This window comes from Dreissena polymorpha, chromosome 2 (genome assembly GCF_020536995.1).
Source record: "Dreissena polymorpha isolate Duluth1 chromosome 2, UMN_Dpol_1.0, whole genome shotgun sequence".
Lineage (NCBI taxonomy): Eukaryota > Metazoa > Mollusca > Bivalvia > Myida > Dreissenidae > Dreissena > Dreissena polymorpha.
Window position 1 is genome coordinate 61,751,299 of NC_068356.1, and position 144,179 is coordinate 61,895,477.

General features: G+C 33.2%; 3 protein-coding genes and 1 pseudogene across 8 annotated transcripts; 2 read left to right on the plus strand and 2 right to left on the minus strand.

Moving 5' to 3' along the window:
* Nucleotides 1-2,788: 2,788 nt before the first annotated feature.
* LOC127867261 (hemicentin-1-like) lies at nt 2,789-9,077 on the minus strand. The gene is made up of 10 exons (XM_052408288.1): nt 8,893-9,077; nt 7,925-8,275; nt 7,410-7,712; nt 6,913-7,182; nt 6,399-6,698; nt 5,754-6,080; nt 5,366-5,503; nt 4,929-5,142; nt 4,421-4,448; nt 2,789-3,178 (listed from the first exon to the last, which is right to left on the minus strand). The coding sequence occupies exons 1-8, from the start codon at nt 8,942-8,944 to the stop codon at nt 5,003-5,005; spliced, it is 1,881 nt and encodes a 626-aa protein (XP_052264248.1). The 5' UTR covers nt 8,945-9,077; the 3' UTR covers nt 2,789-3,178; nt 4,421-4,448; nt 4,929-5,002.
* An 11,479-nt stretch (nt 9,078-20,556) lies between these two features.
* On the plus strand, nt 20,557-28,107 carry LOC127867274 (dnaJ homolog subfamily A member 1-like; annotated as a pseudogene).
* Nucleotides 28,108-47,180: 19,073 nt separating this feature from the next.
* On the minus strand, nt 47,181-96,983 carry LOC127867271 (cell death abnormality protein 1-like). Of its 6 annotated transcripts, XM_052408322.1 has the most exons (12): nt 96,815-96,947; nt 90,498-90,791; nt 85,469-85,529; nt 84,629-84,820; nt 80,395-80,547; nt 72,565-72,702; nt 72,286-72,423; nt 69,546-69,671; nt 63,766-63,822; nt 63,126-63,215; nt 55,543-55,626; nt 47,181-48,342 (listed from the first exon to the last, which is right to left on the minus strand). In XM_052408322.1, the coding sequence occupies exons 3-12, from the start codon at nt 85,524-85,526 to the stop codon at nt 47,918-47,920; spliced, it is 1,461 nt and encodes a 486-aa protein (XP_052264282.1). In that variant the 5' UTR covers nt 85,527-85,529; nt 90,498-90,791; nt 96,815-96,947; the 3' UTR covers nt 47,181-47,917. The 6 variants fall into 6 exon arrangements, with proteins under 6 accessions (XP_052264282.1, XP_052264281.1, XP_052264280.1 ...); XM_052408321.1 differs by lacking the exon at nt 90,498-90,791 and having other exon boundaries at nt 96,853-96,983; XM_052408320.1 differs by lacking the exon at nt 90,498-90,791 and having other exon boundaries at nt 96,815-96,954.
* A 3,592-nt stretch (nt 96,984-100,575) lies between these two features.
* Nucleotides 100,576-109,690, plus strand: LOC127867264 (roundabout homolog 1-like). Its single transcript, XM_052408290.1, has 9 exons — nt 100,576-100,698; nt 102,085-102,441; nt 102,646-102,945; nt 103,169-103,438; nt 104,006-104,329; nt 104,664-104,801; nt 105,034-105,222; nt 105,684-105,711; nt 108,368-109,690. The coding sequence occupies exons 1-9, from the start codon at nt 100,647-100,649 to the stop codon at nt 108,450-108,452; spliced, it is 1,743 nt and encodes a 580-aa protein (XP_052264250.1). The 5' UTR covers nt 100,576-100,646; the 3' UTR covers nt 108,453-109,690.
* The last annotated feature ends 34,489 nt before the right edge of the window (nt 109,691-144,179 follow it).

A 144,179-nucleotide genomic window follows, 5' to 3' on the forward strand; every position in this document is an offset into this window, starting at 1 on the left:
AAAATATGTTAGTAAATAAAAAAACAACGTGTTATTTCTTCAATTTTAACCCAGCATTTGTAAAAATATTACAATATATGTACATTTCCAGAAAGGAAATTTATTTCTGCGTTTAATAAGACACAATTGATGAAGTTATTGCTGTTTAAAGCGATGAACTGTGTGTTTGGGTCATTTTGAGTTGAATTCCTTGTTACATATATATTTGATAGTGCTTTTTACAGAGAAGTTGATTGTTCGTTATTTATTGTTCATTCGAGATGTTGTTTTTACTAATTAAAGGGGCCTTTTCACAGATTTTGGCATTTTTTTTACTTATTCATTAAATGCTTTATATTGATAAATGTAAACATTGGATCGTAAAAGCTGCAGTAAAAAATCAAGAATAAAATTTAAAAAAGGAAAAGAACATTGCCCGGAGCAGGTTTCGAACCAGTGACCCCTGGAGTCCTGCCAGAGTCCTGAAGTAAAAACGCTTTAGCCTACTGAGCTATTCCGCCGAGTACACATATTTGATGTATTTTATACCTTATATAAGCAATCTTCGTAGTTTCACAAAATTTAACGACAAAAACAGAACTCTCCAAATTATTCAATCGTTTCGCGTTGCAACGCTTTATAATTTTTAGGTTTTAAAATCGTCAAAAGATGCATATAATGTCTATATTAGACCATGGTAAATGTTCAGTATTACTGTTTCCTCACAAATATCATAACTAAAACGAAAATTTGCGAATCTGAAACAACTTTTTTCAATTTTGTCAATTTACCAAAGCGTGAAAAGATCCCTTTAATATCATAGCCACACGATAACTTCCTGTGATCTCAGGCCGATGTAATCGAATATGCTAGATGTGTTTATAATATATGTTGCATATTTCTATTTGTATGTCGTAGAATATTGACCCTTCCTTATATACATCTTCGTTGACACTAAATGGTAGATATGAAGTTCACAAAGCTAAGAAAAAAATCGAAGAATAATCAAGACATTAACACAACAGGTTATCTAAGCATGCTTTACTTTTTGCACTGTTGAAAAATAAACGTACACGATTTACGATTAAAAATATGTTTCAGTAACTACATTACAGTATATTTATGGTTGTAATGTATATGTTGATAATCTGAAGACATGTTTTGAGAGTAGAACAACAAGCTCAATCCGACCACAAACAAAAAAGCAACATCTAATATGTATTCGAGATTAAACACTTATTATAAACCTTGTACAAATAATTAAAACAATAATTTAACAAATCAGCATTTCTTCAGTATATACATCTAAAACGATAGTGAATGTTGAACGTTATTTTATCTGTTAACACCCGCTTTTTAACACACTGTTTTGAATGTATCTTTGCAAAACGATTATTTAGTACAGAGTTATAAAAAGTAAACATACCACGTGGACGTGTTATCACGGAGTGTTAGATGTCAGACGGTTAAGGTTTACCCCTTTCGCACATGACTCATGCATTCCAAAGAAATATGTTCCTTGTTTGTTTACGATTGCAAAAGGGGTTATAAAGCGTATATTGTTTTACCTTAATTCGTTTTCATTATGTCTACTTCAATACTCTTGTAAGATCTATCTTGTGAATGAATAGTATTGTTTAATGTTGAGTCGTGATCGTGGTGACATGAATATTAACAACACGACTAACAGTTAACGATTACATGTGTAACTTTGCTGTTGTCACTTTGAGCTGCCCACAAGTGTACAATACTATAAATCAAAGTACTGACAATACTGCTGTGACGATGCTTTTGAAGTTTATCTACATCACCACAATTGTGTATGTGGGTACGAAAAAAATTGGGTACGAAAATGTCGTGTACGAAAAAAATAGCCAAACAAATTGGGGTACGGAAAAAAATGTGGGTATAAAAAAAATGTGGGTACGAAAAAAAATTGGCTAAGGAAAAAAATTTGGGTACGAAACAATTTGGGTACGGCAAAAAATTCGGGTATGACAAAAAATTTTGGTACGAAAAAAATGTGGGTACAATAACAAATTGGGAACGAAAAAAAATTGGGTAAGAACAAATTTTGGTCCGAAACAAAATTTGGATACGAAAAAAATATGAGTATGCAAAAAAAAATTGTACGAAAAAAAAATGGGTACTCAAAAGTTTGGGTACGAACAACATATTAGGGTACGGGGAAGTTGTACCCGTGGGGAAATTGACCCATTCAGCAAAACTGGAAGGCGGGTAACATTCTCAATCAAATCTAAAAATAACTACATTAGGAGTTTTCCCAGCGTCACATCGTCTGAAGTGCCAGCTGACAGTTTCGTGTCTGGTTCCTGTCCCGAACCTCTCGATAAATTTGAAAGAGGTCGGGAACCAAGTTAACCTTAATCAATGATAATCAGCGAGGTATGCTGGTTGAGAAAATTTAGCAAACTCAATCGGACTGGCTCGGTCTTTTACATAGGTCGCCATTGAGAAGAATTTGTTCATGGTATGATAACTTAGGCGAGCTGCTTCGTTGAAGCAGCATCGTCAAAAATATATAACTTATTGGATTTTTTAAAGGTTTTTGTAAAATAGTTTACGATTGTTTTAATGTCCACGCACTATATACACTCACATGTCCCTATTAAACCCATCATAGAAAGAGCAATCCGAAGCAAAAATACATGTAATTATTTAAATATATTACGTGCATCATAATGCTAACAATGCATAAGATACTTTGATCAAAACCAATATACAGTTGACAATCTGAACTAGAAAGCAAAAACAAATTTCAATTCATGAGTTCTTTAAATGCTAGATTACCATGTATCATTACGGTTGTTAATTATAAATGTCGATCTCTGATGAATATATCTTACCACAATGTATGTCGTGATGCAAAGGACTATTAAGGAATGCAATATCTGGTCCGTATTTGGCTTTTTCTTCCTTGTCTTCCTCTGTATTGTTTCTATGTTTCAATTGCTGCGTTTTATAAATGTTGTATTGTGATACGCTGTGTTTAACGCCGCATGCGATGGCACTGTCATTAGTTCAATATTATGTATATTGAAATGCATCTTGTGAACATTCACAGTCTTTCAAAATGTATTATTGAAATATCAGTCAGCGGCCACAACGACCATAAATGTACTGCGGCTCATCACCCTGTTCCGGAGGACCCAAACCCTCATATCGAATTTGTTCTGCCCTACAGTTCAAATGTATAGTTAAGCTTATATTGTGGAATAAATTCATCACTAGCATCATTAGCATTAGCATCATCATCATCTCTAGAAGTAACAGAAGCATACTAATCATAAGCAACAGACGCCAAATCATTATAATCATCATCATCATCATCATCATCATCATCATCATCATCATCATCATCATCATCACCATCTTCTTCTTCATCACCATCATCATCATCATCATAATCATCATCATCATCATCATCATCATCATCATCATCATCATCATCATCATCATCATCATCATCATCATCATCATCATCATCATCATCATCATCATCATCATCATCATCATCATCATCATCATCATCAATATCATCATCATCATCATCATCATCATCATCATCATCATCATCATCATCATCATCATCATCATCATCATCATCATCATCATCATCATCATCATCATCATCATCATCATCATCATCATCATCATCATCATCATCATCACCATCATCATCATCATCATCATCATTATCATCATCATCATCATCATCATCATCATCATCATCATCATCACCATCATCATCATCATCATCATCATCATCATCATCATCATCATAATCATCATCATCATCATCATCATCATCATAATCATCAAAAGAAGATGAAGCGCAGAGTTGGCAACAGACCAATCAAGATAAGCAATCACTTTATAATTAGCAATACAAATAAAATTATGTTTGAGCTTCAATAACGTACCCATGAACCAAATTACATGACTATATTATTTACGAGATACTATCAACTTAATGAATGATTTCAAATTATCTGAAAGAATTACATGAATGCAGGACACTATACGTTTAACAAGATTATTAATTGCATGATATAGGTGATTTGTTTAAACGAGTTTGTGCCAATTAAATAAGCACTCTTGGATGTGACGTGTTCACTTTTTTTAAACCGTCACACAAAGAAAAAAGGAATATCGAACCTTAAGATGCATACTCGGGGGAAGCATTCCTGTTATCATCCACTAGTGTTGTACTTACGAAACTGACACATTGCTTATACAGTTAAGCACAATACATACGACACAATATTAAAACAAAATAATTACAGCAGGCACTGGCGATAGATGTTCAATGCAAGATATGAAGAATGTACATTGATCAAGACCTATGCTGAATCACAAAATGAGCCAATATTTTATAAATGTCACATACTACCCGTAAGAAAGTCGCAAGTCCACTTACATTAGCTGCGCCTCGTTTGTAGCTCTGTCTGAAAGCAATAATCATTATTTCCAGTTAACACTTGATCACATAGACACAAAGATAAATTTCAACAGCTCGTGCAGGAGATACAATTATTATAGCATGTGTATTTTTTAAGCAAAACAGAAGGCTTGATTGGTTTACATATGCAAATAAGAAAAATACTGGGTTATTTTGCAGCAAAGTATGGACGAAGACTAGTTGTTTTAAAATAATCCACTGAATGTCCACACATTTTCCACACATTTTCCCGCGTATAATACACGTGCTTTAACACTTGATCTAACAATAAATAAACCTTTTAATAGTTATGCTGATTGCGTAGATGTCACGAAAACGAACGTGAAGACGTAGTTTGTGGAAAATGGCGGACATTCGATAAATATAGTTCGTATTTAGCTTGTTTCAGTATATGACAATATCGTGCAAACATAACCGCTTTGGTTCACGCAAGACAATAAATTGAACCGATGAGTTGTGATCGTACCATCTCCAGATATAATATCTTCGACTAGCTGTGGATCAATTTCACTGTAAATCTCGCTATGAACATCCACATTTTCAGCAGGCAATGAAGAAGACAGAGCAATAGCCTCGCCTTGAACATCCAACCGATCCAAGGGCACTAAAGGAGGTTGCGCGGTAGTGTCGTTGTAGTAAGGGGTTGATGGAACAACAAACAGATATCCGACGTTTTTTTCCTAAGAATGTTAATATGTAAGGTGATTATATACAAGTGGAAATATATTTAATGTTAATATATAAAATAAAAAGGTCAGGCTATTTCTATTATCTAATAATACAGAGCGATAAAATGTATATATGCATCTTTTTATTTGAATCCTTTACGAATGGTTCACATTTTGATATATGTTATACATTCAAGTGCTATCCTAATAGATGATCATATAAGTAATTATATACCTATTGTTTTCTGTCGTCTTAAATGTAGGCACACACAGGCAACAACGAATATAACTACTAAAATAAAGACTACACTTAATCCTGCTGATATAAGTCCAATATGTGACACGCTGGTGATTGGCTTTGTGGGAAAAGACGCTTGAAAGAAAACAAATATAGAACGCTTAAATGCATATGACGTATCGATCTGTGTTCTTTTACTTTCGTTAATGTGTTTTATTAAATGGATTATAAGCATATGTTTTTACGTCATACATAAACTAATTTTTGATTGAGATAAAAAAGAACTCAACCTCCAAACACAATACAATTATCAATTATGTTTATTTTTTATCGCATCTTGATATTGAACACATTTGTATATTGAACTACGAACATTATCACTTACATAGACGCTTCAAAAAGTAAACTTCCATATGAGGCTTTCCTATTCCATTCCCCACTTGCAAAATGTACATCCCATAATCTGACTCCGTTATATTGACTACCGTTAGGTTGCTAAAATCTCTATACGTCTCTATATAAGAACGGGAACTGTTGGCGATTTCAGTACATATATTGGTGTCACTGCATTTATGCCAAACATATTCAGCACTTGTCGGAAGTGGATTTGCCAATGCTGAAAACGAAAATGTCACTTCTCCACCGAGATAAATATTTGCTTCATTTCTATTGTTTGAAACGTTTTGAATAGGTATTTTTCTGCTTGCTGGAACTGAAAAAGTAAAACCGTTTTAATAATCTGTAACACGAACTAAATATTAATATTGATTGTTTATAATTCGATTTCATCCAAGCCTCATATTAATTTTTAAAGGTATAATTATAATGTACAACATAACTATATTTGATATTGGAATGACTGAAGTATTTAAATACGTTGTTTCAAACTTTATTTTTACGAACGGTAAGTGCATTGTATGGAAGTACTATGGCAACCACATTATTTAATATGTGTTTATATACAAATAATATTCTTAAACTGATAATGCACATTAGCGTTATCGCTGACACACGTTAACGATATACATACACAATACATTCAAAAACATCTTCTTTCCGCCTAATCCAATCGTATTTGATGCCTCACATGTATATTGTCCCATATCATGCCTACCCACGGAAGGCATTTCATGCCAAAGTCGAGTTGTAGTGTTTCCTTGACTTTTACCGTTGAATTCGGCAAGTTTTACGCTATCTTTCAATAACCGCATGTCTGGCGAAGGAAATCCTTCAGCGACACAGTTAAATACGACATTGTCGTTTTCTGATACTGTTACGTTTAAATTATCGTCAAATTGTTCTAAACTGAATCTCTGAACTATTGGTTGATCTGAAAACACACGTTATAAATACACGTACGTAGGCACAGAATATGATCAAATACAAGAGGATAGGTATTTGATTAGTATTTTATATGAAAATCACAGAATAAACATGAATAATAATAAATATATATTCCAACTTAAGATTACCGATCATACTTTTTTGAAAATGTTTAAACTTGGGGACAACACATAACAAAAGTAAGTCAACACAAATATTACATAAAACGTGCAGGATAAACCGCTGAGAATCGACTCCCGTGAAGTTGGTATGTCCATTGTCGTATGTGTTTGTCGCAATGCAAGTGTAGATACCAGCATCAGTTCTGGCTACTCTCTGATACAGTAATGTTTTGTTTGAATATATAACGTCTGCTTTTATCCACTGCACTGCCGTCTCGGGTGGATTACCAGGTTCATATTTGCATGTTATGTTGATACTTTCTCCTTCCGTAATGTACACATTTTCAGTGCGAATAACAGATGGAGGGTCTGGGCATGTAAGTACATATAGTTTTATACATTTTTGCAACCTTTAAATAGCTATTCACATCGGGATGTTTAGTCATTTTGTTGGTTCTTTAGATAACGTCAAATAATTCTTTAGAAAAACATCTCAATTAACAGTTATGTGTGCGTTTCTTTTATTTGTTTGTTTTGTATCAATTCTTTCGATGCATGCACAGTTTCTTGATTCAAAACATTTAGGCGATACTTACATAATATATTCAAATAAAGGCTTTGTTCACTTTGCCCGTGTATGTTGGAAGCAACACAGGTATATTTGCCGGTCATTTGGCGGTTAACGTTGATAAACGTTTTGTTAAGTTGACCTTTTATGCTTATCTCTGACTGAACAATAGATACTCCTATCGCTAATGTTTCGCCCTTAATAAGACCTATTTCCGGTATAGGAAAACCTTCAGAAATACAGGTCAGCATTGCAGTGCTGTTTTCTTTTAATGTCACATTGGACACTCCTTGAAATGCATTTACTTGAAATGTTGTTATTTTTGCAGGTTCTGAAATAAATTTAGTTATTAATGTGCATAGTGTGTCTTTACTTTTTGTTCAACTAGTATTGTGAAATGATATGGAGCAAAATATATCATAAACGTATTGGTATTCAATATCATATTTCAGTCAGAGTGCAAGTATCTGTATGAACAGAATACCATATAAAACAAATATGACGACATACTGTATATATGTCATGTATTAAACATCAACTTACTGTATTTTGTTAGAGTTGTTATGTTGCTTTCCGTCAATGTCTCGTTTAAGACTATTGCACACTTCCATTGTACAATAATATGCTCTTCCAGCGAATTATTTATAATACAACTAGCCGCAGAAGATTTGATACAGACGCACGCTACAGGTAAGGATGTCTGGACGTGACATTCACTTGCAGGATTTTTTACTTGTAAAACATTGTAAAATCGACTATGCTCGCCACTGGCAGAAGGATATATTTGTGTTTGACGAAGAAAGATTACGTTTGTCGTAAAATCAGTCCATTGACAAGTTATGTTGAATTTGTTTGGGGACACAATAAAACTTGATATCCGTATGGTCCCGTTTGCTAAAAAATACCATTTACAATATCATATACCATAAAAATATTAAAAGACCTCATAAAACGCATACATATTAGTACGTCAAAATAAATTGTTACTATAAAATAATAAACAAAAATTTAAATAAATTTAAAAGAAAAGTTATTTACGTACATTATTGGGTGTTCTAAAAGGCTAAATTACGGAGATCAAAATGTGTACATGTCAGTTCGTAAACGTTCCAATATCACAGATAACTGTTTGTGCACGCCGCCATTCGAAATACGATTCTTAATTGGCTGAAGTAAATGTGGTAATAAATTTCGAAAACCGAAATCGATTTATTGGGGCCTCAATATATTATTAAATATAATTGCGTAGGCAATATTCCACGTTTGTCGTGTTTTACTAAGTAACACTCTAGCTAAAGGATTGGTAGGAAGGTTAGTATTGCGACAGGAGGAACATGTCTTTTCGGCTGTATGCAAAGGTTTTCATCACCAAAAATGTGTATTATCCTTATGTATTTAATTGTTGTTTTATTTATTAAGTATTGTTTTGAAGAAACTCATTGAATGAATATGCCTGCGATCGCTCAGATTGTTTATATATGTAACGTACAATATACACAGTTAAATCTTACTTGATAAAAACAAAGAAAGAATAATCCAAGAATATGTTAGACGATTATCCATGTTGTATCTCAAATTTTTCTGGTGGATCTTATTTCACACACACTGTGAATACCAATTGTTGAAGATGCCTATTACGTCGTTGTTAAGGACGTAAAAACAGATACAACAATATAGTCATAATTTCGAAATACTTACGCACTTTACAATTTCCGTAAATTGTTCGCACGCAAGCTTAGAATTCATATTCGTCATTTTCATTTTTACGAGCATTATTGCATACTCCGGCTATCTCTAAACAATCCGTTATCTAAAGACTTTCATTTAAACAATAATGTGTAAAGTCGTACATTCATAATATTTTGGATTATGATTTATTACATCACTGGAGATACACAGTTGTGTACTGGTTTTGTCCTTTACGGATGTATGGCAGTTGTGTGCTTGGTATCACTGGGGCATTCAGGACAGGCAGAAACCGACAAAAACAAAGGTCGCTTAATGACGAAAAATATTGATTAAACGCGTCAAATATAAAATAATTTATTTACACAGTCGGTACATGTACAATACTGTAATTTCTTTCCGGGACGTGTGTACATCAGGCACGTATAAAAACAAGCTCAATCGCTTATAAATGCTATGACTTATGCTTTCACAACGTTAAGGAAGTCGTAAAACTCACATTTCCTTTCTTTGTTCCTCTTCGTTCCACTATCACGTACATAAAAGTTGATCATCCGATCAGCGCCATCATTGAGTCAGCAATGCTTACGCTCCAAATGTAAATGTGTGCCTTTACATTTCAATTCAAAACCGAGAACAAATCATTTATAAGAGATAGCGATTGTAAGTCCGTCGATGATACCATTAATAGGTGCAGATTAAAATAAAAATGATGATATCGTTGACTCGGTGTCAGACCATGTGTGAAAAGGATAATAATTTTTTTTTACCAAAACTTGTGAAACACGTATACTTTATTTTATTTGTAAACATAATCAATCAATGTACGGCTTAATACACAGAATATTTATCAATTTACTTTTAGATCGGTATTGTTCAAATAAATATCTTATTGTTCAAAAATAAATATAGATTCACTTGAAAAAGTAGTATATAATAATTATACAACTCAGTTAGGGTATATTAAATTAAGATACAAAAATCATGATGTAATGAAAACCAACATTCGAATTGGTTTTGAACATTCTTGAACATGTTTATCGAATACAATTATTGTTTTTGTTATTGTACAACACAATATGCTACACGGACATACTATTTAAAGTGTAAAACCGATTCAAACAATAGACTTTTGTGTAATCCATAACACTTCGATTCAATCCCGCAAAAGCAAATCGATATAATTGTTTTGAATCTTAAGTAACGTCTTGTGTACGTTAATTGCTTTTTTTTAGCTCAGTCATGCCCGCAATGTAGGTTGTTCTTTTCTTTTAGAACATTCATCCGTGCAAATGTGATATAAACGAACGTACCAAAATACTTTTGTCTAGAAAGTTATATCGCACACACACATATATATGTAGCTGCCGCTTTACAAAGTGAAACTTTATGAGAGAATCCCTAATTATGCAAAGCGATCCATACGGTAGGTTAAGGAACCAATGAACAAACGTTGGGCCACAAAACAAAAGCAATAGATAAAAAAAACATGTACAGAAGTACAAACATGGACAAAACTGATGCCAACGCCTTGGAACAGTCCCGGCGAAGGCAATTGTTTAAACCGGTTTTAAGTAACTCCAAACTTCTCACTTGGTCCAGAATTAATCATTAAACATTCAATATTGCATAACAAGTAACATCTTAGCATCACAATTCAAATTAAATAGCAACACCAGACCATATTTTAATTTCATTCGTATTTAACCACTCAATGGTTATATAAGTTATTGTTAGGAACGATGAAATTAATCCAAAACGAGAATTAACTTCACCTTGTCTGTATTAAAAAGCTGAAGAGACATAGCATTTTAAAGTCAGATCACCGTCGTACAGTGCAGGATTCCTCAAGAAGGCTGGAAAAAGCCTTATTACAAAGCATGATTGTGTATGTTCATCTTTAGCTAAGCACAATCGTACAGCGCGAATTTATTCTGTCAGCAATGAATATTAATGTACACATTTGTGTTTACGTGCATTGAACAGGTTTGGTGTCGTTGCTACTGCGGTTATAAATCAACAATCTTATTAATAGTCTGTTATTTACTGTTCTAAGTTCTTGTGTATTTCTTCATGTCCTCAATGCCCAAGTGTTACCATAAAAACACCGTTCGTCCAACAAAGACAGCACCAGTACACTACTATAGTCCCCTTGGTATGTTCTTCATCACCATACATGTAATGCGTGTCTTGAACAATTGGTACTAACAAAGTGTCTGAAATAAGATCCAACAGATACATTGATGTTTTGCATTTTGTGATATACACAATGGATAATCACCTAACCTTTTATTGGATTATTCTTTCTTTATTATTATCAATTAAGATTCTACTTGTAATCAAAATAGATCAACAGTACTAAAAGAGAAGGGAAACTCTAAGAAATTGCAGCCATATTTAATCAAAGACTTCCAATGTATACACATCGATAATTTACGTACGGAAAATACACGTGTTGTGAGTTGTAAAACATAAAATAGCCTTTACACCTGGGTTCGTGGTATCGATCATGTAACGCATTTTACGGAATATGCTTGCATTATCAAAGCAGTTTATATGTTTTAGATGTGTCGCGTGTATTTGACGCAATAAGTACTTTTCTATCAATTCTTAATCTCGAATGTTACTATTTAAAAAAGACACAATGTTTATTTGCTACAAAATTTATTAATATACTGAAACGAAAATATATCGCATGTGGTTTTCAATACCTTTTACACCATCAATATCAGCCAACATAGAAACGTACAGGGAATGACCTTTTAAACAAAAAGATCAATATTATATGCTATTGCAACGTTAAATAACTGACATTTACATTTTTAAATCTCCTTATTTTAGCTTATTAGCCATGGTGCGATGGACAAAGGAATGCATTATATATTCAAACTAAACATTACTGTTTCAGAACGAAAATAGGGCAGATGCTGGTATTTACACCTGCATTGAGGAAAACTCGGAAAGACCAACTTCTCGGGAGTCGATTTACAGCAGTTTATACTGCACGTTTTATGCAAAAAGACACACATTTGTAATTCATTCGTTGTTATAAAATTAAAACGTTTTAAAGGGGCCTTTTCACAGATTTTGGCATTTTTTTAACTTATTCATTAAATGCTTTATATTGATAAATGTAAACATTGGATCGTAAAAGCTCCAGTAAAAAATCAAGAAAAAAAATAAAAAAAGGAAAAGAACATTGCCCGGAGCAGGTTTCGAACCAGTGACCCCTGGAGTCCTGCCAGAGTCCTGAAGTAAAAACGCTTTAGCCTACTGAGCTATTCCGCCGAGTACACATTCGTGACGTATTTTATACCTTATATAAGCAATCTTCGTAGTTTCACAAAATTTAACGACAAAAACAGAACTCTCCAAATTATTCAATCGTTTCGCGTTGCAACGCTTTATAATTTTTAGGTTTTAAAATCGTCAAAAGATGCATATAATGGCTATATTATAGCATGGTTAATGTTCAGTATTACTGTTTCCTCACAAATATCATAACTAAAACGAAAACTTACGAATCTGAAACAACTTTTTTCAATTTTGTCAATTTACCAAAGCGTGAAAAGATCCCTTTAAAGTGTTGCCGGTTAACCTTGAGTATGTATTCAATTGAATTTAACTTTAGTTATTCCAATTTCAAAATCAATAAACGTCGTACAATGCACTTGCTCATTTAAAAAATAGTATGAGGAATGCATGAACTCGACTCATCAACATATCAATATTGATATTCAGTTTGTCTAACAAGTTATTGACACTGCTTTATTTTTTCTGTTTCAGTAAGCAGAAAACTTACTATTTACGATATTTCAAGCCATTGAAACGAAACACATAATTATTTTGGTTGAGAAGTGGCATTTTCGTTTTCAGCATTGGCAAATCCGCTTCCATCAAGTTCAGATTTTAATTGGAGAAAATGCAGTGACAATAACTGTACGTATAAAGAAATTTCGCAGCGAGTAAAGTTGAGATCACCTTTGCCGATATGGCTGGAGTGTGGGCGTCATTTTAACAATAAATACACGTAATATAGGGTATACAACGGCGAAAAATACATGCCTCGGCATTGCAGATGCCATCTTGTTTGTCACGGGATTACCACCTCTGTCTAAAGCAAAAACATACATTAAAAACTACGAGTAGACACTCAAGCCATTCGATACTACTACACATACGCGAATTAAAACCAAACGGGATTAAAAAGAATGTAATGTGTTTATTCTTTTCTAGTCAATATTTATACAAATTGGTAAGTTGGGATTCCAGCTTATCCTCGGCCGTTAATCACGGGCGCCACCTCTGTTTGCGATGCATTAATAATGAGCCCATGCTACTTTCGAGGTGGCGATAATGACTGGATGTTTTGAAAATTAACGGATAGTTCTACAGGTGAGTATGCTTTATGCTTTTTGTTAAAAATATTTTGCATTATTTAAAAAATAGGCAATGTAGTGCAATTCAGCGAAGATTTATTCACCGACAAATGTACAGCAACATCTAATTCAAAGCCATTTGGAACCGTGATAACTTTTATAAGTTGTGGCATGGTGAAGTTTCAAAACTTCATATGAATGAGATATAAACAAATAATAAATGTATGCAAATTATGGTAAACATCAATGCCATGTTATGAAAGGGAAGTAATTCAAATTGTAAATGCATCGCAAAAAGAGGTGGCGCCCGTGATTAACGGTCGTGTTATCATTGTATCTATTTTTAACCTTTTTATTGCTCGTAAACCTTTACAAGGTAAAACTGTTGGAGAGGAAGTAATGATTCATTTTGGTTCAGTTAACGCACCTCAACACAGGTAGAACGTCTATTGTGGAGGATAAGACATTGTATTAGTATTTTAAAACATAGTTTGGATTGTATTGTTGGTGAGTTAGGAGTATACTTTAAGTTTGATCGTCTTGATTATTCTTTATCTTGCCAATTTGGTCATTTTCTGCGTGCTGTCAACGAACAAACAATTGTTAATCAATCGAGTTTGACTAAGCAATTCTTCATATCTCAGCGTTCAGACTAAACATCCATAGGATCGGACATTTTCGTAACATGCAATCACCCATCTATTTACATGATTGTTTTGATATGTTTGACACACGATTCTTATCCTATTGTGAGTTTTGCTTGCAGGTATAATCAATTTAGTAAATATTGCACCTAAAAAGTGGGTTAATATTTACAATTGATCAAAACGTGCCTATGATATCGTGTTTAAAGACTATTACACAAAATAATGCAATTTAAATAAACAAAACTTACAAAAACAATTAAATGGCTTAAAGATTTAATTGGATAATCAAGCGCTCACTTACGGGCTTTTATACATTTAAATGAACCTCTACCGTGTTTTATCGTTAACGGAATTTTCGTATCACCTTAATAACTATTGTGATCCCTCGCGTGTTATAGGTTGCACAACTTTTACAGAGGAGTCATTGAATACAATATGATGCGTAAAAGAAGCATATAATTTAGATCGAGGCATTATGTATAGCATGATAATACCCTGAAATGATTAAAAACACAATTGGTAACACTTAAAATGGTTAAATCAAGGACACTGTTACTTTTATAATTAGAAAACTGATTTAAACTCAAAAATTCTAAAATGATGCGTCTATGGTTATGAGACGTTACATAAGGCACCAGTCATAGCTTATCAATGTCTGACACCAACATTTTTGCATGAATATTAGCATATGTCTTTACGAGAAGTATATTGGTTTTCTTATTGAAATATAGGAAGAAAAGATAATATCTCCCTGTTTAACGGTTATCATGCCACTTTTCCTAAAACATGGTTTGCTTTCTGTCAGAAAATAATGCCACAGAATGTGCTTCTTGTCTGTATTGTCACGCTTTCAATAGGTAAGATTATTTAGAATAATAATAATAACAATAATAATAATGATATTACTACTACTACTACTACTACTACTACTACTACTACTACTACTACTACTACTACTGCTACTACTACTACTACTACTACTACTACTACTACTACTACGACTACTACTACTACTACTACTACTACTACTACTACTACTACTACTACTACTACTACTACTATTACTACTACTACTACTTCTACTACTACTACTACTACTACTACTACTACTACTACTACTACTACTACTACTACTACTACTACTACTACTACTACTACTACTACTACTACTACTACTACTACTACTTATAATAATAATAATAGTAACAATAATAATAATAATAATAATAATAATATAATAATAATAATAATAATAATAATAATAATAATAATAATAATAATAATAATAATAATAATAATTATAATAATAATAATAAAAGTAATAATAATAATAACAATATTACGTAGTAGTAGAAGAAGAAGTAGGAGATGTAGAAGTAGTAGTATTAGTAGAAGCAGCAGCGGTGGCAGTAGCGGTAGCGGCGGCAGCAGCAGAAGCAGTAGCAGTAGTAGTAGTAGTAGGTTGTGTTTTTTAGTGATGTAAGTATTTATAAAAGATAATGTGTTGAAAAATTGATTTGTGTACGTTTTGTATGTAAGCTCGTAAATAATTATGGAGGAAGCAAGTTTAATATGGTTTATATATATATATGGAACGTTGTACCGTTCCTTCCACGCGGATAGCAGATAGCCGCGAAAAATGTATGTAAGATCGCTAAACTTAAGCGGGAATGCAACATATATGTTCGACTAATGCCTTAAATCCCATTTAACTGTGTCACATCATTGCATGTTTTATTTCATGACATGTGTTATAACAACGAAAAAAAGCTTTTCCGATAACAAACATATTTTTGTTAGAGTCGATTTATCGTAATTGTGATATATCGTAGCTCCGAAATACAGCTTGTAGTAAGCGACTGCACTATATTCTTATCAAAGTCTTATTAGGCTGATTTGCCAGACCAACGCGATCTCGTTGATGGGTTAACTGCCCAGTAGCCAAAGCATAAATTAGGGTCGTTTATCTCTTTATCAATGGTGATTTGTCAAAGCTTTTCATATGGAAACCCCAAATAGAGTTGTTGTTCACTACCCGAAGTCTTGTAAGTTTAGTACAAACTTGATTTGCTCGTTTCTGATAGAAAATTATAACAAGTTGTCGGAAAAACTAAGCGAATCAACTCGAGAATCGATTTCACACGCCGACGATGCGAAAATAAAAACACCAATGAATAAGGGACAAATGTATGCTCTACTCGTAGAACAATCTAGATTTCGGCAATTTTAGGTTTATTGAACATTGTATGCACTTCAAAATTGAAACACGCGTTGGTTAAAAAATGCTGCATGTTTGTATGAAAACAGTTGTGACAAAGCATCAGTATTATTTAAAAAAAATCAAAGATAGTCCAAGCGCGCATGTTAGGAATTAAAATGTCTAATGTACGATTATTATGTTTAGCAAAGTATATCCTGACTTGAACAGGGATATTGCTCCCTTCTTAAATTACCATAAACAAATTTAGCAGGTAGCGTTAGTCTCATATTGATTGCGAAGCTCATTATATGTGGAAGACATTATATAAACGAAATTATCGAAATAACATACAATGATCTTAAAATCTAAAACGCTCAATATATATTTTTGAGTGTGTTTTAACACTTTATATTTTTACTGTCACCTCGAAGAAGAGATGCCATTCGTAAACGTTATTAATCATAGTTTACTTTAAAATTAATAATTAAATATAAGGGTTTGTATATAAATATTTGAAAGAGTATCTGAATTATCTGCGAATGGTAGGTACATTGTATACTCATATATTTATAAAACTAGTTTTGTGTCGCACGGACCGCAAGTTTGTATGCAGAACCATACAAGCGTTGGTGTCTGGACACTTGTTCAACTCTGTGTCGTATGTAACATGGACACATATAAGCTTGTTAATGCTTAAATGATTTATCTCGAAGACAAAATGTCGCTGATTGAAATATGAGGAAGACTCACACGAGCGTCGTGAACACAAAGTTAAATTTTCAAGAAAATTATATACCATACATTTGTTTATTGAAGTGATATGTTGACATGGGCGCCTTAGATAAACAGAAACGTATTATCTTTATTATTTTATTTACTCCAAAGTAAATCAAATCTAACACAGAACACACTGGGAAAAGCACACTTATGAAGCAATCTTGATTATAAGCATGCTAAACTGTCATACAGCTCAGAGCACACATCAACTATTGGAGACCAGTTTTTATATTTGCACTCGGTAAAGTTGTTACTGGTTTTGTTTTGTTTCATTGTTTGTAAGTTTCTTCCAATATAGTCATAAACATGATTAAAAGCATTATACAGGCATCTATAAACTTTGAACTTGGTAAAACCTTTACTTGTGTATGTTATTTGAAATGTTCATAAAACATTTATCTAAACAAATCGAATTTTAAATCGTTTGGACAATGATTTTGAGTTCTCATTGGCGACAATTAAAAATCAATGCATGTATGCTAACGTGAATAAAGTAAGTTGTGTTTTATGAATCGCATTATCATTTTTGATAAATGTTTGTTATACGTTCGCAATTTAATTTTATATTAACCGATTAATAATCCGGGTAATATATCCAGATATTTCAAATCTGTAAATCAGCAATGCTTTTGTATCATTGCAAACTTGTTTTCATGTTGTTTATTTTCTTTTTCGAATCTGCCATTCTTGGGCTGCTTACGCATAATACTGGAAAGATTGGATTTACTTGTATAGCTGGCATAACGCTGCCTCAAACGTCAATCCTTTGTATTGACCGTTCTATTTTAAAGACTATGTTTTGTTATACATTCAAATACTGTATTTACACGCGAATTTAAATTACATAGCTTAGCTTAAATTGCTCCTCTTTATAACTTACTGAATTAGTTTGGCTAAAATTGCACGATATTAAATGACAGCCTTCTGTTCATACCATTCAAACAGCGGCAAGTGCGCATACATATAGATATAGTAACTGAAATAAATAAATGTTAACACGAAATGATTTACCTTTAAACGTCTGTTTAAGAGGTCTGGAAACTAAGTTAAAAAGGACATTGCGAAATCGAAAGCAGAGTTTCTAGCATCGTTGCGTTTGAAGTAGTCTTACACCGTCGAAATATTCTGGTCAATTTATGAGATGTCCATAATGTTAACCGATATTCATAGTTCCAAACCTGATTAGAAAAGTCGTAGCCTAAGAAAATAGTATTCCGAGTGAGTAAAGACCTCGCTCCAACTTAGGGAAGGAAGAAAAACGGTCGCCACACATTGCATAAACTGCAGGAACTGCGTAGCGAAGAATCTTCCCGCATCGTATAAAGATGAACTGTATGTTCAATGTTATTTTTCCAACCAATATAAGACCAATATATTTCTTCGTGAATTAAAATCTATTTGTGTTAACATTACATAATTAAATAACAAGATATAAGTAACGTGTGTTATGTCTACATGAAATGGCTTCACTCTTGTTATAATAAATTGCCAAGGTAAAGCTAAGGGTTAAAGCAATATTTACATCAGAAATAGGTCTGAAAATATGTTATGCGTTTTGATACAATAGTGCAACGGAAAAATATAGATAGCAAAGTAGCTCAGTCCATTTAATATTGAATAGCTGTTACTTTACGTAACATTCAACACAGTGAGATGTAGATACAGGTAGTAAATCTAAAGAGCTTTGCAAGGAGACACTTGCGGGACCAGCACCGTTAGCGATTAACAGCCTGTTCTAAAAATGAACTTACAACTAACATTTCAACGTGTGATTATCTCAAATAAAAGACAGCACATGCTTAATATCGTTGAATTTGTTTGGAATCATTGAATGATCCGTATATAATAGGGGAGAGCAGTAGTTGAAAGCTTATTTGCTGGGAATCGGACATATTGCAAAACCTGTATGTTCAATATTAATTTGGCAAGTGATTAAAACGTGATATGCATCTTCGATCTCACCTCAGTGACAATACGGATTTTTCTATTGGATTTCCGCAGTTATAACGGATAGGGGAAGTAGCCGATGCCCATATCTATCCAGAATACGTATTAGTATTACTTCCCTTGTTCTACAATCTTAAGGATCAGTTTCCGTAAAGTGCGACATTGGAGTAAACGTTTAGTGTGCTCATTCTTTAGTGCATCCATCATATTTTACCACATTACGGAATGCAATTATATTTCCAAACAACGTTTGATAACAACAGCATTAGCAAAAAAATGTTATGATAAAGTCATGGCGAAAATGGTAATTATTTGCACAAGGTAATGTAAAGGTCATCTACTGTCTTGTCATTGACACTTATGGCTCGTAATTTATTATTTGTAAATGATACATAGACTAATATTAATTCATTTATTTAGTTAGATTTACATATTCTAAATCTTGGAAAAAGTGGAATAAATCTGTTATGTACTTTCGGCCATATTGATAAATCGCATTGTATGACGCATTGGATTTAATATATAACGTCTATTTGTGAATACGAGTTACAAGAGAGAACTCGTAACTTAACACGCTGAACCTTTCCTCACCATTATCCCACAGTATATATTTTACCTTCTATGTAAGAACAAGACATTGTTGTGTACTATTAAAGGGACCTTTTTTCAGATTTTGGCTTGTATTTAAGTTTGTCATTAAATGCTTTATATTGATAAATGTAAACATTGGATCTAAAAAGCTCCGGTAAAAACAAAATAAAATTAAAGAAAAAAGTAACCCTCAACTGGGCTCGAACCACTGACACCTGTAGTAAAAGTCTAACGCTTAGACCACTTGGCCATCCGTGCTCATTCAATTAGTGATGTATTTTATTATTTATATAAGCAATCCTCGTATTATCACAAAATATAACGACAACAACAGAACTCTCCAAATTATTCAATCGTTTCGCGTTGCAACGCTTTATAATTTTCAGGATTTTAAATCGTCAAAAGATGCATACTAATGGATATTTTAGAGCATGGTAAAGGTTGTGTATTAATTTTTCATCACAAATATAATAAAACACGAAAATTTGCAAATCTGAAACAATTTTTTTAATTTTGTCAATTTACCAAAACGTGAAAAGGTTCCTTAAGTACATGTTTTTATGTTGCACATGCGCATATTCACATTCAATGGCTAGTATTTTTAGCATTGTTTAACTTTTTTATCATCAATAAAATGCTATTTCAATATGAAACATAATTTATATTGTCTATGTTGATTCATTACTATATTTTTGTTTGAAATACTGCTAATTCCTTCAATCCTTGAAAAAAAGGTGGATACTGCAACAATGAGTTCATTTTGGACTACACATGTAACAGGGCCAAATATTTAACTTTTGTTTTATGTATTTAAACAGGAGTGACATTAGTTGTAGTTAACTGTCATTGTGAACCAATGTGCTTTTGGGGGTTATCTTAAACATTTTTGATTTCAGTAGAGCAGCAACACCTGATCTAGTTCCAACTCATTGAATATTCTTATCACCAATGGTCAAGGAAACGGCTTATTATGATGAGCTGGCAGTGAAGCCCAATTTAACTCCAGAAGAGATTAAAAACGCCTACAGAACACTGGCGCTGAAATACCATCCGGACAAAAACCCTGATGAGCCAGAAAAGTTTTTTAAATTCTGAAATTTATCTGAAGTTAAACTTTAGAAAACACTAATGTAATCCCAGATGCTTTGAAAATAAATTCATCAACAAACGGTATTGGCGCAACTGATTTTTAACTCATTTCTGAGTTTAGTTATTTTTGCCAACCATTAGTTTGATAATATTGGTAGTTTAATTTTAACATATTTATTTCCTTTCTCTTTGTTTCGCCCCGCCAACGTTATGCCGTTATGGGTCTGGCATTCAGCACAGGCTTATCTGGGACGACACAATGTCCTCCTTCACTGTATTTTCAATGTGAAGAGACTTCCTTTGAATAAAAAATACCATAACAAATGGAAAGTGTTCTCCCTGATTAGCCTGTGTGGACTGCACATTTTCCCAAAGTCACAATCGTCTCTTTTCCATTCATCAGTTCAAGTACATAAGCCAGGCGTATGAGGTGTTGTCAGACTCCAATAAGAGGGAGACGTACGACCGCGGGGGAGAGGAAGCCATCAAGGGGGGTGACTCGGGAGGTGGGGAATTGGACTTCCACTCTCCCATGGATATCTTCGACATGTTCTTTTTGGGGGGGGGGTCGAAGACAGAGGTAATTTCAAGATTCTGTAACTTGGTAAACTGCTTATTTTTTACTCAAGAAGAAAAGCAGGTGTGAGATTGTTTAATTTTCATACAGCCATTCATATATTGGACATACATGTATTTGTTATCTGATGTGAGAGTTGTATGTGTAAGGGTTTGTTCAATTTGAGTTAAGTTACAAGTAAGTTATATAAACTATGAACAGCATATTTTTGACTTGGAAAGCAATAAGTAACGTGTTTTATGTTGGTTGCTGAAGAAAAAGTTTCAGTCTAAGCAAAACCAATTGCTAGCATTCGAAGCTAAGTAAATGGTTAGTGGAGCAAGAATTTCCCATGAACTTTATAACGACTTATCTGCAGCTTAATGTTCTGTTACGATTAATTTATTATAAGTATCAATTCTCTTGAGGCTTTTTAAGCATCCATATGTTTATATTCCAATTCAAAATGCCCTATATTTTCTTCGTTATCTCCATATTGTTAAGTTTTCTGGACCTTTCTTTTGGCTGTTTATATTTCTTCACTGTCTTCTGTCAATGTCAGTTGCATTTTGAAATTTTGAAAAAGAAACAACAACAATAATACTAAATAAAATACTTAAATTTGACAGAAATTGAATGAGAGCTTTTTGTGTAAAGCATCCCAGCAATTGTCTGCAAAGGTAGCATATAAACATGTATCATGCTTGCAGTGAAATTGAATTTCCCCATCTGAAGTGTCCTGCCTATTTCCCCCAAAGGAAAAAAAACTTCAATAAACCTTTTGCTATCAATTCAGTCCAGCTAAAACTAATTGTTCAAAATAACTACCATATTTTTTCTTGCCACAATGTTTTCTGTTTAATTCCTCCATTAAACAATTCATTCATGCAGGGTTATTCCAAACGAAAGCGCACGATTCTTTATAATGCTCTATGTTTTCTCTTGTCCGTACAGGGGTCCAGAGAAGGGTAAGGATGTGGTCCATCCACTAAAAGTGGCTCTGGAAGACCTGTACAATGGAGCCACCAGGAAACTGTCTCTGAAGAAAAAAGTTATCTGCGCCAAATGTGAAGGTTTGTATACTACATTACATTGATACGATTTAAATGCACAAACTTGTAAAATTAAAGTGAAACCAGGCTTAGAAATTGTCACATAAGTTACTTTTCTTACTATCGTATCTTGATGTTGAGGTGTCTTATTATATTGATGCTCTTCTCATATTGTTTAAGTATTTTGCCACAATAAACGTATTTTAATAAAGTCTTATTTTCTACTCTGAATGACCGTTGACATTTATTTGATGAAAGCAAGTATATATATTTATTGAGTTGGTGTTAAAAGTACTGACACACATATTACATATGTCTGTAACCGGATCCAAACATTGGGACTGAACCATATCTGTGTGGAGCTCAGGACTGGGTGGAATTTGGCATAAAACATAAACACTGCTAGGAATTGACTGCTTTGATTTGACAGAAATGCTGTTGAATCTGGCGAAAAAAGTCAAAAAAAGAAACACATTTTTATTCAGGTCGTGGAGGCAAGGAAGCGGCTGTAGAGAAATGTCCAACATGTAAAGGTCAAGGTATACAGGTAAGCTTTGAGTTTATTAATGAGGTTGATGATTATTATGGTAGCATTGTTCACAACTTACTCAGTGTTATTATGTTAAATGTTATCCAAATTAGAATAAGTCCAAAAGCCCTCCTTTTTTTAGTAATGCTTGCTTATATTATCTGTTTCTTATATTACACTTTATTGGGCTTGCTTGGCCGAACTGCTTTAATTTTAATGACTAATATTTTTTTATAATTGGCATTGTACGTCTATCTTTCACAAAACATTTTTATACTAAAAAATGAGTTCATATAAGTTGTGCAATATGGCTTACGAATTTGCTATCTTTGTTGCTGTCATGGACAATTTTGTTTGTAAGTTGAATCCCAGTCTTGCCACATTACTTCTATGGGGATTTGTCATGGAATTATACAGATATTTTCCCCAACCACCGATTTTTCTAGAGAAGTTGTCCGTTTTTAACATATTCAAAATATTAACTAAGCATGGGTTTACAGTGTACACTAGCTTATATACTCCTTAATTTCAAACAAACAAACTAATGTAGGGTTTGGTGGAAAATAGCTGCTTTGACAACTGAGCATGCAAAAATTGCTACAAGGTAGGTAAGCCTTGTTACGAAGGGTTGTCTATCCTGGTTAGTCTTGTACAATTGCTTGTATGCATAGTATTTTTGCTGCAAAGTTGTGTTCCAACAGAAACATTTGACGGTGAGTAGTTTAGGACAAAGGTAAAGAATGATGTTTACATTGGTGCATTGTTAAGTCAGGGTTTCAATAAGAAGGCAAAATCGAACAAGATGGAGCCCACTTAGGGTGTACAGTGTCATGCATCACTGAGAAATTTAAAAAAAGGACGCTAATTCCTGCCATCAAAGGGTTTTTAAGACTGCTTTAGGCACTCTATTCAGTCAATCCATGGAAATACAAGAACAAGCATTGTTTGGTATGAATCATACAGGTCAGTTTAACAATGTCGCATTTGTTGACTTTTATTTGAATGTGTCATCATTTTTTTACCTTTAAACAATGGGCATAAAGTGCAAAAGCTGTCAATAAAATGATCTGACTGAATCTTAAATTTTAATTTGCCAAACTTTTGGATTGTTAAACTTTCAGCACAAAATAAATGGTAACACTCTTCCTTTAACGCTTTCCTATTTTTCTAACAGGTGCATCTTTGACAGCTGGGTCCAGGAATGGTTCAACAGCTTCAGACCATGTGCTCGGAATGCCACGGGAAGGGGGAGAGAATTAACCCAAAGTTACGCTGTAAAACTTGCATGGGCAAGAAAACGGTCGAGGATCACAAAATTCGTGAGGTCCATGTTGATAAAGGTATCCTGTTTTGCATGTAGCCCATTGAATGATTAATTAAGGTTAGGAAATGTAGTCCAGACCTTTCAATCAGAACTGCATGGTGAGGTCATTTCCTTGTTGTTTTAATTAAAGTAACTCTTTTTGCTTGCATCTAAAATTCCCCTCACACTTTAAGATATGATTGTCCTCCTTTGAAAATTGAGGAATCGCCTGCATGGTCATGATAAAAGAATTTTGTTTAATTTAAGAAAATTGTAATGCTTTGTGAGTATCTAGTTTCTCATTTTCTCAAAACTTTCTGCAATTTTTTTTAAAGTAACACCCAATTGAGCACCTTTGTACAGTTTTCACCCCTTTAACCAATAGACGCTGGAATAATTTTTTTTATGCCCCCACCACTATAGTGGGGGACATATTGTTTTTGCCCTGTCTGTTGGTTGGTTGGTTGGTTGGTTGGTTTGTTTGTTTCTTCCAACTTTAACAATTGGCCATAACTTTTGCAATATTGAAGATAGCAACTTGATATTTGGCATGCATATGTATCTCATGGAGCTGTTCATTTTGAGAGGTGAAAGGTCAAGGTCATTCTTCAAGGTCAAAGGTCAATTATATAGCTTCAAAGCGGCGCAGAAGGGGACATATTGTTTCTGACAAACACATATCTTGTTTTAAAGGGGTGCTGTGTTGGAAAAAGCAGTAGAAGAGCAGTTGTTTGAGAAATTTTATTTGTGTTGTTTATGTATGTGTGACGCTTAAAAACCATTTCTGTCTAAGAAATCCTTAATAAATACTAAACAAAGCGCACACAATTTTTAAATGCTTTCTCTATACTTAATCAAATTAGCTAATCGCTACTCATAAACCAATTTTGTTAAGGAAAACATTTTTTTTTGCTTCAAATTTTGCTCATAAACACTTGTGAAATAGCACGTGTGAAACGATATTTTTCAAATTGAATGAAATTTTGGCTTGAGAAAATGTTGACCCAGGTGAGGCCATTAATGTTTACAGGTATCTCAATCCATTTTCCGCAGGTATGAAGGACGGTGAGAGTATCCGGTTCGCAGGTAAAGGGGACCAGGAGCCAGGCCTGGAGCCAGGTGACATATATATAGTCCTGGATGAGAAGGAGCATGCCGTATTCAGGCGGCGGGAGACGGACCTCATCATGGACATGGATCTGCAGCTAGTGGAGGCGCTGTGTGGCTTTCAGAAGAACATTGAGACCCTAGATGGGCGTACCCTGGTGATCAATTACCTGCAAGGTATGTGTGTGGTTGAGATGAGACTCCAATAAGTGTTTACTTTGGTATGGTTTGTAAAAATGAATCCCCATGGTATAAATTTTACCATCCCAGCAATATTGATGGTTGATACCTCATCCCAGCAATATTGATGGTTGATAAATATATAATTCTGTAGTAAGTGTGACCTTGTATCCCATACCAGGTGTGTTAAATAGAAATAAAGTAGGATGGTGGTCTAGTGGTAGGATGCTGGTCTAGGAATCTGAAGGTCCTTGGTTCGAATCCTGCTTAGACCATTGAATTTCCTGAGCAAAAAATTAATCTAATTCTTGCTCCTCTCCTGTTCACGCCAACTTGTATCCCAATAATCAGGGGGAGGGGGGTAAATATGAAGGTCAATTAAAGATGAGTCGAATGTCATAATCAGACTTGCTGTTAGTGTCATTTACTTCTCTTGATTTAAGCATATGCATGGTACAGGACTTTTTCCTTGTTTGCCTTAGAAAAAAGTTCAAAGGCATTTTTGTAATATGATATTACCCAAGGATTCCATTCTCCAGCAAAGAAGTTAGTACTCTTAAATGGCATCAAATGAGGATAATAATAATGTCTTAAATCTAAAAACATTAACCATTATTAAAAAGGTATTTTATACAACAAATAGTGCCAAATTTTTATTGAAAAAAACGATGATGTTAAGTGGCCAATGGTCTGTTTCAGGGGAGGTAATAAATAATGATGCCATTAAGTGCATAGTGGTCTGTTACAGGGGAGGTAATAAAGAATTACGAAATTAAGTGCACAATGGTCTGTTTTAGGGGAGGTAATAATAAATTAATTTATAAAGTGCATAATGGTCTGTTTCAGGGGAAGTAATTAAAGATGATGACATTAATAGCATTATTGCCTGTTATAGGGGAAGTAATAAAGAATGATGACATTAAGTGCATAATGGTCTGTTTCAGGGGAGGTTATAAAGAATGATGACATAATGTGCATCATGGGGGAAGGCATGCCAATCTATAGGGACCCATTCACGAAAGGCCGTCTAATCATTCGCTTTAAAGTAGTGTTCCCAAAACCCGGCGACATTGCACCGACAAAAATAGCTGAACTGGAAAAATGTTTACCACCACGTGAGGAAGTAATAATACCCGACGGAGCGGAAGAGCACTCGCTGACAGACTATGATCAAGAGTACGAGAGACGTAGACAGCGAGCCGGGGAGGCATATCGTGAGGATGATGAAGAGGGGCATGGCGGAGGCCAAAGGGTGCAGTGTGCATCGCATAAATGATGATCTACTGTGTAGACTATTTTTATGTTTTTTCAGGCATGTTTATCTGTTGTGAAAGACGTCCTTATTAAAATCCAGAAATAGACATTTAAACTTAAATGATGACGATTTGTTTCTTAATCAATAAATCTTATCAATTGAATTGGGTATCTAATATAAAAAAAATGTTAGACATCTACGGTTTGTCATACGTGTTTAATAATCCAAGCTCTGTTGATGTTAAAATATTTATACCACATTTTAAAAATGTTGTTATTGATACCTTTAAACAAGAGTGGTTTAGATCTGTTGAATATAGCTCTGTCTTAGATATGTACCGTGTATTTAAGCCTATGTTTGTTTACGAAAATTATTTAGATTTACTACCTAAATAACTAAGACACTACGTCACAAAGCTTCGAACTTCGAGTCTGCCACTTAGAATTCAAACTGGAAGATATGCTGGTCAAAATATACCTCGAAACGAACGTTATTGCCTTAGTTGTAACCAATTAGATGTCGAAGATGAGTTTCATTTTGTATGTAAATGCCCTTTGTATATTGATATTAGAAGAAATTACCTTAAGAAATGTTACTATGTTAGGCCTTCTGTTTATAAATTCCACCAATTGTTGAATACAACGAATAAATTTAAACTAATTAAATTAGCAAAATTTGTAAAAGATGCTATGATTTTAAGTAATAATATTTCTAATGTTGTTACCTAACTTCAAAAGTTATCCCTCATATTTAAAAGAATGTTTTACCTTGAATTTTCGTAACCGTATACGATGCTGCTTATGTTTATATTTTTACTATGTTTATTTCTGTGACATATTTGATTGTGAAATTTATAGTGTTTAGACGATGTACACTGTGCAAGTATGCATAAATATGTCTTGTCTTGTCTTTCTTAATCAATAAACATATATTTGTTACTAAATCAATAAACGGTATGCTTAATATAAATAAAATCTAATATATGAAGGGTTTTGAATAGGGTTTATTTTTTCTGTGGATATCAACAAAGTATGTATAAAGAAATGAATGCTAGAGTTCTATTTAGGGCCCAAGAAATGCCAAAAAAGCTCACACTCATACAGTAAATTTTTACTAAACCCTGTAGCATTTACTCGGATATGTCAACCAGAATAGAAACCTGCAAAGCATGCTACATAAGATTTTTAGTAGTGGTCTTTATATGGTATGTTTGCCTGTGATTGTTATTACAACATTTTTAAACCTTTTAAAGCCCCAGTCCTAATACACTTAAGAAAGGAAAACACTTTACAGAAACTGATTTGGATGAACATCTCACCAACTAAAAATAAAAAAAACGCATTGCAATCGTGCCAATAATAATTTGGTGAGTTATAATTGCACAGTTACTTAACTCGCAAGAGCGTGTCATCGCCTTTGGAGTATACAATGTAAAAAAATATATATATTTTATAAGCACCAAGCAATTTCTAAATAACATATTTAAAAGTATGTTGTCTTAAACAAAAGTGATTTTAATATGGGGTGCATGTAATTATTTTCAATTAACAAGGGTGTTAATTTTAATAGAACTGTATATATGGCACGCCTGAACCACAAAAATGAGAAAAACTAAGTTTAAGTTACTTAAACTAGGTTTTTCTCTACTTAAATTCAATTTAAGTTACTTAATTCGAATTAACGCTGCTTAAAATGAATTTAAGTAGTTTTTGTGGTTCCCGCGGCGTTAACGCTAATTAAAACACCGAAAATGCATTAACGGTGCTTAATGGTAATTTTCTTACTTAAGTTGAATTAATTCAACTTAACAAGGATTTTCTCTATCAATTGTACTATTTTCAATTAAGTTGCGTTAAAATAGGTTTTTCTACTTAAAATATGTTTTTAGTTACACGAATTCAACTTTAGTAAGGAATTTTACTTTAGTTGTAAAGTCGAATTGTTTTGATTGGTCAGTTAATGATCCGGAAGACCTTAGCCAATCAGAAACGTCGTAACAAACGTAAACAGGAAAGGATTTTCTTCTACCGCCATTTACAATTTTGCAATGGATCGGTTACAACGCACGCATTTACCTACAGCTGACAGTGTTCTTGAAAGAGTTTCAATAACACTCAGAGATGTACAGAGAGGCAAACAGAACGGCAACCTTGACGTTTCTGCAGCTCGCACCCAGATCGCCAGTCTTCTTACAAACTTGCAGAGACTTGAGAATGACCACACCGTCCCAGACTAAAACAAATTTTAGCTGACTTAAGATTCTAATCCAAATTTATAATATCTGTATTTTTTGCTCGTACCACATGGCAATCTTTTTCTTCCGACCTCGGGCATGAATTTATTAACAAACCTGACAACCAATCAAAACGCTTGTTTCATATGCTTATTTTCGGACGCGAGTTTTAACTTAACGATAATTAATAATTCAACTTAAGTAAAAAATTTATTACTTAAGTAATAATTAAATACAATTAACGATGCGAAAGCACTTAAATTAATTTTAAGCAGCGTTAAATGCAATTTAAGTAACTTAACGGTAATAAAAATCAATTTTTGTTGTTCGGGCGCACTTAACGAGTTAAACTAAGTTTTTCTCTGCTTAATTCATTTTTCTCACATAAATAGAAAATAACTCTTCTTAACTACTTAATGCATTTAGTAGCGTTAATTCGAATTAAGTTACTTAAATTGAGTTTAAGTAGTGAAAAACTAAGTTTAAGTTACTTAAACTTAGTTTTTCTCTTTTTTGTGGTTCAGGCGTGCCATATGTATATATGTATATTTGTGTTTATACGTTTGTTGGCTTACTGGTTAAATGGAACAATGTTTCTGTGAATTGAAGACTCTTTGAATAGAAAAAAATGAACGTTAATATTTTTTTCTGAACTTATTTAGTACGTATGTCTGGAGTGAAATGTATATTAATATGTTATACCGGTATGATAAATGATCAAAGTACTTGCACTTGCATAAATTTTAACACTGAAATAAACATTTGTTTTTTTTTTGGATAAAACTGATTTTCACAAAAATGCTGAAAAAAAATGCTTAACAAAGGATAAATGCAAGTTGACTGGGAGGTCACTGTAAAGCGGGAAGGTCTTGACGTATATTTCATATATTACTACACATTTTCCAATCAGATCAAGTTTTATGAGATTCCCATTGTTGGTTTCAATCTTTAACATTTAATGTTAAAATAGGCATCCTTCTTAAGTTATATAACCATCATCCACATTTCTTTGTTTGAAATGATTATAAATTGAACTTTAGGAGTTTTCTTCACACACAACATTTTACGTACATCATTTGCCAATTTGAGGTCTTAAGTTTGGTAATACATTAGAACTGAGCCCATTTTTACCAAACAATTCTTACGACTTAAGTGTAAAAATAGAGGATATTCTTGAAATTGGAATTATGAACAATTGCTATAATTTTCAGCCAAACTTGGCATTGACTGCCTCTATCTACATGTTTCTGGTGTAGAACATTATTTAAAGTACATTTTCACTAGTGGTAACCTGTATATATTCAAATGCTTGATGTATTTTTCTTGGTTCCAAGTCTATTCTTTATTTTTAAGTCTAAGAATGGATGGGTGGATACAATCTCTGCACTTCCTTCCCAACATTCCTTAAACAAGTCTGCAACTTTAAACAAAATAAGGTGTTGGATAAGCAAAATAAAATATGTTCACTTCTGTAATTAGTTTTTCAGCTGTAAAAAGAGAATGGTCAAAACACGATTTTGTATATTTTTTTGCTTCAAATTGTGTGAAGCGTAAACTGCATGGCCTTTTGTTGAAGTGAAGTATTAGACATACGATCATGAATTTAATTTACATATGTTACCAATGGTCTGGATGAGGTAACATTTTACCCCTTTGACAAATATTAGTTGGGGCATGTTTGTCTGATAAGAACAATTTTAAACACTTGTCACCTAAATTTAAAGTTTAACTTCAGTTTGTCAACTTTTGGCATTTCTTGTGTGTATTTTTATGTGTTAACATGTCCTTGTTTTTTTTTTGGACAATTTTGCTTTGTTTCAATTAAAACTTGAGTTGGTTTTTTTAATTAAGTTGTTGTGGGCATGATGTTTTACATAAGCATTTTAAACACTTCATCGCACTTTTCTCTGTAAATGATGGAGAAATACATTGCTTTAATAAATGTGTCTGATATCGTATGCTGTATGTTTTGGTTTCTTTTTTTGCGTATATTTATTTTTGTTATTAACAGATATTTCAGGGAAACTGTATCTTAAGCAAAATTGGGATTAACTTTATAAGACTCGTTGACAAAATCTACTACTACAAGTCAATGTATTTTTTATCAAAGTAATAATGCTTTGACAACTTTTTATCAGTCATCAAGCAATGGCTTCTGTTCTGATGGAATGATTCCAAGCTCTCGTGGTTTGAACATCAGGATACATAAAAAGATGTCTTTTAACCTATTAAATTCAAACAATTATGCAAAACATGATATGAAACAAAAAAAATCAACTGAATTAATGTAACTATTATTGTAAATAGGCTTAAGTAAGAAATTGCATTTATCTATAAAAAAAGTTATAATTTTATGTTAGAATATTTATAAACGTTCATTGATGTATTCACAATGTTCTATATATTCCTGTTACAACATAACACAATATCTTCAAACAGAATTTATTATTCAATTATGAACAGCTACATATCATTACTCTTCATTCATATTTTGGCGAATAAGATGAATCCAGGATGATTTTATCATATGAAAAATCTGAATCTATTTGGACATCAGATTGTTGAGGAATGTGCAAAGACACTTAACAATATAAATGAATTGTAGGCAAATTATTTTGGGCCACAGATATCCATTTGACAAACAGTAATACCAATGTTCTAGGTCAACACAAAATAAGTAAGTTTCCATTTATTTAAACAATCCCTTTTGGAGCAAACTTTAGGGCTATTTTCCAAGAGTAAAAGTAGTACTGAACTCACTTCCTATAGTTGCTTTCTAAATGTGTACTTTATATTTATCCTTCAAACCATCTCTCCATTCATAGTGGTTATGTTACATTTGTAAACATATTGATTACAAAAACTTATGTAGTCTATGTTCTTAAAACGTTGTAATTTTGACAAGCAGACTTCAGGTCAAGGCTCAACCGCGCAATATTTATAGAACACTTAGGCATTATTTGTAAATGGTCAATATGAAGGTTTCACTTCAAAGTTCAAGATTTATTTGACCAATACTAGACGTTATCTGTATGAATTGAAATTACTTGTTATCATTGAAATTTGGTTGAAAGAGTGAAATTGTTTCCTAAATACTAGTTCTTTTATTATACTTGTGTATTATGCATTGCTAAATGGGATTGTTGGGTGTCTGTTTTCGTAATATTTGTTCGCTTTCATAATATTTAACATATTCATTTTTCGTTTATATGCTCTAAGGTAATTTTTAGCACGGCTGTTTTCGGAGAAAACCCGAGGTATTGTCATAACCAGCTCGGTGTCCGGCGTCCGCAGTGCTAAAACCTTAACATTGGCTCTAAAATCAAAGTGCTTCCACCTATAACTTGGAAACTTCATATGTAGATGCACCTTGATGAGTTCTACACGCCCCACCAAATTTTGGATCCCTAGGTCAAAGATGAAGGTCACTGTGACCTCTAAAAAAATACATTCTGACAAGCTTTCATTTATTCAAAACTGCACCCGCTGCTCAGCGTTGGCACCCGTTATGCGGTTCTCTTGTTTAAACTTAAAATTCTTTTCGGTATAATCTTAAAAAATTGAAAATAGTATTACAGGTGTCTGTATTCTGTAATAGAGAGTGTAAAGAGGTCTCGCATTTCACGTTTTAAATAATTCAACATTGCTTGTTACATTCTTTTAAATAATGCTTAAAGTTGTATTATTATATTTTTCTTTTATATTCTTTAAAATAGTGTTTTAAGCATGTGTCTAACATATATTTTTTATATACTCTTTAATAATTATCAAAATAGTCTAACACATTGGAAATTCTTTTTTATATGCTTTACAATAATGTTTGTGTCCTCCATGTTTAATCTAAATTTCTCTTCTATGAGCTCGATTTGTTTAATTTTTTTTTACATTTCTCTATTTTATATTAATTCTGTATGATTAACATCGGACGTACGATCTTGCATATCTTTATATGCACTGAATGACAGCGATCTTGGACCTACGAATGCCATTTAAACCCCATATACTTCAAATATTAAATGTTTCATAAACATATATTTCATGCGAAAGAATTTCGCCTGTTTTAAATAAATCTTGTACATCTATTTGTGATATAATTGTAATAGTCAGGTATTTTAAAATGTGGCTCAGAAGTGGTTACTCATCATAGCTATATTAGTCTCGTCCTGGGGAAAGTGGACTTAATGCATGTGCGTAAATCCAGCTTAGCCTTTGCACTCAACACAGGCTAATGAAGGACGACACTTTCCGCCTAAACTAGATTTTCGTCAAGTAGTGACTTACATTAAACGAACAAATACATAAAAGCGGAAGGTGTCGTGCCTGATGCTAAATAAACATCCGCATGGTCGTGCTGTTTATTATGCGACAGTCACAAATTTGTTCATATACATGTAGTAGATCACAATTGTGTCTTAATACGGCAACAGCTGTTCTGAAATCAAATAGAAATATTAAGTTTTGGATAAAGGAGAAAAAAAAGAAACTTTCGTAGGCGTTTAATTATGAACATATTACGTTTCGTTTCTACTGCCGTTGCTCAGAATGCATCTAGTGCATTTGTAATAACGTCCTAATATACCTGCTACACAAATAAGAACAGTGTTGTCACAAATTAACATCACCTTTATTTACTTCAAATGCAAATGTTTGACTTCAATTAATACGTGTGTACATTTATGCAAAATATATATCGAGCCGAATACACCAAACGAAACCTTCGACGTATTTGTTTTACTATTCACAGAGTCATCCGTCCTGTAACGTTACAAGTGTTGTTTTTTTACGTTTCGCAGATAGTTTTCACTTATCACACTGTTTACAATTAACAGTGTGCTTCAACCATTCCTTTTACCATTTGACTATGCTTGTTCTAGGTAAAGCCTTTTTACGGAAAACATTTAAACGTATTATAATAACGCTCGAATGGTCATTGTCAGTTCAGACTTGTTCACAGATTGACACAATGATAATATTATTATGTTTTGTCACATATTTAAGAAATAAAGTACGCAGTTGTATATAGGAGAGCAAGTTACCAATAATGACAAGGACACGTGTTGAACATGCACTATTAAACCAAAGATCTTGGTTCGAAAACCGTTTGTGCTAAGTGTTTGTCCTTGTTTTCTTTGTATGTTTGTGCCATTATTCTAAGGCTCTTTAGTTCCAATGTTTATCTAGCAGATTGGGCAATCAATGCCAAACATTCAAAATGCCAAAATCTATTAACAAGTCTGTGAAATTCATTGTGAATAAGAACTAAACTTACCAATATTTTCAAGATTAACACTTCAAACGTCCAACATTTATCCATTGTGTCGTTGAAAAGAAAAACACGTAAACACTCCCGTCTGATATAAAAATGTGTGTATCGGCGTCAATTTCACAGGCAGCTGCTATGGCTTTCGGTCTGTCGCTGAAGTTTTTACTTGTGTAAACATTCTTGTTGCCGTTATTATCCAGGCTTATTTCCTCGACGTCATACGACGGTTTTATGATATGAACCTTGTCGTCAACGAAAATGTACACGTTATTGTCCGATTTGTATATGACGTCATTAATGTCTGAAGGTGCCTCTCCGTTGAAGTGCTCGTTCAAAGATTTCTTTTCAATGAAGATGTATGTTCGACCATTTTCATATTTGTGGACTTGATCATCCCCTAAAATGACAAGAAATAGAGGATATCAGTCATGTCAGTGTAAGATCGTTTGTTATTTCACCAATGGTCATAGAAAATATATTTTCGCCACGAGTGAAAATATTATTTTTATATGATCACGAGTGAAAGAAATAACAAACTATCTTACACTGACATGAAGTGTTTCTTTTATGCCCCTTTTTCAAGAAAATAATTAACAGCTGTTTCCCTTTGGCTGAAAAGTTACCCTTTCTCCCGTGGCGTGCATCAATATATTTCAGTACAAAAAATGACGTCATTTTTTGACGAAATGACGTCACTATTTCAGCAAATTTCTCTTGTTAAACTCTGTTACAATGTAAATAAACGGTGAAAAAAAAATCATAAAATAAAAAGAAAATGTGTTTGATTCGGTGGAATACCGAATTTAATTCACTCGAGATCTTAAAAATCTTGATATGATAATCTAAAAATAGAAAAGTAATTCCGAAAATTTGTTATTTTTACCGGTGAAAATAACAATTTGTTTATTTTCACTGTTGTTATTTCACTGCAGAAATGTCATGTTTTATCATTAGGTATAAAAGAAATGTTAAACATCTCCACGATATTATGCCACACATTTGCATGAACAAGCAATAGTTTTTAGCTCACCTGAGCACAACGTGCTCATGGTGAGCTTTTGTGATCGCTTTTTGTCCGTTGTGCGGCGTCAACATTTGCCTTGTTAACTCTCTAGAGGCCACATTTATTGTCCAATCTTCATGAAATTTGGTCAGACGATTGGTTTCAATGATATCTTGGATGAGTTTAAAAATGGTTACGTTTGCTTGAAAAACAAGGCTGCCAAGGGGCGGGGCATTTTTCCTTATATGGCTTTATATAGCTATAGTAAAATCTTGTTAACACTCTAGAGGCCACATTTATTGTCTGATCTTCATAAAACTTGGTCAGAAGATTCATCCTAATAATATCTTGGGCGACTTCGAAAATGATGCCATTTGGTTGAAAAACATAGCCGCCAGGGGGCGGGGCATTTTTCCTTATATGGCTATAGTAAAACCTTGTTTAAACTCTAGAGGCCACATTTATCGTCCAATCTTGATAAAATATGGTCAGAAGATTTGTCTTAATGCTATCTTGGATGAGTTCGAAAATGGTTACGTTTGCATGAAAAACATGGCCGCCAAGGGGCGGGGCATTTTTCCTTATATGGCTTTATAAGGCTATAGTAAAATCTTGTTAACACTCTAGAGACCACATTTATTGTCCAATCTTAATGAAACTTGGTCAGAAGATTCATCCTAATAATATCTTGGACGAGTTTAAAAATGATGCCGGTTGGTTGAAAAACATGCCCACCACGGGTGCGGGGCTATTTTCCTTATATGGCTTTAGTAAAACCTTGTTAACACCCTAGGTCACATTTATTTTCCGATCATCATGAAACTTGGTCGGAAGATTTGTCCCAATGATATCTTGGATGAGTTCGAAAATGGTTTTGGTTGCTTTAAAAACATGGCCACAAGGGGCGGGGCATTTTTCATTATATGGCTATATATGGCTATAGTAAAACCTTGTTAATACTCTAGAGGCCACATTAATTGTCCAGTCTTCATGAAATTTGGTCAGAAGATTTGTCTCAATGATATCTTGAATGAGTTCGAAAAAAATTTTGTTTGCTTGAAAAAAATGGCTTCCAAGGGGCGGGACATTTTTCCTTATATGGCTATAGTAAAATCTTGTTAACCCTATAGAGGCCACATTTACGGTCCGATCTTTATGAAACTTGGTCAGAAGATTCATCCCGATAATATCTTGGACGAGTTCAAAAATGATGCCGGTTGGTTTTTAAACATGGCTGCCAGGGGGCGGGGTATTTTTCCTTATATGGCTATAGTAAAACTTTGTTAACACTCTAGAGGCCACATTTATTTTCCGATCTTCGTGAAACTTGGTCAGACGATTTGTCCCAATAATATCTTGTTATCTCAGGTGAGCGACTTTGGGCCTTTCAGGCCCTCTTGTTTACATATCAACGCCGCGCAATAATGTTAATAACTTAATAAATATCTTTACTTAAAAATAAATGTTATTACCAATTAATTATCACTGCAATTCAATAAAAAAATCACTATGTAAATATCATCACTGCGCATTAATGGTAATCACTTAAATAATAATATCATCACTGTAATAATAACGCTCACTTAAAACATATCGTCATTGTAAAATAATAACAATCACTTAATGATTATCGCCAATGGAAAAATTGGAAAATAATAGCAACCACTGAATAAATATCATCACCGCAGAACCATAATAATCAGTGAATATATATCATCACAGCGAAATATTGGTAATTACTAAATTAATATAATCACTGCGAAATAATGGTAATAACTTAATAAATGTATCACTGCGAAATAATGGTAGCTACGAAATACATATCATCACTGCGAAATAATGGTATTTACTTTATAAATATTATCACCGTAAACTATTAAATTGCGAATTACTTATGAACACTGGAAAAGAATATCAATCGTGAATAAATATTAATGCAGAGCAGTAATATTCAGTTAATACATATATATATTTCGCAGTGATGATATATATATATATATATATATATCATCACTGCGAAATAATGGTTATTACCAATAACTTAGCATCATTGCAAAAGAATAACAATCAACGAATAAAAGTCAACACTGCAAAATAATGGCAATCACTGAATATATATCATTAATGCAAAAAATAAATAAGAATAGAACCAACTGAAGAAACATCTTTCGTGTGAATTAATAGCAATTACTGAATGCAATATAATAACAATCCCCGAATAAATGTAATCACAATATAAAATAATTATAAATAAACAAATAACGTCACTTCAAAATAATAAAAATTGCATTGAATGGGTATCGTTATTGCAAAATAATAAAATTCACTGATTAAATATCGTCATAGCGAAGTTATGACAATTACCACATAAATAACATCACCGTACTTAAAGAATAACAATCACTGTATTATTGTCATTACTTCAAAATAATAACAATCAGTCAATAAAAATATATCATCATAGCGAAATAATGGTAATACTGAATTAATATCATTACTACAAATAATGCATGTATAAATGTTAAATTTGTGCAGATATCCAAATAAATATAAAAGATATTTGTATTCGTTCGATCTGCTACCTAGGAGAGCTTACGGTATACACTTTGACAGCGATTTTTGTGAACAGAACAGAACAAACAGGTCTCGTTACATACGTTCGACGTGAGGCATTAGACACAAATCCCTGACGTGCCATTAACAGGCAGATACGAGCAATATAGCCTTAAGGTAGCATTTAGATAAAGGGCCCAGTACCTTACCTGTTATCAAATACACAAAGGTGGTGTCCGCATAAGCTGCTATCACATTCTCCAATGTCATTGGAAATAATGACTTGACAGTTTCCGTTGAAAGTGAACCAGAAGTTAGGTGAGAATACGATGCATACGTGAACACATCAGATGACGAAAACAATCGCACGGATCCAGATTGGCAGAGGAATGCTTCCGGAACGCAAGCGCGGACGGAAGTGATCGTGGTTGGTTCTACGGGCATCGTATTCATTGTTGCAAAGAAGTTTGAAACGGCAGGTCCTAGTGAATTCGAAACTGTCATTAAATGTGTTGCTGTTGAAGTTTGTTGTGTTGTCGTAATTGTTGTTGACGTTTGCGGTTGTGTTGTAATTGTTGTTGAAGCGTGTAGTGTTGACATAGTTGTTGTTGAAGTTTGTGGTGTTGTCGTAGTTGTTGTTGAAGTTTGTGGTGTTGGCATAGTTGTTGTTGAAGTTTGTGGTGTTGACATAGTTGTTGTTGAAGTTTGTGGTGTTGACATAGTTGTTGTTGAAGTTTGTGGTGTTGACATAGTTGTTGTTGAAGTTTGTGGTGTTGTCGTAGTTGATGCTGCAGTGTGTGGTGTTGTCGTTCTTGGTGTAAATAATTGCGGGTTCGTCGTTGATGTTGTATAAGTTTCCAGTGAACTCATTGAGGCTTTCGAGGTTTGCAGTGTTGTTGTAGTTGTTGTTGAGAGCTGCATTGCAGTGGCAGCTGACAAGGGTGGAGATACCGTTATCTTTGATGTTGTTGTAATTGTTGTTGACATTGACATCGTTTTAGATGTAAAAGCTCGCAGTTGCTCCTAAAACCAACATCAATGTGTAAACACATAGGCCTTCTTGAATACATAAATAGACGCATAATCAATTTTAAAATACATGTTCGTAATTTCTATCTAAAGGCGAGAATGAAAATAAAAAAAAGTTATTTTTATTCTAAACGTAAATAAAAATTCTTACGCGTATTGTAATTATACTTGCTGTAAATCTTGTTTGTAAAAGTTAACATTCCAATAATTGAGTGTTTTAGTGAATCTTCTTGCCTGAAATTCTTGAGTACATTGGCCATGTATATAAACTGAAGCCCCTGGTTTCGTTTCCAAACTCATTCCTTGGAGGTCATCGGAAGTAACGCATGCGCACTGGCGATTATGTTTGACGAAGTTAAATCCGCAGTCATTCGCTCCTGTCAAACAAGCTTTTGAACATTCGATCACACTCCGTTTTTGTAGCAGAGCACCACCAGTTCTTATGACGTAATCAGTTTTAACTTGGACGAAATTGTCGCTAGTGATAATTGATCCCAACACCGTTTTCAATATCACAAAACAATAATACTGCAAGCACTTCATGGCTCGTGTTTTGGATTCAACATTGATCATAAATTGCACGAGACTCAAATTGCACTAAATTTTCAATTGATGTAAAGTATTGTTTAACAACATGTATCCTGCGTGGATGAGCTCTTTAATAAAATCCTTTTAAAATCACATATACCCATGTTATGGAAAACAAAACGTTTGAATGTAATATAGTTGTCACAGTTTTCTGATAGTGACTGCGAACTCTCATTTAAAGTGGTTCTTTAATTTAGAACAATAAATCGTCTGTTGACTTCTATTTATTAGTTGCAATGTGTTCAATATTAAAATAAACCACATACACACTTATATGTCTGAATTTGTTATTTGTAATAGTTATTAAACATTCTAAATGTGAACGAGTTACGGAAATGTTTTCCAGTGCTCAAATTCAAAATCTAAAACTCGTTTGTTTCATACCTTTGAAATCAATGACCCGATTAACCAAATAAAATGTATTTTATTATTAACTTGTAATTATACAATACACAACTTGCCAACCAAAGGCAACACACCGCAATTTAAACATGAACAATTTCAGGATGGGTAGGTAATCAGAGCCGTCAATTAAACATAAGTACTTGTTTCTTTTTTGTTTTCCGTCTTCATGCGCTTTGAGTTTGAATGTCATTTTTACTGAATATACCACTTTGAAACGATTTTTATTTGAATTTCAAATGAATTAATACCGTTATTAATTACCATGATGTAATTATAGAAAACACTTTCAATAAATATGTAAAGACACGAGTTTTTAGTGTTTCCAAATAAAAACAATATACGTGTTTGTTTTTGAGAAATACATGAAAATGATAATTATTTTCATTTATAAACAATAAAAAGGCATGCTGTCATAATATTTTGTTTTGTCAACACTGATATTGTAAAAATTCAGACATAAACCTTTCATGGGATTAAGGACATGCTTGAACACTGTTTTATTGCTAGTCCGCTATACCAGTGTTCATAAACGTTTGCTAAACATGTCATCCGCATTCCAATTATTTTATTTTAAATATTTCCATTATTTAATAATCGCCACCAATTATAATATTTTCAAAATTACTTCGAATCTTTCTGCACAGTCATCACCGCGTAAAATCTTTTTTTCAAGTCAATTTGAATTACAGTTGTGCATGTCATTTGCTCAACCCAGTATTGCGAGTCTATGCGCGGAAACAAACGCTGTTTTTTCCCCAGTAGCTATTCCAAACCTTCTTTTGTAGCCACTTTTGGCCGCACCAGATGGAAAATGCTAGTTACAGTTATATCCATGTCTGCATTTGCAGAATGTTGTAAAATAAATCCACCTGTTTTATTAATAAGTTTCGTTAAGAGCGAATATCAAAATAAATGCAATACTTCCATATACGTAAAACATACTAACATAATCTTGTTTTTTTGCTTAATAGTGACAAATCATCAACGCAAAGTATAAAACGTTCAATTTTTCATTTTCTTGCTTGAATGTTTCTATTCTTATTCACATGTGATGTTTGAACATCGCAAACAAAACCGTCATTTCACAATATGTCTGCCTCACTGAGTACTCACGATGCGTGCTATACCCTCCGTCGGTCTTTGCAACCAGGCCGCAGATATACAATGTCCTCTATACACAAATCAGGATTCTACAAACGACAATATTGGCGTTTTGCTTCTTTTCCTTTCGCGCCTCATTTAACACCACAGCACAGAACGCACATTAACATGGAATACAGCGTCATGGATTTATTGGCTTGTACGATGCAGAAGGTTAAACACGAGTAACTACTATAAGAGAGAAGCCCTAAGAATATTGACCTCATTTATTATTGCTTTTATCATTTCTAAATGAGCAAAAGCAAAACAAAAGAAGCATTATCACGTAGTTTGACTTTGCAGAATGGTGAAAGAAAACTGCATTTAATAATACATTAAGACATATCTTCAAATTGTATTATTCTGAAAAATATTTGGATATCCACAATAAAATTAACAGTTGATTTAAGTTTTTAAAATAATTAACACGATTTTGTTAAAGACAACGACAGGTCACCAATATATTCATATTTTTTTTTGTTAAAAACAGTGGTGGTAAATTTTTTCGAAAGGAAAGTCGACCCTTTTCACATATCTAGAAGTAAATTGTATGCAAGTTTCCAAGGACATACATGTATTTGTATTATTTGTATTAATATCGTTATGAAACACCCATAATTTTCATAGGTTGTAATTAATGATATAATCACCCTTAATCTACCATTTTCATTGATTTTAACCAGCCACTAAACAAACCGATTGTATTTAATAGGTTAAAATAACTTAATTAATTTCAAATGAATTTGTTGCTTGGGTTTATTATTTGCGCGTGCTACCGCCAAACAAAATATGATTTTTATATAAAAAAAACATACATCCTTACTAGAAAACAACGACCTGAATATCAGTGATTTGCCTTGTGCAAAAATTGCTACGAAAATGTTTAAAATATTTCAAAATACCAAACTATATGTTTTGCTATGGTTTAAAAAAAAGAGTAGTTTTTCAGCATTTGATATTCACGGCACTACATGATTGGCGAACAATGGTGCTTGCAGACAAATGTTAAATTTTACCACTTACATAGGCATCATTTCAAACCTAATTTTGAATTAGACTTAGTCATTATTTCACGACTATTTAATTGTTTAGATATAAAAACAATCATGTGCACAAGTATGCTTGTTAAATTGGAATTAAACCATTTATCCGCGTTTTTTCAGTTAACATATTTGGCCAACAATAGTGACCTCAGTACGTTCTTCTTTAAATATATATAATTGCATCCCCACAACATTCGTTTGTGTTATCATTATCTTTAACAAGATGAAACTTCAAACAAAACATTAAACACATTCGTTATTTAATACCACACCGGTAATTGTCAGTCATGATCGTAAACTGCCTTTACAATTATCCACCCTTAATCGCCATAAAATCTTTCTGTATTGTAATATAAAAGTCGTCTACAAGTTAATGAGTATTTGTGTACTTTTATACAGGTATGTCATAGCACTATTTGTTAGCATAGAAGTTCAGACCAGTGTATGCAAATGGGTCGTTTACTCTGGAATCACATTTTATACGTAATGAGTAAAGCATCTGCTATGATACGTGCTGTTGTGTGCGTTAAATGCCATATAACCGTTTTATTTGCACACTTTAAAAGGAGATTAAATATTATTTACACATATTACAAAGGCTGTATACAGGTAATTTTTCGTTCGATTTGACAATTATATCGAGTTTTTATCAACACATACTTATGAACAAACTCTTATTATATTATTCAATCAAATTGAAGAGTCTCCACCGTTTTTATATTTACCGTTTCGAGCCGGTTACCTCAGATTGTGCATGTGTACTAATGTATTGCAAGCATTGTCACGTATTGTACAAACTATTGATTACTCGCCTTGGAATTAATAAACGTGTATGATAACACGAATTTGTCCGCTGATAATGTTTTTGGAGTTTCATTTTTACTATATGGTGCTATAACTAATATAACGCTTATATTTGTATGTGTATTTGTAACTAACTTTTTAATTGCGAGTGGCATTTTGTACGTTATTAAACTTTTTTTTTTAAGAATGCCCCATCCGCTTCTGTATTAAGTGTTTTAACAGTTTCATCAGTAAATGTTTGATATTTGCGAATTTATCATTTTATTGAAATTTTCGTGCAATTCAATTCCATGCATGAATTATTAAAATATATCAGTCGAGGGCATAATAACCATTGACTGTTAAATACCGTTTTCCATATAACAGCAGTTTTCGTTTAAGATAGTTCAAATTACATTTTGGTTGTTTGATATTTGTTCTATCTTACTTAGTCAGTCATTGACATATAAACCATGATATGTCATTTTGGTCGAATGGAATCATATATTAAATTGTTAAATATCCGATTACTTCGTATTTGTTGAACCTCCAACAAACATGCGAACCTCATTTTGTTCCTCGGAACGTTCAATGAATTTAAAATACATTAATTACATATATTTTAGTGCGTGTATCTCGCGGCTTAACAATGCGGTTAAATCAATTAAACACGTATTTTCCATTAGTGGATGCGTCAATCTTTTCATTAATTGAAGTTTATTGTCGACCAACTCACAGACTACAATCTTGTGAACTTCAATTGCGTTAAATATGGATGTGACGTTTTGTCATGGACAGTAGCTGGTAAAAATCTAGATCGAAATCAAATCAAATTCAATTTAAAAAAAAGAAGTCCATACACTGGCTAGTGATACATTAATTGGGATTTAATTCTCCAATACATTTTCAATGGAATTTTAGTACATACAGGGATAGCTCGCTAGTATAAATGGCTCTGATCATCTAATTACCCCTTTAACGACTCATGCACTCCGCATCTGAAGCATCCCCGGTGTTGTTACACCGGATAACACGACGATTACACGAGGATTAAATTGTTAACTGATAAAATCCCCCAGTTAAAGCGGATGGGAAAGGTTGTGCTCATTCTCGTTAATTGTATTTTATGCTCTCTTTGGTTGTTACTGTTACAACATCACAGCCCTTATCAGAAACAACATTCCTGGGTACCGGTATGTATTCATTAACCCATTCTTAGATTTAAGAATAATAGACTTAGAACCAGGAAAAATATGTAAAGTCTTAAAATATATTCCAGCTAAAAATTGTGCATGCATCGTAAATACATTGTTTTCAATTAAGAAATAATTATTGAAAGGTATTTAATTTCGCATTGCATCAATCAATATTATATTATTAGAACAAAACAATATGTTTATTGTTAGACTTCCGTCAAAAAATTGGTTGGTGAATATCGGACCAGACAGCCTAGTGAAAAGTTTAACGATCTTATCTAGACAATTAAGTTCAATATGAATGAATAAAACGAAATGAATACTTTTAGAACAGATAAATGATTAAAATTGTTCTAGAATCTTCTATTCAAATTACATTTCATGTCGGGGTAATTAGGTACTAATATGAAATATAATCATGTGGATGACATTTTGCGCTATTAAATATATTCAAAGCTCAAAAGTATTTTGATAACAAAACAATACAATGTATTTATACTCCGACTAACCATGCATTTGTCTGTCGCGATTTCATTTAAATTAGGCAAGTCCTTATTTTTATGGAAACCACACGAATGGTATTTGATTTATCAGTTAAGCAGAAAATAAATCTACATATATTTACAAGATTCATTAGACAATTATTGTCGTTCAATTTGCAAAGATAAAACGATTTCAATCGATTTTGTGGAATGAAGCAGAACAATTTAAATCGGCTTGGATGATGTAAGTTTATTTAAACATATTTTGGCATTACAGTACGTTTTGTAAATAAACCACCATGTTGCTAGGAAGGGCTTGACTTCGAGTCGTCTTTTCCTGTTCGGTTATGGTATTGGTTTACAATAACGAATAACATGTGTCATTAACAAGATGTCGTTAAAATGTCACCGAATAATGTTTACTCCTTGTTAAGCTTTCAGCTGTAGATCGCATGGTTTGATTATTGCTGGAAATGTCAACAATCATATCCACACGACAGTAATGTACCAGTATATTGTAAATAGCATATCATATAAGTGATGAACTACACGTATAATTTACCTTATGTTATATATCTGTTTTTGTTTACAAAAACAAACAGGGATTTTAGTTACTTACAAGATATCAACTTTATGTGTTCACTGATATTTTAAAATTGCATGTTAATTCTAAATAATAGCAACGCATACGAATTTTTCGACACAGAACATGTTTCACTCTTTCCTGATATATTTCGCCTTATTATGCTTTTTTAAAGTTAGTTTTTACAAATTGGCTATATTTTCCTTATGTAACACAACAAAAAAGTATATTGACCTAAAAAGCAACAACAACGAATAAACATAAAATCAGTTGTTGGATAATAACTATTCTAATTTAAATGATATCACGAAAGAAAAAAACTTCGTGGTGTCGGAGTATAAATAAATTGCATTATTTTGGTATTAAAATACGTTTGAGCTTTGAATATATTTACAGTGAAACTTGTTCTGTGTCAATTTACTTTTATTCCTACTGGATACGCAACAGAATACAAGTTTTTTATTAAAGCATCTGACATAAATGGTTCGCAAATTCGCCTTTATACATTTTGCCGACATTTAAAGTCTGTTAAGTGTCAGTTAAGTGTTTAATTACTCCTTTATTGATGTTTTTGCACTTCCGTCACTTTTCATAAAACAGTGTCATTCAGTTTGAACAAAAATAACCCATTCAGTTAAGAGGATGGTTAATACGTGTTTAAAAGACAATTAGGATTAATGAATAGTTAAGTTGATTTTTCCGGGCAATGGGTTTCCTCAAAGTTACATACAATTTCAGGCCAAAATATTTATATATGTTTTATTTAATGAATCTAACAAGAATACAGTTTCGTCGATTTCTGGTTATTTATTATTACATGACAATTATGCGACTTTTTTATATTAATAGTAACGGGAAAACAATGGTCATGTTTGTAATGCTTGCTTCATTGAAAATACATAAGTGTCAACGGTAAAAATTCGATATATCATAAAACATGGTGATTTAACGGATCACAAAGGTTATCAACAAACAGTATAACCGCCATGACCTGTTAAATATGTTTTAAATGTAAGCGCGTTTATTGTGTTGATACATTTACATTGTCATGCTTGAAGTGATTATTGCTTTACACAAATGTGTTCTTAATATTTCTGTGCTGTGCCAAGTGGGCGTTTTCGAGCTCCTAAAAATCGGTTAAACGCCCCGCTATTGTTGACTGTGACAGTTAAACGGCGGTGATCGAACGATTATATTGTATGCTTTTTGATGCATGTTTATTTATTGTTTTGATGTTTGGTATTTTTGTATTGCCTCAGATTTATTGAACATTTTCCACTTACCCTAAATAAAAGACCTCATGATATATTAAGATTATTCTTTTTTCCTGATGCAGCAGTTTCAGGATTTACATAATAAGTATAATTGGATCAGCAACTGGAATGGCTGTGAAATGCAAGTTGCTAAATAATCGTCCGTATTTTTGAGGAGAATTTTATTTGTTTTCGATTGAAATTTACAATACTTTTTGCAACTGACTCAAAACATGGTAAACGTTTTAAGATAGTCTTTTTAAATAAAAAATGAATGTCTGTTCTGATACTAAAATATTATAATTAAGGATTGAGCCACAATTAATTCTTAAATGGTGCTTCTGGGGTAAGCTTATTTAGGTAGACTACTTTTCTTAAGGATATAATGTATCACCAGCGTTAATTGCTAACGTGTTGTATTTCACTCGTATTTCTTCCATAAAACTATTGCAACGAAAGCGGATATTGTACCATCGCATTTTTATAACAACACACCCACCCAATAATTGACTGCGCCCATCAGTGTCAAAACCTTTATTTTCCACTTAAAACGTGCCATACTTGTGCTGACATTTTATTTAAGATATTAAATCATGATCGAAATGTGCGAAATGCAAGACTAATTTTTTGCCGATTTGAAAAGTACATTTTCAGATACACAAACATATAGTATTATTTGAAAAACGAAACATATGTAAAGAAGTTATAAACTCAGTGATATATTTCAGCCGAACCTCAGACTCTAATCCAAACAATTCTAAACATTATGGTATTGTTGCTCATTTAAAACGTTACAAATCCATAATTCATTATAATATTTGAATAACCTGATTTATATTTTAAAAAATCGTTCTTTGCTTTCATGAACGTAGAATGATTTAATATTATTGATGTCCTTTAAACAAACTCTTACAAAATAATTTTTAACGGTATTCAAAATGATACATGCAGAGCCAATTCGATCCGTTTTCAAATGCATATATTACTTGAGGCATGGACTAACTTAGCTCTCATAAACATATGAGAGCGGTAAAACGACGACCTTAATGTTATTTTTGTAACTTTTACGGAAAGAACACATGAATGCATATGGAATTTTAATAGTCACATAGTCGATTCTTTATATATATTTATATACAAAGACGTTGGGTGTTCATATTTGTATTCAACTTGTTAATGGTATCGGTTACCTACAAATCATACAGATTGTAATTACATGTTTTACAAACTACGAAATATGTACACAAGTTTTCATACTATCCAAATAATATGCAATTGTTCTACAATACAATTGATACAGCTATACAAGCTTATACATAACACGACATTGTTTTACAATACAATTGATACAGCTATACAAGCCGATACATAACACGACATTGTTCTACAATACAATTGATACAGCTATACAAGCTTATACATAACACGACATTGTTCTACAATACAATTGATACAGCTATACAAGCTAATACATAACACGACATTGGTGTCCGTGATTCTGGTTTATGGGATATCCGTTTCCGCGCAAGTTAGATAAACACACTAAATCGCAGGAATACACAAACAATCATTCAGTTAAACCGTCAGGGAGAATCAATAAACAAAGTGAGTGGTGGTGATTTGTTAACACAAACGTGTGCTATTAATTTGCATCTCAATGTCTTTCTGGAATAATTAGTGCCGATTATTGAACACCGCGTATCGTTTTCACAAAATTCTTGATGTCGTGTTCTGAATCATGTAAAGGGATCAAAGCCTTCAACCAAGACCTTTTTAGTTCTCTCTGTTTAATATTGGATAACATTGGGATGAAGCGAGGTTTGTCGTCATTATTTTGTGCATACAAATTGTCAACTTTAACTGTTTCACCGTTTTGCAAGTGTATGCTGTCTGTTTGGGAATGAGGAGTTTCAAGAAATAATATCCATCTGTACGTAATCAAAACGTTCTCAATGTAACTTAATTTTCCCTCACCCAAACCAACATCCGCAGACACATCTACTAACTGCTTGTCATTTGATCCAAGCTCCCGTTCTATCTTCTCCTTGATTGTTCTGGCTATGTTTTCATCGTCCGTCGCATGTAAAATGAAAACTCCGTCGTTTACACCTTAGTAAAAAGAAAAAAGAAAAATCTTAAAAAATGGTTAAATAAAATATGGAGTGTAACATTAATATTTGGATTGTAAATCATTATTTCGTAAAACACTAAATATACAATATAAAGAAGTGAAACTCCAGCTGCTGGAGCAGTATTGAATTCTCATTAAAAACAATTTGTTGGTCCTTTATTTAAGGCAAGTGACCGATTGCCCAAACAGTACAAAACAGCACAATACAGCACAATACAAACCAACATAAACACAAAATATGAATAAAGCTGGAGTCACCGCCTTGGAACGGTCAATGCAAAGCATTGGGGGTTTAAACCGGTTATAGAGCGCTCAACCTCACACTTGGCGCAGCAATATTCATAATACATTTGAGTGTAAATAAAATTTAACGTCATAGCATTGTAACTCAAATTAAACAATAATAAAAGGGAATTAAAACGCATTCGATTTAATTACAATTTACTCAATGGTATTGAAGATACCAGAGCAACAGAGTTACAACTTTTTGACGAACGATAAAATGAAACTACAAACAAGTGTCAACTACATTCCTTCTTTATAGAAAAAGATTTAAGAATATAGCGTCATTAAGTTAATATTTCAGATAATCATCGCACAAATACAGGAAGAAGCAGCAATAATGGGTGCAAAAATTCCATATTACATTGCTTGGTTGTTTATGTGACTGCTAAAATTAAATTAATAATAATAAATAAAAAAAGAAACGCCTATCAGAGAGGAAATACAAATAAAATTGAACGTTATAAACCCAATGACCTATGCATGTAGCTAATAACTGGAAAGTTGATCGTATGACAGGCGTTTTCATCTTTGTATATTATATATATATATATATATATATATATCAATATTTCATCATTATAAAAATACGACGGTTTTATTATATGTTTATATGAGACACTGACAATTGTTGCTTCTTTGTCTCTGTAAACTACAGATGTTATAAATATTTAATTGTTGTTTTAATTAGGAAACTTAATCAGAGCGCGAGTTTTCATTTCGTGTATTTCATTTTATTTCATGTATCTAAAGTGCTGACGTGTTATGCGCAATAAAAACTGTGGTAAAGGTCTTGTTTTTCATTTCTATTTAACAATATCAGTGTGCTGAGTTGAAATCTAAATATAAAATCACCGTTCGCTGCAAAGTAGCTGTTCTCTACTTTGTATATAAATAATAATATAATATATAAAGAAGATTATTGATCTATTGACTCCAAGTTTTTGAATAAGTCGTTCATATTTTAAGCATATCCGTAATAAAAGTAAAACAAGAAGGCCATGGTGGCCCTGGGTCGCTCACCTGAGTAGTATTAACGTTCAGCAAGGGTTGTTAACGTGTGTGTGTTTATGTTTAAAAAACAAACAAACAATTGTTACCTGTTGCGACAAAGCTATAATTTGGATAAAACTAATATGAGGACAGTTATTTAATAATGAGCACCGGCAAAAAAATGGAAGTACATTTTCCACAAATTGTTGTCGAGCATTGAGTTTGAGATCATAAGCATCTCACCATCTGTGCATGTTATAGGGGATGACTAGTTACAATTTGTTTTTGCAAAAACAGCTTTAGATGCTCAAAACAACTGTATTTGTTCAATAGATTGAGTGCTTATGAACTAGTTTTTGCATAATTAAATATAATATGTTGAATTGTTATCATATATCAAAGTCGGTTGTAAAGAAGTAAATGATTATGAGAATATTGTACAAAAAATTATTTTAAGGTACACATATCACTTGATCTTTCTTATAGTTAAAATGTGTGCAAATATAGAAGTAAGCACACACAAGACATTGGAAAATTTATCATATTAAGACAAGTGTTCCAACTATTTGTAATTTGAATGCACAAACATATGAAACATAAAAACATTATTTTTGAAAAAAAAACAGCTGCTAAAACAATGTTCCTTTTTAACCAAACAGTTTTTTGTTCTTCTTAAAAGATAAATTCTTGTTTTCTTACTACCAAAGTGTTCACATTTTTCACATATTTTTTTAATAACTGAAATAATTTTCAAACTCACCTTGCAATGATATTTCCAATTGAAACAACAATAAAACCTGTAACAATCAGAAATCTTTCATTATAACACACACACTACTGACTGACTGCAAACTGTAGGCCTAAAAAGTTTCAAGTTGTAGTCTATCTATGAATGGTGTCCATCTGCCATCAAGACAAAGATCTTTGATGGGAGTGCCCAGTTAATTAGGGCCACATTCCAGAGAGTGTCACACAATCATCACATGGCTATTTAAGGAGGCATCAATCAACACTATTGTGCTGCAACAGTGCAAGCACAGGTATAAATGAGTTTTTTTTAGAAAGTAGGATAAGTGAATGAAAGGTCAAACAAGATTAATATTAAACAATTCTTGTTGTTTTATTGGTTTTACCACTATGATGAATTTCTGCAAAAATAATGATAACAATCTGAAGTAATGGCAATAATTAATTTGAGTAATGCAATCATTATAATTAGATATTTGGGTTGTTAAATTGTTAATGTTTCTGAATCCATTAACAGTATCATCATTACCATCATAATCATCATCGTCATCATTGTGCACCAACATCCTCACTACAATTAATGTTAACATGGTTTTAATATAGTTATATTAGGGCAACTGCTGCTCCCCTGGCGGCCATATTTTGCAACGAACTGTAACCATTTTCGAACTCAGCCTAGCTGTCATAAGAACAATGTTCTGACCAAGTTTCATATTAACTGGACTTTAAATGTGAATTCTAAAGTGTTAACAATGTTTTACTATAACCATTTTAGGAAAACTGCCCCGGCCCCTGGCGGCCAAATTTTGCAACGGACTGGAACCATTTTCAAAGTCAACTGAGCGACCATTGAGAAAAATGTTATGAGAAAGTTTCATGAAGTTTTGACTACAAATATGACTTAAAGAGTGTTAAAAAAGTGTTAGTAAAGCCACATACGGAAAACTGCCCCGCCCCCTGGCGGCAATGTTTTTCAACGGACCAAAACAATTTTCAAACTCAGCCTAGCTATCATACGAATAAATGTTAAGACTAAGTTTCATGAAGATTTGACAATAAATGTGACCTCTAGAGTATTAAAAAGGTTTTACTATTATCAGATATGCAAAACTTCCCCCTCTATGGCGGTATTATTTTTCAACGGACCAGAACCTTTTTTTAAACTCAGCCTAGCTATCGGAAGAACAAATGTTCTGACCAAGTTTCATGAAGATTGGACTATAAATGTGACTCCTAGAGTGTTAACAAGGTTTTATTAAGCCATATAACGAAAACTACCCCGACCCTGGCGGCCATATTTTTCAACCGACCGGAACCATTTTCAAACTCAACTGAGCTATTATTACAAAAAATGCTGTGACAAAGTCTCATGAAGATTGGACTATAAATGTGACTTCTAGAATCTTAACAAGGTTTTTGTGATAGCCAGGTAACCAAAACTGCCCCGCACCCCGGAGGCCACGTCTTTCAATGAACTAGAACCATTTCATAAGTCAGCAAAGATATCAGTAGAACAAATGTTCTGACTAAGTCTCGTGGACATTGGATTGAAAATAAGAATTCTAGATTGTTAACACGGTTTTACTATAGCAATATAAGGAAAACTGACCCGCCCCTGGCGGCCATGTTTTTCAACTGACCGGAACAATTTTCGAACTCAGCTGAGATATTATTGTGACAAATGTTCTGACAAAGTTTCATGGAGATTTGACAATAAATGTGACTTTTAGAGTGTTAACAAGCTTTTACTTTAATTTTACCTAGTGAGCTAGTTTTTTTCCTCAAGTGACCCAATTTGGATCTCGACCAAGATATCATTTGGACAAATGTTCTGACCAAGTTTCATGAAGATCAGACAATAAATGTGGCCTCTAGAGTGTTAAGGCAAAATGTTGACGACGGACGACGCACGACGGACAAAAGGAGATCCCAAAAGCTCACCATGAGCACGTTGTGATCTGGTGAGCTAAAAACTGAACGAGTAGTCAACAGTTGCGCCGTTGGTGTTGTTTGTTGACACTAAGTTGTTCATTCAGTTGTCAATAGTTTCACGTAATCAGTATTGAAAGTAGGGAAACTAAACGAGTTTCCACCAGTTGTTCCATTTGCGATGTCGTTGTGTTGAGGTTTGTTGTGCATCACGCTCTTAAGATAAAAACAATTATCAGAATACAAATGCCGTGTAAGTCGTCCACTTTACAGTTCATTAAAAACATAGTTAAGTTCGATATGCATCACACCCATTTATTAATGTACCTATTAACATGTCTTAATACTTGATAAAATGACAAAAGCCTAATGGTTTTATATATGACTTGAAGAGCTATGCAGTTTGCAATTTTAGATTTATGACTTATGTATTTTTCGAAATTAGTTTATAGTACGAATATTTTGATTTTGACAGCAGTTTTCAGTTTTAATCTCTGCAACAATGCTGAAATGATGTCCCCACAAGCACATTGGCGGATGGGCAGAACAAACTTCATTAAAAGTCAGAGAATTAAATTGATTTTATAAGTATTGCTTAAAAGGACGCCTTGTCGTTTTCAGTACCGGTAATTATATTTATAACAAACGCGCGGTTACACTTTACTGAAAAAATACTTATTTGTTTTTAAAGATCATGATACGTATAGAAAACTCTCACGAATGAGCGGGCTCTCCACTTAATCCCATTAAAATGGTGAAATATGTTAAAAGACATCATTAAAAATGTTAACTGGGTCGCACTTTATTCTCCTAACACAGATCTTAAAAAGTCACGTGGAATAGGCACCGTGAAAATAAGAGCAGCTCAGTTTGTGATTTGTAATGCTACAGTACAGTTATTTATTATGTGCATGCGCACATGTTTATTTATACCGAATTCACGACTACCACATTTTTTTCCGCCGCGAAATATGCTACCGTGATACTTGTTATATTTACACAAAATATGAAGTCCCCACACTGATCCGACATTTTTCTAACCGTTCAAACCTTGTTATTTCCTCTATATAAAATATAATTATTTTATGTAACATTTATTAAAATAAATGTCTGTTATTACAAAACAAAGTTGATAAAACACTAAGTATGTACCGATACATAATACATGATAATTTGTTTGGTCAATCGGTTAAATCGGTAGGTATTATTGTCTTTTGTTGTGTCATCAATGTACATATACTGCTTCGTATAAAATAATCTCATTATTCGGCAATTATAAAATATATTCGACAAACGAGATATATAAACCTCCGAACGTTAAAAAGCCTAAATGACTTTTTGCATTATTCGTTTGCTATCAGTTCAGTCGTAAAGAAAGCATTCCCCATGACAATTTTGTCAAATATATGTTCCCTGTTAACACCATAAGCAGGTTATAGCACCATTAATGTTTTGAACATGGAAAATACATTATTTTAAATAAAAAGCGTTTATTTTATAAGTTTTATTATAGTAAAGTTTATTCTATAAGTTTTATTAAAGTGAATATTGTTAAATAACAACATGAGCTGCTTGACATAAAGTTTTCAGTATACCGTCTGATAAACTCAACATGTAAACTGAATTCCTTATATTTATTCGGGTTTAGATATGTTGATTACAAAAGGTACTTTTCTCCAAATTCTGTGCAGAGTTGTGAAATTTAATCCGTTAACTATCATAACCGGCAATAGTTGGTTCACTCCAACTTTTTCAAAAATCTGAAAGTGCCAACATTTTTAAAAATATTCACTATAAGAAAACACAAGAGTCGAGCAATTGTACAAATTTTAATTGCTTTAGGCCTTTTTAATTTGCTTATTAACTCGGTTAAAATGAAATATCGATCAATCCGACGGAATGGATTTTTTTTCAGTATCAACACAATCATTTCACATTCAAAAACGAAAATAAAATTATGTAATGCCAAACACAGAGTAGTAAAGCTCATGTTTGAAACATGATTTTATATTTATATTTTCTATATTTGTATGTAGCTTGATGTCATATGAAAGGAAGTTTTTAATACTGTTATATTAAATTGTTCCAAAGTTGGAATAATACATTATTTTCTTCATATTTAAGGATGAAGTTCATTGGAAAAAATAAAACTAAATAATAATATTAACTAAAAAAAATATAAACCTATATATTTTAGCCATACATACTGAGCATTGAGAGTGTATTATCTACACAGAATCACAAAACAGTTACTGTTTAATGCGTTTGTTTTATAACTTTTCTGCGAAAATGATTATATTTTACAATTGAATTTATTAATCAGGCCAAGACTTATTTATACGTGCATATGCACATGCATTCGTACTTCAAATAATACTGTAACGTTAGCTCGATGCCTATGCTAGTATGAATATTGTGATGACGTGATTTGCTTGTTGTTAATATTGTTAACATGTAATCTGGCATAACACAGTAATATGATATAGCATGTGTTTTCATTATTTTACTTCATCAGTTCGTTTTAAAAGAAATTAAATATACAAAACCCATTAACGCTCAAAATCAACGAATATTTCGTACAACATTTCGAAAAATAAAATTAATACAAAAAATCATTATTTTTATAACAATATCCAAAATTTCAACACTAGTTGTGGTCTGGTTTCATAGATTTAACAAGATACACAATACTTTTTTTTGCGGGACAATATATTCAATACATGTTCATGTACCAAGCTAGTGTTCGTGTTGCGTATGATTAGGTATCGTTGCTTGAAATTAAAATGGAATATATTGTATCTCGTTACATCTGTGTTACCATTCCACATCAAGCGTTGAAATTTTGGCTATTGCTATAAACAACACTGGTTTTTTTGGTTAACTTTATTTTTCGAAATAGTGTGCAAAATATTCGTTGATTTTGAGTGTTTTTTTATACTTGAACATGAATTGTATTATATGCCGTGAAACATTTATAATACGCTCCTGAATGTCGTTCATACGACAACGGACACATTCACGTAAAACCTAAATAAATAATAATACTATTGTGGCAAATCTGTTTCACTTTGTTCATTTGTGACTGTATTTTATCAATCTAATATTATATATATAAAAGTAATATAAAACAGTAGAATCATCGATTATTGACCTCGGGATTTAGCATTCAGTCGTTGATACTTATACCAGATTAGTATCGCAAGTATGAGAACTAAACGAGTGATCACCAGTTGTTCCATTAGCGCTGGCCCCCTTTTCGGATGTAGTTTCGGTATTGGCAAGCCTTCCCGTGGATGGTTGAGCATGACAATCTAAAGGTAAACCAATTCAACAATCATGATAAAAACGCTATGGTTTTTGTTCTGATATTTAGACAATAGCACACGGCAGAGCTGGGCCGGACGTCTATAATCGGCCCGCTGCCGACATAACGGCCCGAGGGTCTTTAGCCCGAGGGCCATTATGCGGCTAGGGCCGATTTAAGACGTCGTGCCCAGCTCTGCCGTGTGTTATCGTTTATATCACATATCATACTATGTTGGTCCTTCACTAACATTTATACCGAACCAGCTTTCCGTACTTTTATTTTATTCAATTGATTACGCAATTAATGACGTATCTGATGTGACGTAATTATATGACGAAACTACCTAGACTCTATGTTTTTTATGACAACAATTCGGACCTTGAGGGGTTGTATTTAACAGTTAAATATTTTTTAAGCATCGAACGATTCCAAAACGTATTTCGAATTTAGTGTTTGTCATGCATAATTGGAAGCTTCGATAGAATTAAAATTATTGTAATCGCTTCGACATTCGATTTCGTAAATCTTGTTTATGGTGACAGCGTTAAGCATTCGATGGAATCCGAGGTTTAAAAAATGTGTGATTTAAAATCAAAAATAGATAAACGGATGGAATAACAGAAAATGGAATTACACATCTTTGTTAATTTATTATTATTAGAACCGAATTTAAGTTGTCATCGAGGTATGTGTGTCTTTTTCTTTAAATTTTGTTGTTTCAGTGTTTGATGAATCTTGTTAAAGCACAAATAGAGGCATCATATTTAATGTTCAGATGAGTTTTAGTTTCAATCGATATTTGCATTATCCAAATCGTGTTCTACGTGTCATTATAATTATGTTCGATTCTTTCGTTGAGTTGTGGCTTAATTTTATTGATCACCATTGGCTAAAACTGAATGTGGACGCCAATTGTTCAGCATAAGCCGCGCGATCCCATTCTTTTCTGATATGAAAAATTGGCCCTGCTTAGCGGGCTGATATAATTTATATTGGTCCGCTAGATACGAATAACGGCCCAATCGCGACGTCATTTTGTTTCTATTTATAGTAACGGGGTGAATATTTGATTTAATAGGTTCCATTTACTGTCCATATTCAACAATTATCTAAATGGTAGACATTAACAGAGATAAGTTTCATAATAACAATGTTTAATAATATGTAAAAAAAAATATTGGAAAAGAGTTCTTAGAAGATCACACGCTTAAAGCAGTTTGATGCTTTGTCGAAGCAACTAACCCCCATGTATTTTAGTAACGGTGTGTTGTCCAAATTCTTAAAGGGCAATTTTCTTGATTGTTTAATAAAAGAATGTCAAACGAAAATATAAAAAAAAACAACCAAATGGAGCTAAATATATTTAAACTTAACTTATTAACAGTTACATTTAGTAGCTTTATATGCAGAATATTTATAAATGGTCAGTTATGGCTCTGTCCGTAATTTTTCAAGTCGACACCGTTACGAAGAAAATTTCATCTACCGCACGGGAATGATACGGGGATACAACTTTTTCCGAAAAGTAAACATTCTTTCAACCTTTTACGTCATAACGAAACAATGAACAGAGCGCGAAAAATGTGAAAATCATCAAAAAGTAAGTAAAATATTGAACGTACTTTTATTCAGTGTCAACACCGTTCTTCCATTTTTTTGCTTTTTCCACTTCCTGTTCTTTTATGAATTCAAATATTATGTATTCTTAAATGCCACAAACTAATGTGTGCGTAATGTGTTTTTGAGACAAGTAGCATGCTGTTTGTGGATGATCGAATGCCTGAATGTCATCACCGTTACGGTCCACACCGTTTCGCTGAATGAGTAACGGTGATGACAACATCGTAACGGTGTGCACAAATATATACACACATTATGGTGTGAATAAACTTCGTTTTTATATCGCCGATTGTTTTTCAAACAACATCGCAAATTTTATATGGAATTTATCAGACAAAAATGGAGAATTAATGGAATCAGTTCTGTCAGAATTCCCGAATGTCATCACCGTTACGTTCCATACCGTTACGCTGAATGAGAAACGGTGATGACAACGTCGTAACGGTGTGGACAAATTTATACAAACAATATGATGCGAATAATGTTCGTATTCATATCACCGATTGTCTTTCAAACAACATCACAAATTTTGCATGGAACTTATCTGACATACTTTCTAGTAAAAAACACGATGCGAATAAACAAGAATATGAAAGTATAAGAAAATCTGTCCACACCGTTACAAATGTGACAACACCGTTACGCCGCATAAAAGAAGACTTTTATATACATAAAGATTCAACAAAAACTGCAAACGTGTTTTAACATCATAAAGTCTTCAAAAAGGTGTCCAATGAAAGAAGAATTTAGTATATAAACATGTACCCAAACATTTTATAGAAATTCTTAAAGTTGTAAAACGTAATTAAAATGTGTATTTACACCGTTACGCACTTAATGTTCTGATAAAGTCACTGACGATTTGGAATTGATCTAATAGCCACTCATGATCACTTTATACAATGAAACAACGCCAAAAAATTCATTTAAATTAAGTTTAAGTAAAATAATATTATCAAACAAGTATTATTATGTCCGTGACGGTGTTCTCTTCACAGCTTTTGACGTGCGTCAAATAAGCTTTCATAATCGCGATCTGGGTCACATTAGGTCGTGCCCAGCTTTGGTTGACGTCTGTCTGACATGTACGTAACTGATAAACGGTCTGTTGACACTGCTTTACTAATTGTGTTTTTGAATATTTTTTTATTAAGAATGGAACCTAATCAAATATTCACCCAACGATATGTGTTATGAGATATTGGTTTGGTTTATTCAATATATACAATAGACAAACTGTCCATGAGTACACATTATCAAAACATAGTAACATATATAAAGTCATGACATGTGAACAGCATTGATTTTCATAATTTGTTAAATAAAGTACATGTATCAATACATGAAAAGGTCTAGGACATATTTTTTGGATTACAACATTTATAATCTATTTCACAATCAATGCTATAACAAAAACAACATAGACGAATCTACTGGAGTAGAGAGCGAGAAGTCAAGTTTGGGTAATGCATTATATACAATTAATCATAATAATATTTATACAGGTTTCTTTGACGAAATGCTTTATGTACATACATAGCTAAGTTTCTGGTGGTACTTGTATTATCTAATTGCATTATTTCACTAAATTTTATCATATTTGGTCTTTGCCAGTAATATTTATTTATATACAATTTCCTAATATCACCATATAAAGAGCATTCTAGTAAAAATTGATATTAATCCTCAAGGACATTGTAATGTTGACATTTTCTATCATGAAATGGTATGGCTTCAGGTTTGTGCCATCTGCCTGATTCTATTTCTAATCTATGGGATGAAACCCTTAATCAACAAAGATCAGATTTAAACTTATTTATGCTAACATTTTTTAAGTAGGGTTGGAATTCAAATTTACAAAACTGCCTGTAAGTTATTGCTCTTGATGAATCATTAAGTTCTGACATCCAATTTTGGATAAATGTATCATTTAATCTAGACTTTACCAAAGATAAAAAACACTTTTCATCACCTACACCTTGGTTCAGCCATGCATATAGGAAGCCTAAGGTTTGCAACAGATTTCATACAGATTTTGCCCAAGAATGTTTATTTGGTTTATTTATTAAATTCTCACACATGTGGCTATAAATACACTTTACATACTAATGATCTTCTAACTGTATGATTTTCAACCAATACTGTATTACATTTATGGCTCTTTTAGATATCAAGGATGTTCTTCCAAGTTCCCCATATACACAATTATTTTGTGTTTGAATTTTCACGCCAAGAAGTTTTTTGCAAAAATTAAGGTGAACTCTTTCAAGTGCCATTGACTCAGTTAAGCCCCATATTTCTGACCCATAATTTAAAATTTGTAAAACAAACTGATCAAACAACTCTAACTTGGTAAGTATTGAAATTGTTGGATAATTTATTAAATATGAGTTAAGCTTAAAAACAGCCTTTGAGGCTTGACCTGCAAGGATTTCAAAGGTATTTGCAAAAGATCCTCCTGTAGTGAATACAATTCCTAAATATGTAAATGATTTAACAATTTCTAATGCTTGGTCTTTGTAAAAAAAATGTAATATCCCTCCTAAGATTTCCCCCTTTTTTAAAAACCATAACCTTTGTTTTATTTGTGTTAACACATAATTTCCACCTATCACAATAGTCCTCTAACAAAGACAGACCTTTAATTAGTTCATCCTCAGTTTCTGCCATAATTACAATGTCATCTGCATATAACCACAAAAATAATTTTAGCATACCAATATCTATTCCTTTAAAACCATTTAACATATAATATTCTTCTATGTCGTTCAAATAAATAGAAAATAGAAAAGGTTATAATAATTCTCCCTAAAAAACAGGACAAATCTTCATTACTTATTGTATTACCTAATTTTATTCTTGATTTAACATTTGTATACATAGATTTTATGATATCAAGCATTTTTCCTCTAACGCCTAGCTTCAACAGTTTATACCATATGATAATCTCACCAAATAATCGAACGCTTTGGTGTAATCAACAAATACGGCATACAATCTTTTTTGTTCATTTAATAAATAATTAATTACACCATGTAACACAAAAATGTTATCAACAGTTCCCATTTTTTGCCTGAATCCTGCTTGTGCCTCTATGTAGACTTGATAGTGTTCAGCCCAATTGTTAAGTCAATTGTTAATGACTTTAGTAAATAATTTCCCAAAAGTACTTAACAATGTTATCCCTCTGTAATTATTAACATCCTGTTTATCACCTGTTAATGTAATGGAACAATAAACCCCTCACACCACACTTCAGGAAAATGTCCATATTCAAAGAATTTATTAAACAAATTACAAACAACTTTTAAGAAACGTTTACTACTAATTCCAAATTAAAAAAAAATTATTAAGCAGATAATCAGGGCCACCTGATTTACCAGTATGAATTTGCTTACAAGCACTTATAATTTCTTGATCAGTAAATGCTACATTTAACTCGCCAAACATAATATTTAATTCTCCATTTAAGTACCGGTCCTGATAAAACAAAACATCTTCATCAGCTTGATAAAATCTAGAGTTAGAGTCATTAATTGATTTAAAATATTTTAAAACTCCCTACTACTTATACCTTGTTTATTATCTTTGCATGTATTATTCTTTAACATTTTCCAGTAAAGTTGTGCATTTGTAAGTCTTGCATTTTCTAATTTCGTTGTTTGATTTTTATCATAAGCATATTTTTTTTTCTAATTGTACTTTAATAAAGGCTCCTAGATTCTACCATGTTTTGTCTATTTTCCTCCGAAGGATAATGTCTATACTTATTAAGATTCATATTATAACATTTTTTTAAATACTTACATTCATTATCAACATAGGCAGCATTAAAAAAATTGTTTTTATCAACAAACTCTGTATTGTCTACCATCTTTTCTTTTAATATGAACAAATATTTTCAATTACATCACAAACTTGGGATAAATAACTATCCAATGAATCACTGTTTTGGGTTTGATCTACACAGCCACTTATAGTTTCAAAGGTATTTATTACATCTTCACAATTAAACGAATTAACATAATCCATTTTCTTTTCATTATTCCATTTATAAGTGTATGGTAGCTTTTTGGTATCATTTTCCATATGGCTATTACTGTTGGGATATGTCTCTATCTCAGTTCTACACTCAATACTAAATTTTACTACACAATGATCTGAAAAAATGTTAGGATCTAAAACTTCAAACTTATGAATCAATGGAAACATATTACTTTTACAGAAAACAAGATCAATAGTGCTACAACCCTGTGAACTTATAAATGTGTGTTTTCCTATATTTCTATCTAAACCTAGTCTACTCTTTACTATTCTTAAACCTGACATTTATGTAGCTTATTTGTCTCAGTAAACTACAAAATGACATGGAAGTCGTCCACTTCACAGTTCATTAAAAACATAGTTACGTTTGATATGAATCACACCTATTTATTCATGTATCTGCTGACATGTCTTAATACATTATATGATAACGGAAGGCCAATGTTCTTGTATACAACAAGATGCGCTACGCAGTTTGAATTTTTAGATTGTTATGACAAATGTATGTTTCGAAATTAGTTTATCGTACGAATAATCTGACTGATGTTTTTGTCTCTGCAACAATGTTGAAATGATGTCCTCACGAGCACTTATGTGAAGAAAAAACAGCATTTCAGTTAGAGAATAAAATACTATTTTATAAGTATTGCTTAAAAGGACGCTTGTCGTAATGGTCGTTTTCATAAGAGCTCAGTACAAGTTATATAAATAAATATAACAAGTATCACGGAGGCATATTTTGTGGCGGGAAAAATATGTGGTAGTAGTGAATTCGGAATAACTACACGTGTAGGCATGCGCATGATTAATAACGGTACTGTAGCGTTATCAAAAACACGCCGAGGTTCTCTTATTTTGTAAGCGTTCGAATCTAAAAAGGGGCATGTATAGAAAAGAGGGAATATCTTGTCAAAGTATTTAAGATGTGTTGCTTATAAACCGTCTAACTCTACGACAACGAGTGGAATCCAGTGGGTAGAGCAATACAAGTATTGCGTTCGACTGTTCTGCAGCAAGGCGAATTGTGACAATACGCAGATGATTAACACCATTTAAAATTAAAGCAATAGTTCCCAGAAACATATTTATTCTTGATATAATATGGGAATTTTTTAACTGACAACATATTTTATTAGTATGTTTTTTATGAATATGAAATTATTGAAACCTTGTTAATTCGTAGAAGGAATTGTCTATCATGCAAACAAAACTTGCTGAGTATCAAGTATAAACGTCTATAAAAACGACCTAAGGAAGAAATATGTTATGCATGACTAATCGTTTTAAAAGGCCGCGATGATATACAAAATAGTACAATTTTAATATCGTGCACATTATGTTCGTTATTTCGTAGTACATATGAACAAGTAGCACAGTTATTTCCCTAATAGTTCTTCTTTCTGTTGAAGGGGGGGGGGGTAAATTTGCAAATATAACCTTATCAATTCAATATCTTTGATTGAGCGTTTGTTTATTTATATTATATTGATTATAGTAAATAGTGGCATGGGTCCATTTAGGCGATCTGATTCTAAACCAATAAAATAATCAGAACATTTATTCAAAATGTTTAACCCATTGCCGAAAATTTACAATTACAATGTTCTAGCCATTGAATTGAAGACCACGCATATGTGCTTGCAATCGTTCTTCAAATAATACTGTACGTAAGCTCCATGCCTATACTAGTACGTATATTGTGATGACGTGGTGTGTTTGTTGTTTATATTATTTGCATGCTATCTTGCATAAAACGTAATATAATATGGTTAATATGGTATTTATCTTCATTATTTTACAACATCAGTTCGTTTAAATGGGCATTAAGTATTAAATTACCGTTTGCTTCATTTTCGTTGGTACTCACTTCGTGTAGAGTGTTGGTATTGTCTTGTACTGGATTAGCTGTTTGTAACAGTCGCTTTGATTCTAAGCCAACAAAATAAAATAATATCAATTCCAAATTTATAGCAATTGGATAAAAAATTTAATTGAAACGTGTACATTCGAAACGAAGACCACGTATATGTAAGTCTATTCGTAATTCGAATGATTATATCACGGTAGCTTAATGTCTGTACTAGTATACATAAAGTGATGACGTCATTTGTTTGTTGTCGATCTTGCTTACATGTTATCTTGCAATAAACGGGAATATCGTATGTTGCTCATTTTTGAATTAAACTTATCAAAGTGACAATATGCCTTTTGAATGAATCTTAAAGGTTTATGTTAAGAAGTTCTAAGATGAATACACCGCTTGAATGCATCATTATCTGCAGCAAAATAACCTTTAAGGCGATACAATCTATACATCTTTAAAGCAAGATTTTGATAGTTATTTGTGTTAAATATTTAACATAATTGATGAAACCGTGAATCTCAAGCGAATGTTTCCCCAGGAAAACAGATGACAAATGGACATTAAATGTTAAGTTAACCTAACGTCGATTTAAAACATGGCATGTAATATACGTACCTTCAGATGGATCACTGGTAACACGCCCTTCCAGTGGGATCTGCTCATTTCTTGCCTCTATGTAAAATATAAGAATTTTATGTAAATTAATTATAATTCATGTTTATTTAAGAACACAAAATTGTTCAACTACTAATTATGTACCTAAAACAGTATAACTTTTACCTTTGTAAATATTATATTTTTCATATGCAATGATTGTGCGGAAATCGTCATTTTTTGTCTATCAATATGAGTGTTTAAGAATTATTTAAATGAAACACACATATAACGTTTCTTCCATATATGTCAATCTTGCGTAAGACACAGGCGTCAGTGACAACTATACGGAAAATTTACATGAAATTTGTTTGTCTGATCGGTTAAATCAGTAGAGGTTATCGTCTTATGATGTACATCAATGTACATATATATGTTTACATATTTAATTATCACATAAGATGGCAATTCTGAAATATATTCGGCAAATGAGATAAAGCTAAAACATGCACAAACACCATGTGTATGTCTATGTATATATAATACCGTACGATATTTTATTTTGAATATTCAATTATTATTTGAGAGTATTATTTTAATGCGTTTACCACTGGTTGTCTAAATCATGGTCAACATCTTTATACAGAAAACATGAAACTCCGAACGTTAAAAGCCTAAATAACTTATACAAATAGTCATTTAGAACTTTGAACATTTGTTTGCTTGCAGTGTTAATACAATTAGCAGGTTACAGAGCCTTGCATTTTAAATAAGGAAAATACATTACTTAAACTGAAAAAGCGCTTTATTATATAAGTTTGAGCTAACTTTTAATTTATTACAGTGTATTTTGTATAATAATAAATTAAAGAGACTGTCAACCACACATGACGAAAAAAGAAATGTTCTAAAATACCGTATTTTTACAATTATTAGTTCATTTTGATTAAAATATCACGACTAGTATATTACCAAGTTCATATTTTCAGTATATTCGGTAATAAAATTTCGCGATGTGAAATCGAAAGTACATCGCGAAAATAGGTGAAATAATGATATACACACAATAAATAACGCAAGTAGATTGATCATCTAATGTATAAAATATACACAATTCACTACGCATGCACAATTTGCATTCCTGGGTTTACCACGTGACGATGATGATCAATCTACTTGCGTTATTTATAGTTAACTGGTAGTTACCTGGTACAAGCAAAGCAATTTAATCAGTATCAACACATTAATTTCACACGCAAGAACGAAAAAAGAATAAACAATTTATACATGGCAGCATGATTTAAAATTATCAAAATAGTCATTAATCTAATAAGCATCCCTCAAATATCGATCATTCCGACGGAAAGCAATTTTATCAGTATCAACACATTACTTTCACATGCAAGAACGAAAAAAGGATAAACAATGTCAAACAGAGAATAGTAAAGATAATGTTTGATGCATGTTTTTATGTTTGTATATTGCTTGATGTCATTTTAAAGGAAGTTTAGTTTCATATTTTTATATTAAATTGTTCGACAGGTAGCATAATAACTTATTTTCTTCATATTAAATGATGAAGTTCATTGGAAAAATATATAAACCTTCAGTCCATTATTTTGCCACACATCCTGAGCATTGAGGATTCAGTATCTATACCGATTTACAAAACAGTGACTGTTTTATGCGTTTGTTAAATAACTTTTCTGCCCCAAATGTTATATTTTACAATGGAATTTATTGATCAGACCAAGACATTTTTATTTATCATTTTTTTCTATTTAAAGTTACAACGACGATGAAATGTATACTATTATAATGCCACATGTAAAAATGGAATAATCAACACTTATGCGCTTATTGATGATGACCGAAAATATCAATATGACACAATTACACAAAGACACACAATTACACACAGTGCGGCCGCTGAGACGTAGTGTAGATTTGTAGATGTGGATGTTTACGTTTATAAAAATAATGAAGTCAGTCAATAAGTATATTGAACAAATGACTTATTCATATGGAAACAAAATTATATGAATGAATACATTCATTTAACAGTAGTTTTTTATATTCAATCTAAATAACACGTGCACAAATATGAAATGGTTTTGCAAGAATCAATACACGTTACATGTACAATGTACATAGTAATATATTATATTGTGTTGTGTTTGTAACTGTGCGATTGTGTTAAATCAAGGAAAACCCAATTTCCAATTATTATCTGCATGTCATTGATTTAGCTCTGGGGTAATGTATATATTACATCATATTTAAACACATTAAATTAAGACAAAAATAAGCTCAGTGACGATTGCGGTTTAATAATATTATGATATATTAATTTTGCTGAAAATTCGAGAACAATAGAGTCGAATGTAGAAAAAATATTAAGGGTGCATAAGGGACTCACAAAGTGATTTATTGACTTTTGATAGCACTTTTTCCAAATGCTCTGAACAACTAAATGTGTAATAATTTTTTCTCTATTTTCTATATTTCTCAGTAATATATATCTGTTTTAGTAAGTGGTTACCATTGAGAATGAATGCTTTAAAAAATCATTTTTGCAGAGAGTTCACTAAAAATATAGAGATACTAATAAGTTTAGTTTAACCTTTTTATTTTAGCTCGATGGCATCGAAAGCCTCAGGCTAATTGAAACGTTCTCGAGTCCGTTTCATGGACCTAGATCCAGTACTTAGTGTCTTTGGGGGGGGGGGGGGGGAATCTAAAGAACGCTGCCACAGTGGAGGTCGAACCCATGACCATCCGGTCGCTAGGCAGACACCTTATCCATTACACCACGGCGACCTCAGAGATATTAATTAAACTCATTTATGTACATTTGCAGCATTTCATATTTTTCAAAGATCTATAAAATTAATTCCTTTATTATAAAATAAATCTGCTTTCGATTTTTGTGTTTTTGTCTTGTACGCTTAAATACTAGTTCGTATAAGATTGAATATTTGTTGCACATAAAACGGTTAATAATTAAGTACTATACATTATAAATAAAGGTCAAAGAAGGAAAAGAAAAGTAGCATAAGGCAATTGTACTGCTGTGCTCACCTTTGGGTTAAATTAACACATTGTATATTTATTTATACCTATTTTTCCTTAAAAATTCGACCCCGCATTTAGTGTACGTGTATGCATCATTTAACCCAGTTAGTTTTACAGCGCGTTTATTATAAACATTTGCATTTTTTCACCCGAAATGCGTATACGAGGAATTTTAAATGTATTAGCATTGTTTATGTTAATTTGCACCCCAGCAGAGAACATTTCATGTGAGTAGATGTACGACATTGTTGGATTCTTAAGACAAATTTTTTTTGATTCTTATAGTAAATGTACGATGTAAAACTTATTATTTAATTGATAAAACACTTTTTAAATAGATCAATACATTATAACTAAAGTTGCACTTTGTTTAATTAAACGATTATGTGGATAAACACTGTGAATCAATCTTTTTACACCAAGAAATGTTATTCGAAGACAAGTATATATAAATTTGGTTTTGGAAATAGTTACTGTTATTTACCGTTTCGTAATATTACTCTACCCTAAATCGTAATTCATAAAAACTTAACTTTTGTTTGTTTTATTTATATCTCTATCGATATTATAAATAGGTTTCAACCAAATATTGTAGAAACAGTGCCATATAGTAATTGTGGATATAGTTTGGCTATGTATTATTGATAATTATGTTAACATTAATTAATGAATTCACAATTAAAGAACCTACAAGTTTACATCGAATGGCATCGTACAGAATAGGTTTAAAAATCAAAAGATCTTCAACAGCTTTCAATAAGACAATACAAAATAACAGCCTCTGACGACTGGAAATAAGACACTATTGATATATGCAAATACAAACTACTGTATGGAACGCCATAGCTGTCTAACGTTGTTATATTTCTTTCTTTCTTCTTTAGAAGGTGTCTAATAATGTCAAACCGTCGTGATATTTTGTCAATATGTGGTGTTGACTTGTCAAAATACAGTCTTATTATGTCAAACAGTCGTGTTATCATGCTCAAATGTGGTGTTGACTTGTCAAAATACAGTCCTTTTATGTCAAACCGTCGTATTATCTTGTCTAAATTTGATGTTGACTTGTCTAAATACAGTCCTATTATGTCAAACCGTCGTGTTATCTTGTCCAAATATCGTGTTGACTTGTCAAACCGTCATGTTATCTTGTCCAAATGTGGTGTTGACTTGTCAAAACACAGTCTTATTATGTCAAACAGATTTTGACAAGTCAACATCCCATTTGGACAAGATAACACGACGGTTCGACAGTACGGGACTGCATTTTACAAGTCAGCACAAGATCTGGACTAGATAACACGACTGTTTGACATAACTGGACTGTGTTTTTACAAGTCAGCATCACATTTGGACAGTATAACACACACGACGGTTTGACATAATAAGATCGTATTTCGAGTCAGCACCAGATTTGGACAAGATAACACGATGGTATGACATAATAGAACTGTATTTTGACAAGTCAGCACCAGATTTGGACAAGATAACAAGACTGTTTAACATAATAAGAATTTTTTTGACAAGTCAACATCACATTTGGACAAGATAACACGACGGTTCGACATAATAGAACTGTATTTTGACAAGTCAGTACCAGATTTGGAGAAGATAACACGACTGATTGACATAATAGGACTGTGTTTTGACAAGTCAATATCACATTTGAACAAGATAACACGACGGTCTGACATAATAAGACTGTATTTTGACAAGTCAGCACCAGATTTGGACAAGATAACACGACGGTTTGACATAGTAGAACTGTGTTTTGACAAATCAACATCACATTTGGACAAGATAACACGACGGTTTGACATCGTAGGACTGTATTTTGACAAGTCAGCACAACATTTGAACAAGATAACACGACGGTTCGATATAATAGGACTGTATTTTGACAAGTCAGCACCAGATTTGGACAAGCTAACACGACTGCTTGACATAATATTACTGTGTTTTGACAAGTCAACATAATATTTGGATAAGATAACACGACGGTTTGACATAGTAGAACTGTGTTTTGACAAGTCACCATCACATTTGGAAAAGATAACACGACGGTTTGACATAATAAGACTGTGTTTTGACAAGTCAACGTCACATTTGGACAAGATAACTGATGGTCTGACATAATAAGACTGTATTTAGACAAGTCAGCACCACATTCAGACAAGATAACAAGACGGTTTGACATAATACGACTGTGTTTTGACAAGACAACAACAAATATAGACAAGATATCACGACTATGTGACATAATAAGACACCTTCTTAAGAAGACAGAAAGAAATGTAACAATGTAAGACAGCTATGGCGTTCCATACTACTGCATATATATTAACATTTGTGTCAGGTTTGGTAAGTCTTGAAACAGGTTCATAACTCAACTATTTGCATTGACCGTTACAAGGCGGTGACCCCATGTAAAATTCATGTTAAAATGATTTGCGTTTTATTTTCATATGTTTAATCGTGTCTTGTTAAAGCAATTCGTCTTCAACAAATTACCAAAGTATATGGGTTAGAGTCTGTTTTCTTTCCGGTTAAGACCGTTTAAGACCGTATGTATGTGTATATATATATATATATATATATATATATATATATATATATATATATATATATATATATATATATATATATATATATATATCGATTGCTGGCTTCATATGATAGTTTTAGAAAAAATGGAAATGGCAAGCCGCAAACGAAAGTATATTTACCAAAACATGGACATTTCTCCCGTCTTTTCCAGATCATCACAATCAAAATCGGTATGGAAACAATGCAAATGCACCCAATTATAATACCCGCTATCTCGCTCTGGGTAAGACCTCTTTCCGAAGCATCTGTAAAACATTGACAAATGGAAATAGCATAATTTGAATTTAGTTAGTGAAGAATGCGACTTTGAATTGTTATGTTAAAAAAATATTTAATACTAAAAGACACATTTTAAGCATTGATATTTAATAGTTCAATAATCGAGAATAGCCATTGCAAAATTCAGATAATTCTTAATGTGGTAATCGGATAAAATGTGTTTTTTTCACATGTGTATATTTGTATTAGCAATTATTATCGTAAGGCTCTCTTTCTGTTTACAATTTAAAATACTTCAATGACACAAATCTCTATTATAAAAAGTCCCGGTACTAAAAGAAGTAAAAATAAACACGAGCCATACCATAGAGGATGGAAATTGTTACAAACTTGTCAACTCATTTATGGATATGAAACAATTGTTTAATACTGGTAAAATGTTTGCCGAGAAAGTATGCATGAAGCTAACAAATAAGTTTTGGCTAGATGTTTTACACAGCTATACATTGTATATTGAAAAGTTGCCTATAACAAGCAATGATGACATACTAGATATGCCTATTTTTTTTATGATAATTTTAAAATTAATAATACTTATATATATGTTAAAAGTCTGTATGGAAGAGGAATTCGTTTTGTTAGAGATATATTCGTAGACAAGGATTGTTTTATCAAGAAAGAATCTTTAGAAAGCGAAATCGGAATCAATGTAAATTTTTTATTGTACCTAGGATTAATCAGAGTTATTAGTAATTATATTAAAATAACTAGGAATAAAGTCACCAATGATAGTAAAACAAAAGGACCTGTTATTCCAACATATGTAAAGAAAATTATAACAAGTCCAAAGAAAGAAATATATCCATATAAAATACTTATTCACAACAATAATATTCCTACTTGCGAAACAAAATGAAACTCTGAATTCTCACATATTGATTGGAAAAGTGTACATTCTCTTGTTCTTGACATTAGTAAAGAAACCTATATCCAATGGTTCCAAAACAGAATAGTACATAGAATCATTGGAACACAATCACTAATGTTTAATATGAATATAGCTACGGATAATCTTTGTACATTTTCTAATGAAGAATTAGAACATATTACACATTTGTTCTGGAACTGTAGATATACTCAATAAACTATTAGATTTGCAATTCATTTTATTAATAGAAAAATACAACATTTACCTGTCCAGCTCACACCTCAAGACATGATTCTGGGAATTACAAATTAAAACAAATCGATTTAAATATTTTATGTATAGAAATTAAAAGATACATTTTTCATTGCAAGAGAAAACAAAGGTTTCTTCAAAATTTGGATTAGTCAGCAGCCTAAATAATTCTCTCGAAATCTATAAAAAATACAAAAACAAGAACAGATGATGAATCAAAGAATGGTCACTAGTCGGCATATTTACCGATACTGTTATCATGGAAACAGATCGCCAAGTAAATTGAACCGATTCTGCACTAAGAACATATGTTTGTATTCATTTGCAATTCAATTTTGTTTGTACAAGCCCTATATAATGTCCAATGTTCTTATATTGTTTAGATCATTTACATACTTATGACTTTATACCTTTAATACACAGTATGTAACATCATTAATATGTAATTGCATATAATTTGCATGTAAACTTTGTGTTGTGTGTGTAACTGAACAAAATGTATATGTATAATGTGACTGCATATGGAATGTAATAATGTACTAAGATGAATAACATGTTGCACATAAAAAAATAGACGCGCGTGTTCTTATGGAATTTTGGCAAACACATATATTTGACTCGTATTCACTCGTATTGTAGTATTGAATTATTGCAAAATGCATTTTTTTCAATTTACGTAATATTATATTCTACACTTGTTAATAAATAAATCAACGATGGTGTAAACTATATTGAAGGTGAAGTATAAAATGTGTTCGGTTACGAATCTGATGAATACTTTATGGTTATTTACAGACTCTATTTTTAGATATTTCTCGTATATATTTACAAATGTTATGATTTAAAGTATTACAGCGTTAGAACGAGTTTTCTATATCGACAATAACAAAGCAAGACTTTTAACGTGACAAAACTATATATTAGGAAATTTAAAACATTGATCTTCGGTTTTCGAGATATTGGATAAGAATGAAAGTCACTAGTAACCGTGCGTATGCTGTATTCAAACATTCTGAATAAGCATATGGCGATATCCTCCATTACGACCAGTGTACCTTGGTTGCAAAACAGTAACATTTATTGATTTCATAATATTAACGGTGAACAGGACGCATTGTTTTTACACCAGCCACATGTTACATTACACTGTAGTCAATAACTGCTAATGGAACATTCTGTGACGAATTCGAATGGTCAATTATACATAGAATAATTAGATAACATTCGATTATGAAATGCATGCCATATTTGGCATTTTAAACAGTTCCACTGCTCTGGTCCCTTTGTACCAAGAAGATGCAAGCCACCATATTTTGCATATTTGTTCGATCTAAAGGTAATTATTTAAATAAACAAGATGCAAAAAAATATATCTTCAGAAAGGTTTCAATATATTTTGTTTTTATTCATCATTCAAGTTGTAATCATACGATTACTGTCGCTAGGCTCGTATATTATACCCGTTTGGCACGTGTCAGTGAGCCATCCATCAGAACATCCGTTTGGACACCGTCCGGTCACGTGATCACAAACGTCAACGTTTGCGCATGACCCACAATCTTGGAGGCAGGCGTCGCCATATTTGCCGTCATTGCACTCTATATATAAAGGAACTATTCATACAGAAAATGTAATAAGCTATACGTACAAATGGTGCTTTTTAATTTCACATAAAGATAACGTTATGGTATATATCGAGAAATATGAAGTTTTTGAAAATTGAATCTATTTCGTCGTACCTGTATCACACTGCGGACCCTTGTACCCTGGGGAGCAGCCGCCTGCCGGACACTCCCCGGTGTCCTTTTCGCAAGCCACACCGTCGACACAGTAGCAGCGGCCGTCACATGCCACACCGAAAGTCCCGTCGGCACAGTCTGGAAATATCGAATTAGGTATCTAATCAGGATTCATATATTGCCCTATATAGAAACATAAATCGGACTATAATAAAATAGACGCGATGCTGGCACACATTTTTAACTCGGCAATATAGATGGAATTTCGTATTTTTTTTACACATGCACCGGTATGAATTATATTCTACAGTAATGAAGTTAAACGTGTGTATACTGCGATTAATAATGTAACAACTTAAACAACCACATATTTTGTCTGTACTTTTTACCGTTTACAGTATCCGAAATCTGTTTTTGTTAAACGGATGCTCCAACGATGCGATCATTTTACGAATATATGTACTGATAAGAAGCAGACCTTATGTTTCTCTACATTAAAAAGTGTATTAAAAGCTCGTAAAAGGCATGCACTACTCATGCACAATCAACACTACCGTTACATATCCGCGATATAGTTTTTTAAGTTTGTCATAAAAATTAAACGTGAAACAAATTAACATGAGCATTAAATTATTATGCACGTTCCTACGTACCCAGTAATCAGAATATTTATTGCCGACATGCGATTGACATCGGATTTATCAGAAATGTAATATGAATTTTAATCATAAATTGTTTCATAAGTTGTTTGAGCAAAAGCAGAACAACCTATAACCAATAACAAAACATGTTAACCTTTCTACTTCGACTTTATGTATTTGTTATTTCTGAGTTGTGTGTAATTTTTATAGCTATTCAGTAAAAACCAAAAACAAAACTTCGGATAATAACTGTTTCTATCACATCTGTCGTCATAACACACTTTCAATTCTAGCGCTGTTTGCACACAAGGTGTTTGATTATTGTGTAAAAAAAGAAAATCAAACGTTTTAAAGATGAATACAACTTATTTACATAAGATGCGTTTCCCCCACAATCATTTGAGTATTGTTGCACGATAAACATGCATCCATATGTAGGAACACAATCCATAATATGTATCCATATGTAAGAACTCAATCCATAATGGATATAAATTGCATACGTGACGCTATCAGCTAACAGTACTCATAACGTCGTTATCGAACAAAAAGACAAGAAGAAAATTGTTACACAAATTACTTTTCAAATTATTTTCTCATAAATGCAACGTCATGTCCATAAAATGCTACAGAGTCAATACAAATGTCTTTACTACTGAATACATGTACTTACACCGTTAATATTATGAAATCAATAAATGTTACTGTTTTGTTATTAGTCTATATCGGTAAGCTCCCATAAGCCGCATGTGTCGCTCGTCGTCTGTTTATAAAGAATGGTTAATATAACGGAAATATCATTGTTTTTCCGTTTGATGCCATCGTAGAAGCTGAAATATTTTTCTTAAGGCAAGGATAAACAATGCAAGTAGGTACGTTTTCTACTTTTTTGTTACTTTTATTTATTCCAGTAATGTGTCTGTTCACAGTAAGAAATTAATCATTTTCTTTTTAAGATTGATTTTTGAGAGGTCATCGAGCGAGAGAGGGAGAATTTCATTAGCAATATTATGACACTTTGGATCTCCAATTAACGTATGTTCCTAGTTAATATATGTTATATGTATTTGATAGCATCAAATTTGGCATAAGCATTTTGTAGGTTCTTATTAACGTATATGTCTTTTCAATTGTATTTTCATTATCAGTTCTCCAATAAGTCACAGAAAACGGATGGTGGAAAGCTGGTTAGACGCCTATGAAGCAATACCTTGTTTAAGGCAGCATCTCCCTGAAAAGTCTTTTGCAAGAGATTGTAATTGCACTTGAACATGTCATATACATAAGTGTTAGTTTGCGAGTTTAGCTGTTATCAACTTACCATACGTAAAAAATTATCTAACCACAATTAATCATTAATATGATGATATATGTTATATAAAAATAGCAACCACAGATCTGCGCTAAACACAAACATACATCTAGAAGAAACTTAACCTGTACAGTGGTTAAAGATATCTTGCCTAGCTTGTTGACCAGGTTAAAGTTACTTGGTAAGAAATTTTTTAACTCAAACAAATCTTTTTGCCTTCGGGAATTCCATCCGATGTTTGCGTTACAATTGCAGATATTATTTTAATTTTAGTTATTCTTTTAATTCAATCGTAAACTTCATTTGTGTATGTGCCTGAATTATTTCAAGTAATAATTTCAATAAAACCCCTTTAATCTTTCTCCCAATTCAAAAGTAAATGTGTTGTTTTCCACATGAACTCATTTTGAATATTTGACTATTTTTATTGATATCTTGTCCATTCTCTGCACCTTGCAATGAGACTGCTATGCATCTTGCAAGCAAAGTTAAACAAGAGATGTCTTTGTCAGAAACACAATGCCCCCTACTGCGCCGGTTTGATTGATTTTTTTATTTTATCCCTTTAAAAAATATTACAACCCTTATAAAAATGATCTGTACCTGCCAAATGATAAATATAAATCATCTCACTTTAAAGCTTGTTAATTCTCTTGAATTTGTTTTTTTGACCATTGACCTTAAAGGATGACATTGACCTTGACCTTTCACCACTCAAAATGTGCAGCTCAATGAGATACGCATGCATGCCAAATATCAAGTTGCTGTATTCAATATTGCAAAAGTTAAGGCCAATGTTAAAGTTTTCGGACCGACGGACGGACAGTTCAAATGCTGTATGCCATCCTACCGGGGGCATAAAAACCGATATCAAAGTTGCAGAAGAAAAGCAGCATTCTGCAAACACGACTACGGAAACAGCAGGAATCCTGTTGAAGAGCTGGGCCAATTGAACTTTGGGAATGAAGAGCTTTCATACAACGAGAAGCCTAGGGAGGTAATACTTTACTTATCAACTGAACTATATGTGTCAGGCATTTAATTTTTAATTATCTTATTAGTTTATTTTCAGTTGCTTTCTGGTCAGGGTTTTTTTCTTATTGAATCTAAAAAATCAAAAGACTAATAGTTGACAATAACATTTGTATCCATCTGTGTTAACCATTAATTCATTAAAATCACGATTCGCTTTGGATGGTTTGTTTTTACTTTCCTCTGTTTAACGTCCAATCAATAAATGTATGTGTCCAAGCACCTCTCAGGGTACTCGTCAGCGGTAGGGATTAACGACCCTTCATTAATGCATTCCCAAGGCATTAGGTTACATAAGGGACAAGATGAAAGATCACCTTTACCAGCGCAAGTACCATACCGGTATTTTAATTTAATTGGCAGTCTTATCTTCTGTTGTTTATTGTGGCATGTGTCAGTGACTATTAGAAATAAAGTAAGTGACCTCTTAATAGAATAATTACTATCGTTCCAATTTATACCTGTACATATTGTGGTTAAAGTTTAAATTAGAGATGAATGAATGAGAATACATGTATGTCAAAATAGTCAATTTCGGTAAATGATGGGATTTTATTTAATCTCTAAAACATCTCGTGAAATAAAATAATTATATTGTTCACCGAAAAAAACCATTTTGTTTTAAATTTAGTTAATGTTTTTGTACACAAATACGAAAAAACCCTGAAATATTCTTCAGTTGATTACAATGTCATTAAAATGCGTGCTAAATAATGTAATAAATGAGTTCAGTTGAAAATTATTGACAAAATTGTTAATTGATTTGCGGGAAATGCATGTTTGTAAATATTTTAAATTGTCATGCAAAGCAACATGACAATGGTTAACTGATGTATTTAATAGACAATTATGACGATTTGCATTATATTTTGTTATACAATATTATATTTTTTACTAAAATTAAAAAATTCTTCTATAACAACATAAGTTCTATATTCCACGAAATACATTTACTTCAATTCTATTTTATTTACAAGTTGCGTGAAAACAATATATGCTTGAAGAAGTACACACGGTAAGCTCTGAGACAAAGAATGCTCATTTAAACATGCATATCCGATTTATTTACTAACATAGTTCATGGAGATCATTGGACTCTGTAGCAAAGAAATTCTATATTAGTAAATATAAGGGCAGTGGTCTAGGTAGATTATTTTTATCAAGGCGTTAGATGGTGATGTTGTCCAGTGCTGGTGTCATTATCTGTTTTACTATAATTGTATCAAATTTCAGAGTCAGTAAATTGTAAGAAGTAGAACATCTATAATAGGTAATGTACTGAGGTTCAATTCATTAAACACGATTATATTGTCTAAATATCATATCCAAATGAAAGTCTGGTATAATTATTTTTTTAAAATAAAATCATAGTTCGGTTTTAAAACTCAAACTGTAATTTCATTCAGAATGTATATTTGTAATGTAATGTTTTCAGCTGTTGTTCATTATTTAAGCCGTGCATTTAAGTTTAAGCCTGTTTAATAGCGGCTTTTAAACAATTGTGCCGAGTCGACTGGTCCTCATTCAAATTGTTAATACTTGTAGTAAGTTGTAATGCAATTAACAAATCCATACTTAATACCACCTAGTATTGATCAGATCTCTTCATGCCTGCCAAACACGTTTGAACTTTTGATATAAAATGGTACTCTGTTATCTAACACCTTGTTTATTTACCAAATTTGCTTAATTGTAAAGCCCAGTAAATAATTAGTTTAAACTGTATTACATGATTTATGTTGCCTGTGATTGAAATTCAGGAAGATGTAAGTGATTTGTCTGGAAGTTGCCATTGACTCCCTAATCGAACTGGCATGGGGCATCTTTCCGGAGCAGCGTTTTTTGATAACCTTCGAGTTCTCACAGCATCTGTTCTTCGATGATGTGATTTGTGCTGGTATGATCAATTGAAAATCATAGGCATACTTCTATAAAAGGGTCAGGCAATTTGCTTATAACAAGCTCTTGTAAACTTTGTAATATATTGTTCAGGTGGAAAGAACAACAATCCGTCTGCAAAGGATTCCAAGGTATATTCCGAACAATTATATATCTGTGTGTGTGCCTTGCAGGTGATAGTTCTTTAAAAAATAATCATCAAGAAAGCATAATTTAACTAAGAAAAAAATCTTTGTTAAAGGTACGTTAGTGTATTCTTCACACTACAGTGGAAATAGGCAAATAATTGTATGCCTTGTTAGATTTGTTAAATGCTAACTGTGTAAGGTTACCAGATTGAAACTATAAGGCTGAGAACAGCAAAGAAGTTTAAAGCTTGACCAGGCAACATCAACCTACGAGTCAGGTGTTAACGAGGCAAATAGCTGTCTCAATCTTTCGTTGAGGAGAAGAAAGATTTTTTTCTGCAGATACTGTAGTAGTGGACCTTACAGCACGCACTCACTTGAAAAAAGCCTGTGTTAATTTAGAAAGATGGGTAATTAGGAAATTCTCTGACTATTAGAGTGTGATATTTGCTGATTGCTAGTGGTGGGCATACCCCTCAGCCCTTCCTCTCTCCTCCTAGAGAAATGACTTACTTCTTCCTCTTGCGAATAGAACACCGATGTTGGCCAGTTGTACCGTCATCTGATTCTTAATTAATTATTATTGCAGCTGAACGGCATCTTTGAAACTATGTCATGGCACTTCACGTTTATGTCATATGCTAATTAAGCTACTTGATAATTTAATGAAAACAATGACCTTCAATGTGTTCAATTTCGATCGAACACAGGGTCGAAACCAGTGAATCCAGTGAACGTAGTTTTTTTTGGTCTCATCAAGATGATCGTTTCGCTCTTTATGATATGATACTTCTTTATATGACTAAGGCTTTGAATATAAAGTAAAAATAGGAGGTAATACAAACTAATTTAAACAAAATTTTCTTATTCAAATAATTTAATGCTGTCCCTTATATGTATAGGAAAGTAGTTTAAATTCGTACCATCTGTTACCTGAGCAAAAGTAATAGTACTCTGTATGCTAACTTGCTGGTATGAGTGCAGCAAATACATTATACCAATGCTCACGTTTTTTGTATAACTTGTATTTAACTTAAAACATGATACAATTTATATGTTTTCAAACTTATTGATACCAACTGGATTATGACCTCAATAAAACGTTCTTCAAAAGTCTTAGACTCTGAGCTGTTTTCAGTGTTATTATATGGATTTTATTTTTCGGTCCCTGAAAATATTTCTTCTGAAAATGTGCATGTAGGCGATATCTTAATGTAAATCAGACTGTTTGAAATGATGCAGTTTTGAGAAATGGAGGTAATTTTCATTATCTATAGAGGAATTTAAGGGATATATTAAATATGTGTAACGATTACTTATTGAAAGTCTTGATTGGTAAATCCGATTATGTTATAAAATGCTTATTTGTTTTGATAGAATATGACATAAACATGAAGAAAACATGGCTAGGTAATCGACCTTTTTTCATTTATTTCGTTATATATATTATAATAGAAATGTTGTTTATTCAAAATAAATTTGTACTAAAGTAGGTAATCAATATTATCAATATATTTTCAGCTGTCATTATAATGAAAAGCTGCCTCATTTCGTACATTTAACTACTATATTACAATTGTAAAAAAGGAATTGAGATCGACTGTACCAAATATAAAGGCTGCTTATCATCTTTTAGAAGCTCTTGTCATGTCCTGATTATTGCAATTGGCAAAGTTGAGGTATTTTTTCATGTTATGAGGACTTTTAAATGAAGCGAATTTAGAACTGGTATGCACTGTGAAACACTCATCGAGTAAGAATTCACTTTTTATATGAAATGTACGTTGTACTCTAAAATTTGAAATCAATGTATTGCTAGTGATATGGGGAAACAACAAAAGCGATTTGATTTATTTTCATTATTTAGTAGGATTTATAATCCACCTGCCGTTAAAAAGTAAGTATGAGTGTGCTGCTTTAACAAACAAGGATGCATTTATTCTGTTGTTTTCATGAAATTTGCAACAAAGTTACCATCAGTGAAATTAAATATGAACCATATATGTCTATATATACTTAGACAAATATATACTTCATAACTGAGTATGGTTGCTACAATTGCGGTTTTTACCATGATTATACTGTGGTATAGTGTTTAATATAATAAGTTTTATTACGCGATTACATATAGCTGTCTTATTTTGTAAGCAATGTACATTATGATATTTTACGGCGGCTTCTATTATGGCGTCATTTTTTCTCGGAAAACATGCCATTAAAATATTTAATATTGTTATTTGTACGTGAAAAACCATGTTTTTTCTGCGATACATAAACTATTTCGATATTCAAGTCAATTTCAAATTGATGTTGAGTAACATTGGTAAATATGGAATGGTCGGAAGCAACACGTGTGTTAGTATCAAAGACTTGTTAAAAAGTATGTTTTTATTTTCAATATTAAAATATTTGCCTATGGCAAAAGACTTACAGTTGTGCAGTCTTAAACTTAGAGACATAAAAGACATAATATCCAAATGCCAAAAGAATTATAGTTAGACAAACCCATGAACGAGAGCGCATATCTGATGATTTACGAACACGTTCAATCTACTATAACACAATTATCACACTTGATTTATTATCGATTAAAGTGAATTTTAAATTGATGTTCGGTAACATTGGTCAACATGGCAAGGTCTGAATCAACACATGCCTTAATATTAAAGACTTGTAACATTGAGATGTTAGTATTTTAATAGTAAAATATTTGCTGAAGGCAATACACTTACAAGTGTAGTGCATTAAACTTGAGAGACATACATGACAGGATATACACACGCCAAAATAATAATAGTTCAACAAACCATACACATACCTGATTTTGTAGTGTTACATCCAAAGGGGATCTCTAGATGTGTGCGTGTACCACTGATATTGTATGGGTTGTAACATGACACATTGAAATTGTTCGTTTCATTTCGGATGATTAGAGTAGTATGTGTCGATGTACGATTGGAAAAATACTTATCTGAAATTCAACAAGACACGAATATTAAAAATATTTATTTGACTGCATACATATAGTATTATGAGCATTCATTTTGGTCATGGTTCGAATAGGCGGGGTTTTTGTTAAGTTGCGAGCAAATTATTTGTATTAAATATCATGCTTTTTCATGGTTGTGCACAGTTAAGAGTCCATGTATCAAAGCTTCGTTCAAAGTAAACAAACAATTTTGTTTCTAGCAACAAGTGTCGTTATAACCATTTGAATCTTTTTCAAATCTAGCGATGTGTGCACGAAAGTAATTTGCTAATTGTCGAAAATAGCTGCCGCTCATACGTTTTAGTAATCAATACAACTAATTTACAGCAAAGTTGATGTTCTTTAACAGTCATTTGAGATTTCATGAAATGAGTAAGCATGGTTTCAAAATAAATCATGACTATATGTAATATTCCCAATATGTTTTTTTTATAATACGAATAGGCGTTTCCGTTAAAGCAAATGCATGAGCCTCAATATCTTATGTAACTATTTTATCAAATGAAGAGCACATTTAAGACATGATTTCGTTTGAATTAGCTCCGTTGCTGTGTCATAGCATTGACATGCAAAGTTTCTATATGAAAGGCATATAATATTTTAAGATGTTTATTGATATTTGTAAACATATTAAAAATGTATGAACAAGTTCATTGTGTTTGAATTGTTTTGCACACATCATCGTATTTTCCTCTTAGTCACGGTGACTGAGAAGCATTTTATTGTATGTTAAAAACCCGTTACACGTGGCCGATTCGTTCAAATAGAAATCTTATCGACTTTTAAACGATCGTTCTGTATACAAACGCCGGAACAAAATAATGCTTATATTCCTATTTTATAAATGTTCCTAATTTCTGTTTATTAGACAGAAGCGTATTTTCGACATCATGATTAAACTTATATTAAAAGCCAGTATACAGCAACTGACATGAGCATCGTAAATGAAAAGAATTAGTTCTGATCACATTGATTAAAAGGTAAGCATAAGCAAGTTTGAATGGTGGACCTCTACACAGCCAACTTTTGGTTTGTGACAAGAATACTACACTCAACTTTTTGCCTTCAATCTCGATGGCGATACAAAAACTGTGTTTTAAACATGTTCTAACATATTACAAATTACACTAAATAATTTGTATCTGATGCACGAAGTAATTCATTCATTCTTGCGCCCAAACATTGCTTACCTTTGATAGCAAAGGTATAACAATAACAATCCTTCTGTAGTGACTTTGGCTACTCATTGGTCTGTAGTGTGTATTTTTTACTTGAAGGCACTCATTAATTCAAATGAAGCTCGGGTAAACATTGTCCAGGGACAGCATACACATAATGCTGGAAATCCCTGGTGAAACATGGTAAATAACGGAAATCCCTGTAAATTGATACTTTTTCCAGGGTCTATTCCTTGAAATGCAGTATTTTTAATGTTATATAGACTTTTTATACCATATTTATCCAGTTTATGTTAGAAAATAATGGAGACAAGCCGGACAACATTGGTCAAGCAGAAAGCATTTGCGCCTTTAGAGGAAGTAACTCATGCAATACGCCTAAAGATTGGTTCATTGTAAAGATAGGCGGTATAATCTTTATAATTCCCAGCACGCAGTTTGATCCAGGGACTCATATAAATTGTAGGGATATTCAGCGACTAAGGGGAATATTAAAATCGTAGGCATCGTGGCTGGATATAATTTGAATTTATCGATAGGAGGAAAAAACGTTGGTGAAAAAAGAGTAAGAACTTAATATGCTGAATTATTGGATTGAGAAAAACAGTCCGTATTTGAATATAAGTGTATCTTAAACATTTTGTGAATAATTCGGATTATCAACTTATGTCAACTTTATATAGAGTAGATATCATTATGCACTGGAAAAATTCAAATGTTATTATATTACTCTACAATATTTCACCATAGAGGCAGACGATTTGGCAAGATTTTTTTTAAATATGTTTTTAATTTCTATAAAAAAGTGTATTCATATTCTTATTTGTATTTATTACAGCGATAACGGAAAATTGTTTGTTTGAAACCAGGGTTATATACCAGCATTTCTGATATATTTACCATGGAAAAATTGGAACATTTTCCAGCCTAAGTAGAACAAATGCCGTCTGAATTCTCCATGTGCATGGAAAACTTTAGACAATTTATACAATTGTGCGTGATTTTCCATATACATGGGAAGGGGTTTTCGATAGGTAAATTGTTCAATGCGAGCTTGAAAATGCTTAAACATGTTCAAGGGCATTCGTGGTAAATAATAATCAAGGGATGCTGAAATACCATGGAAACTATTTACGCCGATTTCCTTCTATATAATGGACAATAATCCAGTCTTTTTAAATCATATTCATTTTAAGGCTAGTTTGGGAAAGGCCGGAAACGGAGTCCGAATACTCAATAGAAAGAATATGAAGAAGTAAAACTCCAGCTGCTCATTATATACAATATAATTTTCAAGCCTCCTATTTAACATGGACAAACATGGAAAGCCCTTGACAATGTTAACCCGGGACAGCGGAATAGAACTGCATTTTCTGCCTTATGAACATCATATTAGATCGGCGATACAAGTCTTGTTGACTACTTTCGTGGTATAACTTTACCCTCGTACAACGACGTTTCATGAAAGGGGGTTGTGGAATCTGATCTTCCGGCTCAACGTTCTTCCGTACCCAACGATTATTGCCCGGGGTATAAACCAAGATTTAAATGTGTATTCTTTCTTGTGTTTAGAAAGACCATTTGTCAACTAGTATAAGTTTATATGAATCTTTGTCAATAAATGACAATGTAAATAATCTACAGATTTATTAAATATGTGTGTCAATAATTACTCCGGTGTCAGTGAAATCCACGTGTATCATATGGTTTCCGATTATTCGAATTCCAAGAGATAGTCTTTGTTGCCATTGTTAACTTACAGTTGCATTAGTTTCTCTACGCATTCAAAATATGACTTGTTATTAACTGTGGGTATTGTATATTACATGTTGTCATTGTTGCTTTAATCAATTTATTGTTTTACTACTGCCACTTTTACTGCTACTGCTGCTGCTGATACTTCTTCTACTACTACTACTACTACTACTACTACTACTACTACTACTACTACTACTACTACTACTACTACTACTACTACTACTACTACTACTACTACTACTACTACTACTTATACTACTACTACTACTTATACTACTACTGCTACTGCTGCCTCTTCTACTGCTACTGCTGATGCTGCTGCTACGACTACTACTACTACTACTTCTACTTCTACTACTACTTCTACTACTACTACTTCTACTACTACTACTACTACTACTACTACTACTACTACTACTTACTACTACTACTACTACTACTACTACTACTACTACTACTACTACTACTACTACTACTACTACTACTACTACTCCTACTACTACTACTACTACTACTACTACTACTACTACTACTACTACTACTACTACTACTACTACTACTACTACTACTACTACTACTACTACTACTACTCCTACTGCTACTACTACTACTACTAAACTGCTACTACTACTACTACTACTAGTAGTAGTACTACTACTACTACTACTACTACTACTACTACTACTACTACTACTACTACTACTACTACTACTACTACTACTACTACTACTACTACTACTACTACTATTACTACTACAACTACTACTACTACTACTTCTCCTCCTACTAGTACTACTACTACTGCTACTACTTCTACTACTACTACTACTACAACTACTACTACTACTACTACTACTACTACTACTACTACTACTACTACTACTACTATTACTACTTCTATTACTTCTACTTCTACTACTACTACTACTACTACTACTACTACTACTACTACTACTACTACTACTACTACTACTACTACTACTACTACTACTTCTACTACTACTGCTACTACTACTACTACTACTACTACTACTAATAGCAGAACCAGCAGTACCACCACAACGAGTAATAATAATAACAATAATAATAAAAAATAACAATAATGATACCACTTGGCGTATACTTACCGGATAAATGTTCCTTTCCTGTGTCTGTGCAGTCTTTAGCTCGAGATATGCATTCGATAACTTCTGAACTAGCATTCGGACGAGATATTGTGCATTCGAATGTTTGGTTGGTTCTTATATATAGTTCAATCTGCCTCTCGGGATGTGAGGTAACGGTGCAATAAACAGGCACTTCATAGGATTGCACCAGATCTAATGTAATAAAGTACAATTCATATTTAACAAGCAAACGAGTATGTTGATTATGAACATTAACAAACAATATACAATAGCTATATAGTCGTGTCATGTTTAATTACTTCAGCTTGTAATAAAATGTAGCCTTTTTAAAAAATGTAATCTACTGCCTGTGGTTTATCACGGTCATCAAAAGCATTCTGTAAATAACTGCCCCTTGGACGAGATTGCTCGGATTAAAGACCTGGACTTTGCCCCGGTATTTATGAAACATCACGTGAGGTGGTGGTATGAGCCACTCTGACCATGGGTGATTGAAATCTACGCTATAACATTTTATTCGAATTCAATTAATTCCGAACTTAAAGTTGACAGAGCAATGGTACCGAAATAAAATGCATTTGATATGATCAGCGTTAGCGCTCGCCACGATAGCGAGAGGTCAAGAGTTTGAGTCATTGACTTCTGTACACGTTTGATTTACTCTTGACACTTTGAGCCAACTATTAACTAGTATAGTGGATAAAGCTGTCAAAACAGTAAATACGAATTAAACGAAAGAGGAATCTGTGGATGTTAACTTTAATTTATTGTATGAAGAACTATACGCGAGTGTATGGTGTTTATTTTAACATTAAAATAGTGCAGTTCACTTCATCTTACCCATTGCAAGTCGTGAACTGCAGATAATCCACACAAGGTGCATACTGGTTGAAATCATTTCCTGAAAAAAGTAAACATATGTATTCCAAATTATTAATATAAAAATAGTTAAGGTAGCTATGAATGTTCACGTCTTTTCATTTTAATAGTTTTGGTAAGATATACCCACTGGGCATCAAATGTTTTACGAACGTTGCTGAAACGATATATTTAGGTCGCACCGTCGGCAACCATTACCGAACATTAGCATAACGTTGCATACAAAACTTTAACAGGACTTTTCATCATAAAGTTGCAATGACGTCTCAGAAACGTTCGATTATGGGCGATACATTTGTAACCTTTTCCGAACCTTTCTGCAACGTTGCACGCGAAACGTCGGTCGAACGTTTGAGACGGATGTTGCAACAACGTTGCTTCTAGGTAATTGTGCACTCTTTTAGCGTCTGCAGTTTTTTCTGCAGTTTTCTCCCTTGAATTTACTAAATTTTAGTAACGCCGCTAGTTTTTTACCCTTGAATTCAGTATCGCCGCTAGGTGGAATGTATATTATTTTGTTCTAATAATTATTATGTAGGATTACATAAACATTTTTTAACTATCGATCTGTGAACTTTTAACGACACAATATTAAAATAACAAGACATATTCAAACCACGTTGTTTAACCTCGCATGTTAACGCATGCGCGATGCATCGATTTCCGGTCTAGAGCGATGGTCGAAAGGATAACCAGAAAATTACCAGTCAAATTCGAAATTTAAGTATATATGTAAATCAGAAACACATCCCACTGGGCATCCAACGTTGCTGCAACGTTGTATTTAGGTTGCATTGAAACGTTACAGTTTGGTTGTCACAATGGTGTATATGAACGTTTTCTTTCGTTTTTCCCCAATGTTGCTGCGACGTTTTATTTGGGTTGCATTTAAACGTAAATTTATTAACTGTTATTGTTATATTTGCTAGCAGTTCCTGCATCGCATGAATGAAAAGATTATTTCTTGTAAATTTTAGATTTTCTTTGTTTTTCATTTTACAGATCAGTTGCTTAAACTATGCTTAAGATGAACTTTTACTCAAAATCGCTGGATAAAATAAATTGTTTAAGTTTAAGTTAACACAATTTGCTGAATCTTTCAATTGTCGTCGTGGTGTAGTGGATGAGGAGTCCGCCTAGCGATCGGGATTTGGTGGGTTCGATTCCTGCTCGGGGAGCATTTACATTATCCCCGAGCTAGTTTACTTGATGTCTATTACATAGACATCAAGTACTGGTTCTCACCGTAAAACGGACTCGAAAGTGTCCATATCTGCCTATAATACTCAAAAGAGCGGTTTGCAGTAAAAAAAGAAATATGTGTTTTGTTTTTTTCTAGTAAATATACAATAACAGTTAATAAATTTACGTTTAAATGCCACCTAAATAAAACGTTGCAGCGAAGTTCGGAAAAAAACGTCAGAAAAAATCATATACACCATTTTGGCAACCGAACTGTAACGTTTGAATACAACCTAAATACAACGCTGCAGCAACGTTGGGTGCCCACTGGGTATATCTATTACCATAACATTGAAAAGTGCAACGCATGTTTTTGAATGCACAATGCGGATCACTATACAAAAATGACGCAAGGTTTTGATGTGCATGAATCGCTTCAATTAATATGGTTTTAAATGTTATGTGGTAGAGGTAATGTTTAGGGCATAAACTAGTTTTTTTCGCACATATAACACATGTGTTTGTAAAATGGCAACATAATTGTATAAACAACCTACAAGGAGCACTAGTTCGATTAATTGTAAAATTTTGACATTTAAATTCCACGTTAACATACTCGATCTATTATACAATTACGTTCTCTCTCTCCTCCTCCTCTCTCTAATACTATGTGACATGTAAATGGTTTATTTATTTCAATGTATAATAAACTCTGTTTTAAACATGAGTCTCTTGAAACAAACACACACATTCAATCAAGCATCTATGGAAGGGAAAGATCGCCAATATTATTTATCACCAGAAATGTTGCACATGTTGAGTATTCAGCTGATATGTGCCATGTTGCAATTATAGATTATACATACATGTCAAATGATAGCCGTTCAAAAAAACAAGGTTTTATATTTTATGTTTTAATTTTTTTACAATGTTAATTTTTAAAGTGGGGACATCTCAAATGTTCATCTTGTGCATTTTCCAATTAAAACTGTTCAATGAATAAGAAATTAAATGTTCAAAATGTAAAATATACATTTACTTGTATTTTTAAATTGCATACACAACGCACAACACTTTGTCACAACTCTAACGCTTCTTTACAAAGGTGAATGATATAGTATACAAATTTGCAACAGTAACTTTAACGAACTGCCAATTTCCACTGTGATCATGTAAACACGTTTTGATTGGTCAACGCGTATCTTTCCACTTTGCGATGTTACAAGTTTACATTTGCACAGTTGTCAAGTATGTATTAAATCTATACGCGGCGGAAGCCACAAAATTATTTTTCGTCTTAGCCAGGAACCAATGCTACACTTACAGGCCAGGAACCATTGTCACACGAAATTGTAATCCATGATAAAATATCTGGGTAACAAACTGATGAGTACCGGTTAAATGTAAACATTAGTTCTTCTGATGAAAAAACGAAAAAAGTCAACTTCTGTGAGTATGGATCAAAAATGTTTTTGTATCAGAAACTGGGGGGTATTTTACCGAAATGGTATTAAATTCGGTGTATATGCACTCAAGTAATTGTCTTTATATGGGTTTTCAGCTGATTTTGACTTTAATAAGTTAGTTAGTGGGTGGGGTGAAAAAACACATTTTCATGTTGCAGATTTCATTAGTTTTTTTTAAAGTTCAGGACAACAATTGACACATATATGTTATGTTTCAGATTCCAGTTTGGTTGCAAATATGCCTAACTTTCTTGGTAGATTAGCAGGATGATGATGATTCTGTTCACCAAGACTTTGTGTGTGCATGAAAGTGATAAATGTCCAGGGCAAGTGTTAACTAAAATAACATCTAGCAATTAACCTGAACAAATTATTTTACGTTTCTAGAATATATGTTTGAGTCTGTACTGATAATATATCAAATGAACCAATTTAACATGGTGGAATACTATATTAAGTGTGTATTGTTCAAACTTATTTATTTTAAACTGAACATATTAAATAAACTACACGGTTGAAGTTTTATCTATTGTCTTTTTTAACAAACATGTTGTTTTTTTTTAATATAAGAGTTTCTTCCAATTAACTTGTCTTTTTTAATATCATGATTCATATTTTTTCTCAATTATTTGTACATACTTTTTGTATAAATAAAAAACAACAACAAGAAACTAAACGCACGTAAGTAAAAATGTGTTATTCTTCTGTTGTTTTTCAGACTTGATAAGGATTCGTCGAAAGATTTGTACCAGTTTTAAGTCGCGAAACTGTGTATGAAGTACATGAACACCATCGAACTACACGGAAGGTGTTGTTATGCAGCAAGTTTAATATTTCAACTGCAGTGAAAGACAGGGACTATGGAAAGCTTTTTCTCTTAAGGAACTCTATATACAAACCATTTTATAGTTATTTTTTCATAAATAATACAACGTGTATGCATTATTAGAGGTATATATTTATGTTTTTGTTTCTATGTTATTATTGGTGTTGATTAGATGCATATGAACTCTGATTATGCAGATTTATAAAACAGTGGTTTCACAACAAATAACAATATAAACCAAATGATTCTTGTTTGTGGTCTATTAAAGTTTCTTTAGTTTCCAAAATTATGCCATGGCTTTTGTTCTTGATTTGGGAAAAGGGCCTGGCCTTTCAATTTTTGGGGAAAAATATCGAATAAACTGAAAAAAGGGACGACATTTCCCAAAGTACGGATACATTTGGGGAAAATTGCATCATTTTAACGAAATTTTCTTAGGTGAAGGGGATTTTCTCTTTGGAGAAGGGGCTATATAAGGCCCTTGCTAAAGAAGGAAACAAATCCCTGTATACCCATATGGGTTTCTTTATCAAATCTAAATAAACACTACATTAATAATATCATTACAATTTAATAAGCATACAAATCTTTCATGTTTAAGACAGTAGTAATTCAGTATAAACTTCATAAAGAAGTACAGCAGTATTCACAAAGTTTAATCTGTCAATTTATGAATTTGCAAATCTTGCTATACCAACATATAAAAGAACCAATTGACACTTAACAAACTATCATCATCAAAAGTTCTTGACTTTGGGGTTCACTTAAACAACAAACATATTAAATTGTACTAATAAATGAACTCAATTTCATATGAAATCTGAAACACTTAATGGAAATACTCAACAGCCCCATTCATGAAAGGGGGCTGCAAGATCATAGTACCACTGCATCAAGTAATAAACATGAAATTTTGTTCGATTTGTTGAATTGTAAAAATGTGTGATTACATTTGTATTCAATGTTCACTATGATATTTTTCTTTCACTGCAATACTTGCACTATCAGATATTTAAACCGAACAGTTTTTTGGTTTGCCAAGACTGGTCAATGAAATGAGTTAAAAGAACATTACTCCGACCATGACACTTTTGAACCTGTACTATTTTATGTTTACTGTTTATTTATCAAGATATCACTTCAAGTCTCGAGATGATACTTTCATCTCCTCCGTGAAAGGAACAAAATACAGAATGTAAATCATATGAAGGCGAAACCACTGAAATCCATTGAAAACAATAGGTAAATAAACATTACACACCATACTGACAACCAATCAAATAAATGTTTACATTAAGAATTAATGTATATTGTTACAACCATACAATTATTTGATGGTAAAATAAAACAATTTATAACTTTGTATGACCTAAATTATATTCTGGTTTTAAATGGTTTGCTGTTGCACAGATAATTTGCATAATATTATATATTAAAATAAAATTTGTTAGAAAATATATGATTGTGATATAGATGACCGTGTGTAAACAGACAAATAGAGAATATGAGTACGCACCTCACACCAAATGTGCTGAGCAGCCTCAGGAACAAGGCTTTTGAAGGAAAGGCACAGTCTTTTTAAGCTTGCTTATCACACCATATAAAATCATGTCCAGCAAAAGATGTTTTCTAGGCTACTCATCTCTTCGGAGTACATTGACATGTTTATGACTGTGTTCAGACTCTTTTAGTCATTCGCTGTTCTACGCTGTGATGCGCAAGAGAAGGCCGGTGGGATATATTGAATCTTCTATTTTGTAGGAGTAGAAGCAGTTCGCACTCTATTCATGGTCGATGTGACCTCCAATATCTTAAAATAGACAGCTATCTAATAAAAATAAAACCTATTTATTATAGTGTAGTCAGTGTTCGACACTAACGGTAGTCCGGTAGTCCGTGACTCGTAATAATGAGACTTGGACTCCTTGTTTTTGGGTCAAGTTAGTCCGTCGGACTTCTTCAAAATTATCTTTGAATTATATAAAAAAAATCCATTCGTTTACTTCGTTTCGCAAAAATGAGAATGTCTGCACAAAGAAAATTGTACTCAGAATGATCATTGTCGATCAATGTCCATACAAACTTTTAGTTACATTTGTTTATTGTCACATTTAAATTGTAATAATTTAAAATTCACCCTGTACATACCGCAGAAGGAAGTTTTGAATATCAAGTCATGATTTCACTCTTTAACCACTGCTTGAGAGCTGTAAGAGTTCTTCTTAACAAGGAAGATTATAGACAGCTGGTCTATTGAGAGTGAGAAGTGTTTTATCAAAACTTAGTGATGTCGGAAGTATATAGAAAACAAGAACAATGCCATCATTTAGACTATGCACTTGCCATATGAAAGCTCTGTCTCCACTGTACGTCTTTGGTAAGAGAGAATACAATTGAACTAGGTTAGATGGTGAATATACAAAAGGCATAAATATCGCATTAAATGGGAATTTCACTGCACCACAACCAACGTAACCGAGCTGAGTCTGGTCTGTTTTCAATAGATAATGGGGCAGATTTCCAATACCAAATCAGACTTAATGTTTTAACCTTAAACTTTAACGAACCAAAATCTTATTTATTTAGTGTCTTGCATATTGTTCATTAACATTTTGTTACCAGATAAAATTGTTTACAGCGAGCAGGTGGTCGAGAACCACTAATTGTGTGATCCAATGTACCTAACACCTATCTGCATCTATGAATATAACAAGTATGATGATGATACTGTATATCGAAATCTTAATAAATCATTACCTGGACCTATCAAGACTATGCAGTTAAGCTGGACAGTAAGTTCTTCCACGATAACAGAAGGCAGGCAACTACTAATGACAATTTGTACCTTAACACCGGTTGACTTGAAAATGTTTTGTAAAATGTTTAATTGTGACTCGTCAACTTGTATTCTGTACAATTGTATAGTGTACACGTGTTAGATGCTGACTTGAAGCAGATTACTAAAACCGATCGTATAACTTATTAAATATTCAACATTCTAATTTAGTTTTTCATCAACTTACTTTCAGATGGTTCTATTATCTTTTATTTATTATTATGACTACAATATTAGGTATATTAATATGTAGACTTTATATATATGCACTATTTTATTTTCAGATCTGTAGTTTAAGAAGTTACATGTTTGTATTTAAACATTTAAACCTGTTGAAGTAAGTCTACACGTGTGTACTATGGACATCGATTGAATTAAAATGAAAATATATCTATATTCATAATTGATTTATTTGCATATCGATTTTGTAGAATCGGAACAGACAACATTTTACACTTTACAGTTGTACAAAACATATATTAAATGGTGTATTTAAGACTTTTAAAAATTATTCTCTGTTAAACAAATGAGTTGAATATTCAAGACGTGCAACATTTCTGGTGATGAATATTATTGGCGGGCTTTCCCTTCCATAAGCATCAGGATTACCTTCATTAATTATGTCATTTTAATTATTTATTTATTTAATGTAGGTGCTAAAACTCGTATCATCGTTAACACTATAAACGGAGTAGAACTCATGCGCCTTTGATCATGTCAATAACACAATTCATATAATTACGTCACGCGTCATCTGCATGCTATTACCCCAAGTATTCACTTCCTATAAGTGCTGTCGGGCGTTTAAAGCGTGCGCAAGCTCATTAAAAGCATGCTCCATAATGAGCCAATATCGAGGTTTAAGATACAACGAACCTCCGTCTGAAAGTTGTCTTACAAGTGAAAACGGATAATTGACAGCCAATTGTAAATCGCTCTCACATTTATGGGGGAAGTCTATATCACTTTAATGTTGAGAATTTGTTTTCAACTGTTACTATTTTTCAAAAGCAAATCAAGGTCACTTAAATGACGCATTGTTTTCCCGAAAGGGAAGGAACCAACTATTAAAGCCACTGACCTTGAAATGAAATACATGGTAATCAATACAAATAGATGCAATTTAAAAGTGTGCAAAATTGTCATTAAAAATATAGGCTAGTTAGCAAGTAATTTATTATTTTTCAAACAGTACAGCTTTTAAAACCGAAAGTAGGATTTCTATACGTATACGTCCATTTCGACAAACGCGATTATTTTTAAGTTTTAGAGCGCAAAAAGACGGGTTTCTACCTTGTAACCACCAGATACATTCTTATTGTCATAGATACAACTAAATCTATAGACTAGTTAGCAAGTAATTTATAATTTTTCAAATGGTACCGCTTTTAAAACCGAAAGTAGGATTTCTAGACGTATACGTCCATTTCGACAACCACGATTATTATTAAGTTTTACAGCGCAAAAAAGACGGATTTCTACCTTGTAACCACCATATGTATTCTAATTGGCATAGATAAAATTAAATATATAGCCTAGTTAGCAAGTAATTTATTATTTTTCAAACGGTACCGCTTTTAAAACCGAAAGTAGGATTTCTAGACGTATACGTCCATTTGAAACACATTTAACGCAGCCTCTATATAAGGGTATCCGATCAAATGAAGCAGAAGTGGCATCAAGTCAAAAGGAAGCACATACTATTTAACCCAGATCAAGCGATTGGAAAAGAAAAATTGTTGAGAAATTTGAATAAAGCCAACGTTCTTATCTACAAGCCACTATTTAGTTTAAACCTATTTAATTAAGCTATATTGCCTCGGAAGCTTATGGCTTATTTGAAACGCTCTCGGGTCCGTTTCCTGGGACTAGAACCAGTACTTGTTGTATTTGGGGGAGATCTTAAGAACGCTTCAAGAGTGGGGATCGAACCAATGATCTCCCGGCGGACACCATACCCACAACGCCACGGTTACCACTCAGTGCCTTAAAGGGCGCAGATATCAACCCAGTCGATAGCACTATCAAAGAATAAGAGTTGAAGCCGAGTAAAACAAAAAGTCAGATGAAGCATCCATAGCAAAACCCTATTCAGATTCAAAGGATAAATTTGAAAAGCGGTGCAGCATCAGCATCAATCAATGTAGATTGCTCTTACTACATACCCCAGTAGATGTAAAAATACTTAAAACGATTGTAGGTGGTCATTGACATTGAAGGCGAATCTCCCTGTTATGACGTTTATACGAAACTGGCAAGGACTTTTCGAGAGAAGGACAGTGATTCGTTAGGCGGTTCGAAGCAGCAAAAATGTCTCTCCGGACTAAACATTCCGACAAACACAGAATTGTCATCAAAAAGAATTACCGTAATTACTATTAGTTTTCAGTAACTTAAAGAATATTTTTGTTCGTGTCCGAAAATTTTAATACGAACAATATTAAAAAATGATAGGTTTCCGAAAATTTAGAGACAAAAATTTAAGTGTCCGAAAGTTATAATAATATTGAAATAAATGCAATAAATCAATGTACAATACATTTCTTGTGATTAACCCTTCTTTTTCTGCGTAAAAAAATAAAAACAACTTCATAGCTTTGCTAACTCTTGCCTGAAATGATATAGCCCAACAAAGTAAAAACAGACAACATTCTACTTCCTTAATAGGACGACACTGATTCAAATGCTGTTTGGTGAATCTATAATTTTGTACCGGTATACATGGTTATTTACCCAATTACGCGAATGTACTGGTCCATTTTCCTCAGGTATGCATCTGCCAGGTTTTAAGACTTCAATCCGGTTGTAAAAATCCATGATCGAAGTGTTACAAGATAATCGACAATCGGGCCAAAGTCTGTAGAATATCGCGGTAAAATATTCTGTCCAAAAATTATGAGACATTTGTAATGAACAAAAACCCGTATGTCCGAAAATTGAGAGTCACATAAAATAATTATTGTGTGCTAAAAAGAGGGTGTCCGAAAACTTAGAGTGTCCGAAAATTTAGAGTAATTACGGTATATGTGGGTCCTTTTAAAATAAATCAGCATTAATTTCACATATTCTTAAAGAAAGCCTTGTTAATCAAAAGGATAACATCGATACACCTAAGCAAAGATCACAATTATATGAATAACCTGACAATTTCATCTCCAAAATCATTGTGAATTATGTCCTTTAAGGATGTTCAGAGGCTAAAGAAATTCAATGAAAAAGAACATAAATCTTTACTGAGGTTTTTATATAAGAGAAAATACAAAGAAGGTCAGATTTCCAAACAGAAAAGTGGCAAACCAAAAGCGTCGCCGTCTTTGATGCCTAAATATGTAGAAACAGTAAAACCGTCATCTGAATTTGGTGAGGACATTTATTATAGCATGCATTGTAGAATATAATGGAACGATCAACATTCATTAGTTATAGTACGTACATGGGTGCAATGTGACAGTTTCCAATTGTCGATACACTCTGACTGCTGAGGTTCTAGATGAGAGGTGTGTACATTATCACTGTACATACTACGTGATATTTTCTTTGCAGAATAAATACTATTACATACGTAAATTGTAAAACATTCGAATATCATTCGATTAATACACATACATGTATAGCAATTCTCTTTTTACGATTTTGTAAGTAAAATAATCCAATCTCTATTATGATAAACTAATAGATTTGTGTCAGTGTAAAATATACACATATTTAGTCTTGAGCGGATCAGTGGTTTCGTAGTAATCAATATAATTTATCAATATAAAGGATTTAATGACAAACTTCAATACATTCCAAAACCTGTGAAAAGGCCTCCTTTAAACCCCAATGACTCTCATTATTGCCGTTTTGTGCAGCTATCATGTTAATATTGTATCTGTTATGTTTATCTGTGATCCTAGTCAATTGTTTTCTGTGATTTACAGTATCACATCACAATTGAAATCGAAATCCTTTTTTTTTCAAATTTTAACTAAATGATCACACAAAACTTATTTTTAATCAAACTTATTTATTGTTTGAATTTTACATCACATTTAAGTCATTTCCGCATACATATTATTGATGATTACGGCTTGTTATATATCAACACCAAAATGTCATCACATATTGATTTTGAGAAAACCCCTCCTATTTTGCACTTATTTTCCGATAAAGAACAAGGGGATCCGGTTGTTACTGAGTCAGTGTAACATAAAACTTGCACAGAAAACAAAAAAACAGTCGGTCAAGCTTTAAACCACAGGCGTGTTTCTATATGCAAGGCATGGCATGTGTTTTATTGACTAAAAATCTACGGAAAACTGTATCGGTATATTATGAAGAGATAATGTGCGACGTACCTGTGTTTTCTAATTAAGAGAACCATATTGTTAGCAAACCTTGCCTATATTCTTTCTCATAAACGGTTTAACAATTTCTGTAAGATGTCATTAAACGTATTGGAAAAAATGCCAAATAATTTTTCTTCGTGTGTAAGTGACTTTTAGTTACTTTACAATGCATGCAATTCTGAACCCATTCCCAGTGCAAAGCATTGAGGGAGCACTAATCCGTTTTTATTTGCAACAAATTCGCCAACACTTCACTAAGCGTTTCTCTGATGGATGATTTAACTTAGAAATAACTACAAATGATATCGTGAGTACAACAGTGAAATCAGTTGGTTGGAATGTTATTAAATCCCCCATTTAAACTGTTTTGGTTGACAAATAATTTGAATTGAAACATTTTTTGTTCATCAATGCGGTGTAGGTAGTAATCGATTCGAGGTTCAATGGTTGAACTTCTGAATGCATGTTGCATATTTTGAAATGAGATCCAGAGTCCTAAGCTAATCTTTACACATCATCGACCGTATGCTGATATTCCAAAACCCATGGTTTAACTTCGCATAAAACACCAACGCCTCTGCACAATTCACTTCTATACTATCGAATGTATATAACTTTAATGTTTGTACTCAGTAATATTACTTACTTTATAGTTTTAAAATACCTTACCTCAATCTGAGTAATATCCAAGTAATTGTTTTACTCACATGCTGTAAATCACACTCATCTGTCTAGATGGATAATTCGCACACGAGGCATAGTATTATGTTTACTGAACAAAGTCTCAAACGAGGTCGTAGGACAAGTGTGTTAAATAGCGCAGTGGTCTAATTCTGCTATGTAGGCTTTCATTAAAATATCAAAGCGCTGAAGGCACTGAAGTTGTTCGCTATTGCATAATTTAAAGCCGGCCGAGTTGATATTGCTCACAACAATTTGGTTTTCTCAACTGACCAGAATTGATCAGTATTCGTCAGATACATTCTAAAGCTTAAATCTTTCATACTGATTTTCGCAAAAAAATGTGCAAAAAAAGACAAAAGCATCAAAAATACGAAACCTAATCATGTACATAACGGAATCCTCAAGACTATTATTAACCTGTGATATCCACTTCCGCGCTTTTCAAAGCAAAGAAGAACTCCTAAATCACAGGTGTTGGGCGCGTGGCCAAGTCACTTAAACACTATCAACATGTCATAAAACAACATTTTTCATCATTTTGACAAAAACAGTTCTGATATATTATATATATATATATACAAGGTAGATATCTCTTGACACAGGAAAATCCCCTACATCAACATGTTTAAGCCATTAAATGCCTAAATGACGGCCGATTTTCGTAAACTATGTACCATTTTGTTGGGAAAGGTTGCCTCGTGACGAAAAATGACCACAAACGGCTACTTGCCAACATAAACTACAAGAAAACACTTCTCGAAATTGAATCCTAGAAATGCCAGGTCGGCTCTCGTCTGACCGAACGTTTAGTGCCGATTTTAACAAGAGTAAAGCTATCGAAATATCCCAGCTATGGAGCATAATCCACATTAGTACAATAAACAAATACGAAATTGAATTTTATAATGTTATCAGCAATTTTTGTTTGGTCAAAATGATGAAAAATGTTGTTTTATGACATATTGAAAGTGTTTAAGAGCCACGTGCCCATTACCTGTGCTCCGAGTCTGTGCATTTATTTTCATTCTTCAGACGAGTCCATGTCTCGAGTGAATCACGTGGTTTTACATGTGACCGCGCGTGTTTAAATTTAGAACATTTCTGTCCATGAGATCATTTCTGTCCATGAACAGAAATTGAAAAGCCCTATCTTTGAACTGATTTTGGGCATTTCCTGACCGATTTTGACCAAATTGTTTGCATATCTGACATAAATACAATCACATTTTGACTCATAATCACTTTTTTGCGACACATAACAAAAATTAACCAACATCAACTCGGCCGACTTTAAGACGCAACTCATTTTTTCAAAATGAATCACAAGGCTGAAATGAACACACACCATTCAAATTTATAAAGAGAAAGTTTGCTATTTTGAATTCAATTTTGTATCGAAAAGCATTGTGCTAAAATGTGACATTTACATTTCGCAATGCGATTTTTAATGACACTCGTCGTGCGAAAATGGGTCTTATTCCATATGCGCCCATCATATATATAGTCCACTCAGCACGCAACTCTCAGTCTGGTTAGGAGATACATAATGAGACCATAACACATTGAGGGATTTTATAGCGGACAGTATCGCCTTAGACCAGACTGCGGAAATGCACATGTTGGGCTTAAGATACGCTGGCCGAAACGCTTAAGACCCATTTTCGCATGACGCGGCTATGAAAGTGTGATTTAAATGTGTCGAAAGAAAACTGAGTGTAAATGAAATCTTTACATACGATATATTTCGATGGTGAAGAAATATACTTAGTATAAGGCATTATAGTGCCGCATTTGGGACACATATGATGTGCACTTCCTTAGTATAATTTTTATCTACTTACACTAATGTGTGGTTTGACAATGATAACAAGTAAAAAAACACAATAGTTTAACTTTTGTTTTCAATTTAATTATTTTGAAAGGTAAATTGCAACCTTTATTTCAAAGTCAGCATTTACGCCGACTACCTTTTTAAAAGATATCTCTTGTTATATTTAGTTGTTTTTTATATTCGATTTAAGCAATTATAAAGGATTTTTGTGGTTGTCTATAGAATACCTGTAGTAATTGGTGAATTCACGATCAACGTTTTATAAATTGAGAAATGTGAGTATAAACCAGCTTAACATTCTACTAATGCGGTGTTAGCACCCGTAAATAAAAAAGATCGCCGCTATCTGTTGAGAACAAAGGGACGTTTCCCAGAAATATCAAATTTAACCCCGCTGTAAAAGCATGCACTATGAACGAGGTTATGAAACATCCCAATATACTTGTCTATCAGCAAAAGTGTTAATTTTCCGTCATCTATTAATAGCCTCAGATTATGCAGACGCGGTGGTTATCGTTGTTACCGTAGTTAAGAGCAGACCAACTTGCAACGCGTAGTCCGAACCTTAGTTGTTCGCAAGCGAACAACTAATAAACCACTATTTATAGATGTATGTTATATATGGCTCAAGACTATAATCTAATAATAAAACACTGCCGTTATTGATTTCGACTTGTTACTTTAACATGTGATAAATCACAAAGATTATAATATCATGATGTTTATTAATTACTATACATAAATAGAAAATACTTTGACTACTTTTGTAATGCATAAGATTACGAATATGACTATTATGACTATGATTTTGATTACGATAATGACAATGATGATGATTATAAGGATTATGCTTTTGATTTGATAATGTTGATAAAAAAGATGACAATGGTGATGATAATGCTTATCGTGATGCTTATGATGCCGCTGCAGCTGACGATGATATGATGATTCTGCTGCTGCTGTTGATGATGATTATGATGATGATGAAGATTATGATGATGATGCTTTAACGAGTAAATGAGTGAAACGAATGTTTATCTTCATTACAACAGCTGATTCATACTTCTCATTCGGATCAGGAAGAAGTACATGTAACACAAACAATAATTACATTCGATAAACATGTTCAAGAGGGACTACCATGTTTATTACTAATTCGAATGCAGGTGTGCATAACATCATGTTTGTTGTATCATGATTTAATATATTCTAATTGAGTTGTATAATCATTCAATACTAATTTTTCAAGTGATTCTATATTATTTTTTTGTGGACATATATTTATTTGAAAATCCAAAAATATTTTGCTAAAAATTTATTGAACATTTTTACAAATAATATACAATATACGTGTTGCAAATTTAGTTTTTTTTACAGATCATTGTCACAGTTGGCCTAACACCAAGTCGATATCAACATATTTAGTTTAATCTGCACCTATTTATGGTCTCATCAACGGACGTACCATCGCTATCTGTTATAAATGATTTGTGCGCGATAAACTTATATGCAAATGCATAATTTTACATTTGATGTATAAGCTTATTGTTGACCGAACAACGACGCTGATCGTATGCCCTACTCTTATGTACGTATTAGTCGAACAAAGAAAGGAAATGCGAGTTTTACGACTTCCTTAACGTTGTGAAAGCATGAGTCATAGCATTTTTAAGTTATTGAGATTTTTGCTTTATGTTCAAAAGTTTCGAAAAGAAATTATAATACTGTTCATGTACCTTCTGCCTGTCCTCAATGCCCAAGTGTTACCATGCAAAAAACTACCGTACATTCAAATATGACATTTATACTACACTACTATGTGTCTCGCGTGATCTAATGAATCCTAATACAAATTATGAACTGTTTACGGAAATAGTTAAGTGCGTAAGTATTTCGAAGTATTTTCGACGTAAAAGGCATCTTTCACAATTGGTATTCACAGTGTGTGTGAAATAAGATCCACTAGAAAATTTTGTGAGATACAACATGGATAATCGTCTAACATATTCTTGGATCATTCTTTCTGTGTTAATATCAAGTAAGATTTAACTGTTAATAGTACGTTGAACAAAAAAAATATCTGAGCGATCGCAAGCATACTCAGTCAATTAGTTTCTTTAAAACAAAAATAAACAAATTAACCTCCCCAGAATTCTGTCCATTCCTATCATACCAGATTAAGTAATAAAGGTTCTTTCTGTGTACCAAAGGTTAAAGGAAATGGGAAGAAGTCCTTCAGTTACTTGGGTTGCACATTGTGGAATAAACCAACATCTTTTATAACCCAGATGACAGTATCGTCTAGTTTTAAATCTGCTATAAAACAACATCTTTTAAATAGAGTAGTTTAATCTATCTTAAGTTACCTTGCTTTGCTGTTAAATTTTTACATTTTCCTTTACCCAATGTCTTATCAGTTCGGATTAATAATACATGCATACTAAATGTGACTTTTTAATTGTTGTTTGTTGTAGTAACCTTTATCTGTGATATAATGATCATGATTAATACATTTAATGTTTTCTGCTTTAAGATGATACTCAATTATACTGTGATAGTACATGTCTACAAAGCTACAATGTGATATTAATGCTGTGTTCATTGATTTGAATCTCTATTATAGTTCATGTATTTATTATTATTAACATGGTATTTATTATTTATTTATAACTTGTGCCTCTCTATGTCGTGCCACCAACAACAAGGACCACAATGGAAATAAGGGACATTGCTCTGTGTTGTGTAATCCTTGGCGTTGGTGTGCATGCCACAGTGCATTCTATGCACGTACTTTTTAATAATGATTGTTTTTTACTTTCATATGGTTTTATGTTCATGTTGTTTTAATACAGTGTGTGTATATATTCTATCTCCAAAATAAATATATATATAACTACTATTTAAAACATGAAGATAATACGCATGTTTGGCGATGAAATCCTTTGCATACAATCGAGAAGACATTTTACTCCTCTTGCAATAACGACTTCCTACAAATCCTTTATCTAGAGTTTTACGTAGTCAAACACGACACACGTAGATTATTTTCTACAACAGTGTTTTAATAATATATTGAAACCCCAATATATTAATTTCGGTTTTCGAAATTTATAACCACATTAACTTGAGCCAATAAAGAATCGTTTTTCGAATAGCAGCGTGCACAAAACGATAACTGTGTTATTGTAATGTTAACAAACTAACATGTACATATTATAAATATCTAAAATAAAGCCTTTAAGCAGAACCACTAATGTATGTAAATTACTTTTCGTTTTAATTTATTTTAATTTTGGTTCATTATTTGAAAGGAACAATTCATTTTATTGTACTAATATGTATGCGTTTTATGAGGTATTTTATATGTTTAATTAACTAGATTATCTGGAAATAAAAATAAACAAATTCTATATGGCATTTTCAGCAAAAGGGACCATACGGATATCAAGTTATATTGTGGCCCATAACAAATTCAACATAACATGTCAATGGACAGGTCTTGCGACAAACGTAATCTTTTATCGTCAAACACAAACATTGGCGTATCCGTCTGCCGGTGGGGAGCATAGTCGAGTTGATAATGTTTTACAAGTTACAGATCCTGAAAATGAATGCCATATACAATCATCCTTAATTGTAGCGTGCGTCTGTTTCAAATATTCGGCGGTTAGTTGTATTATAAATAATACACTGGAAGAGCAACTTATTGTACAATGGAAGTGTGCAATATACATAAACGGGGACAGGATTTTCAGCAACATCACATCTCTTAAAACATATGGTAATTAATGCTTATAACATGATATTTATACAGTATGTTGTCGTATTTGTTTTATATGGTATTCTGTTTATACACATAATTACATACTGACTGTAATATGATTTAAATACGTTAATAAAATATTTTGCTTCAAGTCATTTCACAATACCAGTAAAACAAAAAGGAAAGGCACACTATGCACATGAACTACTAAATTTATTTCAGAACCTGCTAAAATAACAACATTTCAAGTAGATGCATTTCAAGGAGTGTCCCATGTCACATTAAAGGAAAACAACACTGCGATGCTGACCTGTATTTCTGAAGGTTTTCCTATACCGGAAATAAGTCTTAAGAGGGATACATTAGCGTTTGGAGCATCTATTGTTCAGTCAGAGATAAGCATAAGAAGTCAACTAAACAAAACGTTTACCAACATTAGCCGCCAAAAGACAGGCAAATATACCTGTGTTGCTTCCAACGAACATGGGCAAAGTGAACAAAGCCTTTATTTGAATATATTATGTAAGTATCGCTTAAGTGCTTTTAATCAAGAAACGGTGCATCAAAAGAATCGATAGAAAGCAAACAAATAAAAAAAAACTGACACATTACTGTTAATTTTAATGTTTCTTTTAAGAAATATTTAACTTTATCTTAATAACCGACACATGACTAAACATCCCGATGTGCATAGCTATTTAAAGGTTGCAAAAATGTATAAAACGATATGTACTTACATGTCCAGACCCTCCATCTGTAATTCGCACTGACAATGTGTACATCAAGGAAGGAGAAGGTCTCAACATAACATGCAAATATGAACCCGGTAATCCACCCGAGACGGCAGTACATTGGAAAAAAGAAGGCATTATATATTCAAACAAAACATTACTGTATCCGAGAGTAGCCAGAACAGATGCTGGTAACTACTCTTGCATTGCGACAAACACATACGACAACGGACATACCAACTTCACGGGAGTCGATTTTCAGCGGTTTATCCTGCACGTTTTATGTAATATTTGTGTTGACATACATTTGTAATGTGTTGTCCCCAATTTAAAACGATTTTGAAAAAGTTTGATCGGTAATCTTAAGTTGTAATATATATTTATTATTATTAATTTTAATGCTGTGATTTGCATGTCCAAATACTCATAAGAAACGTATGCTCTTTAATGGTGTGTGTGGCATTAAATACGACTGGATATGTAGGACAGGAGATGTTTTTGAATGTATTGTGTATGTATATTGTAAACATGTGCTAGCGATAACGCTAATGTGCATTATCAGTTTAAAAAAAATTATTTGTGCAAAAAAACATATTAAATAATGTGGTCGTCAAAGTACCTCCATAAAATGCACTTACGGTTCGTAAGTATAAAGTTTGGAAAAAAAACGAATTTACTATGCATAAAATTGAATTATACTTCAGTCATACCTATGTATATTTTTTAACGTTGAACATTACAACTGTTCCTTTAAAAAATAATATGAGTCTTGGATGAATTCGAATCATAAACAGATCAATATTAATATTCAGTTCGTGTTATAGATTATTGAAACTGTTTTACCTTTTCAGTTCCAGTGAGCAGAAAAATTCCTGTTACTGACTTTTCAAACTATGGAAACGAAGCAAATATTTATCTTGGTGGAGAAGTGACATTTTCGTTTTCAGCATTGGCAAATCCACTTCCGACAAGTGCTGAATATGTTTGGCATAAATGCAGTGACACCAATTGTACTGAAATAACCAACAGTTCCCGTTCTTATATAGAGACTTATAGAGATTTTAGCAACCTAACGGTAGTCAATATAACGGAGTCAGATTATGGGATGTACATTTTGCAAGTGGGAAACGGAATAGGAAAGCCTCATACGGAAGTTTACTTTTTGAAGCGTCTATGTAAGTGATGATTTTAGTTCATTATACATATTTGTTCAATATCAAGATGCAATACAAAATAAACATAGTTGATGATTGTAGAAGCAGACTGGGCATTACAAGTATCGGAACGAACACATTTAAAGATGCACTTTTCTGGATGTATATAAGTCAGACAAATGCGCAAGTAATTTTTGTGTTTGGAAATTTAGTTCTTATTGATCTCAATCAAAAACTAGGTGTGACGTTAAAACGTATGCTTATAATCCATTAAAAAAACACATTTACTATCGTAAAAGAGAACAAATCGATACGCCATATGCATTTAAGCGATCTATATTTGTTTTCTTTCAAGCATCTCTTCCCACAAAACCAATGACCAACATGACAGTTATTGGATTATTAGCAGGGTTAAGTGGAACCCTCATTTTAGTAATTATATTCGTTCTTGCCGAATATGTGCACCGACATTTAACACAAACGGAAACAATAGGTATGTAATTACTTATTTGATCAACAATCAGGATCACTTGAATGTATAACATATATCAAAATGTGAATCATTCGTAAAGGAAACAAATGAAATGGTGCATTAAATACTGTATCGCTCTGTATTCTTAGATCATATAAATTGCCCGACCATTTTTATAATATATACTCACATTAAATATGTTTCTTAGTGTAAAATATATAATCACTACACATATTTGCATTCTTTTGAAAAGACGTCGGATGTCAGTCTGTTGTTCCAACAACCTCTTACAACGACGACACTACCGTGAAACTTCCTTTCGTGCCCTTAGATCGGTTGGATGTTCAAGGCGAGGCCATTGCTCTTTATTCTTCAGCTGCACAATTGGAGATTTACAGTCAAATTGATCTACAGCTCGTCGAAGAGATGATATCTAGAAATGGTACGATTAAATCTCATCGGCTAAATTCATTGTCTTTTGTGAACCAAAGCTTTCATGTTTGCACGATATGTCAAATACTTACACAATCTATATTTATCGAATGACCGCCGTTTTCCGCAAAATATGTCAACATCTGCGCGTTCGTGAGATCTACGCAATCAGCATAATTATTCAAAGGTTTATCTATTGTTACATCGTGCGTTTAAGCACGTGTATTTTAGGCGGGAAAATATGTGGACATTAAGTGGATTATTTTGAAACTATTAGTCTGCGTCCATACTTTGCTGCAAAATAACCCGGCATTTTGTTCTTATTTGCATATGTAAAGAAATCAAGCCGTCTGTATTGCTGAAATAAATGACACATGCTATAATGATTTTATGTCCTGCACGAACTGTTGAAATTTCTCTTTGTGTATATTTGATCGAGTGTTTACTGGTAATACTAGTTATCGATTTCAGACGGATCTACAAACGAGACGCAGCTGGTGTAAGTGGACTTGCGACCTTTTACTTTCTTACGGGTAGTATGTGACATTTATTAAATATTGGCTCATTTCTATGATTCGGCATACGCCTCAATCAATGTACATACTTCATATTTTGAATTGAACATCTATCGCCAGTGCCTGCTGTTATGATTTTATGTTAATATAATGTCGTATGTATTGTGCTTAACTGTATAAGCAATGTGTCAGTTTTGTAAGTACAACACTAGTGGATGATAACAGGAATGCTTCTCCCGAGTATGCATCTTAAGGTTCGATGTTCCTTTCTTTTTGTGTGACGGTTTAAAAAAAAGTGAACAAGTCACATCTCAGACTCACGGTCGTTAATCACGCGCGCCACCTCTTTTTGATATGCATTAATAAATGAGCCAATGCAACTTCCGAGGTGGCGCTCAGGCCCGGATGTTTTGGCATTTCATGGTTAATTATACAGGGTGATTAGGTTTTATATGTGTGTCAACATATTTCGCATTATTTTTAAAAATCTGGCAATGTAGTGCGATTCAGCGAAGATTTATTCATCCAAAAATGTACAGAAACATACACTCCCAACCCATTAAAAAACGTGAGAACCTTAATATGTAGTGGCATTGTGGAGTTTTAAAAAGAATTTCGATGAGTTTTTCCTGTGTGATGAGAAAATGTTTACCCAATTAAATCGCTAACGGCATCAAACGATTGCGTACAACATACATTAGATGCTGCATGCACACAAATATTGGCTTCTTTCCGTCGTAGCAGATAATGTTGCATTTTTCCTAAAGAGATGGAGCCAATGCTTAAGAGGTGGCGCTAATGATAGGAGGTGGCGCCAATGCAGGATGTATCAATTTACTTATTTATTTGTTATATTTAATATATTTTTCAACGTACACAGAAGGCCAAAATCTTTACAGAACGTAAACACATTCTATTATAAATAAGATGTAGTATGTTTTAATAATTGTATAAGTGATCATCTCAATTAAGAAGTCACCAACATGAATAAAACATATTGTACGATTTATACCAAAATTTGTAATACTCGATAAAACCAATAACTTAATGTTCAGCATAATCAAAATAATTCATCGACCGCAATATCTGTATATAGTATGGCAATTCACGAAATAGATATAAGATAATACTTCTTGAAACGATGATTTGTGTATCTTAATCCAAATGCTTAATTTACTGAAACTCTGAAAGACCAAGGGCAACGAACGTTAATAAAGCTCATATATGTTGTTTTTCCGACGATCAACTCCAACAAAAAATAAGATAGCTCGGTCTTTTTCCGTTAACTTTTTTGTATAATACATGTTAAATGTTCTTATCATACAAAGAAGAACGTTTAAAACCATCAAGACATTATTAGAAAATTACTTTTTCTTATTAAAAAGGCACGCGACTCAAATATGATGAAGTAGTCAACTTACAAAAAATAATGCAAGTCTTGTAGACATAATAGAAGCCATATCATAAAATATATCACTTTAAGATAGCTAAAAATGTGCATTGGCGCCACCTCCTAATCTGCGCGCCACCTCCTTGGCATTGTTCCCATCTCTTTTTGAAAAATGCAAATGTATCTATTAGATCGGCTAGAAGCCGATGTTTTTGTGTATGCATCAACTTGTACAGGTTCAAAGCAATCGTTTTATGTAATGGGCATTTAAATGGCTGTGATTTTGCTCGTCACGATGGCAAAAGTCATCGATTTGCTTTCACGAATTCTACCATGCAACAACTTATAAAGGTCCTCACATAACCAAATGGGTTGTGATTGTATGTTTCTGTACATTTTTGGATGAATTTATATTTGCTGAATCGCACTACATTGGCAGATTTTTAAAATAATGCTAAATATGTTGAAAAAACATTTAAAACCTAATCACCCTGTAAAATTATCCGTTACATTTCAAAACATCCGGGCCTGAGCGCCACCTCGGAAGTAGCATTGGCTCATTTATATATGCATCTCAAACAAGAGGTGGCGCGCGTGATTAACGGCCGTGAGAATGCGTATTTAATTGGCATAAACTCGTTAAAAAATCATCTCTATCATGCAATTAATAATCTTGTTTAACGTATAGTGTCCTGCATTCATATAATTCTTTCAGATAATTTGAAATCATTCATTAAATTGATAGTATCTTGTAAATAATATATTCATGCTATTTGGTACACGGGTACGTTATTGAAGCTCAAACATAACTGTTTTTGTTATTGCTAATTATAATGTGATTGCTTATGTTGATTGGTATGTGGCTAACTCTGCTGCTGCATCTTCTTTTGATGGTGATGATGATGATGATGATGACGATGATGATGATGAAGATGATGAAGATGATGATGATGATGATGATGATGATGATGATGATGATGATGATGATGATGATGATGATGATGATGATGATGATGATGATGAAGATTTTGCGTCTGTTGCTGATGATTATTATGCTTCTGCTACTTCTTGACATGATGATGATGATGATGATGATGATGATGATGATGATGATGATGATGATGATGATGATGATGATGATGATGATGATGATGATGATGATGATGATGATGATGATGATGATGATGATGCTAATGATGCTGGTGATGAATATATTCCATAATATAAGCTTAACTACATTTGAACTGCAGGACAGAACCAATTCGATGTAACGGTGTGGGTCCTCCGGAACCGGATGATGAGCCGCAATACATCGTTGGTCGTTGTGGCCGCTGACTGATACTACAATAATAAATTTTGAAAGATTTTGAATGTTCACAAGGTGCATTTCAATCTACATAATATTGAACTAAGCACAGCGCGATTGCGTTAAACACAGCGTATCACAATTTCTCGAACGTAGCACTTGAAACATAGAAAGGATATAGAGGGAGACAAAGAAGCAAAATCAAACGTGATAGTACTGCCAAATACGGACCAGATGTTGCATTTCTTATAGCTCGACATTTTTAATTAAAAATAGTAATTGTACATAATAATCCATTATTTTAAAAACTCTTTAATTGAATATTTGTCTTTCCAGTTCAGATTGTCAACTGTATGTTTGTTTTGAAGTATATAAGGCATTGTTCGTATTAGGATGCACATAATATATTCAATAATTACATGTATTTCTGCTTTGGGTTGCTATTTCCTAAATGTGCTTAATATGGACTGGTGATTGTATATAGTATACGTTAAATTGAGTGATATAATATAATAAGCGTAGTTAAATACTCAGATCATACTTAATTCATCACACCCGATGCGCTTAATTAATCTTACAAACTACATGAACAAATTGCGGCCTTGCTCATTGCATAGTTTAGAACGCATATTTGATATCAACTGCATGATAATTTATCAAATCGTTTGAGCATCAATCTACTTTTTGTTGTATCGTTATTGATCGGTCAACAAACAACTATTTTTCGATCGGATTTGTTGCGTGGAGATTTAACAACAATACATTAAACAATACTATTCAATCACAAGATTCATTTTACAAGAGTATACTATTCAATCACAAGATTCATCTTACAAGAGTATACTATTCAATCACAAGATTCATCTTACAAGAGTATACTATTCAATCACAAGATTCATCTTACAAGAGTATTGAGCTAGCCATAATGAAAAATAAAAAAGCTTTTTTTGTTTGTGGTCGGATTGAGCCTGTTGTTCGACTCCCACAACATGTCTTCAGATTATCAACAAGTAACATTTACATTACAACCATAAATATACTGTAATGTAGTTACTGAGACATATTTTTAAATCGTATACATTTATTTTTCAACAGTGCAAAATATGAAGAATACTTAAATCACCTGGTGTGTTATTGGCTTGATTATTATTCGATTTCTTTCTTAGCGTTGTGTACTTCTTGTCTACGATTACATGTCAACGAAGATGTATAAAACGTAGGGTCAATATTATTCGACATACAAATATAAATATGCAGCAGTTATTACAAACACATTAAGTATGCGATAACCTCGGCCTGAGATTTGGTTAAAAGTGTGTGAACGTTTTTAATTTGATGATTGAAAAAATAAATAATCTCTTTAAGCAAATTACATACAAAAATGCCTTACCTATTGTCTCGCGAAACTTTATCCAAGAATGTTTTTTTTTTATTTAAAGTACCGTATATTTAAATCCGACTTAAAAGGAAGGGCTAACGCAAAATCAAAGTCTCTAGGTTATATTTTGAAGAAAATGGAATTACCTGAAAACTCGAGTGTACGATCTTTACATCTAAACTACTCGGTGCTTGACATTTCTGTGTGGCCATTGCACGCAGATTTCGTAATCAGTTATAGTCTTAATGCGTTTAATGGTGCCTTTTAAAACAGTTAAATCAAGTTAATATAAAAAAATAGAATAATGTGATAGAATAAGAAGATAGCCCCGTACGAACAGCTGATTTCTTTCCATCTCAGTATGTACATGTAATTGTTTGACAGTTAGCATTAAGTATACTCTACTCAATTTTGGGTGTTCGTTGTTATTGATTGTATCATTTCTGCTTATACAAAAATGAATTCTTTGTATTATTTCTTCAATAGTGAATGGTTCATGGCAATTATGAAATGGATTTTTGAATATTTGTGTACAGGCTTCAGAAATCAATAAATAATGTGTTGTCATTTTATGAAATATTAAATAGGTATATGAATTGTGTGTTTCAATCTTTTATAGCGTTTTGTTCAATATCTCTAATAAAAGTTCGTAAAGGGAATCAAGTAAATGTATACAAAATTATTTGCAATTAACCATGCTCGTATAGTTTGATGTCTGAATTTGTAAACAATATTTTAATATGCATAAGGTCATGAGGATATATAATCGCCTCAGCATACACGAATGATTATGCACACTAAACATCCCCAAAACCGGAAAACAGAGAGATCCATAACAAAATCGGGTTTAAAGCATTAGCAGCAAAGGCAATGAGATGATAATTATTTTGCGCAGTATATCAATGTGGAGAATCTATTTTTAACTTTTAACCGAACAAGACGAAGTTGGAGTCACAACGAGTGAGTTTCCTCGCATGTGAGCGGCCGTGTAAAGACGAGTTACCACGAAGGGTAACTGTGAATCGGTTAAAACAGATGTTTCGCGTTTCGCAACATCACACTATGCAATTTCGGGTGATGGCTTCTATCAGCAAATGTCTATCTATTTAAATGCATCTTGTATTAAAAACTTAAAAAGCGTTTAACAAGTCCTAAATGTTGCTATTTTTGAGCCATTTTTACAGCTTTTCTCTTATTAGCATCATGTAAAGGAGGAGTAGAGAACGATATCCTGATTTTTTTATATTTTGGGAGCACTTTCACACCGGTTACGCGGATACTTTGATAACTGATGACACTTCGATAACAGAGAACAACAAAAGCCACGCGCGAGAGGAGAGGTCTTCAGCTTTTTCATTTATGTTCTGTTCATTCGGTTTTCAGACACGGGACATTTTTTATGGTCGATTAATGGTATAGAACTTCGTATTTCGAAGAAAGAAATGATAAAATTAAATAAATCGTACAAACAGGTCACTGTTTATTTAAATGTTTCTGGTACTAAATATGTTTCGGCCGTAGCCTTCATCAGTAGTACATTAATATAAACAAATACAAAGGAAGTGACGTCAACGTCATACAATAACGTAACGTCGTTTGGCGGAAAAATATATAGTTCATAATATTACATAATACATAATACAGAGATGGATCATTGCTGATACAACAGTCTATTAGTAATAATATAATTTATAAAAAAACATAGTAATAGACAAACATCAAAGGTATATGTAAATTATGTTTATGTTCTATATGTCATACAGCAGTTTATTATTTAGACCGTTAGGAATCATAGTTTTTAATTTGTGTATCCAATATGTTTCTTTACATAAACGGTCTAGATTGTTTTGAACAACATCAATTGGTACAAAGGAGAAATCTGATAAAGTGCAATCATTGTCAGTAGATCCAAAATGTGTAGCAACATGTGCAATAGGATTTATTGAACAATTTCTGATATCAAATCTATGGCTATTCATTCTGCGGGAAACATTCTGATTAGTTTGTCCAACGCATTGTTTATTACAATTTTTACATGTAATAAGATATATAACATTGCGCGAAGTACAAGCAACATCATAGCGTAAATCATACGATAAACCAGTAACACTACTATTGAAACTTGAACATATGTTTATATTATTGCAATGTGTACATCTTGGTCGGTTACATTGACCCGATAAATGAATATCAGTACTGTTATAAGACACTGAACATCTTACAAGGCTGTTACGTATATTCTTAGGTCTTTTATAGGCCAAAATAGGTTTAAATGAATGTAAAGACTTAACACTTTCCTTGTTTGATAATCTGAACAAATACCAGTATTTGTGTAAAATTTTAGCAATATTAGGAAGTGATGTGTTAAAACATACAGTAAATGGTATTATTGAATCAGTATTTCTCTGAGTAACAAATAATGCACTTTCCTGTGTCATATTTTTCACTTGAGAAAATCCATTTTCAATAACATTTGTTGGATAATTTCTACTTTTAAAATACTTCAATAAACTAGATAAGGACTGATTGAATACATCATCATCAGAAATAATACGTCTGTAGCGCTTTGCCTGACTGTATGGAATACTCCGCTTACAGGACATGGGGTGAGATGACGTAAAATCTAAGTATAAATGCATATTAGTGGGTTTACAAAAAAAAGTTGTAACCACAGTGTCTAGTTCACTTTTTGATATAGAAACATCAAGGAAAGATACACACTGTTGAGATATATGAGAGGTAAATTTTATGGTTGAATGGAAGTTATTTAAATTATTAATAAAAGTGTTTAAATCTTCTAAATCTTTTTTTTTTGAAGAAAGAAATGCGCAGAAAAAATTATATAAACAATTATATAAACAAAACGATAAAATTCCATCGATAATCAGCTTGAATTGGATGATCACTGTATATTTAAACAAAAATAAACATACTTGGAAATAAACCAAGAACGTGCTTACTTTTCGAAATAAAAGTTCAATATATCCAATAATGTTACAACATGTTACATTTTAGTTCACTAAAGTTTTTGAGAAAATTTGAATGTTTAAAGAGTCGGATGCCAATTGTTCATGGACATTTCTTAACCGATCATCTCAATGACAATGGCACTTCTATTCCCGATTAATCGACACTTTTTACCAGATACAACACACTCTTTTTAGTGAATCAGAAATGTAGAATTCGGTTGGGAATACTGCTATAGTAAGCAGGCAATGCATTAAATGTATGTACTGAAGTAAATAGTAAATTAAAATCGAATTACCGACACAATTTCTTATTCTTTTGGTTGTATGATTATGATTGTGTATACATGTGAAAGATAAATGTGAAACTAATTCGATATGTCTGATGAGTACCGTCTATATGTTTTCCAGCTTTCGAGTCACCCATCCACCGGATGTTCGTATAGTTCACGAGCTTAAACCATTTTAACCGACGTTAAACGGTTGATCTAAAGCATGTATATTTATGTCCTAACAAAGGAACTAAGGTCATTTACTAATATATTAGATTGCATGTCATGCAACATCACTATTCCAAAACTGCTACTTAAAGATAAATACCAGCAACGATGCAGGTCCGAAATTCTTTTATTTCAACCTATACGTTATCATTGCGTATAGCAAGTGCTTCGTGTAAGCAGAGCTCAAGATAAAGGGAGTTTTTAATTATATTATTAATGTTGTGGCTACGCATTAGTATCGCCTTGATGATGCGATTCTAATGAGCACCAACGACATAGGATTTTATGAAGGATTTTATTATAAGATCCATTCGCTCCCGTTATTTAGAGCCCTATTATAAGTAAAATTAAACACGATCGTGTTGATGTACATGATCCGTTGTATTTTCATCTCTCTGAATCTCAAGTTACCACTTAAAAAACAAGTTCATTGTGTAGACAATTATTTCCGGTCGTCACTTGAAATATATTTCTTCAGAAATAAGCATTATAAAGTTAAAGATTGCAATCATAATTTTAATAGTATTTGATAATAGTAATGTGCTTTTTTTAAACGAGAACGTCATTGATTATATTTCACATGTGTTTGTAAGTAAGTTATGCATAGAATCCCAATGTGTCGCGCTTGACTATGCACAATGATTCGTACTTCAAACTGTTTGGTGAGAGCAGCCATATTATACATAAATGCATTTCCGGTAGAAGGTAAAGCTCGGTTATTAGAGTGCCCAATTTGTTGAAAGACTCTGTTATCCGAAGTATCCTTTATCGGGAATCAAAGTGTCTGCAACTCCATGAATACCACCTATTAGAAGATGCCCTATCTTCGTTTCTATTTAATTGAATGCTATCAAAATTTCAGTATTTGAAGCACAGTGATTACTCTAAATGCTAGAATATCAAACAATTTCTTGCAATATTTCTACATAGTTTTATTTTGTTGAAATGTTTACTGTTAATCCAGTTCATGCTGTTTTCCGACCGAATTTTCTATTTTTGCGCGTTACCAGCGTGACCTTAACCTCCAAAAGTCTCATGCATATTGTATGATTCACTTCAGAGGTATAGCCAGTCGTGTTTCACAACCTTTTATAATTGCGAGTGTCGATGCTTGTAATCGCAAGAATAAGTTTATTTTAATTCTTAATCGTTCTCGTTTAGATTACGTTATTAATTTAAACACTCACCCCTATAGTTAATATGTGGACTTTTTAAATTAGAATATCGCCACTGTTTTAGTTGGTCGCGATAGCGGGCAACTAATATAGATGGAGTTTTGCAAGTCAGTCTGCTGTTAACTACGCTAGGAACGATGACCACCGCATCTGACTGTTTATACTCACCTGGTACACTGCAGGCAGCAGAGTGTGTGTATGTAATCAATAGTGTTTAGCAGCTTGTGTGATGACATTGGCCAGTCTAGTGTTTAACAGCTTGTGCGACGACATTGGACAGTTTATCATTGAAATCTGTACATGTTCGCTGCTTTCAGGGAAAACGGGGCTTAATGCATGTCAAATAAGATTAGCCTGTGTACACTGATTAGCCTGTGCAATGCTAAAAAGCTAATCAAGGACGACACTTTCTGATGTTATGGTGTTTTTCGTTTAAAGAGAGTCTCTGGTACTGGGATGACAATTAATGCATATGCAATAAGCCCTGTTTTCCAAAAATGAAGCTTAAATTCTCTTTATATTAATGATTTGAAAAAAAAAAAGATAAAAATGATAATAACTTCAAAGTAACCTCGCTGACAAGGCAAATAAACAAAATAACTTTTAAATCAAATAAACAACCAACGAGTTCTAAATTTTTACCTTGTGGCATTTTTTAGTAAACATCTTAAAGGGACCTTTTCACAGTTTGTCAATAAATGCTTAATATTGATAAATGTAAACATTGGATCTTAAAAGCACTATTAAAAAAAATACATTTAAAAAAACACAAAAAAGTTAACCCTCAACTGGGCTCCAACCACTGACCCCTGGAATAAAAGTATATTGTTTAGACCACTCGGACATCATTGCTTATACAATGAAGGATGTATTTTATACTTTATTTGTATATAAAGCAATCATCGTAGTATGAAACAATATAACGAAAACAACAGAACTCGCCAAATTATTAAATCGTTTAATTTTTTTCAATTTACGAAACGTGAAAAGGTCCCTTTAATGTCTTCAGACTTGCAAATTGAATGAGTTCAATACACTGTCAGAGCTTACATCATGAATAACTTACAGGTTTAGTGGTTGTCTGTTAGCCTGGGGCCAGTAGATTTAAGCCCAGGAAACTCAATCTCAAAAGTTGGTAACAGTTGGGCTAAAAAGCAGGGCAACTAGCTTTTTCAAAGCTTGAACAACTCAATCAAATTAAACATAGAATACAAATTGGCGACTGCGGATCAAAAAGGCATAGGAATTGATTCCATTCCGGCTCACAACAAGACATGATGCATTAAAAGAAGTCTGTCATGTCGGCAAACTTATTGCTTAATAATTTAAAGAAAATATATAAAGTATTAGATACACATAACACAACATGTACATGATTCTAGACTTGTATTCTCTAGCAAGGCAACACAAATTCTAAAGATGGTTGCCAGTACAGCATTCAATTGCGAAAAAAGAGACATATTGTTGTTATTTTGTGTGCGACAATACATTCCATGTAAAATTCCCGCGACGATATCCGAACATCTATGAGCGAACGCGAGACTGGCTTCGGGCAGCGTCAGAAGAACCGCGTATTCATAAGAAGTATATGTTTACTTTGTTTTTCGAAATATGATACGAAATATTCGTTGATTTTGAGTGTGTATGGGCTTTTAACAGGCGAGAGTCTATATTGCACATATCACATGGGCTGAACAGAATGTAAACACACCGTTAAGAACTTTTTTTTGCAAATATCTCAAGTTATATAAATACATTTGCAAAAATCTTTAGTGTATAAAAGACAGTTTTTTCTTGCAGTTTTTGTCAATATCTTAAGATTTAAAAATAAATAATTGAATACGTCTGAAATCTGTGACAAACTTCCACGTTTCGTGAAGCGTAACCATGAACACACATGCAGTAAAAGTCGAATATTTTCATAAAAACACAGGCTTATTAAATAAAGTAATTCTTATGTATTTTACATTGCTATACGCAGAATAAACTTGGAGACTTTTCTAACGCAACACTTTTCAAACGTGAATAACTCAGTTATTAGTTAAGATTTTTTTTTTTTTTTTTACGTGTGATCATTTGACTACATTCTGAGCAAGCTCACGATACAATAATTCATCCTTGATGATCGGACGCTTTAGCACGTGGGGTATGTATGGTTTCATCTGTTTGCACTTGGAAATTGTGAATCGCAATTATTATTCGAAATTTATTTCAATTTCATCATTTCATGCGGGTTCTTATATCAAGATAACATAAAACAAGTTTAAAAAAATGTATGGCGCATAATAATATTTGAGAGCGCAATCGCTTTTAGGCAAATTGGAGGTTACCTGCAAGTGTATTGGAAACTTTAATAACGCAACACTTTTTAAACTTTAATATCTCTCTTATATGTAAAGATTTTCATTCAAAATTGTAGATGTGATCATTTGACAACATTCGTTGCAAGCTAACGATAAATCATTCATCCGTGACAATCGGACGCTTGTTGGGGTGAGTAGCATGCAATTAACCAAAATACCCAGTTGCGCTTCTAAATATTCATATGAGCCATTAATATTTTTTTTTAAATTTATTTTAGGTTTTCCTTGTTTAAAGTCACTATAACGCTCAGAATCAACGAAAATTTCGTTAAGTATTTCGTAAAATAAAGTTAACACCTTAACAATCAGTGTTCCTTATAGCAATAGCCAAAAATTCAACGCTAGATGTGGTATGATTACTTAGATTTTTGTAGATACAAAATGCTCGTTTTTATTTATTTGTGGCCACAATTAATTCCGGGTGTGTAGAAATACCGAAATACCCGTAATTACCGAAATCCCCCGAAATCCCCAATAATATTTATTATTTATCAAAATACTGCGTATATTAAGATAGAATATTGCAAAATACAATCTATTCACTGATGAAAATTTGTTTTTTATCCATGTTTGGTAGTGAAAAACTACAATATATACATAATTATTGGGATTCCGAATATGAATCAATAGTGCATGTTTTCGCAAGCACGATCGGGTACAGAAATCCCCGCTGTAAAGCTCTTCAAGTGTCAAAAAATCATCTGGGTGGCTTTTTGATATTAGAAAGAAGAGGTACAGACAAAAACTTAACAACAATATTTACAGCGGGGATTTCTGTACCTGATCGTGCTTGTGAAAACATGCACTATGGATTCATACTCGGAATCCCAATAATTATGTATATATTTTAGTTTTTCACTATCAAACATGGATAAAAACAATTTTTCATCAGTGAATAGATTGTATTTTGCAATATTCTAATTAATAAAAACGAGCATTTTGTATCAACAAAAATCTAAGTAATCATACCACATCTAGCGTTGAAATTTTGGCTATTGCTATAAGGAACACTGATTGTTAAGGTGTTAACTTTATTTTACGAAATACTTAACGAAATTTTCGTTGATTTTGAGCGTTATAGTGACTTTAAGAATCCACCTAAAATGATAAAATTGATATTTTTTTTAATAATTGTTAGTTCCATCATTTCCACGTGTTAACAGACGAAACGATACATACACCATGTGGTTAAGCGTCAACTCGTCACGGATGAATGATATTATCGTGAGCTTGCTTAAAATGTAGTAAAATGTTTGGCAAGCGAAGTGTACATTAATGTCTTAAACCAAGGTTTAACAGTTAACTATATAGTTAAGAGACTTTGAACCCGGGTTGAAAGTGCTGTTTGCACATTAATTTTTTAAACCCGTGTTCAAGACTTTGAACCGCGGTTCAAGGTGTGTCTAAAATACAAAGCTGTTATCTGAGACAACCAATCAGCGGAGCTTAAACCACAATTAGAAAGTAAATGCCGCGACTTCATTCAATTTGGTCATCTCTTAACTATAGAGTTAAGAGACTTTGAACTGCGGTTCAAAGTCTTAAACTTCGGTTAAGAGGCGCGGAATGCACATTAATTATTTAACAGTTAACTATGTAGTTAAGAAACTTTGAACCCAATTTTAAAGTGCCGTTTGCACATTAATTCATTAAACCCGAGTTCATGAGTTTGGGCCGCGGTTCTATGGCAAACGAAGTGCACATTCATGTCCTAAACCACTGTTTAACAGTTAACTGTATAGTTAAGAGACTTTGAACCCAGGTACAAAGTGCCGTTTGCACATTAATTACTTAAACCCGGGTTCAAGACTTTGAACCGCGGTTCAAAGTGTGTCTAAAAATAGATACAAATCTGTTATCTTAGACAATCAATCAGCGGAGCTTAAACCACAATTAGAATGTTAATGCCGCGACTTCATTGGTCATCTGTTAACTATAGGATTAAGAGACTTTGAACCGCAACTTTGAACTGCGGTTCAAAATCTTAAACTGCGGTTAAGAGGCGCGGAATGCACATTAATTATTTAACAGTTAATTATATAGTTAAGAATCTTTGAACCCGAGTTCAAAGTGCCGTTTGCACATTAATTCGTTAAAACCGAGTTCAAGATTTTAAACCGCGGTTCAAAGTCGGAAAAAAAATCTCTTATATACATAGTTAAGAGACAACCAATCAGCAGAGCTTAAACCACAATAAGAAGGTAAATGCCGTGATACCATTGGCCGTTTCTTAACTATAGGGTTAAGAGACTTTGAACTGGGGTTAACAAGCGCGGGATGCAAATTAATTATCTTACTGTTGAATATACAGTGAAATGAAAGTTTTGACACACCTTGCGAATGTCCCATCAAGTAAAGGTGACGATTAACCAAAATTTAGTGCAATAGAACCTAATTTCAATGGGTTTTATGCGATGCGAGTGTTCACAAAACACCGGTTGACCTTGAAAATGACATAGGACGAGGATGGATAAAAAAACACAATTTCGTCCAATAGCATTTCTCCATTATCAAAGAGTTTAAGCCGTTGACACTGCCTTGTATGGGAAGAAAAGGTGATATGAGCTATGTTGTTAAATACCAAATTTATGGATTTAATCGCTAAATTATCTCAATTTCTTAACCCGGAAGTGGACAGTTCCGATTTTCTTTGCATCGCTTGGGCAGCTTTTTACCAGTTATCTCTTTAAATACCGAAGATAAAACCATTCTGGCAGGTAGCCATTTCTCACAATGAACGATGAGATAGTGTGTATCTCGATTGAATTCTGATTGGATTTGGGCCTGTGACCCCCTCCTCCTCCGCCCCAACCCCTCCAAGGTTAGAACACAGCCACTGTACAAATCTTTCTTCTGGCACTGACAGATCTCTCTTAATAATACGCGAAAGGGGAGTTCAACAGTATTTATAGATAGTCAGGGCTCAACATTAACCTAAAAACCAACTTGCTCCGCCGGGAAAGTACTTAAAAAATCTACTTGCCCTGAACATAACGCCACTTGCCCAAACATGAAATATCACATTAACTGTAAACCTGATATTTTTAATAGAGATCAAAATGATACACCACAAAACCTTTTTATTTATGCACATTTAACAAAATGATAACAGCAATTAAAGATTTTGCAGACTTACAGTACTTGTAAAGCCGAAGCTGAATAAACTAGACATTTCTCGTCTGCTAACAGTACTGTAAACAACACGTGAACCGTAACAAAAATATCAATTGACGTAAAGCAAAAGATTGTTGAAAACGTATGTTGCAAAATATGAAATATATATATATCGAAGCTATTTGTTGTTGTTTTTATATAGTTATATAATTTTCGTAGTTTTTTTTCGTGACTGAAAACACCAACGATGTTATTTGTACCTGAATAGTAATGAAAAAGATAAACACAATAGCATTTGAAAACCGATGTTTGGAATCCCAAGCCATTTACGGCGTTTGGTTTCTAAAAATAAGTTTGGAAATGTATGCGCACCATGCGTAGTTAGTTCGGACTTCCGCAAACAACAATCGCCGAGGTAAATTCGTGCATAAGGCAAATCGTTCGTGATTATTTGTACTATTTAACCACAGAAACACACGTTTTTCTTTGTTCTTTTGTGCACTTGCCCAGGCGGACAACTAGATTAAAAAATAACTTGCCCGGACCCAACTTTTACTTGCCAGGGGCAATTGTACAACCGTTAATGTTGAGCCCTGATGATAGATAGATGGATGGATGGATGGATGGATGGATGGATGGATGGATGGATGGATGGATTGGATGGATGGATGGATGGATGGATGGATGGATGGATGGATGGATGGATGGATGGATGGATGAATGGATGGATGGATGGATGGATGGATGGATGGATGGATGGATGGATGGATGGATGGATGGATGGATGGATGGATTGATGGATGGATGGATGGATGGATGGATGGATGGATGGATGGATGGATGGATGGATGGATGGATGGATGGATGAAAGGATGGGTGGATGGATGGATGGATGGATGGATGGATGGATGGATGGATGGATGGATGGATGGATGGATGGATGGATGGATGGATGGATGGATGGATGGATGGATGGATGGATGGATGGATGGATGGATGGATGGATGGATGGATGGATGGATGGATGGACGGGCGGGCGGACGGACGAACGGACGGGTGGACAGACGGACGGATAGATAGCTCTCAGGACATTGTTTAGAGGTACTTGTGGTACTTAAATGGCCCTACTATGTTCTCCCGGCCCCTTCAGCAATCGGTACTGTGTACTCCATCTCCATACTTTATGTGCAAATTAAAGAGGTAATCCAATTATACGCAAAATTTAGCGGTGATAAATTATTATTCAACATTGAATTTTTGGTTTATTAAAATCTGACGTTTCAAAAACAATGTTAGACTTCGTTTGTATATTTTTATTGTACGTTTCGGGCAATGTAAATAGATGTGTTCATGCAATTCTGTAATACTTAAAACGTCATTTTAAGCATTTAAATAACAAAATTAATCGTACCTCGCAAAAACGCGTATATATCAGGTAGAGAGTATTATGCCACACGATGACGGCTTTAGTTAGACCACTTAGCAGGTATTTAGGTGTTAAAAAAACAAGGTAAATTTTCGTCTCATTTTTTCTTTGAAAACGCCTAATCGGATATCTCGAACTCTCGTTATCTCGATATTTTTTCTTGTTCCCGCCGACTTCGAGATAACGAGAGTGGACTGTACATGGTACATATCACGTTGCCTACGCACTTTTGCAAACGTTCATTCAAACTTCACACATGTGGAAGGCTATATAAAGTATACTAGCTCAGATCATAGCGCCCCATTGGTGTAAAAAGGTACCATGTGCCTTCCAATTTCAATGTCACGTGTTACCTTTTTGCACACAAGAGGGGCGATTGTATGTGTGTCCTCGCATTGCAAATTGTGTCATTAACATTGTTTTTAACGGTGTCTCGTATCTTTTTCAACCTTGACCCATTTTCCTAGACCCAAATTTGTCTTTAACTCTGCGGTACCATTTAACTTCTTAAAATGAAGATTACATGCATCGGGATAATTCTCATACATGAGCCGCGCCCTGGGTAAACTGGGCTTAATGCATGCTCGTAAAGTGTCGTTACCGATTAGTTACGTGCAGTTTATGTGCAGTCCGCACAGGCTAATATGGGACGACACATTCGGGTTATATGGACTATTTCGTTTAAATGAAAACACTTCTAAACGAAAATTCAATCTATGCCGGCAGTGTCCCATTCTCCCTATAGCTATTATTCAAGTAAGGCAGTTGTCAGTTAATGGCGTAACCCATTTATGCCTAGTGGACTTTCCCATCCTTCTAAATTGGATCAATTTATTTTCAAAATTAGGGTTGTCTAGTATATTTATTTCTATATTTAGAATATTTTTTTTTACAGAAATTCCTTTTAGCAAACAGCGCAGACCCTGATGAGACGCCGCATAATGCGGCCTCTCATCTGGGTCTACGCTGTTTGCCAAGGCATTTTTTCTAGACGCTAAGCATAAATGGGTTAAGTATGTGCACTTAGTACTAGTAACTCAGTCCTCTCAGTAAAAGTTTTAGTATGGAAACTGACCGCTGTCATATGCCTGAAAAACGTTTGAAAACGTCAAAAATTAACCAGCAACCGACGAAAAAGACAACTTCTAAGGCATACATGATACATTATTTTGTCCCTTACGTTTCGATCCAAAAAGTCAAAGTGATTTTAAGGTTCTTACCCCGTCGTTTGGTCCTTTTAAAAAAGTACTGACGACATAAGTGTAATGACAGGCTTTAGTATTAAGTTATTCTATTTGAAAGATAATTGATTTGATAGTTTTTTTCGCGAAAATTGTTTAATAAAGCTTGCGGAATAACAGATGATTGAGAACACTTGTCTGTGGATACGTATGTATTTTTGACGATGCTGCAAAGCATCGTCTAAGTTTTCATACCAGTGAAAAAATCTTCACAATAGCGACCTATGTAAAAGACCGAGTCAGTCCGATTGAGATAGCTCGATTTTCTAATCGGCATTCCTCGCTGATTATCATTGATAAAGGTAAATATTAATAGAACAGCATATCCTGGGGAAACAGATTCAATAAGTGTATCAGAACGTTAATTTTAAATTAGTAAATTTACATCTTTTATTTTCATTGACCAATGGAATAACTATATATTTTCTCTATTTTGTTTGATATTACTTCTCGATTTTGTAAATAAATTGAGAATGAAAACATGTAAAATTAACTTTTTACGTGATAACAAAACTAAAGAATGCGAACAATTTCGAATCTGCAAATTGTAAACGCTGCACTGCTATAATATATATAGATAAAATAACATTCTTTGCGTAATTGTCCGTCCCGCTAGCGCAGTGGTAAGGACGTTCGCTTTTTCACCTTTACGACACCGGTTCGATTCCCGCTCCCGGCGCAATATTATATTTGGTCTGTTTTGTAATTACAATTCCGGACAGGTGTTTTTTTCCGGATAATCCTATCCCCCCGCAGCATAAGACCATATAAAAAATTTAAAAAATTTTCAGTACAAAACAAATAGCTGGAAATTGCAGCTTTCATTCAAAATTCGTCCCAACTGTCGTCAATCTAATCTTATAAGTTAGGAGTGCTGGACACACTCCGGGTCCCAACATTATGCAGCCTCAGCGCGGAGGTAACTCATTACCTTGGAAAAACACAAATACACACACTGGGTGCAGCCTAGGCGCGTAAAGACTCAAACAAGGCAACAAACTCAAGTACGGGCACAATCATTTTAAATTTACATATTGAATACGATATTCTAACAGAAATTACACAACCACCTTAGTGTACATACCATGTTTGATATTTCGTTCGATTGTTAGATTTCAGCATATACATGTATATAAGATCATATCGCTTTGATTAGTTAACTTATCCATATGTTCCTGGGCGAACTCGGATAGTCAAGTGCTCTTACGATTGAGCTCACCTGGTCCGGCTATGTGCTCATACCTACTTTCGAGAATCATTATGAAGGTATTGCCATACTTAATGAACAAGAATGTGACCCGCTTCCCAGTTTCGCTCAATGGGTCAAGTTACCCACGGGTACAACTTCCCCGTACTCCTAAACTTTTTTTCGTACCAAAAATGTTTCGTACCCACATTTTTTTCGTTCCAAATTTTTTATCGTACCCAATATTCATATCAACATACACAATTGTGGTGATATAGATAAACTTAAATTGATGTTTTACATCCATTCTCTTCAAAAGCATCGTCACACCAGTACTGTCAGTTCTTTGATTTTTAACTGTATTTGAATGATCTTACGCAGATCGCAATGCAACAGTTCCTATAGCACGTGACTTTTTAAGATCTGTGTTAGGAGAATAAAACGCGACCCAATTAACATTTTTAATGATGTCTTTTTAAATATTTCACAATTGTTAATGGGATAGAGTGGTGAGCCTGCTCATTCGTGAGAGTTTTCTATAGGTATCATGATCTTTTTAAACAAAGAAGTATTTTTTCAGTAAATTGTAACCGCGCCTTTGTAATATGAAGTCCCAACGATGATCCGACATATTTCTAACCGTTCAAACGCGCGGTTGCACTTTACTGAAAAAATACTAATTTGTTTAAAAAGATCATGATACCTATAGAAAACTCGTACGAATGAGCGGGCTCTCAACTTTATCCCATTAAAAATGGTGAAATATTTAAAAAGAGATCCTTAAAAATGTTAACTGGTTCGCGCTTTAATTCTACAGAGATCCGAAAAAGTCACGTTGTATAGGCACCGTGAATGCTACGGCGACAGATAATTTGGCAAATTAAAGTATTTTGTCTGCTATGCATGCATTTTACACGAGCGAAATTAACACATCTTAACAAATATGCTTACACTAAGAACATAGACAACTTGATGAGCTGACAAAAATGTCAACGCTTTATTCTACTTGTAAACAAGGAATTAAACGTCTGATCTAAAGAAGGTTGATGTTAACACTGGTCAAGTATTCAAAAAAGTACTGACGAGAAATGAATTCATAGTCAGCGCAATATGCGTTATGACTTGAGAAAACGGATGTTTGGCAATAGGCTAACTTATAAAGGCTCTTTGCGGTCTTAAGCGGTTACCAGATGGTCCATTGTTTCGGTCCTTAAAACAATGGACCATTTACTCTGGTAAAAAAGTGTTCCCTTTAACGACCGACCTGTCATATCTGAAGTAGAAACTTATTCACACTGCATGGCCTTCCATCGCCTCTCAAGTTAACGATCATCGACAACGATATGTCTGCGGAGGTTTTAAACTTAAAAAGGACGGCATTTTCTTCAATACCATTGATAATTATAACGCAACCTTTTGCGACGTTTCAAGTCAGCGCCTCTAAAAGGAAAAAATGTTACATGAAAGTAACCACTTAAACTGTCAACAACAAGCATTAGTTTCAAAACCAAAACACGGACCATAATTGTAGTGGGGCGATGCACTGATAGTGTAAACATATTAATATCACGTTATCTGTGTCAAGGTTTTGAGGCGGAATTGAGAGGATTCCGTTCTGAGAAAATGAAGCTTAATTCATGTGCTGAAAATGTCGTCCTTGATTAGCCTGTGCAGCCCGCACATCATGGATGACACTTTCCGCTGTGTAAGTGCGAAGTTCAATAGGTCCCTCGGCGTCTGAGGCTGGTTTATATGAGGACCCGGAATAAGTCAAAGGATACCTACATAATTATCTATTTGATCACGAAAGCTGGGATGCATTTGGAATTAAAGCTGACATTTTCTATTGCTTTTTTTACTGAAAGGCATTCATACTTTTGACAGGGTCTTCTGTTGTGGGGGAAAGCCAGAGTACCCGAAGGAAACGCCACCTGTCGGTTATGGTTACCACAAACCAAACTCACATGCTCCGAGAACGGGTCATTCCATGATAAGCAGAAAGTGCCGTTCCTGGTAAGCCTGTATGGATTTCACAGGCTAATCTTGAACGAAAATTTACGCACATGTATTCGAATCCGTTTTCTCCGAGCAAGGCTCAATTTAAAGTTAGAGCCAAAATGAACATTAGATCAACAGTGTGACTTTTTATTTTTTTCTGTAATCAGCACAGTCTGGTTAGTTGTGTTATAGTTAGTTTGTTTGCCAATATATTATTTGTTTTTACAGTAAAACATTGTGGTGTAAACTAATACATGTATTTACATGCAAATACTTTAATGTGGAAGCTTTTTTGCTCTCTTTAAATAAGAAAGTCAATGTGACACAATTACCTTATTACGTTTAAAAAATGTTTCAGACTCGCATATGTTCGTTGTTGTTATGATATTTACGAGGAAACAGTAATACTGAACATTAACCATGCTCTAAAATATCCATTAAATACATCTTTTAACGATTTAAAAATCTGAAATTATAAAGCGTTGCAACTGATGGCCGAGTGGTTTAAGCGTTTGATTTTTACTCCAGGCGTCAGTGGTTCGAGCCCAGTTGAGGGTTACCTTTTTTTCTTTCTGCATTTTTATTCCTGGACGTTACTGTAGCTTTAAGATCTAATGTTTACATGTATCAAGATAAAGCATTTACTGACAACCTTAAATATCTGCCAAAATCTGTGGAAAGGTCGCTTTAACTATGAATTCAAGACGAGTATCGTCATAGATTGATCAGACTGAAATAAGCTTAAATATACGATACTGTAATAACTCTAAGTTTTTGGACTTTTACAAATAATTATATTTTTATTGTCCGAAAATTAAGAAACAAAAAATAATTAAAAAAGTACAGTTGTCCGAAAATTTAGAGTCGTTAAAACGTGTTTTTTTAAATAATTATTAAACATCTTTAAAATATTGCATTGGCGATCGGTTGCGGGTATTTTATGTGTATAACGTTAATTTTTTCCACCAGTAATAGAACGTGCATGTAAATACCACGCCGTACAGTATACTTTACTTGAACATAAGTTTCTATTTAACTTGTTTGGTGAAAACAGTGCATGTCACCGGTTTACATAGTTATGTTCCCAGTAACGCAAATGCAATAGTCCATTGCCTTAAGGCATTCTTCTATGGCGCACCATTTGTGTCGAAAGTCTATGTAGCCTTCTAGGTTAACATAAATTTGTACTTCGACGTACACATTTTCTGAGCAGCCAATCAAAAAACTCGTCTCTTGAGCCGCATTTCCTTTAGATTTATTCATAATAAATGTTTAAAATCGCTTTTTTAATTGAGGACAAAATGAATAAAAATATCAAAATGGAAAAAACAACAACAAATCGTTTTAAGTAATAAATATTATTAAGTGCTGGGACGGGTCTAGTCCATTTCCGGTTTCCGGAAAATATGGCGGACGTCGAAGATTCTCGATTTATACATGTGTAGCTATATTTAGCTGCTAAATGATGCATACAAGATGCATGAATGCATGAAAATCTTAATTTTTTATTGAAACACAAGACACTGAAACAAATTAAGACCACATAATTCAGTAAATGATGCAAACCTTTTGATGTGTAAAGAAAAAAATACACTTCACCGATGGAATTATAATTGAAATATTATTACATATTAATAGTGAAATAGTTTTTATCAAATATGCAAATATTTTATCGGTGAAGTGAAAATGTTTGTGTGCAGATCGAAAAGTTGACATAAGTTTATAAAATATGTGGACTCAGTTTTTTGCAGTTTCTCGTGTTGCAATAACAAAGTCAGATGTTCAAGCATTCATGCATCATTTAACAGTTAAATATAGCTGTCACATTTATATTTAATTGTCATTTAAATCAACCTCTGTTCCCAACCTGCTAGAGACCAAAACTTGAAAAAGATATACGATATTCATATTCGTAGTTTTTTGTTGTTCTGAAAATGTATTGTTGTGATAGCCTCTGCTGAAAATAATAAAACAATGATACAATAATTAAATACTATGTGCATTATGCAATATTCGTCATGATAGAAGGTCCCTATTAAACATCTGACTTTACGGTACTCGAGTATACGATTTCGGATAGGGAATTTTCGGACGAAGGGGAATTTCGTAAAATAGAGCATTATTTCAATTAAAAACCACTATGACATTACCGATAAGTAAAGGAACCCGATATAAAGAATCATTCCCCATGTTCTCTTTGACAGACATTAGTTTATTGAACTATAATTGTTGGCTAACAGTTGTTTTTTTCCATAACCGAATGATAGTATGAAGGCTGCCATTTTTTACAATACCGCAGTGAATGTTTAACATGCGGATCAAAGCAACAGATGAAAGGCGTCTTCTGATTGGCTAACACTCAAGGGTCGGTAATAACTGTACATCGAAGTACACTTTTGTACGTCGAAGTACAAAAACATGTACTTCGATGTACATATTGTACGTCGAAGTACATTTCTCTTTTTACCGAGTAGGTATTGTTGATGTTTGACCCAAGTGGTACGCCATATTCTTCATCTATGTTTTATGACCATAATCCAGTCGTAAAAAAACAGATAAGCGCAACAGAGGAGTCACCAGATAAGCACAACAGGGCAAATTTTGATAAAATAGCATTGTAAAATAAATTGTACGAACAGTTAATGTCATAAATTTTGTACTACAAAGAAATTTACTAGTATATCCGTAAATTTAGAACCACGAAAAATAATTAATTTTGCTCAAAAACGGAGGTGTCCGAAAATTTATGGTGGCCGAAAACTTTGAGTAATAACGGGTATATTCAATCATAGACGAACATAGTTAAATTACTCCAAGCATAAACTTTCTTTTAAGGCACCAATAATTAAAAGTGTATACAATGTACTCAAAAGTTTCGTGTTGACCCACAATAAAGCACGTTTATAAAGACGGCGTCATGCAAAAATGGGTCTTAGACCAAATGCGACCCGCGCAGTCTGGTTGGGAGCAACGGTGTCGTCAAATGATTCCACGAAACCTTGTGTGACATTAAAGCGAACAGTCCTGACCACACTGCGCTATTGCACAGGCTGGTCTGGAGCTACGCTGGCCGCATATCACCCATTTACGCATGACGTTGCTCATGTTATTGTTGACGTTTTACAAAACTCCGCTTATAGTAAATACGTATGCTCAAATTAATTATCAAATTCATATCGTCACTTGATCAAAGATCTCTTACGTGTGTAGTTGATGAGTAATTTTTCTTCCTCTGCACTTCAAATGTAAATAAAATGCATTCAGCCCGATGTTTTAGAGCTTAAAATGTTGTTCGTTTTCTCACAAATTAGGGCAGGTAGGTAGGCGTAACGGTTTATGGACTTTTACAACACACTAATGCATCTGAAGCATTTAATTAAGATGCACTTTCGCGTGATTTATTTTATCCCCATAGATGTATACCAGTAGGCGTAAATGCATGCTTAAAGGCTCATTTCAAAGCATGAGTTAAATATTAACATGTGTGCTGGTGTCAACGTGAACTAAACATCGCTCCGATCTTAATACACACGAAGCATGCCGTAAAGTCAATACAGACAGGAGTCTAATATTTGAATTGTCTCAATTTTATCAACGTGACGTAAATAGTGAGCTTATAAGATTTTAAAGCAATTAATCCGATTTAAATGACAAGGAGGTTTTTGGACATGAGGCATCTTAAAAAAAAACTAGTATTAACACGTTTTAACATTTTTTTAAATAAATCTTGCAGTTGTCGTAATAAAAAGTGACTAGGACAAGGAAAAACTGGCCTCCTCCTGCTATGTAAAATATGTTTTTTTAAGATTCACTTTACTATAACAGATTTGATGGACATAAACTAAACCCTTGGTGAATATCGAACTCATGTATTAGTAGCCGTACGAAAAAAATAAACTGGACTAGTATGCTCTAAAAATAACTGTTCAACTAAGGATATTTGGAATGCTCACAATAATGGCATCGAACTAGAGTGTTTACAAGCTTTTTCTTATAATTGACCTAGTGACCTAGTTTTGACCCCACATTACCCAGATTTCAAGTTGTCCTTCAGATTAACAATATAAACATTCCGGCAAAAGATCATGAAGACAGAAGCAAAATGTGTCATATATAATTTTCAAGGTTTTTCTATTATTTGGCCAAGTGACCTAGTTTTTTACCCCCAATGATCCAGTTTCAAACTTGACCTTAAGATCATCAAGATAAACATTTAGAAACAGATCATGAAGATTGAAGCAAAAATGTAGCCACTAGAGTGTTTCCAATGTTTTTCTATTATTTGATATAGTGACCTAGTTTTTTACCCCACATACCCCAGATTCAAACTTGACCTTCAGATCATCCATTGAACATTTTGACAAAAGATTATGAAGATAAAAGCAAAAATGCGGAACCTGGAGTATTAACACGGTATTTCTATTATTTTACCTAGTGACCTAGTTTTTGACCTCACATAACCCAGATTCAAACTTAAGCTTCAGTTCATTAAGATAAACAGTTTGTCCAAATATCATGAAGATCAAAGCAACAATTTGGCCACTAGAGTGTTAAGAATGTTTTTCTATGTTTAGCTCATGCGGCCATCGGATCGGATTTATTTGAACAATTTCGGAAGAAGGCCACATAAGGAAAATTCCTGCCGAGTTTTGTTGAAATTGGCCGAGTAGTTTTTGAGAAAAAATTTTTTTTAAGAAGTGTGACGGACGGACAAACGTACACACAAGTCAATCGCTATATGCCAGCGCATGGCAGACGATGCGGTGGCATAAAAATGAGTCCGATACAGTGACCTGTCTCAAGCCTCAAGCAGCCAGCCAAGGGAAGCATCAAAACAGGCTGCCTAAAGCTGGTGGCTGCTTAATACACTAGCAAGTGCATTTAGGGAAACGGTAAATTTTACTACAAAAAGGTTGTCGCTTAAGACAGGTAATTGCATAAAAGGTGACCATTACAGCAGATTGGACATTACTTTGCTTTGATGTCTTACTAACAAATATGAAGATATTCAAAATATTTTAAAATTGATATTGATTTTTAAATTGGGCAATCTGGAGTAGAGTTCCTTTAAAACTAACCTACTTTGCACACAATATATTAACCAATGTAAATTGAACAAAGGTTCATATTTGAAAAAACAATAATTACAGAACTACAGCAAGAGCATCGCCTACAACAAGTATGTATACATGTGTAATATTTTATAATAACAAATCGCCATGAAAAGGACGAACAATCTTTTTTTCAGCTTAATCTGTACAACAGTAATTAACATAACTGATATCCAGATTGTCAAATTTGAAAAATCTAAAGAAAGTTTCAAATAATATGAAATTAATTGTCAATTTGTTTGTTTAATGTGAAAAATGAAGTTTCTAGTATTGTGTCACTTCTCGTCATATTTTTAAAACACATCAAAACTCGGTATAGTCGGTGAATGACTAACATATTTTTCAAAGACACTTACAGAATGCTAAGAATTATATATTAATTCTACACAGTTTGTCACTGTGTATTCTAGATACATATGCGTTTCTAGAAGATTGATAAACAAAGTACACGGTATGTCGTTTCTATAAAAGAAAGCTATCACTGATAGTTTTCCTGATCATTTTAAAACCTAACTAGGTTTTTATCATCAGTTGCTAATGAATAAATGTCCCATTGAACATATAATCTGGATGCCAGTCCCTTTATTGCAACTGAAACAATAGCACATGTGAACTAATAATTGTTGCAAATATTGCAAAAATGTAATCTGATGAAAACAAATATATTTTGCCACATGATTGTACTCATACTCACTCCGTAACCAGTCCACGGACGGACAGGGGTAACGCATAATGCCCCTTCACCATTCTTTGAATGGCGGGGGCATAAAAAGAGTGGAATACACCTATGTAAAGTACATACATTTTGAATACCAGACTGAACATTCCCCGACATTTGCCAAATTTCAAAATTTCCCTAAACATTTTAAAATTCCCTGACAACTCCATTACCTTGAAGATTTTCTGTTTTTTCCCTGACGCGTATGAACCCTGTATTGCTTTGTAGTAATCGAGAGGTCCCGGGTTTGATCCCAGTTCATGGCACGTACATGCCAGTCATGTTTCAAGCGAAACGCTGACTGACAAATAAAGGCTTAGCTTAGCCAAGCATTTTAGAGTAGTGTATAGAGAGAATTACTCCAAAAATTACGTTGATGCAACCGGCCCTTGTGGCCTTTATGACAAATAATTTATATTAAGAAATCAAATTATCTGAAATTCAAAAAAATATTATTGTTTTTCAGGGCATTAATTTTGGTCCTTTCTTTACATACTAGTGCATGAAATAAACTGAGTCAGTCTCATCTTATCAAGAGCACTGCCTACCGTCGGGATGCCAACAGTTGGTCGTGGGTGTCATTTAGCATTCAATAGTTTGTCAAAAGAAGAGCTTTGACCTAGTGACCAAAAAGTTTGGTAGAAGTATAGATCTAATCAAGAGCTAACCAATCATATGTTCAAGGTCAAACGTTGATAAAGAACTGGTCAACGAAGAGTATGATTTAACTTTTTCAGTTCGAATTCAAACTTGGTCTTACCTTTGCATATTACTAAAATCCTTTCTTGCAATACCACAATATTCACAGAGATTAACTTACAAAGCTTTCTCTGGCAAGCAATGGTGTCATGACAGAATTAGCATGAGAGACTTCGATCTTAGTTAACTTTAATTTGATTAACGGATGTTGCATTGCGCATGACTGGTTCCCGTCTCCGATCATTAAATTATGAAATAAGAGACGGGAACAGTTTAAGCAAGATTGGTTCGTTAAACCACGCGCTCGACTTTCTCAGTGCTAGATAGTTGTCTGCTCTTGTCAATAGAAGTAGGTTACCACAGTCTAAAAGTGTTGTTAGTTTCAAGTTGAAAGCTCTGATAGTGTTTGAGAAATTGACATTTTTTGTTAACATTCTAAGTTGGATAAGGGGAATTACTATGTAAAAATGCTTGATGGAGTTATCCCCTCTTGTCAGTAGATGAAAGTTAAGTCAAGTGTGATGAGTTTCAAGCTGAAAGCTTTGGAAGTGTTTGAGAAATTGACATTTTTGGATAAAATTGTAAGTCAGGAAAGGAATAATAACTCTTATAAATGCTGGATAGAGTCATCCTCTCTTGTCAGTAGATTTAGGTTAACACATTCTTGAAGGGTGTTGACTGTCAAGTTGAAAGCTTTAGTAGCGTTTGAGAAATTGATATTTTTATGTAAAATTCTAAATAGGAATTGGGGGAATAACTCTTATAAAATGATGGATAGATTTATCACCTCTTGTTAGTAGATGTAGGTTATCACATTCTTTAAGTGTATTGAGTTTCAAGTTGAAAACTTTGATGGTATTTTAGACAGTTAAGTTTAAGTGTAAAATTTGCCACTAATTCTATGTTACTAAGTGGAAACAAGGGCAGATAACTCCATAAATATAGGTCGTAGGGTTACGAGCCTTGGCAGTATGGACTCCCCTTGTGATGGAGAATAATTATGTTGAGTTGCAAGTTGATACCTTTGAAAGTCTTTGACAAAGGACACCAACGAAAAACCTAAACAACGCAGACGCACACGCAGACTCGAACGCACACGAAGACGCCCGCCACTCTACGACAATACATCGACAGAAAAAAATCAATCCAATATTTGAAATAAAATAATTCAAATATTAATTTTATTAATAAATATCTAAATATTGGATGAATAAAAATAACTGATGAAGATACATATATATTCAAATAATACAGTTTTCTGCCATGTGACAAAATATTTGAATGAAAGTATCCGAAACATAGCAATGTAACATCTCTCCCTTTGCTGTCATCTTGAACTCAAAGGAATAAAAAGCTTCACTCGGTCAGAACCAAACCGACTTTGATCACATTCTAGTCGTACTATGGAAGGTGACCGAAGTCGCTCCATGTGTCATTCTTTTATGCAAGGTGTATACATGAAAGTTAACATTTGTGACATATACCACAATTAATCAGCAGACAGTGGAAAAATGAGGAAGGTAAAAATTAAAATTCGAGCTCACTCACATTAGCTTTATTGGCCATTTTTGTGAATTTTGTATTTTATACATATAATCTCGATTTTGCCATAAAAAAATCATATTTTCTTTTACCCAGTACAGCATTAAACTCATTCGGTATTTAACTCACTATATACTAGTTTTCAAATATGACTTGTAGATCTATCTATATTTATCTCTAGAATTTTGATGCAAACAACAAACTCAATATTGCCTGATTCTATGTTTATGTTAATTTCAATAAAACATTGTCTTACGCATAAGTAGGTTTAAAGTACATTTTCAGTCAATATCCGTTAGGGCGTTGGTCAGTCTCAGACTGAGAACGGCTTTTTCTCCCGCTAAATTGTCCTTTTGTTTTCGAAATGATAACGATTTATAAGCATTCAGTATAATGGTAAGAAGGTATTAAAGTAATGTAACTATAACTTGTTATAAATCAAAGTACTGAAAGTACTGGTTTGACGATGCTTTCGAGAGGATGGATATATAGAGGATATTTGTTGGATTAGGCGGAATATCGTTTTTCCGAGAAAAACTGCGAAACATATCGATATTTTCACCGTTATTTTTCACTGTTTAAAACAGTAAAATACCAGTTTATTTCACTGATATTACTGTATAAATCACCGGAAAACATAACATAAATAAGCATCCATTTAAGTTAATCTACATCACCGCAATTGTGTAATTTTTATTGCTTGTCATTTATCAGCAGGTCAATAGTTAATGGTTGTGGTGCAATCGTTTTCGTTCTTGGACACTGCATCCCTTCAATGAAATTTATTTACCTAAATATCTCATATTTGAACTTACAATTCTTTTGGGAGTAATGGTCCAGACAACTGGATAAAACAGCAACAATATGCTAACCCATTATTTTTCGAGGAACATAATTGAGAATTCCTGTGTTAGCCCCCAATCACAGTATGTTGGGGTATAATAATAGTAAAATTTTGTTTTTCTTCTCAAAAGATTGTCGTAGATTGTAAGTTGATGAATATATCATCCTAGACTTCAACGTTTAGAAAGCCATTTTTTTCATTTATTTTTATTGATAAACAAGGTTTTGTAACAATCCATACTTCACATAAATAGCTTTAACAGCAAAATGTGGCTCACCTGAAACTGATTGTTTGCAAGTGGTGTTAACAAATTTTTCATGAAGATCTAGAAAAAAAAGGCATTGTGAGTATGAACAAACTATTTGCGTTTATCCGATCTAGTTTAGCCTTGTTACCGAGTTCCTACTTTTATTAATTTGAACTTTCTGATCAACTGCCACGAAGATCAGGTAAAAAAGTAAGTGTTAACATAGATTTTAATGATTTTAGTGATTGATCAAATGCCTGGAAGCACATCACCCACTTTGGAACGTGACCTGTTAATCACTGAGACTAGACCTTGTGACCTTAATGTTGAATATGCTACTTTCAAGCTTGACTTTGAAATCATTTAAAATAATGTTCTAACCAATTTACAAGTGGATCAGAGAGAGAGAATGTGACCACTTGAGTATTAACAGACCTTTTCTTAAATTTGACCTAGTTCCCTAATTTTTGATAGAATATGAAACCCAAAATGACATAGAGGTGACTAGTTTCATAAGAATCTGGAAAAGAGGTGACACTCAAATTTAAACATTGTAAAATGATATCTCATGTGTTCACAATAAACGTTGGATAAAACACAACAAAGAGTGATAACAAAAGCTCACCTTGTCACATCATAACAAGTGAGCAAAATAACCAAAACTATGACATCATATAATTGCTTAGTTACTTACAATAACAATAAAATGTTACTTTTGAAATAAATACAATACCTTCCCTTTCTTACTACAGGCTGTTCTTAAACAAGATAGCCCTGTATCGCCCACCCAAAACTCGTTCTATAGTGTCAAAAACTTGTGTATGATTTGACTAAGTTGTAACCTAGCTTTAGCCTGCCAGGACCAACTTGCAAATTCAGCTTTTGATTTGATTAAGAATGACACTGTAAGCAATTTTCATGAAAATCAGGAAGATAATGTGACCTGTTGAAAGGTAAAGGAAGTTTTCTATATTTTGACATAATGACATAGTTTTTGACAAACTACCAATTTTCAAACTGAAACTTTATTTCATCGAGATAACATTCTGTCCAATGTTCATGAAGATCTGGAAGAAATTGTGACCTCTGGAGTGTTCACTAACCTTTTCTGTGATTTGGTTTGTTGACCTAGTTTGGACCACATATGACCTACTTTTAAACTTAACCTAGAATTGACAGAGATGAACATTTACCAACATAAGACAAACAAGGGCTGTTTGTAAAAGATGCATGCCCCCCATACGGGCTGTCAGTTGTAGTGGTAGCCATTGTGTGAATACATTTTTTTGTCACTGTGACCTTTGACCTAGTGACCTGAAAATCAATAGGATCATCTGCCAGTCATAATCAATTTACCTATGAAGTTTCATGATCCTAGGCCTTACTATTCTTCAGTTATCATCAGGAAACCTTTTTACTGTTATGAGTCATTGTGACCTTGACCTTTGACCAAGTGACCTGAAAATCAATAAGGGTTATATACCAGTCATGATCAATGTACCTATGAAGTTTAATGGTCCTAGGCATAAGCATGTTTGAGTTATCATCCGGATACTATTTTACTGTTTTGAGTCACTTTGACCTTGACCTTTGACCTAGTGACCTAAACATCAATAGGGATCATCTGCCAGTCATAATCAATTTACCTATGAAGTTTCATGATCCTAGGCCTTACTATTCTTGAGTTATCATCAGGAACACTTTTTACTGTTATGAGTCACTGTGACCTTGACCTTTGACCAAGTGACCTGAAAATCAGTAAGGGTTATATACCAGTCATGAACAATGTACCTATGAAGTTTAATGGTCCTAGGCATAAGCATGTTTGAGTTATCATCCGGATACTATTTTACTGTTTTGAGTCACTTTGACCTTGACCTTTGACCTAGTGACCTAAATATCAATTGGGGTAATCTGCAAGTCATGATCAATATACCTATGAAGTTTCATGATCCTAGACGTAAGCATTCTTGAGTTATCATCCGGAAATCATTAAACTGGTGTGACTCACTGTGACCTTGACCTTTGACTAATGACCTGAACATCAAGATGGGTCATCTGCGAGTCATGACCAATGTACCTATGAAGTTTCATGATCCTAGGCGAAAGATTTCTTGTGTTATCATCCGGAAACCATTTTACTGTGTCAAGTCACCGTGACCTTGAACTTTGACCTAGTAACCTGAAAGTCAATAGGGGTCATCTGCGATTCAAGAGCAATGTACCTAAGAAGACTCATGATCATAGGCGTAAGCATTCTTGAGTTATCATTTGGAAACCATTTTTTAAAGTTAAGTCACTGTGACCTTGACCTTTGACCTATTGACCTGAAAATCATTAGGGGTCATCTGCGAGTCAAGATCAATGTACCTATATAGTTTTATGAACCTAGGCATAAAAGTTGTTGAGTTATCATCCGGAAACGATTTTACTATTTCGGGTCACCGGGATCTTCACCTTTGACCAAGTGACCTGAAATTTAATAGGTATCATCTGCGAGTCATGAATAATGAATTTATGAAGTTTCATGATCCTAGGCATAAGCGTTCATGAGTTATCATCCGGAAACCATTTAACTATTTCGGGTCACCGTGACCTTGACCTTTGACCTAGTGACCTCAAAGGGGTCATCTGCGAGTCATGATCAATGTATCTATGAAGTTTCATGATCCTAGGCATAAGCGTTCTTGAGTTATCATCCGGAAATCATATTACTATTTTGATTCACCGTGACCTTGACCTCGGACCTAGTGACCTGAAAATCAATAGGATTCATCTGCGAGTCATGATCAATAAACCTATGAAGTTTCATGATCCTAGGCATAAGCGTTCTTGAGTTATCATCCGGAAACCGTTTTACTATTTCGGGTCACCGTGACCTTGACCTTTGACCTAGTGACCTCAAAATCAATAGTGGTCATCTGCGCGTCACGATCAATGTACACATGAAGTTTCATGATCCTAGGCATAAGTGTTCTTGAGTTATCATCAGGAAACCATTTTACTATTTCGAGTCACCGTGACGTTGCTTTTTGACCTAGTGACCTAAAAATCAATATGGGTCATCTGCCAGTCATGATCAATGTACCTATGAAGTTTCATGAGCCTAGGCATAAGCATTCTTGAGTTATCATCCGGAAACCATCTGGTGGACAAATATACGGACATACGGACCGACATGTGCAAAACAATATACCCTCTCATCTTCGAATGGGGGGCATAATAATACATTAGCATGAACCAACAAGGGAGGCAACTTGTTATGTAACAATTTGGCAGTGTTTAAAAAGTGGTACTTAATTATCTCGCTAAACATGGGTCTAAATTACGTTTAAAAGCTATTTTCTGATTGGATGAAACAGTCCGAAATCATCCAATAAATAAAGTCGAGATATTTATCTTGCGGAACATGCAATGCCATGCCGCATGCAAGCTATTTATAAAGTAAATATCGTAAATCAAAAAGTTTGTTATGTTTTTTTTCGCGGTCATAGACAGTGTTCCTGGCTTAAAACGATGCAATATTACTTTTAAATCATTCATGCATTAGTTTTTAGCAAGAAAAAGGTAGAATATTAGTGTAAAACATATTTATTTTTTTTAAACTTGGGGCTGTTACAATTTAACGAGTGGTTACGGAAATTACCGATTGTACAGATGTATCGACAGACATATGCAAAACGAAAGAATAGCTTGCATATTTCAAGTTTATCAGCCTTGAAATTACCTATTAATCAAATGAGAATCGAAATTATTAAAATATAAACCAGTAATGTTCATTAACACCAAAATCTTTGGGCACAACCATCATATTTTTGGAAACCGTGACGTATTGTTTTTCGGAAACTGACGATTGGTAATTTCCATAACCATATGGAAAATTTCATCACTGACACGTTTCGTTTCTAATGCTTTTCTCAAATATTCTACCACAAAATTATTGAATACCATGACACAAATGAATGACAAGTAATAATTCCTTGATTTTGGGGAGGGACACTGTTTATAAATGCTTATAAAAACGCATTAAGGCTAAACTTAAGTGCATAAAATATTGAAAAATAAATCAAAATTCAAGTGTAGACAAGTGTTCGTTTTATCCGATATATTCATTCATCCACATTGCACAGACACTCAATTATATTGGAAATTATTACGAATATCTGATTAAACTTGCATTTTGTATTTTTATCTTTAAACTTCCATTTCATAAATGTTTTTTTTTCATAAACGTCGTCAATTATTAATTGTATATAGATTTCTCTTTAGTTTGAAAAACATTTAGGCAAATATTTCTCATGTAAGAAAAAATGCAAATAATTAATAAAATATTCCCTTTTAATCAGTATGTTGGTTTATCGGTCAATAACAATATCACTTTGAACATTGAATTATTTAAAAATTATAACAAACATTAAATGTTCTCCGAACAAATGATTCATAACACATATAACAGATTGATAGGAAGATATGAACAAATCAAGGTTGCTAGGTTGCCCGCCTAGATTGGCCCTGTTAGTATGGAAGTACTTGATATATAAATTTATTAGCCTGTCGGTGTTATAAAGACCTAAAATATTTTATGAATGTCTCAAAGTGTAGAATTATTTTGCATTTAGTAAAAGAAAGGCAACATATAACCCTTAAGTGGCTGACGAGAACTTGTGGCTGAATACAACTGTAAAGAGGCATTATGATTCTTGAAAATAAAAGCAAACATCATTATATATGAATTTTCTGATCAAAAGTGTTATTTTTAGTGAATAGGGGAACATACACTCTTTTCGAGAAAAAACGATATAATTATAAATGTTTTGGCGAAGTGCATCATAGTATTATTATAGTACCAGTTTTGGTCTCAAAATCCAGTAACATTTTTTTTTAATTTCACAACCCCTTGTTGCATAAAAAAATCATGAAAAATAGAATTTTCAGAGTAACCTATTACAATAAAATAAAAAATGCTTTATTAGTACCTAGATATTATTTGTGCAATCATTTTTCATCAATTACAAATGTTTAAAAAAATTATTGTTTCATGCTACTCATGGTACCAGTTTTTTTGTCAAAAAATTTATTACATTTTTTTTAAATGCGTTACCCCTTGTTGCCAAAAAATTCCAAAAAAATATAATTTTCAAAGATATCCTTTAAAACAAAAAGAAAATAGCTTCTTAAACCTTAAATATTATTCCTTCAAGCATTTTACATCAATTATTTATGTTTGAAAAAATCATATGTTCATGCTAAATACTGTTTGATATACTGTAAATAATGTAACTACACATCCAAGTAGTGAGTCCATCAAACTATTACAACCGAAACACCTGGTGTGCCAAGGCACCAGCCGAAGTCAAATGCCTTCTGACTTAGTGCAATTTACTATTTATATTTGTGTGCATTTGTATGTGTTTGAAAAAATGTATAATCTTAAATGAAATCTTCTGACCATGCATGTCCTAGATTTCAAAATCCAGGCCCTGGTCTGACACATTGGTAACATTAACGTTAAACTGTTACCAGGCTTCTGAATTTAATTAACCAGGTCACAGGAAAAGGGCAGTCTAATCAGTATCCAATTAAACTATTTGTCATTGTCAGAAAACCGCTCTTAAGCAAACAGCTTTCAAGCAACTGCTGGCTGAACTGGATCTAAACTGGCTAAAATCGCCTTAATGTCTTTTTTACTGGGATACAGTTAATTTAACTTTAAAGGGATCTTTTCACGTTTTGGTAAATTAACAAAAATTGAAAAAAGTTTTATTGGATTCGCAAATTTTCGTTTTAGTTATGTTATTTTTAGGAAACAGTATTACTGATCATTTACCATGGTCAAATATAGCCATTATATGCATCTTTTAACGATTTAAAAATTATAAAGCGTTGCAACGCGAAACGATTGAATAATTTGGAGAGTTATGTTGTTGTTGCTTAATTGTGTGAAACTAAGAAGATTGCTTATATTAGGTATAAAATACGTCAACCATTTATACTTGGCAGAATAGTCGAGCAGGCTAATGCGTTTTTACTCCAGGACTAAGGGGGTCACTGGTTCGAGCCCTGCTGCGGACTACTTTTTTTTAAGAATTTTATTCTGGAGTTTTAACTGGAGCTTTTAAGATCCAATGTTTTCATTAATCAATATAAAGCATTTAATGACTAACTTCAAAACATGTCAAAATCTGTGAAAAGGCCCCTTTAACATAATATCTACTCCTATAAATATGAGGTCAATATACATGGACTAAACGGTAAATTACGTCTAATTATTTGAACTATAATGATATCAACTATTTAAATAGAAAGAAGAAAGAATTCATACTTGCCAGTAATTTAGTAAAGAGTTTGTAATCAATGTTGTATTTCAGGACAGCGTGGTGATATGCAAATCCCATATGACATGTTGATATTGGGTATCATAGCCATTCAATAAGTCGCAAAATGCTCGAACAAAATTTATAAAGCAAAATGTGACTTAAATTGATAACTACAAATACCAGTATCATCAGTATGCCAAGTTTTGCCTTGTCAAACTGTCGAGATCCAGAAAGTGCTTCATTCACATTCAAATTCCATTTATTGTTGCATTACTAAATAGCGAAACAAGCCGATTTGAGCTGTAAAAAAGTTTTGACACGAGTGTTTTCAAGTCTCTCATGATCCATTCACATCAAATATATCCTTCGAATTCCATCCATTGTTGTCATTAGCGGAGATTTAGTGAATAAATACTTAATATATCATAAATGACAGCTTCTAAATAGCGCAACAAGCCAATGTATGCAGTAAGAAAGTTTTGACTCGAGACTCTCATGGGGGCGGCCATTGTTGAATGTTGAAACACGAACGACAACTCTGCTAGGAGAATGTTATCAATGACAATCAACGAGGTTGAGGTATTTCGATTAGAAAAATCGAGTTATCTCAATCGGACTGGCTCGGTCTTTTACAAAGGTCGCCATTGTGAAGAATTTTTTGATGGTTATCATACCTTAGACTGTTCCAGCATCGTCAAAAACAGAGACATTTTCATGATAAATAGCCCGATTGGGGATATTCCCAAGCCTGATAGATAAATGTACACTGGGACCACCTATTACCCTGGTGTTAAGGTTTAAAGTGGTACAAAGTATATATCTTAACATGTATTTTTCGATCGTAATCACCAACTATTTATTGACCTTTTTGCCACTCCATAAAGCGTACACTTAATGCCGGTTTCACGGTCCTGAACAAGGGGTTTCTGCGCGTATATTTACATAACCGTTGGGCAATACAATTATGATTTATAAGCTAATTTACATAAACATATGTTACTTTTTTTTAAATTATTGTTTATAATCAAAGAGACACGAAGAATAAAATGGAATCATGATTACAATTGATTAATTTTAAGCTTTTAATTTCCACATGTTATCCGTAAGGCTATCCCCCCCACCTCCACTGACTGTAACACGGAAAATACCGAAAAACGGGAATTTAATACACTATGGCAAAATCGAGAATGCACAGAGCCAGGTTCTATTGAAGGAGCAAAACAGTATCACATGACGAAATGACGGACGTTGATTGGTTAAATAATTAATAGGCATCTCCGATTTAAGAGACAACCATTCAGCGGAACTTAAACCACAATAAGAAGGTAAATGTCGCGATATCTTTGGTCCTCTCTTAACTATAGGGTTAAAAGTGTGGTTCAAAGTCTTAAACTGCGGTTCAAAGTCTTAAATTGCGGTTCAAAGTCTTAAACTGGGGTTGAGACGCGCGGAATGCACAATACGTATTTAACAGTTAACTGTAGTGTTAAGAGACTTTAAACCCGAGTGCAAAGTCTTAAACTGAGATTATCAAGCGCGGAATGCAAATTACTTATTTAACTGTTGAATATACAGTAAAATGAAAGTTTTGACACACCATGCGAATGTCCTATCAAGTAAAGGTAACGATTAACCAAACTTTAGTGCAATGGAACATAAGTTTGATAGGTTTTATGCGGTGCGAGTGATAAAAAACACCGGTTGACCTTGAAAATGACATAGGACGATGATGCGTGAAAAAAACAATTTTGTCGAATAACATTTCTCCATTATGAACAATTTAAGGCGTTGACACTGCCTTGCATGGAAAGAAAATGTGATATGAAGTATGTTGTTAATTCCTGTAGTCGTTTTATTACCAAATTTATGGATGTAATCGCTAAAATATCACAATATTTTAACCAGGAAGTGGACAGTTCCGATTTATTTACATCGCCTTGGCAGCTTTTTATAAGTTATCTTTTAAAATACTGAAGATAAGTCATCCTGGCAGGTAGCCATTTCGCACTATGAACGATAAGAATCTCGATAAAATTCTTATTGGATTTGAGCTTGTGACCCACCCCCTTCTCTGCCCAAACCCCTCCAAGGTTAGGACACAGTAGGTCTAATAGGAGTCAAACGTGGTTGTATCATCAATAATAGATTCATATTTCCCGTAACGTCTCCTACATTTTGAGCCAGTGACTATTGATTTGTACCCTGGAGGTTGTCATCACATCCCCTTTTCGTACTAATTACTCTCCTTTCTCACTTTGACGTCTCACTGTCAATACTTTGTACATTTTTTTTTCTAGCACTGACAGCACTACTTTACTGCGGTTCCAAGTCTTCAACTGCGATTCAAAGTCTTTAACTGCGGTTCAAAGTCTTAAACTTGGGTTAAGAAGCGCGGAATGCACATTAAATATTTAACAGTTAAATTAGGGTTAAGAGACGTTGAACCCGAGTTCAAAGTGCCGTTTGCACATTAAATCCTTAAACCCGAGTTCAAGAGTTTGAACCGCGGTTCAAAGTGTGTCTAAAAATAGATACAAATCTCTTATTTACATTATTCAGAGACAACAAATCAGCAGAGCTTAAACCACAATTAGAAGGCAAATCTCAAGATTTCATTGGTCGTTTCTAAACTATAAAGTTAAGAGGGGTTTAAGAACCCGGGTTTAAGGAATTAATGGGCAAACGGCATTTTGAACCCGGGTTCAAAGTCTCTTAACTATATAGTTAATTGTTAAACAGTGGTTTAAGACATTAATGTGCATTTCGCTTGTCATACCAAATGATAATATTTTAAATTTTAAATCAAAACCTTAACTCACAACAGAGATATTCAAGTTTGAAAAGTGTTGCGTGAGAAAAGTCTCCACGTGTATTTTATGCACTAGTTAAATTTTTTAAGAAAAATTGTTAAAAAAATTTATTGGGAAAACA

Excerpts from the sequence above, each read along its gene's own strand:
- LOC127867264 (XM_052408290.1), top strand. The coding sequence starts at position 100,647 with ATGGATAATCGTCTAACATATTCTTGGATCATTCTTTCTGTGTTAATA. Across the intron at positions 102,442-102,645 it reads CACATCTCTTAAAACATATG|AACCTGCTAAAATAACAACA; the intron begins GTAATTAATGCT and ends AATTTATTTCAG. Across the intron at positions 104,802-105,033 it reads AACACAAACGGAAACAATAG|ACGTCGGATGTCAGTCTGTT; the intron begins GTATGTAATTAC and ends TCTTTTGAAAAG.
- LOC127867261 (XM_052408288.1), bottom strand. The coding sequence starts at position 8,944 with ATGGATAATCGTCTAACATATTCTTGGATTATTCTTTCTTTGTTTTTA. Across the intron at positions 8,276-8,892 it reads TCTTTCTTTGTTTTTATCAA|CAAACGGGACCATACGGATA; the intron begins GTAAGATTTAAC and ends GGTATTTTTTAG. Across the intron at positions 5,143-5,365 it reads AAGACGACAGAAAACAATAG|GAAAAAAACGTCGGATATCT; the intron begins GTATATAATTAC and ends TAACATTCTTAG.
- LOC127867271 (XM_052408321.1), bottom strand. The coding sequence starts at position 85,526 with ATGATTTCAACCAGTATGCACCTTGTGTGGATTATCTGCAGTTCACGA. Across the intron at positions 84,821-85,468 it reads CAGTTCACGACTTGCAATGG|ATCTGGTGCAATCCTATGAA; the intron begins GTAAGATGAAGT and ends TTATTACATTAG. Across the intron at positions 55,627-63,125 it reads CAACGAAAATGAAGCAAACG|ATTGTCATGCTCAACCATCC; the intron begins GTAATTTAATAC and ends GTTTACCTTTAG.